The sequence below is a fragment of the Xenopus laevis genome, chromosome 1S, assembly GCF_017654675.1.
Source record: "Xenopus laevis strain J_2021 chromosome 1S, Xenopus_laevis_v10.1, whole genome shotgun sequence".
In the NCBI taxonomy this organism is placed as follows: Eukaryota; Metazoa; Chordata; class Amphibia; order Anura; family Pipidae; genus Xenopus; species Xenopus laevis.
This window is the reverse complement of record NC_054372.1, coordinates 49,664,850-49,809,028: the sequence shown is the minus strand read 5'-3', so window position 1 is coordinate 49,809,028 and position 144,179 is coordinate 49,664,850. Positions and strand designations below refer to the sequence as shown.

The following is a 144,179-nucleotide window of genomic DNA, read 5'->3' as shown; positions in this document are numbered from 1 at the left end:
CACTCCAGGGACTTTTTTCATGCTTGTGTTGCTCCCCAACTCTTTTTACATTTGAATGTGGCTCATGGGTAAAAAAAGGTTGGGACCCCTGCCTTTACACGACTATAGTATCTTGAACAATAAATAATTAGAAACACAATTAAAATGGGGACAATTCTATAAGGTCATTTAACTGAGACAGCACATATTTTAATTATTTGTAGTAAAAAAATTGCCCCCTAGGGCTCAGGAAAACCCACACCAATAAAAAATCATCTCCTAAAAGTATGGCAATTTGTAATGGAGGAAAAATAAAGGGGTCAAGGCTAGTTGCAAAGAAGTCACACTGACTTCCCTTACACTGCTCTAACAGCGTATTTCTCTCTATCTATTGGAGATATGTTATTTTATTGCCCTTTCTTTATTTTTATTTGCCTAGAAGCTTTTCTGATGTGCTATATCTAGTTTATAATCAAGGATAATTCACACTAAACTTTATTTATAAGTAGTGCATAAATAATGATTTATGTCGCAATAAATAGATCTATAAATAGATACTGTAGATCAGTGGTTCCCAAAGTGTGGGGCTGGCCCTCTAGGGGTCTATGATCAGTGGCTGGGGAAGGGGCAGCCTGAAGGATAGTTAAGGTCAGACTTGGGAAGAATGCCTATACACTTTCCAGTATACTCCTAGAAGCCCAGGCTGAGGGTCACTTAGTCTAAGACACCTACATGCTGTCTTGAAGGGTGGATCAATGGTTAATAAAAAGTTTGGTTCTAAATGTAAAAGTCTAAGATAACACCATATACAATTCATCAAACCAAATTCCAATCCTTTAGACAAAGTCATATACCACTAAGATCGTAAATGGTAAATATGTGAAATAGTTTCCAGTTTCCATCAAAGTAGAAATACTTGTCAATGTTGTAATGAACATTAGTGAAATTAGTGAAATGTGGGGGTGTGGCCTGATAGTTGGCTAGGAAAGATGCATTTCTGCTGGGCTTCCGCTCTCTAATGCTACTTTGACCAGATAATACCTTAATTTAACAGCATAATGGGGAAATCTCAGAAGAAACCACCTACTACTTCATCGCAGAAGACCGTTTCACAAAAAAAAGATAAAGAAATCGGTTATTTCCTCACTAAAAACCCTCCGTCACCAAACATGAATGAGAGCTCCAAGATGGCAGACAACGAGGCATCCGACACAGAGCCACCTCCAAATACACCAGAAGTAATGCCTTTTAGCAACTCATACTGATATACTGAGCCTGATTTCAGCTCTCCCACAAAAAGACAACCTAGCAAAATTGCTAGTCGACATCAAACACAGCCAACAGCAGGAGACCCAAATTCTCAAAACAGAGATGCAATTGCTCCATACTAAGATTCAGGACCTCGAAGACCAACATCTGAATCTTGAACAGACAGTTGAAGATAACTCAGAAAAACTCACTACACAGGCCCACCATGTATTCAATCTACGTTGCTTGCTGGAAGATGCAGAAAATAGAAAACGCAGATGTAACCTCCGCATTCACGGCGTAGCAGAAGAGGTGGCTAACACAGAATTGCGACAAATACTGACAGATCTCTTCAACCAGCTGCTAGATCAAGAATGCGGAGCCGACCTACAAATTAACCATCTACATCTGGTGTCTGGGGGCCGACCTAATAAACCAGGGGATATACTATGTGCCCTCCATAATTTCACAGCTAAAGAAAAAATACTCCGTAAGGCCAGAGAAATCAAAGCGATACAACTGGAGGGTGACACAATAGAGATCTACCAAGATCTGGCCTTCACTACAGTACTCCAAAGACGAATGCTGCGCAATTTGGTAAAGCTCCTAAGGGATAGAGATAACTCATACAAGTGCCATTTGCACTACTGGCACACAAAGGGGGAAAGACTTACTCAGAAATCTGTCCGACGCAATCTATTTCTCCCGATACCTGGGCCTTCCACCTATTGACATCCAAGAATGGAGTGGATATGTGTACCCGGATCAACCTCTCACTAACGCCACACCAAACCAACAAGCCGGGCCATAACCATAACAAGCTCAGAGCCAGACATGCTATATACTGTAAAGTGGCAGATCCCCCGCTCCTATATGGTTTTGGAAAATGCCTGCATGACACTTCTTGCACATACCACAATGGAAAATGTTATAAGATAGAAGTGATGTGACTGCATGCCAAAATATGCTTTCTCCAGTTTTTCCCTAATTGTACCTTATTGCTTATATTTACCTCTTAAACCTACCATACCACTATGCGAAAGGTTATAAGACAGAAATGACTTACCCAGGTTATTATATATTTTATTTTTCAGTTAATTGAAAAAAAAAATATATATATATATATATATATATATATATATATATATATATATATATATATATAATTATTTTTAAAGATACCTATATAAAAAGTTAACTTTCCTGCTTATATATGTTTATTCCTAGTTCTCTTGTAGACAATGCTATGCTTGGGATTATCATAGCCCAAATCCCACCGATACAGGCTAATCACTTTGGCTGAGGACTACTATAAGATTGACCATTTTCTACTGACTGTGGGCAATTTATAACTGGAAACACAATAGGCATGACCTTAGATTTATATATTCTATTACTTAAGGTGTGATGAATATCCCATCACACCCAAGTCACTTACACTGGTCATGCCTTTTCGTGAATCTATACCTTATGGCTTATATTTTAACTGCAGTCCTAACTGCCCCACATTCTCTTTAAAATTGTTTTCCCCTCCCCATTTTTTTTTTTTTTTTTATTCTCTTCCCCTCTCCCACCCTTGTGCCCACATTACACAATATATGCTATTAGATAGTTCTAAAAAGTAGAAAGCACTATAGTAACCTCAGTAGGACATGACAATGACCAAAATGCACAAGGTTACTATATAATACTTGGCTATTATATGGCATAATACAGTATATGGTTTATCTCAGTCTTTTACTAGCCTCAGTCACCTCATGATATTTAAAGCAGTAATAATGTTAACCTGTTCTGATGTTATAGTATATCTCCAAGTAACAGCATTTCGAGTTTACAGGTTAAACTTTATTTCTGACTATATTTTTTCCTTGCTATAATTACACGAATGTAGTCTTCTGCGTAATCACACCCCCCTATTAGCCAACTAAGACTAATTGCTGGGTAAGCATGAAACGCGTTAGGCGTTAGAGGGAATACTATACATGTTTTTTAACTACTGATGTGAATAAAATTTATATTTTTTTACTTTAATAGCATGTGTTGGAGAAATTTTTGAGATTGTGGTTTTACCTCTGTTTGGTCACTAGAGGTCTCCGACATGCTTACTAATAGTATTTATTGCTTCTGCTCCCAATTTGATTTAAATAAAACTTTATTTCTGACTATATTTTTTCCTTGCTATTATTACACGAATGTAGTCTTCTGCGTAATCACACCCCCCTATTAGCCAACTCAAAAAGAGAGCCGGGGCCCTGGAGAGCGGGAGCCCCCGCAGGCTCAAAAAAACAACAACAAAATCAACCAAAAAAACCCTAGACCCACAGCTCGAGCCCTCGCCTCTATGTCTGATTAATACCTACTGGGGTTGTGCTTGTTATCCTAAACTCCATGTACTATACAAGCTCTCTCCCAAAATCTCATTCCATTCCTTTTCATACCTTTCCTTTCCCTTCCTACTGACCCTTCCCCAAAAGAAAAACTTTTAAAAACATTTAAGGTTATTAGCATTAATGCCAACAGTCTCAACTCCCCTCAGAAAAGGATTTTGCTCTGAGCTGACCTCCAAAAACAAAAAGTCTATGTAATCTTTATCCAAGAAACCCACTTCAAGGAAAGAGTGGTGCCCAAATGGAATAACAAATACTTTCCAGAACTCTTTATGAGTAAACCTCAGCCCTCCGGAGTTCGAGGGGTAGCAATCATTTTCTCCCATAATTTTGGCTTCACAGTAACAGAGACACTTTCTCTTTTTAAAAGGCCACTATTTGGGCTGAACTTACACCTTTACTAATATATACCTCCCTAATACTGACAAAGCACAAGAACTCACTCAAATAATGGATATTTTAAAACTCTTCACTGAAGGCACCTTAGTGGTGGGAGGGGATTTTAATATGCCACTAGATCCATGACTAGACTGCTCCTACGGCAAATCTAGTATTCCCAATATACTATATATCTTTCAGACCCTACCCCTACACGTACCTGAACCCATACTAGATTCCTTGCAAGCTGCTAAAATAAAATTTACTTGGCAAGGCAAAAAACTTAGGCTTAGTTATAAGACTATGACAAAAGACAAAAAACAAGGAGGAGTAGGGCTCCCTGACTGTAGATTATATAACTCATCATCTGTGTTAAGACGTATCATTGATTGGTCACATTACGCAGATTCTAAGCTATGGGTAGACATCGAACAACAAGCTACATTCAGTTACTTATTACATCTACCATGGCTTGATAATAGGTATAGACATATCAGGTATACAGACCACCCACTCCTTACACATACTCTCTCAGTGTGGGATAAATGCAGCCTACGATATAAACTTACTCAATTCCCTTTACCCCTCCTGCCACTAATCAACAACCCAGCTTTCCCAGTAGGACAACAACCTAACTAGTTTTCCCACTGATTAATAAAAGGTAACCTACGAATGATTAATTTTCTTAATAAAGGTGAAAATATAGACAAGCACAGTTTTCAATCGGTTAAATCTTTTTCACAGATAGACCACCTTAAATTACAAATCACAGATAAAACATCTCTTTCAGAGCGTGGGAGGAACCTCTACTCTGGGACAGACTCTGACTCCCTTTGAAATCCTTTGCTCTAATAAGCTCCCTCCCAGACATACTATCTCACAACTGTATAAACTCTTACTCCAACCTCACTCACCTGCTAATCCAACATACTTAGATTCCTGGATGAAAGATCTAAATATTCAATTTCAAGATGACCAGTTTAGCAACCTCATGAACAAACTCTTAAAGAGCACCAGGTGCTGCAGACTCCAGGAAACAAACTACAAAATAGTCTCCAGATGGTACTATATGCCCTCTAGATTAAAACTTATCTATAAACATGCCAACGATAGATGTTGGAGGTGCAGCACAGACAAGGGATCCTTGATACATATATTTTGGACATGTATACTCATTTAGCCATACTGGGATAATATCAGACAAGCGATAGGCCATATTTTGAATCTTAAAATACCTGATGATCCAGCCTATGTTTTGTTGTTCCATATGGACAAAACACCCTCAGCCTTTATCTCCAAAATTGAGCCCGACTTATTGAATGCAGATAAAATATTGATACCACAGAAGTGGAAACAAATCGCAATAGCAACTCTGCATGAATGGTATAAAAAGTGAAGGAAATACACAAATTTGAAGAACTCTACCTCTTATCGACAGACCAGTATAATAACTACAGCACAAAATGGTTTAGTTGGCTCTCTTTTAAAGAGTCACACTATTACAAACATACATCTCCCTAATAGATTGGAACAGACCAACACCCCTCTATGCCTCTACTTTTCCCATCTAATCCGTTTCTTCCTATATCCATGAGTATGTACTTTTCGTAGTCATATGAATGCTTCATTCAGATCTTATCCACAATTGATTATTAATATGGATTTCCCTGTTTGTTTTCTGTCTAATTGTAAACTTTAAACTGCAATAATTGTGTAAATGTTACTGAGATTCTTGTGAAGCCAGAAGCTTCACTAAGGAGAGCAGAAGGGTTAGTTCACCAGGGTGTCACTCACCAGCAGAGGGCCTGTAAGGTTTGGTAGCATCTAGAAATATTTAGATTGGGGTCCCTACGGTGTTTAAACATACAAACTGGGTGTTTCTGTGCTATTTCTCAGGGGAGGTGAATGTATATGGATAAAATGGCAGGTCTTATTATGACAACATTTTTCACATATGAGTGATGGGTAATATCCATGCAGTGAGCACCAACTGTTTGTGTTTTTGGTATGTTACCACAATTAATGTGGATATGGTGTTAAAAGTTCTTGTGATAACATGGTTGTGGTTTTAATTGGGTGTGTTCTAAAAACTGGTTATCGACACTCACACAGAAGGTGGACATTATTGATGTAGAGTGAAGGAAAGGTACAGCATTGTTGTAAAAAGCAAATTGAGCATCAACAGATGATAAAATCTATTTATTTATTAAGTCTATCTCCACTCATAGATTAAGCCTATCTCCACCAATACTATAACACGTAGCTGGCTGCCTGAGTAGCCAAAAATCAGTTCATAAACATAACTAATTATATTCATACTGATACAATCACATACAAAGAGTGATTAAGTAATAAATAAAGTATCTCACAGTAAGTCCTTAGAGCTTTAAAGGCTATTCCACAATGGTAATGTAGCACAACAAAATCAAAAGTAAATATGGATATATATATATATATATATATATATATATATATATATATATATACATTTACTTATCCACATTTACTTATATATACAGTATGTATATATTAAGATACATTTTATTGGTACTTAAACATAGAACAATGTATGCACTTGGCCAGCCGGCCTATATTATTTACTTTACCAGTTTCAAATTATAAAGAAAAAATCAATTGTTTAATTAGCTGCAGTTCATATATCTTTAAAAAACTTTAAAAGACTTAAAAAAACAAATCGCTGAGGACTTCATATGCCTTCGATCACAGTTCATAGTGTTCTGTATTCCATAAACTTCTCCTGGATATTATTATAGTTCAACAATCCACTCCGACAGTATTCAGGAGGTTACTTTGTTGCCAATTCACATAAAGTTCGTATTTTAATTGTGCGAGCTGCTATTGTGGTGTGTTTAATTGACTTCTGCTTTCCACAGGGCAATTTCCTCCTGACTTATTACCAGCTTAAGCCGCAAAAATGTCTCTAATATTGTTCAAGAGCTCCAGAAACTACTGCGAGGCGTCCACCCATCACTGTATCTGGAAAGACCTGGGAAAACAACCACCCGGGATTCAAATTCAGGACTCCATGGGTGGACAACAGGTGCTTTAGCTGTTTTGCCACAGAGCATAATCCTGCTTGGGTCCTTTCTGGATGACCATAATAACCCATTGTCCCCTTGTGCCTCTACATTGGCAGTACCGGAACTCCATATTCTACCTAATAGAGTCCATAAGAACCAGAGGTACCTTCTGAAAAGAGTCCTCCTGAATGGCTGATTTGTTAGGTCACGTGCCCCCAGTCCAAAAGATGGTGAGTTCAATTTCCACCTCTGCTAAAATCTCACTACCAAAACAGCTCCAGTTGGTTGTGCTCCAGCCAACTCTGGAGAGTGATGAAAGGGCAGGTGCCGGAAGTCCATTGTCCAACTTGCCTTTGGTTGCCCCTTTTTCTTACAGGGGTTGCCCTTCTAAGCTACCCAGGTATCTACTTCAGGCCATGGGTTCCCCATTGTCCTTACCTTTCCTTTGCATCAAAATGGGTTTTTTTCCCCAAGCAGAACCCTTTTTGGGGATTGCCTAGCATCAGCCTGAACTTCACCTTGGCAAATTGCTAAATGAGGACAGTGTTCTGTACCAAGCTTTAAAAACAAAAGGATTTGAGAAGCAAATTAGCAAAGGTTGGTTACTCGTTAATCTAGCCTGAGGAAAGTTCAGATTTGGCGTTTTACCGAACCCTAAGTATCTGTCACTCGTTAATGTAGACCAAGGATAGTACAACCGATGCCTTTGTGTTCAACAGACAGGTACCAAACAAGAACTAGGGGCAGGAAACGAGCAATTTGCCACATGCTCCAAAGAGCAGACAGGTCATCTTGGGGCATGGGTAGAGCGATTCTGCCAAATCGAAAGTAGAGGTCGCTCTTGAATGCAGCATGCAGAACATGGCACCAATAAACCAGCAAGGTGGGGGTGAAGCTACCCTGCCTATGATGGAGGGGCATTGCTGAAAGACAACATGGCGGTTGGTAGCTTACTTTGCCGAAGGGCTGTCTTGACAAATCTCTATTTGGCTGCTCTTTTTCTTACAGGGGTTGACTGTAAGAACCCCCCACTGCCCTTTTTTAGTGCGTGCCATCAGTTCGCAGTTGACCTTGGTAAATTTTTAACAAAGACAGGGCTCTGCAGAAAGCTTGAAAAAAAAGCATTTGAGAAGTTGATGAGCGAAGGCAGCTTTGGTGCTTTAACGAATGGTAAATATCGTTACTCATTGATGTAGCCCAAAGAAAAGGCAACTCAAGCCAAAAGCTACCCCCTGGGGCTCGCACGCCGGGCCCTTTGGGAGAAGAAACCAGGCAATTTGCTGCATGAGCCATAGAACAGCCACGTGGGGGTGCTGGTTTTGCTGGGTCCAAAGTAGCTCTTGAATACAGCCTGAAAAAAATGCCACCTGCGAGCCTGCATAGACTAGAGGGTTCTGTACAGGCATAAAGAACCCTGAAAGGTCCGCAATTTAAACTCAGGACTCCACAGGTGGAAAACAGGCTTTTGGCGCTGAGCCACAGAACCTAGTCTTGCTGGGAGCAGTTCTGGATGACTGTAATAACCAATTGTCCCCTTGTGCCTCTGCATTGAATGGCAGTGCTGGAAGTCCATCTTGTGCCTAATACGAACCTGAGGTACCTCTCTAATTGAGGTTTTCTGAATAGCTGAGTCCTTCGTGTGTGTGCCCCCTGTCCAAAGGGTCTGGGTTCTAGTCCCACCTCTGCTAAAAACTCTGGGCCAAAGCATCTCTGTTTGGTTGCCCTTCAACTAACTCTGGAGAGTGATGGAAAGACAAGTGCTGGAAGTCCATCATCCGCCTTCCATTTGACAGACCCTTTTTCTTACAGGGTTTGTCCTTCTAAGCTACCTAGGTATCTACTTCAGGCCAGGTGTTATCCATCTAGCATTTTGCCCTTACCTTTGCATCAGCTTGGGTCTTTTTTCCCAATACATAACCCTTTTTGGGGTTTGCCTAGCATTAGCCTGAAGTTGACCTTGGCAAATTGCTTAATGAGGACAGTGCTCTGTACCAAGCTTAAAAAAAAAAAAAGGATTTGAGAAGCTGATTAGCAAAGGTTGATTACTCGTTAATGTAGCCTGAACAAAAATGCAGCTTTGGCACTTTACCGAACACTCTTTAATTCAGCCTGAGGAAGATACAACCTATGCCTTTGTCCTCAACAGACGGTAACCAAACAGGCCTGGAACTAGGGGCAGGGAAACAGGCAAATTGCCACATGCTCCAAGGAAAAGGCAACTTCAGCCGAAATCTACCTAACTCAGGGGCTCACACGCCGGACCCTTTGGGGGAAGAAACCAGGCCATTTGCTGCATGCTCCATAGATCAGCCATGTGGGGTGCTGGTTTTGCGACTCCCAAGTAGCAGTCACTGTTGAATGCAGCCTGAAGAAAATGCTACCGGCGAGCCTGCATCGAATAGAGGGTTCTGTACAGGCATAAAGAACCCTGAAAGGTCTGGAAAATCACCCACCCGGTGTTTGAACTCAGGACTCCACGGGCAAAACACAAGTGCTGCACCACACAGACTAGCTGTCTTTACCTGTTGTCCCCTTGTGCCTCTGCATTGAATGGCAGTGCCGGAAGTGCAGCTTCTGCCTAATAGAGTCAATACCAACCTGAGGTACATCGCTAAAGGAAGATTCCGGAATAGTTGAGTCAGTAAGGCACATGCCCTGGGTTGGGAAAGCTATGGGTTTGATTCCCACCTGTGCCAAAACAGTTGTTGTGCTTCAAATACCTCTGGAGAGTAATGGAAAGCCAGATGTCCGCCTCCCATTTCGCTGCACCTTTTTCTTACAGGGGTTCTTCTTCTAAGCTACCCAGGTATCTCCTTCAGGCCAGGTGTTCCCCATCTAGCATATTGCCCTTACCTTTGCATAAACTTGGGTCATATATACATAAATTGCTTAATGAGGACAGTGTTCTGTACAAAAATTTAAATCAAAACAAATGATTTGAGAAGCTGATTACACGTTAGTGTAGCCTGAGGAAAATGCAGCTTTGGCGCTTTAGTGAACCCTAGGTATCTGTCACTCGTTCATGTAGCCTGAGGAAGATGCAACCTATGTCTTTGTATTCAACAGACAGGTAGCAAACAGGCCTGGAAATAGGGGCAGGCAATTGGCCACATTTCCAAGTCCTGCTGGGCGCAGTTCCGAATGACCGTAATAACTGATTGTCCCCTTGTGCCTCAGCATTGACTGGCAGTGCTGGAAGTCCATCTTCTGCCTAATAGAGTCACTACAAATCTGAGGTACATCTATAAATCAGTATTCCCCAATAGCAAAGTCAGTAGAGTGCATAATCCATGGTCTGAGAGGATTACAAGGTTATGGGTTCATTTCCCACCTCTGGAGAAAGCTCAGTGCCAAAGCAGCATGTGTTGATTGCACTTTAACTAACTCTAGAGAGTGATGTAAAGACAAGTGCCAGAAGTCCATCATCCACCTTCCATTTAGCTATACCTTTTTCTTACAGGGGTTGTCCTTTAAAGCGACCAAGGTATCTACTTCAATCCATGGGTTCCCCATCTAACATTTTTCCCTTACCTTTGCATCAACTTGGGTCTTTTTTTCACCATACAGAACTCTTTTTGGGGTTTGATTAGCTGTGGTTGTGCTTCAAAGCTACCCAGGTATCTACTTCAGGCCAGGGGTTCCCTATCTAGCATTTTTCCCTTACCTTTGCATCAACTTGGGTCTTTTTTTCCCCATACAGAACCCTTTTTGTGGCTTGCCTAGCATCAGCCTGAAGTTGACATTGGCAAATTGCTTAATGAGGACAGTGTTCTGGACAAAACTTTAAATATAACACAAGATTTGAGAAGCTGATTACGCCTTAATGTAGCCTGAGGAAAATGCAGCTTTGGCGCTTTACCGAACCCTACGTATCTGTCATTCATTAATGTAGCCTGAGGAAAATGCGACCTATGCCTTTGTATTCAACAGACAGGTAGCAAGCAGGACTGGAACTAGGGGAAGGCGATGGGCCACACATCCTGGTCCTGCTGGGAGCTGTTCCAGATGACTGTCATAACTAATTGTCCTCTTGTGCCTTTACATTGACTGGCAGTGGACCGGAAGTCCATCTTCTGCCTAATAGAGTCAATACCAACCTGAGGTACATCCCTAAAAGAGCCTTCCCTAATAGCAGAGTCAGTAGAGTCCATGCCCCCGAACCGGGAGAACTACAAGGTCATGGGTTCAATTCCCACCTCTGCTGAAAACTATGTGCCACAGTTGCACTGGTTGATTGAGCTTTAACTAACTCTGGAAAGTGATGGTAAGACAAGTGCCCGAAGTCCATCATCCGCCTTCCATTTGGCTGTACCTTTTTCTTATTATGCAGACTAATAGAGGCAATACCAACCTGAGGTATGTCTCTAAAGTAGCCTTCCCCAATAGCAGAGTCAGTACAGTTCATGCTCCCCAGCCTGGGAGATCGACAAGTTCATGAGTTCGACTCCCACCTCTGCTGAAAAGTCAGTGCTAGAGCAGCATTGGTTGATTGTGCTTTAACTAACTCTGGAGAGTGATGGAAAGACAAGTGCCAGAAGTCCATCATCTGCCTTCCATTTGGTTGTACCTTTTTCTTATTACCCAAACTAATAGAGGCAATACCAACATGAGGTATGCATCTAAAGGAACCTTCCCCAATAGCACATGCCCCCCAGCTTGGGAGGTCCACAAGGTCATGGGTTAGATTCCCACCTCTGCTGAAAAGTCAGTGCCAAAGTTGCACTGGTTGATTGTGCTTTAACTAACTCTGGAGAGTGATGGAAAGACAAGTGCTGGAAGTCCATCATCCGCCTTGCCCCTCGGTCTGGGAGGTCCACAAGGTCATGGGTTTGATGCCCAACTCTGCTGGAAAGACAAGTGCCAGAAGTCTATCATCCACTTTCCATTTGGCTGTACCTTTTTCTTACAGGGGTTGTCCTTCAAAGCTACCCAGGTATCTACTTAGCCTGAGGAAGACGCAACCTATGCCTTTGTATTCAACAGACAGGTAGCAAACAGGCCTGGAACTAGGGGCAGGCGATGGGCCACACAGCCTAGTCCTGCTCCGAGCAGTTACGGACGACCGTAATAACTGATTATGCCGTTGTGCCTCTACATTGACTGGCAGCGCTGGAAGTCCATCTTCTGGCTAATAGATTCAATACCAACCTGAGGTAAAACTTTAAAAGAGCCTTCCCTAATAACAGAGTCAGTAGATCTGGGAGACCCACAAAGTTGTGGGTTCTATTCCCTCCTCTGCTGAAAACTCAATACCAAAGCTGCATTGATTGATTGTGCTTTAACTAACTCTGGAGAGTGATGGAAAGACAAGTGTCGGAAGTCCATCATCCGCCTTCCATTGTGCTTTACTTTTTTCTTATTACACAGATAAATAGAGTCAATACCAACCTGAAGTAAATCACAAAAAAAGCCTTCTCCATTAGCAGAGTCAGTAGAGCTCATGCCCCACAGCCAGGGAGATCTTCAAGAGCATGGGTTCAATTCCCATCTCTGTTGTATGTAGCCTTAGGAAAATGCAGCTTTGGCGCTTTAACGAACCCTACATATCTGTCACTCGTTAATGTAGCCTGAGGAAGATGTGACCTATGCCTTTGTATTCAATAGACAGGTAGCAAACAGGCCTGGAACTAGGGGCATGTGATGGGCCACACATCCTAGTCCTGCTGGGAGCAGTTCCGGATGACCATCATAACTGATTGTCCCCTTGTGCCTCTACATTGACTGGCAGTGCCGAAAGTCCATCTTCTGCCTAATAGTGTCCATACCAACCTGAGGTACATCTCTAAAGAGCCTTCCCTAATAGCAGAGTCAGTAGAGCACATGCTGGACAGACCGGTGATGTTGTTACCAGCACTAGCACAGACTTAATTTTGGGCTTTGGCCGTTTCCAATTTTTGGTGTTGCATATGCACTAGCGATAGGGAATAGGCCACACTTACTTAGGTGCCTCTGAGAGGACAAAGCGCCAGTTACTCTATGCATACCGTATTGGAAACATAAATGTCTGTATAATACTGCAAGGTCTGTCCTCCGTTTGTATGCATTACCTTTGGTTATTTAACCTATTGTGTTCATGTCCAAACTTTTGGTGTTGCTTTAATACAAGACATAGGGAATAGGCCATAACTACTTAGGTGCCTCTGAGAGGACAAAGTGTCAGTTTACTCTCCTTGCACACCATTTTGGAATTAACATTTGTGCTATACATCAAGGTCCAGCATACAAGGTGTTGGTTTGTCCGTTGTTTTTCCCACAATGGGAGCTACCTAATTTCTTTTACTATAGACACCCTCCTGCTCCCCACCCCAACTCATACTACTTTCAGAGGGCATATAGGCTGATGTAATGATCTAGGTGGGACCAATATTTTCATTACTCTGCATTCCTTATTATTATACTGCAATCCTTATAACTGTGAAACCAGATGGGGATACATCATATTTTTAAGTGTTTTTATATTTCATTAAATCCCTCTTTTGATTTTAAATGAACTATTAAATGTTATGTTTTATTGAGTGATTCCTTCTTCTACAGACTAGTGGAATGTGAACTGTTGCTTACGTAATTAGCACCCCTTTCACTATTGCACTTTATTAACTCTATATTGTTTATCACAAGATATAATAATGACAACACATCATAGTGTGGACACAATGCATTTATTTTGAATGAATTTATTTGCACTCATCAAAAACATCCTTTAATGTAATAATTATTCCTTTCATGGTTTTCCAAGTTACACACACAATCTAATTATATTATTAATATTTGCAGTTCCTTTCTTTTTGGTACAAATTCATGTTCCTTTTGTCTCACTCCTACACCTTCTAAACTGCAAGCCTCTTCTATCTTTTCTTTTCCCCCCCCCAATTACTCTTACCCACAGGTACATATTCCACTGAATACCCAGCATACCACGGATTCAGGATTAGAACCAAAATATATAGAAATAATGCACATGTTCTTACAGAAAAGAACCTTTATTACTATGTACATCGGTTAAGTCATAGGTTTCAATATATCTTTAAAAAGATGTTGTTGACATTATTTCAAAGTGATGTAATTTTTCTTGGAATATGCAAAAAAAAAAAGAATTAAAAAAAAATTACTTACCTAAACTCTGCTTGCGCTCCTTTTCAGAAACGGCAACAGGGCGACGATTCATCGTGCAGCACTCGATTTCTCCTCCCTGGCTATCTCCTATAAGGAAGGCAGGGAGAAGAAATGGAGCACCGCACGATGGATCGCCGATCACCTTTTCTGAAGAGGAGCGCAAGAGTTATTTCTTAATAAAGACTTTATAGTTTAATATGTGTTGGTGTCTTTTTTTCGTAGCATACTAACGATTTTTTTTTTTTGATTTTTTTTGCTGTTACTGGTCTTTTAAAAGTACTTTTGGAGGGTTATTTATTAAAGTATTTTTATGGTAGGACTTTTAAAGAGGAAAAACACAATTTTTTCCTAGAAAAAAAACTCACATTTTTCAGAGATTTATTAAACTCTGATGGTGTTAAAAGTCAGAATAAAAAAGTATTCCAACTCACATCTGCCGAGTTCATGTAGAAGTCATTGGCAAATGTCCCATTGATATCCTGATCTGCGCTCGGTTTCGAGTCTGAAAAAGTCCGAGGGTTGAGGCGTTAAATCTGAAAGTTGCAGTTTACGGTGACAAATCTGAAAAAATTTTGTACCATTTTGGATTTTTTCACAATTTCACGTTTCTTCCCGCACAAGAATTTTTTTGGAAAAGTTTATTGATAAATAGGGGGGAAAAGTCCATGCCGATTTGGCTGGAGTAGTTTCCAGAAAATAGAGAGCGCTCTTGGGATTTTTATAAATAACTCCATAAATTTGTTGTTGGGGCTCAGTCACCCCCCCCTGCCCCAGTCACCCCCCTGCCCCACCTGCCAGACAACATTTTCAGCAGCAAGTATCAGGAACACTGGGCGGAAGAGATTTGTAGAATCTGACCTCTCCTACACCTTGTTTATTAATGACTTTGGGGAGGGTATATTAAGTAATGTATCAGTGTTTGCAGATGACACAAAACTATCCAGCCCAATAAATTCCATCCAGGATGTGGCATCCTTGCAGCAGGATCTTGACAAATCGGCAATCTGGCCAGCTAAGTGGCAAATGAGATTCAATGTTGATAAATGTAAAGTCATGCACCTGGGATGTAAAAGTATCCAAGCCACTTATACCCTTAATGGGAATGCACTAGGCAAATCCATTATGGAAAAGGACCTTGGAGTTCTTGTAGATGATAAACTTGGCTGTAGCAATGCCAGTCAGCAGCATCAAGGGCAAATAAGGTCTTGAACTGTATTAAAAGGGGCATAGATTCACAGGAGGAGGGGGTCATTCTTCCACTTTATAGAGCACTGGTAAGGCCCCATCTAGAATATACCGTACAGTTTTGTTCTCCATCACTCAAACAGGATATTATTGTATTAGAGAGGGATCAGAGAAGGGCAACTAAGCTGTTAAAAGGTATGGAAAATGAGGAAATGAAATGAGGAAAGACTGGCCAAATTGGGGATGTTCACGCTGGAGAAGAGGCGCTTAAGGGGTGATATGATAACTATGTATAAATATATAAGGGGATCATATAATAATCTATCTAATGCTTTATTTACCAGTAGGTCTTTCCAGCTGACACAAGGTCACCCATTCTGATTACAAGAAAAGAGGTTCTGCCTCAATATTCGGAAGGGGTTTTTTACAGTGAGAGCTGTGAAGATGTGGAATTCTCTCCCTGAACCAGTTGTACTGGCTGATACATCAGATAGCTTTAAGAAGAGGTTGGATGGCTTTTTAGCAAGTGAAGGAATACAGGGTTATGGAAGATAGCTCATAGTGCAAGTTGATAAATAAATAACCCTCCAAAAGTACTTTTAAAAGACCAGTAACAGCAAAAAAAATCAAAAAAAAAAAATCGTTAGTATGCTACGAAAAAAAGACACCAACACATATTAAACTATAAAGTCTTTATTAAGAAATAACTCTTGCGCTCCTCTTCAGAAAAGGTGATCGGCGATCCATCGTGCGGTGCTCCATTTCTTCTCCCTGCCTTCCTTATAGGAGATAGCCAGGGAGGAGAAATCGAGTGCTGCACGATGGATCGTCGCCCTGTTGCCGAGTAACGAGTAGCATTGTCATATGAAATGAGCCATTTTTGTTAGTCTATCAACAACAACAAGGATGGTGTTAAATCCCTCAGACACATGTAAGTCCACAATAAAATCCATGGAAATACTATCCCAAGGTTTCTTAGGGACTGTTTTTTAGCGAGTTGTTGGGTCTTTCTAACACCAGGATGGCCAGCTAAGAAATGATCATGCACAAATTGAAGAGCCTCCAGACGAAGATCTTTAGAGACAAAAATGTTATCATTAACCAGTAATTATATTATTAATATTTGCAGTTCCTTTCTTTTTGGTACAAATTCATGTTCCTTTTGTCTCACTCCTACACCTTCTAAACTGCAAGCCTCTTCTATCTTTTCTTTCCCCCCCCCCCAATTACTCTTACCCACAGGTACATATTCCACTGAATACCCAGCATACCACGGATTCAGGATTAGAACCAAAATATATAGAAATAATGCACATGTTCTTACAGAAAAGAACCTTTATTACTATGTACATCGGTTAAGTCATAGGTTTCAATATATGTTTAAAAAGATGTTGTTGACATTATTTCAAAGTGATGTAATTTTTCTTGGAATATGCAAAAAAAAAAAGAATTAAAAAAAAATTACTTACCTAAACTCTGCTTGCGCTCCTTTTCAGAAACGGCAACAGGGCGACGATCCATCGTGCAGCACTCGATTTCTCCTCCCTGGCTATCTCCTATAAGGAAGGCAGGGAGAAGAAATGGAGCACCGCACGATGGATCGCCGATCACCTTTTCTGAAGAGGAGCGCAAGAGTTATTTCTTAATAAAGACTTTATAGTTTAATATGTGTTGGTGTCTTTTTTTCGTAGCATACTAACGATTTTTTTTTTTTGATTTTTTTTGCTGTTACTGGTCTTTTAAAAGTACTTTTGGAGGGTTATTTATTAAAGTATTTTTATGGTAGGACTTTTAAAGAGGAAAAACACAATTTTTTCCTAGAAAAAAAAACTCACATTTTTCAGAGATTTATTAAACTCTGATGGTGTTAAAAGTCAGAATAAAAAAGTATTCCAACTCACATCTGCCGAGTTCATGTAGAAGTCATTGGCAAATGTCCCATTGATATCCTGATCTGCGCTCGGTTTCGAGTCTGAAAAAGTCCGAGGGTTGAGGCGTTAAATCTGAAAGTTGCAGTTTACGGTGACAAATCTGAAAAAATTTTGTACCATTTTGGATTTTTTCACAATTTCACGTTTCTTCCCGCACAAGAATTTTTTTGGAAAAGTTTATTGATAAATAGGGGGGAAAAGTCCATGCCGATTTGGCTGGAGTAGTTTCCAGAAAATAGAGAGCGCTCTTGGGATTTTTATAAATAACTCCATAAATTTGTTGTTGGGGCTCAGTCACCCCCCCTGCCCCAGTCACCCCCCTGCCCCACCTGCCAGACAACATTTTCAGCAGCAAGTATCAGGAACACTGGGCGGAAGAGATTTGTAGAATCTGACCTCTCCTACACCTTGTTTATTAATGACTTTGGGGAGGGTATATTAAGTAATGTATCAGTGTTTGCAGATGACACAAAACTATCCAGCCCAATAAATTCCATCCAGGATGTGGCATCCTTGCAGCAGGATCTTGACAAATCGGCAATCTGGCCAGCTAAGTGGCAAATGAGATTCAATGTTGATAAATGTAAAGTCATGCACCTGGGATGTAAAAGTATCCAAGCCACTTATACCCTTAATGGGAATGCACTAGGCAAATCCATTATGGAAAAGGACCTTGGAGTTCTTGTAGATGATAAACTTGGCTGTAGCAATGCCAGTCAGCAGCATCAAGGGCAAATAAGGTCTTGAACTGTATTAAAAGGGGCATAGATTCACAGGAGGAGGGGGTCATTCTTCCACTTTATAGAGCACTGGTAAGGCCCCATCTAGAATATACCGTACAGTTTTGTTCTCCATCACTCAAACAGGATATTATTGTATTAGAGAGGGATCAGAGAAGGGCAACTAAGCTGTTAAAAGGTATGGAAAATGAGGAAATGAAATGAGGAAAGACTGGCCAAATTGGGGATGTTCACGCTGGAGAAGAGGCGCTTAAGGGGTGATATGATAACTATGTATAAATATATAAGGGGATCATATAATAATCTATCTAATGCTTTATTTACCAGTAGGTCTTTCCAGCTGACACAAGGTCACCCATTCTGATTACAAGAAAAGAGGTTCTGCCTCAATATTCGGAAGGGGTTTTTTACAGTGAGAGCTGTGAAGATGTGGAATTCTCTCCCTGAACCAGTTGTACTGGCTGATACATCAGATAGCTTTAAGAAGAGGTTGGATGGCTTTTTAGCAAGTGAAGGAATACAGGGTTATGGAAGATAGCTCATAGTGCAAGTTGATCCAGGGACTAGTCCGATTGCAATTTTAGAGTCAGGAAGGAATTTTCCCCCCCTCTGAGGCAAATTGGAGAGGCTTCAGATGGGGTTTTTATTTTTTGCCTTCCTCTGGATTAACTGGCAGATAGGCAGTAAAAAGGTTGAACTTGATGGACGTCTGTCTTTTTTCAACCTAACTTACTATGTTACTATGTTACCTCCCACTGAGGATGAACAGTTACCGAATTCGGGGCATAGGACTGCACCTTAGTGGAGGAGTGGCAGGAGTGCCGGAAAGTCCAAAAATGTCAAAACAGGAACGAGGAAACAGAAGAATGGTCAGGCAGGCCGGGGTCAGTTCAGGCAGCAAGAAAAGCAGGATCCAGGAAAACAGGCCGAGTCGAAAAACACAGATAGTCAATCAGAAAATAATGCTTATTGTCTCACCAAGAGCGACGATCACTTCGCAATGGAGTCAGGTTCTCGGCGTCCTTTTAAATGCATTTCACATGCAGCGAAAATGCCCGGGCGATGGACGACTGCGACATGACCCAGAGTGTGAGACTGGACACCTGCGACATGATGCAGAGCGTGAAACATGATGCTGCGTATGCGCAGGAGGTAAGTTCCTTACATTGCTCCTCCTTATCAGACGGACTCAGGACATACACCGGTGCAGGTTTATCTGGATACTTTAGTGAAATAGCTTGATTAATCGAGGAGCATGAATATTGTCTGTCGGTTCCCAAGAATTCTCTTCAGTAGAATACCCCTTCCACTGAAACAGATACTGTAGGTGTCCTCTGTAAAACCATGAATCAAGAATCTTCTGAATCTCAAATTCTTCAAAACCCTGAATGGTTAATGGTTTAGGAGGATGATCCACCCAATTGGGAAAAAGATTCTTGACAATTCTTTTCAACAAAGAGACATGAAAAACTGGATGGATATGAAATTTGCCAGGTAATTGCAATTTAAAGGCAACTGGGTTGATCTGTTTGATAATAGAGAAGCAACCCACAAATTTCTGCCCTAACGTCTAGAAGTCTCCCAAACAAGTCAGGATTTCTTCAAAGTTTTCTATCTGCATATTTTTTAAAGGTTGTCTGGGTCTCCTGAATAGTCTGTTGAAGTATCTTGAAATTCTACGGAAACCATAGTTGTAAAAGTAACGAGTAGCATTGTCATATGAAATGAGCCATTTTTGTTAGTCTATCAACAACAACAAGGATGGTGTTAAATCCCTCAGACACATGTAAGTCCACAATAAAATCCATGGAAATACTATCCCAAGGTTTCTTAGGGACTGTTTTTTAGCGAGTTGTTGGGTCTTTCTAACACCAGGATGGCCAGCTAAGAAATGATCATGCACAAATTGAAGAGCCTCCAGACGAAGATCTTTAGAGACAAAAATGTTATCATTAACCAGAAGAAGATCATTCTGAGTAATAGCATCTCCCAGACAATTTACTTCAAGTTTGGAAGCTTCTTGAATCTTAGTCAATAATTTTGCTTGAAGAAAAAGAAAATTGGATGGAGAGAGGATGTTCTCAGTTGCAGACTCCTGCTCATCATTAGAGTGTAAACGGGATAAAGCATCTGCCTTGTCGTTCTTAGAGTCAGGTTTGTAGGTTACATGAAAATTAAATCGGGAAAAGAAAAGAGCCCATCTGGCTTGTCGTGGACAGAGACTCAAGATTTTTATGGTCAGAAAAGACCAAAGTAGGGTGGTTAGCTCCTTCTAACAGATGTCTCCACTCTTAGAAAGCAGCTTTGATGGCGAGTAACTCCCAGTCTCCCACATCACAATTCTGTTCTGATTTTGCTTTTTGGAAAAAAAGGCAATAGAATTGGAGTTGATCTTGAATATCAGCCCTCTGGGTTGGATTCGGATGCATCTACTTCCAAAACATAATGTCAAGCAGGGTCTGGATGTTGTAAAATTGGAGCGGAAGTGAAATGAAATTGTAAGAATACCTTCTTAACATGAGATCTGTGTTCTTCAAGGGAGGAAGAGAAAATGAGGATATCATCCAAATAAATAATGATGAATTGGTCCAGAAAATCTCTAAGATAGTAATTTACAAAATGTTGGAAAGTAGCGGGAGCATTGCAAAGACCGAATTGTATCACCAAATACTCAAAATGTTCATAGCGTGTACGGAACACCATCTTCCATTCGTCTCCCTGGCAAATGCGTACTAAATTATATGCCCCTCGAAGATCCAGTTTTGTAAAAACACGAGCAGAGCGGAGCCATTGAAAAAGTTCATGTATAAGAGGAAGTGGATACCTATTCTTGATAGTGACCTTGTTTAAATCTCGATAATCTATGCAGGGTCACAAAGAATGGTCTTTCTTTTCCACAAAAAATATACCAGCCCCAGCGGGTGAGGTGGAAGAATGAATGAACCCCTTTTTGAGGTTTTCATCGATGTATTCTTTGAGGATGTTGAGTTCTGGTTCAGACAAGGGATAAATTCTCCCAAAGGGAATAGCAGCTCCTGGTAGCAGATCAATCAGACAGTCGTAAATTTGATGGGCAGGAAGTTCATCAGCACCATTTTCATCAAAGACATCAAGAAATTCGTGATAGGGTTCAGGAATAAGTCGAGCATCAGAGGAAACCACATGCAAAGTGTGTTCATCAGAGATGTGCTATGAACAAAAATCTGGAGAGAAGACCACTTGGTTGGTGTGCCAATTAATCACAGGGTTGTGGGCCCGGAGCCAAGGATACCCCAAAATCACACGATATAAGGGAGAAGAGACAACATCAAAAGACAAAGACAAAAGAGTCATCAGCTAATCTTACTACCAGTGGGTTAGACTTGAGTGTCAAAGGAATGCGATGACGGACAACCAGATCCTGGTCAATTAAACATCCGCATGCTCCAGTCAATCAAGGCTGGTATCTGGGGACTTCCCTTTTGCCACTGCAAAACAATATTTATTGATATAAGACAGTCCATTAGCGGCCCCAGTTCTTAAAAAAAAAACTGATTTGCATATCTTACTGTTAGGCTTGATTGGGCAGGTAAGCAGGAGATGTCCCGCAGCTCCACAATACATGCATAAATTCATGCAACGTCTACACAGTCTTTCCTCTGTAGACAGTGGAGAGTGAATAAGGCTGATTTGCATGGGTTTTGGGTCTGTGACTGAAGCAGATGAAGACTGAGGAGACATCGAGAAAGATTTGATAGAAGGATGTGCTCTGGGAACAAGCCAGCTGGGCTGAAAAGCTCCAGCTCTTTCCAGTCGTCTCTCCTTCAAGCGCCGGTCAATCTGAAAGCCTCCAAGTCATCAGGTGGTTCCACCCGGGCTAGTTCATCCTTAATGGCCTCCAAGAGACCTATGCATAACTGGTGTTTCAAAGCCACTGGGCCTCAGCAAATGTCAGCAGCGTAATTTTGGAAGTCGGTAACATACTCCTCTACAGGATGTCTTCCTTGAGTTAACCCCCTATGGTTGGCCTTTGCAGTAGCTTCCCTCTTAGGGACATCATAGAGCTGGGCCATAGCCTGGGAAAAATCTGTTAAGCTACCCAGCAAAGGACTATGTTGCTCCAGCATGCGATGTGCCCAGGTCTGAGGTTCTCCCGAGAAGAAGGATATAAGAAACCTCACCTTAGCTTGTTCAGATCTGTAAATGTGGGAATTCAACAGGAACTCCAGTTTAAAACTGTTGACAAAAGCCCAAAACTTTCTGCGATCCCCAGAAAAACGCTCTGGCATGGCAAGTTTAATCTTGACAGACGATGATTATGTAGGGGGAGGAGCTGGAACCGAAACGGATGATGCAGCAGCTCCAGAAGCATCAGATGGAGCAGGAGAAGTTCCAGCTGCAATGGATGGCCCAGGGATACTCTGGAGCTGAGCTTGGATTTCTTGATAGCCCCCTTGAAGATCTTGAACCACCTGGGTGAGGGCCACAAGCTGTTGTGTAAGGAGGGTCATAGCGGAATCACCTTCTGACTCTTCCATCTTTGGCAAAGTGATACAATCAGGACCACTGGGCGGAAGAGATTTGTAGAAGGCTGACCTCTCCTACACCTTCCACTGAGGATGAAGAGTCACCGAATTTGGGGCACAGGACTGCACCTCAGTGGAAGGAGTGCCGGAAAATCCAAAAACATCAAAACAGGAACGAGGAAACAGAAGAATGGTCAGGAAGGGTCAGTTCAGACAGCAAGAAAAGCAGGATCCAGGAAAACAGGCAGAGTTGAAAAACACTGATAGTGAATCAGAAAATAATGCTTAGTGTCTCACCAAGAGCGACGATCACTTTGCAATGGAGTCAGGTTCTCTGCATCCTTTTAAATGCATTGCGCATGCGACGAAAATGCGCCAGCGGCAGACGCTTGCAACGTGACACAGAGCGTGAGACTGGACGCCTGTGACATGACGCCGAGCGTAAAACATGACGTTGCGTATGCACGCCGGAACCGGACATGCCATCTTCAGAAGAGGCAGAGAAGCGTCCGGCGGTAAGTTTCTGACAGCAATCTAGACAGAGCCAGAATATGAAGAGTAATCATTCAAAAGCTATACAACATAAATAATGAAGACCAACATAAATAATGAAGTTTCATCTATAATATAGTAAAAGTCTATGGGAAGATGAACTTACGCTATCCACCAAATGAGGAGTTATTACTCAGCTAAGTAAAGAGGATGTTCTTCCCCGTACCAGACAGATACATTTCCTACAGTGTACACGTTGTTCCCTTTCTCCATACAAAAAATGACAAAGATTTCCATTACATAATGCAACTATATCCTAAAGCAGGGATCCCCAACCTTTTGAACCCGTGAGCAACATTCAGAAGTACAAGGAGTTGGGGAGCAACGCTAGCATGAAAAATGTTCTTGGAGTGCCAAATAAGTGCTGTGATTGGCCATTTTGTAGCCCCTATGTGGATTGTCAACCTACAATGAGGCTTTATTGGCAGTGCACCTGGTTTTTATACAACCAAAACTTGCCTCTAAGCCTGGAATTCAAAAATAAGCTCTTGCTTTGAGGCCACTGGGAGCAACATCCAAGGGGTTGGAGAGCAACATGTTGCTCGCGAGCTACTGGTTGGGGATCACTGTCCTAAAGTAACAGAAATCGTTCTCAAATCTTATTTTACAGAGGTGCAGTTTTTTTCTTTGCTTGTATTTTAGATTAGGCCAGTTTCAAAAGGAGAAAATAATGTTATTGGTATTAGAAATGGAGGTAATGTAAAAAATGTAAAAAATTATTTTTTTACCTACTAAGAAAGCTCCAAGATCTTTAGATTTACCTGTTGCCTAGAAATAATCAGGAGATTGTTGGGGAGGTTTTTTCAGTATTTTAAAAAAATCTGTAATTGTGCCTTGTCATATTTTTAGTCTTACAAAAAAATGAATTCTCACTTCTACAGATGCATTGTTCCATATCCCCAAATATAATTTCAAAAGAAGCCACCTATTCTCACAGATACAATGATGATATATCACATGTATATTGTACATACATAATAACCTCCATTTCATTTTACACACAACCTTTAATGCTTCTTTGTTTTCACTCACATTTCAGGAATAGATCACGTATACGTATTTATAGTATGTTAAAGGATAAGACTAGTGATACATAGGTCAAAAAGTTTTAGATTGAGGCTAACTTTAATCCACCCTAACCAAACCCTGAGCCCAGCCTGATGCTGATTTACATACCAACATCTGACTAGGTCAAGAGCAAGTATTTAAGTAACAGATGTTGGGTTGGGACAGGGTGAGGTTAGTTGAGGAGTGTCTGGGCTGGTGTAAAATATGGCCCACATCACTAGTTCAGACATATATTTTTTCTGTCTCAACTTGAAACCTAGTTTATGAAGTGCAGGGCTGAGTGGAAAGTGCAAAAAACAGGAGCAAAGCACTCTGATGTATGGCTTTGTGAGCACCACTGAATTCAAGCAGGACAGGCTGGGTGGAGTATACAGACACTCCTTTGGACACCCCTAGCTAGGTTATCATTCATATGCCCAAGCTAGATAACACAAGCAGGCACAAGATGTCTATAACAGGCATAAGATACAGGGCTGCCATGCACCCAAAGCACTGTGTTCTGCACCTTGTACCAGATTCAGCACAAAGTGAAAGCACAGACTGCACATGAAATCTAAATTATTTGTAAATGAAGCTTCTTTTTTTTCTTCCATTTTCTTGGGCAGTATACAAGTGAATATACACTTTGTATAGTCTGAAGTGCCCTTTAGTGGTCCCCTATGCCCCTTATGTAGGGGTCCCTAAATATTAAACCACTAGTCAAGTACATTAAGGCACCAATGACCCACCACAATCAGGCTTCATTATGTCAAAACAGGATTACTTGAGGTTATGTGGCATTAAGGAAAAAACTTATTCGTTGGTTTGAGAAACACCTTAAATCCCCAAGGTCCTATTGAGGATAATGCAGAAATAAAAGGATTAATTAAAGGTGTATTTTCAGACCAAGTTGTTCAGAAAGTATACAATTTATTTATCATTCAAAAAATCTTAAAATCTGGCCAGCCAGACCTTTCTAATTCACATAACTGCTATTACATAATTGGGGAAACCACGTACCATAACCTAGGAGTAAATATGGTATTACAATCCACCTGTATTACAATTATCATCCACCTGAAGTATTTTTGACAATTGTTTTTATGTAATTTTACTGACTACTTATTTATTGTGTTTCTGGCCACCAGATTTTAAGATTTTTTGAATGAAAAATAAATTGTATACTTTTTGAACAACTTGGTCTGAAAATACACCTTTAATTAATCCTTTCATTATGTCAAAACACTGCCTATGTGGTTTGATTATCTGGTCTAAATCAAAATCATGGAGAAAATGCTTTATTGTGGATATAAACACATGGTGACATGCTCCCAAAAATTGCATTTTGCACACTGCAATTGCCCTCATAATGAGCCCTGTTTCCTAGCACAGACAATGTTCTGTTTTAGGCATATTAAAGTAAATATACGTTTGAGTGTAGAACAGATTGCAAAACCTTCCTGGCATATATGTGGTTGAAAAATAAATGGTAGCTGTAATTCCTGTCTGAGGATCTCAGTGTGTAGGGCATTACTTTGTCTGCTAGACTATCAGTAGAAAGAAAAGTTATTGAAACACAGAGAGGTTAATGGATATTTTTTTATTTCAAAGTGCTATGCTGCAAGTAAATGTCCTACAGTACTGCTGTGCGGTTTAGCTGAGCATTGTAAATATAGCTGGAAGTCATTTTCAGCAGGTCACCGGGAGATAATATTGAGACTTTAACAGAATTCTTTCGATTTGCCCCAGAACATGACTATATTGTTCAGCAGAGCGCAGCAGGATGTGTCTGAGAGGAATCAGTAGGACCTTATATTGAGCAGTGAGAGCCAAGGGAAATAACAAAGATGCAAGTTTTTTTATTATGAAATTGAACGATGGACATCCCAGCAGAGCTACATCATGATCACTGTAGGATAGGATTACGAGAAAACTCTGAAGTATGGCATGAAATTACAAAGCAGCAAGGTGAGCTGGAAATACCATACAAGCTATATCTATTTACAGACATAGCTTTGGGTATTGGTGAGCTAGTTACAGAAAATTATTTGCTCACCACCTACCTTTTACTATGTATCATTAGATGCCAGGATTTCCATGTTCTCCCTTCAGCAATGCAAAGCCTGTGGGAGTTCACAGAAAGACACTGCCCTACATGTCAGAAACTGCAATGGGGGAACAAGGCCATGCTGCTGGGTTATTACAACACAACTTAGGGTGATGAAGACACCGAGGTAGTGTGAGCAGTGCTGGGCCTATGTAGAAGGGCTTTCATGCTAAGCAACTGCCACAAAATGGCCTCTCCCTTCCCACCTCAAGCAAAACCACCCCCACGTGTGTGCAAAGAGACCTTGAGATTCAGACAGCCAATAACTAGGGGAAGGCAGGTAGAAGAGGTACATGACTGTGCCCCCACCGTTGCACCCTAGGGACATGCCTATTCTGCCTACCCCTAGCTCCAGTCCTGAGTGGGGGACAGAATTATAATATGTGTGGAACTGGTTTCCCTTCTTTTTATGTTGCCACATCTCACACAGAGCATCTTTCCATGTTGGCTGGCATTTCCATTCTTCAATTTACTGCATGCCTACCCCGTGATGTAAATGTAGTAGCTTTACAATAGGGTAGCAGACCCCATGACTGCAGGGTGGAGGGGAGGCGAGATGGGCCCAATGAGGACCAAGAAGGACAAACCATTACATTATCGAAAGTTTTTTAATGATGGCACACTAATGGGTACAAAAATATAAATAGGACCTGGAAATAGGGGGAGTTGGGAATTCAGGTTATGCCCGCCTTGTTGTGGAATGCTAAAGACAAGACAAAATTAAAGGAAGTAAAATATTTCCTACTGTATGGAGAAAGTCAGAAAGAAGGAGAAAGATTGATAGAGAAGGATACTGTAATAATGTAGGCTCTTTCATTAGTTTGTTTTACATAAAGCACATCTATTGGGCTATTGTTGTGGTAGTTGTGCAAAGGTCCAAGGGGGGCCTGTACTTTACACATACTTTACACATACTCACTGTGGCAATATCAGGTCAATTCATTATAAAATTACGAAGGAGAACACATTATAATTATAATGCTCCTATTTGACTCAAAGTAAAACCAAGTAAAATAAAGCTATGTAAAACCATCCCATTAAGTTAAGGCAGGGCCCCCAACTTTTTTTAATTGTTAGCCAAATTAAAATGTAAACAAAAGTTGGAAAGCAACACAAGCATGCAAAAAGTTTCTCAGGATGCCAAATATGGGCTGTGATTGTCTATTTTGTAGCCCCTACGTGGACTGGCAGCCTACAGGAGGATCTATTTGGCAGTACAAAAGCTTGCCTTCAAACCAGGAATTCAAAATAAGCACCTGCTTTGCCACTGGAAGCAACATCCAAGGGGTCGGACAGCAACGTGTTGCTCACAAGCCACTTGTTGGGGATCACTGAGTTAAGAGATTCTGTTAGAATCAACCGTGATCCTGACTCCTCTATTCCCCAGACCCCACAACACCCTCCGCATGCGACTGCAGGGTCTGCTATCTCTATAGTTATACCATGCTCATTTACAATATACAGTACATGCATTATTTTTTTTCTTACTGTGGTAAAGATAAGCAATCTGGTTTTCTCCGTTATACCAGGCAGTCTCAGCCAGCCCTACCTAAGCTGTTCAGGAATGCAGTCACTGGTTAAACTGTTCTCTTAATGTTAATGACTAGAAATGTCATATTTATATACTGAGCTTTATGCATCAGCCTAAATGTACAGCATCTTTATAACAGTAACGATCCAGACCTTCAAAGTTGTCACGGGAGCTGTGATATGAGGAATGTCAGTGACACACATATGCTCAGTGTGTTTTTGGTATCTGAAAAGCCAAGCTAAGAGGTTGTCACAAATCATCAATCAGATAATGAGGTCATAGAAGCTGAGGTTACAGGGCTGAATATTAAATTCTGATTCTAAATCCATTGGTTTCAAAGCAATATAATGAGAATCAGAATTAATTACTTAATACCCTTGTATTGTGACATTATATTTTCCTTCTCTTAAGAACTGGTTGCAGACAACTGGATGCTGAACAGTAAAAATTCAGAATCCTTTCCACCCTAAGCTACAAAAATATAAAACATATCAATTCTTGCCCCTCCTATAAAAATAGATCTATCTTAGCTAATAAAACATAATAGGTCACCCCTTAGTTTGTAAAAATTAGGGATGCACCGAATCCAGGATTCGGTTTGGGATTCGGCCAGGATTCTGCCTTTTTCAGCAGGATTCGGCCAAATCCTTGTGCCTGGCCGAACCGAATCCTAATTTGCATATGCAAATTGTGGGCAGGGTGGGATTTCACGTGACTTTTTGTCACAAAACACGTAAGTAAACCAATTTTTTCCACTTTTTCCTTTCCCGCCCCTAATTTGCATATGCAAATTAGGATTCGGATTCGGATTCCAAGAAGGATTCGGGGATTCGGCCGAATCCAAAATAGTGGATTCGGTGCATCCCTAGTAAAAATCCCATCCTTGAGCTAGTCTATTGACTCTAACGAGAGACTCCTAGTTTAGTACATGGGTACAATTTATCTTCAAGCAATATACATCCAACTGCCTCAAACACCTTAAATCTTATTTCACAGTAAAATACAGGGACAGCATTGACTTTTTCAGCTTCTATGATATGCATAGCAGACTTTCGAGAAAGTCTATATTATCTGTTAGGTGTTTTTCTAACTCTTATGCCTTCCATCGATTGTAGCATTTTCCTGCTAATTAAAGTCTGAATTCAGTGCTATACTGCACTTTAGGATTTGTATATTTCTACATTTTCTAAACAGCTGATATTACTTTTAATACTATGCATAAACGCTTATGCATTTATCCATTTTCAGATTAGTGAGAAAAACTTATCTCATGGTTGATCTCATAAAAACTCAATTAAAGTCTACAGCACTAGAATTAGGAGGATTAAGTTTTATTCATCAATTTGTATTTGGCCCATTGTCTGACAGATGCCTTGCATTTATATATAAAAAAAAAATGTATATTTATCTATTTATTTTTTAATATTTTTATTTGTGAAGTTTTACACAAGAATAAACATTCATATGGTATAACAATGTTTGGATTTTTGCTTTGATAGAGATTACAAATATCAGTAGATACAGTAGGTTGAAACTTTAACAATTAAGCTTCAATTAAGTGTAGTTCTATTACCGGGGGAGGTAATCACATTTTACCTTTTTAACAGTACCATATGTAATGCTAAGATTTTGTACCAGTATATGAGCCTGGTATATAGCTGGTATTTGACTAAAAGCCGAATGATAGATACTAATAACAGCATGAAATGCTTGTGTGAAAGACACATGTTATTCTGTACATAAGAAATATAGAATATAAGAAGAAAGAAAAGGAAATAATTAACTAAATATTTTAAGTCTTGTTATTAACAAACAGAAGCGTATTATGGTTCTGCTTATCGAGTTGGGATTATAGGACCTTATAGCGTTAGTAGGCTTGGGGGAAGGGTGCCATTGTATCTATACATAATCCATGGCCGCCAAATCTTCAGAACCCTTTGGATGTTATCTGAAGTGATACCAGTTAGTTTCTCGTTTATGAAGATCCAATCTAATTTGTTTTTAAACATTGCAAAATTGATGTTGAGTGATTTCCAAGATTTGGCTATTGTCTGCCTAGCCGCTAGTTTCAATTTCAGTTTAGGAACTTTTTTAGGTGGAACTCCCAGAAAAGCTTCATAAGGGACCTTTAACAGGTTCAGGTGTAATATGAAGGATATCATATTATAAACACATACCCAAAACCTGACTACTCTCGGGCATGTCCACCAAATGTGTGCCATGGTTCCTGGGGAAGAGCAGCTCCTGAAACAACAATGATCATTGAGATTGTGATGGATCTTCACCAGTCTTGCAGTGGTACCATCTGAAGAGGACCTTATATCCAGTTTCAGATATAACAGTATTTAATGAACTGTGTTGTAAGTTAGCCCAAGCTTTTATCCATTCTTCCTCAGTTAGGGTATTCCCCAGATTTTTATGCCATACCTTAATATATTTGAGGTCCATGATATTTGTTGGGAAAATCATGTTGCGATATAATAGTGAGATAGCTTTAGGGGTAATTGTGTTATTTTAGTGCACCATCTTTCAAAATAAGTCTGGGTGTCGGTTTCAGGGTTTCTCATAGTCCAGGATTGCCTGGCCCAGTGTAGGAGTGTGGCTGTCCGAAAGTGTTTGGTATTAAGGAGATTATAATTATCTTTCAAATAAGAGAGAGTAATGGGTCCTCTTACTGCAAAAAGATTACACATTCTATTAAAATTTGTTTGATGTCCACCATACAAAGGAAAGGGCTTGTACCCCAGGAAGGAAGGATGGGTTACGTATAATTGGAGCTACAGAACAGTGCAGAGAAGCCAATTTGTATAATTTGGCATTCTGATCCCATAATGTTAAGCAAGGGCTGAGTACTTGAGGGTGTATAGTCGGGGACATCCAAATTAGAGCCTCGTCTGAGTATGGATATGTTAATATATTTTCTAGATCAACCCATAATGGTGGTGAATGTTGTAGGTGTATTAAGGGGATCTGAGCCAGCTGAGCAGCAACAATACTTTTTCAGGTTTGGGAGGCCCAATCCTCCCTCCTGGGGTCTCCTTTCCAATGTTGTTCTGTTGACTCTCTGTGGTTTAGCATCCCAGATGAATGACATAATGTGTTTTTCAAATGTTTTTATAGAAATGTTGATAGGGAGTACTCTAAACAAGTATAACAGTTTTGGGAGGAGTTTCATCTTCACTGCCGTTATTCGGCCCACCCATGAAATGTGGTACTTGTTCCAATCTTCCAACATCTTTTGAGTTTTTTTTATAAATATAGGGATAGTTATGTATAGTTAGTTGTATGAAATCGTGAACCTTACACCCAAAATAGTAATATATGTTTTGCACCATAGGATATCAAAATTTATAGTCAGAAGCTTTATCATCTCAGGTGGTAAGTTGATGTTCAACGCTTCCGTTTTAGCGGGTTTTATCACCAAACCTGAGATGGACCCAAATTCTTGCAATATTTTAAACACGTAAGGCAGAGATTATAGAGGCCTAGTGATTAGCATGGTAACATTGTCTGCAAACAGATTTAGAGTGTGTTCCTGGGTTCTCATTCGCAGTCCATGTATTTCTGAGTTACCCCTAATTGATATGGCTAGTGGTTCTAATATCAGGTCGAATAGGATGGGGGATAAAGGGCAACCCTGTCTCGTACCCCTTTTTATAGGGAAGGTTGTGGAAGAGTGAGGCCCTATAGTTACTTTCCCAATTAGTTTGTGGTATAAAGCTCTAATCCATGTGATGAATTTTGGGCCAAATCCCCATTTCATTAAGGTATGGTAAAGGTAAGGCCATTCGACAGAATCAAATGCTTTCCTTATGTCCAATTTTAAAAGCATAGAGGGAATATTAGACTTCTGGGCCTGGTCCGTTAGGATTGAAAGTCTACGGATTATATCAGCCGCCTGCCTTCCCCAGACAAAGCCTACCTGGTCCCTATGAATCACAGATGGAAAAATCTGATTTAAACGCTCAGCTAAAACTTTAGCTAAAATTTTTATATCAATGTTGAGGATTGAGATGGGGCAGTAATTTTTACAGTCATCAGTATTGGGCTTAGAGAAAGGAGTACTACCAGCCCCTTTGGATGCTCAGATGGGGATCTCTTGCTGGTTGCTCCTCCAGTCTAGATTCCTAGGATCTGCGACTTCCTCTTCCTGCCAGTCACTCACTGAGTAACTTCCTGCTGCACTGAGATCACTGAACAACTGGATGCTAGGTAACAGTTTACAGCACACAGACACAGGCTCTGTGCCTGATCCCTTATAGGGATATCTGGAAGGGGTTTGCACTAATTCTCTACACAAATTGTACCTGATTTTACAATTTTCTGGATATTATATTGTTTTTTTCTGGTCTCCTGAAAAATGTAAAATGTAGGTTCTACTGTATAGGATTCTGTTTTTTTTGCAAAAGAAACTGCAAAAAAAAAACACTTTTTTGTAAAAGTTTCTTTCACAATAGGACAATGATCTCAAATACAAGATAGTAACTGGAGAGCCTAAAGAACCTACAGTAGGCAAATCACTGAAGAGTGAAGACTCATTAACGATATGAGAGCACAATTTTCTAACACAAATCATTATGTTTTACATGCCATGCAATGTTTCTACCCCAGAGTTCAATTCTAATCTTGGGTGCACATTAACATGCATCTGCCGCAATTTGATCACAGATGTAGCAAAAGCTCACCAGGCTTTGTAGTAAGCCCAGACACAATTGGAATGCATGATTCAGGGATGTCCTGAAACCTTGACTGGGAGGTTTGGCACTGTTTTTCACAAGATAGTTAACATTTTGTAGTTGCCACCAAAGTGGTGTTTCTATTCGCATTTCAGCACTGCACCTACTTAATAGGTAGCTTAATAATGTGATAATACATGTCGGTATTTAGGCATTTGGGGGGACAGTTCTGACACTGATGTAGCACTCAGCCATAGGGTTAACCACAAATTATTATACTAAAACTCTACATCAATGTAGTCTGGCTGTTTTACATATAATGTTCCACTACATGTCACTGTACACATACACTACTAACAGAAAATCCTTTTCAGAAAAAGGAGAGGCCAACATAATTTCATGTTTTGTGTTTATAAGTTTTTTAGAGGGGTTCTTATGCTTTTGCAACAATAAAAATACACAATATGGTTATGGCTAATTTATCTACTTATATTGATCAATGTATAGATTGTTTGTTAGAGATCCTTTATAACATTTTACATTTTAATTAAAGGATATGGGTTGGCACCAAAATGATAGCTTGGTTAAATTTGATATCTACATCATATCTATATATCTGTATATTGTCACTATATATGTATACTCCATAAGGAGGGGATTGAGTCCTCAATAAAAAAAATTTAAAAGAGTACTGGAGTACACTTTACACACCTCATGAAACACAAAAAATGTACCCCTGCTCCCATTGAATTTATTTGGGAAAGGTATCTTAGGCACCACTGGAGCAAAACTTATGGGTACAGGCAGTGGATTTCCCAATGGTACAGAAGCAGGAACAGCTGGTTGTTGAATGTCTTCCAATCTATCAGATAGCCCTTGTAGACACTGAATGATCTGGTCTTGCTTTGCTTCTTGGTCCCCGAGACGCTGGAGAAGGCTGGAGAGTAATGCTTCTGGGGTAGCAGAAGCATTAGCACCTTCAGCATCCATCTCTGGCCCGATGTAATGACACTCCAGGTTTCCTAAAACCCAGAATAACAGGCAAGATTCTGGTCACAATTCATGCTTCTACGCAGCTATCTTTCGATTTGAGAGAAGCACTCGACTACTTGGATGCCTCCAGGTCTTAAAGTGAGAGAAACAAGGCTCAGATTCTGGCCAGGCAAGGGAAACAGAGTGTAAAACAAATGAACGGGGATCAAGCAGTATGTAGTCAGGGGACAGGCTAGGGCCAATACCCTGAGAGCAGTGTAGTACCAAATCAGAATCCGAATAGTAGTCAGGGACAGGCAACAAATTCAGAACAGGCAGCAATTGTCAGAGTCGGGCAAGAGGTCACAGACAGGAATCAGATCTATGTCATACCCAGGGGCGATTCTGGCTATAATGCCGCCTGAGGCGGCCTTCTTTCGCCGCCCCCACCCCTCCCCACGGCACTAACCTTTATAGCGCCGGAGAGGGCAGGGGCGGTCCACGACGCTTAGTGCAGAGAGCGCAATAGCGCTCTCTGCACTAGAAGAGCCAGATTTCCGGTTTGAAAACCGGAAATTCGGCTCTTAGTTACCAGGAGCGGCATTTTTGCCGCCCCTGGCAACCAGGGGGGCGCTGCCGCCTGAGGCGAGTGTCTCAACTCGCCTCATTGGTGGAGCGCCCCTGGTCATACCCAGGAACTATCAACAAACAGAACCTACATTAGGTAATGATGTTCATATATTTGATTTCACAACTGTGCGTGCAATGAAACAAATTTCACAACTGTGCGTGCAATTAAACAAAGACCCGAGTGTGACTGACGCCCGCATCTTACGTGCGTCCCCGCACAAAAAGCAGCAGGCATCCCATCGCTAGACCAACAGGAGTCTTTACAGAGGCTATCCAACTTTTGCACACTGATGTGCTTCAAATTGCCAATAGGGTTGATGATTTAAAGAGATACTGACATCAGAAAATAACCATTTTTATTATCTATCAATGTCTTTGAATGCTATTTATAATTTTGCCATAAAAGTATTTGCCTGATGCTATTACATTACCTTTCTTACTACCCTGTTCCTCTATGAGGGGGCTGCCATATTTGTCAAGTAGTAGTCCGTTAGCATTAGAAATTCTGACTGACAGGTTTAGAAGGGACAGTCAGGTTGGCAAAACAGTCAGGTTTAGGAACTTCAAGTGACAATTAGTACTATCAGAGAAAAACTATCAACATGACCTATAGGTAACGTTTAATGTAAACTTTTTAGTGTCAGTATAACTTTAACCTGACTGTTTTGTCAACCTGACTGCCCCTTCTTAAAGAGATACTGAGATCAGATTCTGGGTTTCCTCATTTTTAATGTTCTGCCAGTCCTTTACTGCAGTGACTTTCAGTTGCTGTTTGTTTATAGGCCTTTCTGTCCGAAGTTTAGTCTTCAACAAGTGAAATGCGTTCTTAATTGGGATCAGATCAGGTGACCAAATTGGCCATTCAAGAATATTCCACTTCTTTGCTTTATATAAACTCCTGGGTTGCTTTGGCTGTATGTTTTGTGTCATTGTCTATCTGTATTATGAAAAGCCTACCAATCAATTTGACTGGATTTAGCTGGATTTGAGCAGACAGTACGTCTCCGAACACCTCAAAATTCATTTGTCTGCTTCTGTCCTGTGTCACATAAGGGCTGCCGTTAGAAATCACAGGGCCCCAAAGAACATTTTTTTAAAAAATGTTGGCGCCAGGCCCCCCTTACAAGTTAAAAAAACTTGGGCCCCCAAGCCCCCAAAGAATATTTTTTTAAAAAAACATTGGCGCCAGGGCCCCCTTAGAAGTTAAAAAGAATTGGGGCCCTAAAGAATATTTTTAAAAAAAACATTGGCACCAGGGCCCCCCTTAAAAGTTAAAAAAATTGGGGCCCAAGCAATATTTTTTTAAAAAACATTGGTTGCAGGGGACTATAGAGTATTAAAATAATACGTTGGTGGCGAGGGGATTAAAAAAAAATTAAAAAACACACACTGGTGTTCAGAGGAATTGAATTCGTGGCTTCAGGACTTCAACTTCACCTCCTTTGATGCAGTCTTCTCTTTATGGTAGACTTGGATATCAATATGCCTACCTCCTGGAGAGTGTTGTTCACTTGTCTGGCTGTTGTGAAGGGGTTTCTCTTCTCCATGGAAATAATCCTGCTATCATCCACCACTTTTGTCTTCCGTGGATGTCCTGGTCTTTCTTTCTTTCTCAGGATGTACCAAACTGTAGGTTTTGCCACTCCTAATATTGTAGCAATTGGGTTTTTTCTGTTTTTGAAGCTTAAGGATGGCTTGTTTCACCTGCATGGAGAGCTCCTTTGACCGCATGTTGTCTGTTCACAGCAAAATCTTCCACATACAAGCACCCCCCTCAAATCAACTCCAGGGCTTTTATCTGCTTTATTGATAATGACATAATGAAGGAATTGAGAAAAGAAATTACCCTAGCACACCCTGGCCTTCCTAATCACAAACGAAACCCAGGTGCTCAGTGAAGGAGGCGTTTGGCAACCTCAAGATCCACATGAAAAGCAAGAAAACACCGGCACAGCATGGGTTGCTTCTAGCAGGGAGACCCCTTGCTCATTTATGGCATCCGCAATAAATGAGCAAGGGGTCTCCCTGCTAGAAGCAACCCATGCTGTGCCGGTGTTTTCTTGCTTTTCATAATGAAGGAATTGAACACACCTGCCCATGAAATATCCTTTGAGTCAATTTACCAATTACTTTTGAACCCCTAAATGAAGTGATAGTGTTAAAAAAAGGTTTTAGTGCCTCACATTTTTATGTAATCTATTTGTTCAACCCACTGAATTAAAGCTGAAAGTCTGCAGTTCATCTGTATCTGAGTTGTTTTATTTAAAATTAATTGTGGTAATGTACAGAACCAAAATTAGAAAAAGAAAAGTTGTCTCTGTCAAAATATTTATGGACCTAACTGTATATGACACTTGGAGAGCATAGCATCCTAATAAGAGAGATTTTACCTATTTTTCTCAAGTTCACATCCCATTCTTGCATTGATATGATTTTAACAGATATATTTTTACTGCAGCAAGTAAAGAAAACTTATATTGGATTAGTTACTTGGATGGATCCTGTTGGTCTTCAGATAAATGTAAATTCTATTCCACCCATACTTCTTACTTGGAAGATGAACAATTCAATTCTTTCTAATAAAATAGACATAGATTTTTGTAATAGATAACACTACTTATTTAATTATAGTATTTACAATTCTACCATTAAACAGGTTATAAATCTGATGTGTTATGGTGTGCCTGTAAAGCATATATAAGAGGTCATATCATAGCTCTGACCTCGGATTTAAAGAAAAAGAATATTTAAACATTATTGGAACTTAATCTTCAATTAATTAAGGTACTTACAGAACTTATATTGAACCCAACTGATGCGTGCTCCCAAAAAGTAACTATTTTGAAACAACAGATTAACGACATTAACTTGAAAAAAGTTTTCAATTTAGTATGATTAAACAAAACTACTACTCAGAAGACAATAAAAGTGGGTGACTGTTGTCAATCAAACTTAGGGAGGCTAAGGGCTGTTACACGGGCATTTTTGCCCTGCATTCCCTGTGTTCCTTATTAATCCGTTCAGTTGCAGGGGAGCACAAGACTAAATGCATCCTATTCTTTCTTATGGCGTGTAATACACCCCAACAAATAGATTCTGAAATAGATTACTCTTTCTACCTTATCATTACCCGCCTTATCTCAAAGAAAAAATACGTTTATTAAATCAACCCATTACAGAAGTAGTTTTACAAACAATAAAAACTTTAAAAAATAATAATGCTCCAGGCCCTGACAGCTATTCAAATTCAAACACCTCTATTTTTAACTTCTATGCTGACCTCCTTATTTAATAATTTGTGGAAAAAACAACTCTCCTAAAGAAAAACTTTTTCAGGCAACCATCATTACAATACCCAAACCTGGAAAGATCCCAATTTTGTTGCTAATTATTGACCAATTTCCCTATTAAATTCAGACATAAAAATATATGCAAAAATGTTGGCAAACAGATTGAATCTCATTTTAAAATTGTTAGTTAAGAACGATCAAGTCAGCTTTATTTCTTCAAGACAAGTCCCTGACAAAGCTAGAAAGATAATCAGTACAGCTTTACGTGCAAATGTATATAAATTAACCTTCTTATTAACTTCCCTAGACATAGAAAAGGCCTTTGACAGGGTTGCCTGGCCTTTTTTGAAAGCAGTTTTAAACAAATGTGATTTTTCTGTTTTTTTTTTACAAATGTGATTTTTCTGTTTTTTTTACTGTTTTTATATTAAGTATATTAATTTTATATAATAAACCTTCTGCAAGGATTTGTGCTAGTGGATATTATTCTTCTTTCTTTTACAGTATTTGACCAATGGTACTAGACAGCGATGCCCTGTTAAAGCTGGCCATTGATGCAAAGATTTTATTGTACTAATCTCCGTTTCGTACGATTATCAGTGGGAGACCACCAGCTTTTGTCGGACATAACTTTCATACGATTGCCTTCAGGGGCAGAACATCGGCTGATCTGTTCTTTAACTACTTTGTTTGATCTGAATGGTTAGCGCCAGGTCAGGGGATGGCACCGAACAATCATTTGTCCGATATGAAGGTAAATCTACATGTCTATGACAAGGTTAATGCAACTACTGGCTGACTTAATAATACAGAATCCATATATTATGGTTATAGGTTTTTTGATAGGGGTTGATAGGGTCCCATTTTGGACAGGGATGCTGGATGATGTGAATTTATCCCTCACTCACCCCATTAGTTCACTTTCTGCACTTTTCCATATTCTGAATCAGTTATCTGCAGTTTTATACTATAAGGTAAATATAGTTAAAACACAAGCATTGCATATCTGGATAAATTACTTAACTGACAAACTCTTATCTGTTTGCTAGTAATGTCCATGTAGTGATAATGTCTGTTTTATATGCATGGGTTAGCTTAGTATGGAGTGTGTGCTGGATCCTAGTGGCTACTGCTAATTTGATTTTGAGATTTCATGGGAGAAGGCTTCAGAAATCTGCACCAAATGTAATGTAATTATCTCCTCAATTAGCAGGGTGTAGTGAGGTAATAAAGTGTTGTAGGCACACCCACTTAGTTGAATGTGTTACCTCTTTGAACATTGGGTGTGCTGAGGTATCACAGTGTGGTAGGCACACCCCTGCAAGTATTTACCCCATGATTCTAATTTGCTGGTGCATTGTTTACTTTGCATATACAGTATTGCAATATGCTTTAAAGGATTGTCTGCTATTATAATTTTCAATTATAGAAGTGGTTCTCTTTGTGGTAAATTTAAGTGTGTTATAGAATGGCCAATTCTAAGCAACTTTTCAATTGGTTTATTTATATAATTATATTTAATTATTGGTCTTTTTCTTCTAAATCTTTCAAGCTTTCAAATGGAGACATTGACCCCATCTAAAAAAACAAATGCTCTGTAAAGCTACAAATGTATTGTTATTGCTACTTTGCACTACTCATCTTTCTATTCAGGCCTCTCCTATTCATATTCCCGCTACTTATTTAAATTGGTGTACGGTTGCTAGGGTAATTTGGACCCTAGCAACCAAATTGCAGACTGGAGAGCTGCTGAATGAAAAGCCCAATAAGTTATAACGCAAAAAGCACAGGTAATTAAAAATTAAAAACATTTGCATATTGTCTCAGTATATCACTCTTTAAATCGTAATAAAAGTTAACTCAAAGGTGAACAACCCCTTTAAGCCTAATATTGATGATAGGTTTAGGTAGGTTTATTCCCTTGTATGATTCACTGTGAATTATCAGTAAGTATGGGCAAATATTCATGCTACGTGTCATTTATGTAATTTATCAATTATCAGAACATTAATTTAATTAACTTAATTAAATTAATTAATTAAGTAAATACCCAAACAATAGCGATGACTAAAGGTGATTAGTGATTATTTTCTCTTTTAAAAAAACGTAATAAATAGATAAATACCAAACGTTAAAAATGTACAGTATGTTTAGGTTTACAGTTTACATTTATGTTAGGTTTACAGAGCCAAAAGATTTCAGTGTATTTCATGGAATATAAACTTGCAATTTATTATAAAATAACATTATACTCTTCATGCTAAAAAAGATTAATGCATGTGACATTTTATGTGCATGTGTATCATTGAGGGAAATGAAACAGCCTCTCCACTCAACATCAGCCTGCTCATGTATGAGCTTGGGAATTATTCCATATTCGTGCCACAATATGCATCTTGTTTCTGCATACATGCTGACAAATGGCCTGTTAGTGCAGACACATGAGCAGGCTTAATCGAGAATTCGAATTTTTGAAGGGTCTGACAGTAATAAATGTCACATTCAAATTGGAGCTGGTGAATTTAGAACTCGAAATTGGGAGTTTTTGCCAAAAATCTCAACTCCAAAATTCGAACCTTAGTAAATCTGCCTCCCAGTGTTAAAGGGGAACTATCGCGAAAATGCAAATGTAATATAAGCTTCAATAACTGAAATAAGAAACTCATTAGAAACTATAGAATATGAGAGATATTGAACGAATGTTATGGGGTAATCTGTTGGATTGTGTTAATAGTAACATGTCATTATACAAGATACAATGTGGAGAACTTCCGTAAAGAAAATAAAAGTAAAATGTAAAAGAGCATACATTGATATACCATTGTTTATAGCTATTGTTGGTTTTAAAGGTTTACATAATAAAAGTATGGAAATATAATTTTTTATAAAAATTAGGAAATATCCCTTTAAGGATAATTGAGTGAAATTATCTGCAACTTTGGATAGCTATAAAGTTGTGTATTGCGTAAAAAATGCTATACTCTGAGGAAGTGCCATATGGCATAAAACGTATCAGTAGTAGCTTAAGATGACATGCCATTAATATTTGCCAACAAATAAAGAAAATTTTATTCATCACGATTTAACGTGTCAAAGAAGTCTGTATTTGTGATATTTTGAATAGGGACGTTGGACACGTGATCGTAGGGATCATCGAAGAGATCTACACTAGTGAGAGTTGTTTTTTAAACATATAACACCAGCATAAAGTTTTGGCATCTCAATAGCAGCAATGACCCAGGACTTCAAACTTGTCACAGGGGGTGGCCATCTTGGAAAATATGTGCGACACTCACAGGATTTCCTATAATTGACGTGGCGACTGGCCAATCACTTAACGCCGCGTCATAGCCCCACCCCTGGTGTGTCACAGCTCCGCTCCTGCCACATAATGGCCCCGCCCCTGCCCGGATTCCACAGGGCAAAAAGGTGGCAACCCTACTGGGCTCTGAGCAGCTGTTGAGAAGCTAAGCTTAGGGGTCATCGCAAATTATCAGGCATAAAATGAAGTTGGCTTCTAATATAAGATGATGCCACAGGGCTGATTATTCAATTCTGATGCTAGTTGCACTGGTTTCTGTGCTGTAGTAATTATCTGTATTAATTACTAATATTGTGACATTTATATTCTATGTGTAATGTATATTGTGAATGGGTCTCTAAGCTCAGTAAGTGACAGCGGCAAAGAGCATGTGCAGTGAATCAGCAGAAAAGAAGATGGGGAGATACTGGGGCATATAGGGGCAGATTTATCAAGGGTCGAATTTTGAATAAAAAAAAAAACTTCAGAATTTGAATAAAAAAAGACCAACTGAAATGCATAAAAACAAATTTGAAGGTTTTTTTTGGGTGCATAGGGCGTTGTCGTTAGAATTCAAATTCTATGAATCAAAGTAACACCGTATTTGATCGATTCGATCCACCATTTGACTCCAAATAGGTTCAACGTCAGGTTTTAGACGGCAAATGATCGACGTTGAATTTTTAAAGAGACAGTACATGATAAATTTCGATAATTTCATTTTCGATTTTTTTTTCAAATTTGAATCGAATTTGAACTATTCCCTAGTCGAAGTACACAAAAAAATATCTTGAAATTTAAATTTTATTAATTAGAATTTTCACTTCGATCCTTGATAAATCTGCCCCCCTTTCTTTCTTTCTTTTTCTTTCTGGGATGTTTTCCCTATCACTATAAAAAAGCATTAGGATGTTGTGCTATGGAAACTGTAAATGGTATGCTTTTATATTTTAAGGCTATAATCTTGTATAATGTGAGGCAGGTATGATATATATCAGAAATTGCATTTTCAGTTCAGTTGTTTTCAGATTGTTCCCCAAAAAAAAAATACTTTTTTCAATCACTTTCCATTATTTATTTTTTACTAAGTTTAAAGTTGAATGTTCGTGTCTCTGGTGTTTGAGTCTGGCAGCTCAGTAATTCAGGAGCAGACTCTAAACTGTTACAATTTTGCAACATTTAGTTGATACATTTCTCAGCAGCATCTCTGGAGTATTAGTAATTATTGTATCAATTCTAACAGCTGCCTGTAATGTAACCCAGAGATTCTGATTTCTGCCCTGTCTTAAAGTGTTTGGCCATGGGGTACAATAAATAAGAAAAAAAACAAATGTAAGGCTTAAAATGAATCTCTTTCAATGCAATGTCTGTAAACAAATGTCTTTGCTGAATGTTGGAAATAAATAAACATTTTTTAAAAAAACTGAGAGATTCTGCTCAGCAGGGACAAAGATAAGAAATGTATCAACTAAATGTATCCATTTAGAACAGTTTACAGGGTCGGCGACCCCCCTCACACTGCTGCTTCAGAAGGTGAAACATGACTCTTTACACTTCAATATTAGAAAAACAGTGACACATAGAAAATAGAAAGTCATTGTAAAAAGTTGTTATTTCTGGTGATCTATCTGAACCCAACTAGTTGTTTGAAGGTGAACAACCCCTTTAAACTTCAACAATAAAAAGTGTTGGAAAACAAAATAAACAGGAAATGATGTTTAAAAGTTTACATTTCACTTGACTGAGAGCAGAACACTAAAAATGATAGACGTATTTCTCTTTGAATTCGTCTCTTGCACTTGATTAGCTAAAAAAAACAAAAAAAAAAAACAAAGCAAAGCAGGATCATTTTTTCCATGAGAGGCGGCTGCATCCACTTCATTACACTAAGTCGTATAAACATTACTATGCGCCCCTCCTTGCCGCTTGTGCAACACGTGACTAGAGATATGCCAGGAATCACACACGCGGAGTACGTGAGAGCCGTTATCAGCCCTATGGCAGCTTCCCGTCCGTGACCTTGCGTACAGTTTCAGGTACACCTTGAAGCAAAAACAACGCCTGACGTTACCCATGCTCCTTAGCGTCTGATTTTATGGCGTGCAATTAAATGCTCATGAAAAGGGAGGCTAGAATAAAACAAGGTTGTCCACCGCGCTTCTATAGTGCTATCTAGCAGCCGTCTTACTCTGCTGAACTCATGCACTATTTTATTTGCATCCAGCTAAAATGTATTTATCAAAGTACTCTCAGCCGCAAACCACCTTCCCCTTAATCATGCAGGCGTTTAGTCCAGATGGTCCAAATATGCCTGTCACAATACGATCACCTATTGGAGGAAGAAGGCAATAGCCACGCCCCTCTACTCAGAGCGGCGCAAAGTGGGCGGTGATTATCCAGTCTCGAAACCGGCTGTCAGCTGCGCGTGGTGAGGAAACAGAACAACCTGCTGTGCGCTGCGCTCACTGAGACGCACCATGTACCTGTGTAGGACAGCCTGGCAAAAGCTAGCGCCCGTGGCTAGAAACAGTGGCGCCGCAGCAGCTCTGCTCCGCGATGGTGAGCTCAATTCTTTGCGTTATGTGTATATATATATATATATATATATATATTTAATTAATTGTTTTGCCTTCTTTCTAGTGCACAGTGACAAATACCTTCGTTTCGTTTTCGACAGAGGCGTTCGACTTAAACATGCGTATCATTTGAGGGCTTCCTGATATTTGCGCATTGGCCAGGCGTGCACTTTGGGAACTTACTAGAACGTGTATCTCTCTGTGTGTGTGGGAGGGGCGCGCCTGCTTCTAAGCTGCCCGTGACCTTCCTCATTCCTGCGCTTACAGCGAATGGCCGAGGTGTATTCAGCCTGTGGCCCTCCAGCTGTATTGGTTATTATAGACATACGTTTAGCCACGGGTGCTGCTGGGAATTGTAGTTTTGTCACTGTTAGATTTCATGCTTTCTCCAAATTGTGACCTCCCTTGCCTCATGGGCGTGGGCTGTGAGTTAAAAAAATGGCATTTCAATTACACAAAAAGCCCAAATTGTCCCACACAGGGTCATAATAAACTGCATGCCTACGCCACCTTTCAGACTACAGCCCCTCACACTACAGCCCTGCGCGGAACCAATTTCTAAGACCCGAACCCACAACCTGGACGACCACCATCAAATCGGAAGTGACAAACGTGGGCGATAGTCGAGAGGGACAGAAGCGCGCGCGTGTGATGTAAGAGAGCTGTGCCGGATGTCAGATGAGAGGGGGAGATGAGTGGAGGGAAAGCTGCAGGGAGAGACCCGCGACCTGCATCTATACCGACACCTGAAAAACCTACCCTCATTCCGCATGGTACCAGCTTTTTTTGCGGGTAACCTGTGGGTAGCCGACTAAGGTTGCCACCTGCCCAGTATTATAAAAATGATTCTTCACCCAAATGTTATTAATAGGGAAAAAATCTAAATATACAGTAAGGCTGGTATTTTTTTCCAAAAAAGTTGGCAACCCTATACCCGAACCGCTGCAGGACTCTAACTTAGACTACAGCCCCTCTGGTTACAGCCCCTTCAGTTTACAGCCCCTCAGACTACAGCCCTGGCAGGATTTTCATCCATCAGAACCCTTGCACTACAGCCCCTCTGATTGCAGCCCCTCAGACTGCAGCTCTGGCAGGATTTTCATCCATCAGAACCCTTGCACTACAGCCCCATAAACCACAGTGACCTAGAAGCGGAGGCATGAAGGTCACACTTGTCAGGGAGTGAAGGTTAGAGATAATCAGGCAAACCATGTCATTATGGATGACTGCAATATTAACTGTGAGGAGAGACCTTCTCCCTCTCAGAGATATTTCAATTTCCATGCAAGTTGTTTGCATTCTTTAAGGCAACTTATAACCATTAAAGGTATACTGTCATGGGGAAAAAAAAATTTTTCTCAAAATAAATCGGTTAATAGTGCTACTCCAGCAGAATTCTGCGCTGAAATCCATTTCTCAAAAGAGCAAACAGATTTTTTTTATATTCAATTTTGAAATCTGACATGGGGCTAGACATTTTGTCAATTTCCCTGCTGCCCCCAGTCGTGACTTGTGCCTGCACTTAAGGAGAGAAATGCTTTCTGGCAGGCTGCTGTTCCTTCTCAATGTAACTGAATGTGTCTCAGTGAGACATGGGTTTTTACTATTGAGTGTTGTTCTTAGATCTACCAGGCAGCAGTTATCTTGTGTTAGGGAGCTGCTATCTGGTTACCTTCCCATTGTTCTTTTGTTTGGCTGCTGGGGGGGGGGAAAGGGAGGGGGGTGATATCAGTCTAACTTGCAGTACAGCAGTAAAGAGTGATTGAAGTTTTTCAGAGCACAAGTCACATGACGTTTATCAGAGCACAAGTCACATGACTGGGGGCAGCTGGGAAACTGACAGACAATATGTCTAGCCCCATGTCAGATTTCAAAATTGAATATAAAAAAATCTGTTAGATCTTTTGAGAAATGGATTTCAATGCAGAATTCTGCTGGAGCAGCACTATTAACTGATTGATTTTTTAAATTTTTTTTTTCCCATGAGCGTATCTCTTTAATGTTACAAAATACATTGACATATTGGGTATCTAATTTAAAGGGATTCTGTCATGATTTATATGGTGTTTTTATTTCTAAATTACATTGCAAATTCACTCTACCATGTAAAATTTCATTCCTAACCCAACAAGTGTATTTTTTTTTTTTTTTTTTTTTTAGTTGTAATATTGGTGTGTAGGCAGCCATCTCAGGTCATTTTGCCTGATCATGTGCTTTTAGATAGAGCCTGTACTTCATGATCAAACTGCTTTCTAACAGGGTATGGTTTCTCCTACTCAATGTAACTGAATGAGTCTTAGTGGGACATGGATTTTTACTTTTGAGTGCTGTTCTTATATCTACCAGGGAGCCATTATCTGGTTACCTTCTCATTCTGCTGATGGGCTGCTGGGGGAAAGGGAGGGGGTGATATCACTCCAACTTGCAGTACAGAAGTAAAGAGAAACTTAAGTTTATCAGAGCAGTAGTCACATGACTGGGATGCATTTTGAAAAAAACATGTTTACCATGACAGTATCCCTTTAAAATTAAGCCCCACTCTGATTTATTCTTGGTATGTTTAATCAAGTGCGTTCCTCTCAGATTTTCACACTCTGTGGGGCTACCCCCTGTAGGCTGCCAAAAGCCATGAGTTTCATTCGGGATAACTATTTGGAGTGAAAAGATCGCACCTGTCTCTAATAAAGGCACTGGGTAAAATAGTTACTGATCTGCAACACTTTCAGTAGTTAGGTTGATGCAAAATTATTACATGCAGAACATAGATTGGATCCAAAAAAATCTACAAAAACTCAAGAACTGGTTTATTTTACAAAAATGACCTCTAAATACATTTGGTCATTGTAAAATAATGTATCCGAACCAGCAAACATGGACACCGTGGCAACATGCTGACATTGACCTGTATTTGTACAAAGTTGAGACAAGTGGCTTATTAAAAGGACTCAATCTAGAGTCCTGCATGGATATCTTTTAATGCGCCTGCAAACCTATACCCATGCAACAAAGAGGTTTCCGGTAGCTAATTTGTCCCTGGCTGTAAATCTTTCTATTTTTTTTTTTTTTTAAACAGTGCCTTTCAGCTGCCTTTCTCTGCTGAGTACCCGCAGTTTCATGGTCAGGACATCAGGGCTTTTTTGTTCGAAACCATTCCAATTTGCAGGACTCTGCCTCAAACAAAAATAAATCTATTTGAACATCGTAGTAAAAGGAATTCACATTTAGTATTTTGCACAAATCAAATGTCAGAATTGGTCAGTATGTAAGATAACTGTTGTTTTTAATATTCAGAGTAGGAAGTGAAAACAATACAAATTCAGATGCCTTTTGAAGACTCGCTAATTTGCAGAATGCTGGAAGTTTTTAAGCTTGACATGATTTAATTAGATGTTTTCATTTTGCTAGAGAAAGCCCTTAAAGGAAAACTATACCCCCCAAAATTGTAGGTCTCTAAAAAGATATTGCATGAAGCAGCTCATATGTTAAACCCTGCTTCATGTAAATAAACCATTTTCATAATAATATACTTTTTTAGTAGTATGTGCCATTGGGTAATAGAAAAAAAAAAGGGTAAATAGAAAATTGCCATTTTAAAAAATAAGGGCAGCCCCCTGGGATCATACGATTCACTGTGCACACAAACATGCCAAACAAACTTGTTAGGTCACATGAGCCAATTAACAGACAGAGTTCTGTCTTTTGCTTCCACACTTCTTCCTGTTACAGTTAGAGCTGTAGTATTTCTGGTCAGGTGATCTGAGGCAGCACAGAGACCATGGGGTATAGTTTTCCTTTAAACAGATTAAGACCCTGCTAAGCAGTTGGCGGTGTATGAACTGTCCGTTACCTGTAACAATGCTACGAGATTGAAAATAAAATAGCTTGAGGCACAAGGGGAGGTTAAGACATTTGTGTCACGTTATCATTTAACGTAATAATGAATCTTGAAAATAATTGCATTTGCCCTTCACTGGCAGCCTTGATTATCGGCAAGCACTGTTCACAATTCACCACACCCACCAATTAGTGAAGTAAGGTAACCACTGCTAGGAGAGAACCATTTTTTGCAAGCCTAGCCACCATTTAAGAGACACAAAATATCTTTGTTATATATGAAGTTCATTTATCGAAAAAGTTCATTTTTTACCATGCAAGTGCAGTCCAAAGTCCATTGGTATGTTGGACTTTGATTTAGAGACTTTTGTATTTACATACACTTTTTTCCATAAAAGAGCGTTGCTCGAAACACCCTGAGTATTGCAGCATTAATCTGCATTTGACCTCTTCTTACAATTAGTCTGACTGAATTACAAGCTTCATTGGATGGAAGTAGTAAGAATCGGTCTAAAAGTGAGAGTGTATCCACATCCTGCCTATGCTGGAAGATAATCATTAGATATGACTGTCCATTCCCCACACCATGCAAATAACTATGCTTATTTTTTTTTGTCTTTTTTTCTGTACTTTTTTTCGGATCGGAAAAATGGATGAAAGATCCCTCAGACCATAATGCTTTTTTCCTCACTGCCCAGGGCTGCAGTTTTGTTAGTTTAACACTAGGTTATACACGTTGGGGCAGATTTATTACGGGTCGAATTGAAATTTTTTTATGGTCCACTCAAAAATTTGAATTGTGAATTATCCAAACCTGTTGAGTTTTAATTCAAATTTCCAGATTTATCATCCTCTGGCCCTTTAAAAACTCAAATTCCACTATTTGCAACCTAAAAACTGCCGAGTTCATGTGTAAGTCAGTGGGAGAGGTCCAGGAACCAATTTGGACATGTTACTAGCTTTCCTGACATTTGAGTCGAATCGAGTTTAGTCTAATGCAATTCAAATTTGAGTTTTCCAGTCGATAAAAGTTGTGTGAGTTTTAGATATTCGATTTTTTTTATTAAATAACCTCCCAGTCAAATTTTGAGTATATTCTAATTTAAAGTAGTTTAAAAAAACTTGCATGAATTTGAAATTCGACCTTTGATAAATGTGGCTCCCTGTATTAGAGTTGGATGCAAGCACATTCTGAACAAAATTACTAATTTGACAATTTGAATCTCATAATCGTATTAAAATGCTTTCATTAGCATTTTCACATGATTTACCAGTGGTGATTCCCATTTTCCCCAAATGAAAGGTCTTTTTGGGTATTTTGTCACCAGTACGTGTCACCTTGTGACAAGCACCATCACCCTAAGAGTGAGTGAGTCAACAGTCCTTTGAATGAGGCCAAATAAAGGAATTCCTGATTGATATCTGGGTTCTATGTACAGTCTTTAACTTTTTTATTTCTGTGGGCAGATAATTTCATAATTGTCAGTAATGGAAACTGACCAACATTATAGAACACATGGACGGATTGCTGTTATACTACCACTAACATATTGAATGTGTAGCAGTGCTCTTTTTCATCTTAAAGGAACAGTTCAGTGTGAAAATAAAAACTGTGTAAATAGGCTGTGCAAAATAAAAAAAATGTTTCTAATATAGTTAGTTAGCCAATAATGTAATGTATAAAGGCTGGAGTGACTAGATGTGTAACATAATATCCAGAACACTACTTCCTGCTTTTCAGCTCTATAACTCTGAGCTAGTCAGTGACTTGAAGGGGAGCCACATGGTACATAACTGTTCAGTGAGTCTGCAATTGATCCTCAGCATTCAGCTCAGATTCAAAGCAACAGATATGACCCATGTGGCCCCCCCCCCTCAAGTCTCTGATTGGCTACTGTCTGGTAAGCAGTCCGTGTAAACCAAGAGAGATGAAAAGCAGGAAGTAGTGTTCTGGCTATTATGTTACACAGTTTTTATTTTTACACTGAACAATTCCTTTAATATTAAAGTAATGTAATGACTTCTCTTTCAGTAGATGTTACGGAGTACTGAATAGGGGGTTCTCGCCACCGAGTGATATTAACCATTCTGGCATTTATTTTGATTTTCTTTTAGCTCCAGCACGGCAGATGTCATCGGGTAGTGTTACTGGGTCTTCTGGGAGTTCCCTACCTTACACATTATTTGTTTGTGCTGCTGTAGCAGGTGGAGGAATATATGTAGGTGTTTTTCATATTAATTATGTATGTTTATCTTCTGTTTTTTTTAAGAGCAGTGTGCTCGAGTCCCTCGTTAAAAAGTATTGGACTTGTGAATGTTTTTGCTATTGTTGCTAAGTTGATCCAAAGATTGTCCGGCCTAGAGGTCAGGAAAAGGTATTCACATATTCGCTGTTTTTAGATTTTCCAGGGGCCTGGAAAAATGGCGTAGAATGCAAAAAATAAATCTTCAAATTTGGGAAAACTCACATTTACAAGGGAAAAAAGGTTTTAGGGAAAATGGGGCAAAATGATTGAATAAAATGCAGGAAAACAAATAAAGGGGTTATTCACCTTCAAACACTTTCAGTTGAGTTGATTTTCCTTACCAAAAATAAAGGCTTTTTCCAATTACTTTCTATTTTCTATATGTTACCATTTTTCGAATATTGAAGTTTAAATTTTGTTTTTCACCTTCTACCAGCTCTGGGAGGGAGGGTCGCCAACTGTTATGTTTCTCCCTGCTGAGCGGAAACCCTGAGTTTCAACTAACTATACAATAGTTGCTAATATTCCACAGATACTGCTGAGAAATGTATGAACTAATTGTATCAACTAAATGTAGCAAATTGTATCCGTTCAGAATGCTCCTGGATCACTGAGCTGCCAGACAGAAACTTTAAACTTAAATTTTGGGAAAATGGTGAAAAATTTAAGATGGAAAGCAATTGAGAAAAGTCTGTTCATGGTGAACAATCTGAAAACCACTGAACTGTAAAAAAATGTTTGGAAGGTGAATAACTCCTTTAAAATCCAATAAATATTCTCATTAATCAGAACATGAAAGGGCTGTAAAACAAAACATAAAATCCTGGAAACTGTAAAATGGGTATATGTAAAATTCTGGTTTGCCTACTTCATTCAGCAAGTGGATGAACTTGATCTAGGAGGCTTATTTATTAAAGGTCAAATTTTAGTGGTTTTAGAAGTTTGAAACCACAACTAAACTCTCAAACTCTATAAAACCATGATTGTAATTGAATTTATTGCAAGATCCAAATATAAAAAAAAAAAGCACTGAACAATCCGGTAAAAAAATCTGAAAACCTCAAAATTGAGGTTTTTTGGTACAATTTCTATCAGAGAAAAAATCTGAAAACCTCAAAGTCTGAACTGATTTAGGATTTACAGGTTGTTTAGATACAGTTATATTATCCTTGATTTGTGTAAATGTGTGAGAAATAAATTTACATCACAAATGGAATGTTGGCCCTGTGATTTTTATGAATTTTTAACAAAACTGTTTAACGGAGATTCAATCTAAGACCTATGGGCAAAGGAGACCATCCACAACCAATTTCAAATGCTTAATGGATCTACATTTATTTTGCCTTTTGGTAATGCATTTCTATTATTTTAGGTGTACAGCACACTAACCAGAGACCAAGCTCGCTTTCAGGATCGCCATGAGTACATTAACAGCAGGCCAAAACCAGAAATTGCAACCAAGCCATGGCCTCCTCAGGGTAAGTCTGTTCGTAACAGCACCTATAGTATTCCTATGTATGATAGGAATCATGTCAGCAGCACTTTTCCTTTCCTCACTTGACATTTACAAATCTCTGATCAGCATTTGTTAGCCCCCCAATTTGAATTAAATTGCTATTCCCCCCCATGCTGTTGCATTGCTATATTACCAATATTTCCCAATCATCTTTTCCACTCAAGATTTGCACATGTGCGCTAAAAATGTTCTATTTTGCTGTAATACACATGGTTAGCTAGTTGAAAAGGAGCCTTGGACAATACTGGTGAAATTGTGGCACAGAGCTTAGTTAGGAAGCTGGGGAGTTAAGCACACCCCCAACAAATAAAGTTGGTAACATATTAGCTTCCTGGATAAATTAGAGCTTTCATGTCATTTAACCTGTGCATGAGGAGCCACAAATGGAAAATAGCTTACACTCCCCCCCCATAGCTGAGAGAATAACCCCCCAATATTTTTTTTTGTTAGTTTGTTTTAAAGGAACAGTAACACCAAAAAAAGTGTGTTAAAGGAAAGACAATCTAATGTATTGGTGGCCTGCGTTGATCAAACGGGTGCGTTTGCTTCAGAAAAATAACTGTAGTCAATATAAACAAGCTGCTGTATAGCCATGGGGCAGCCATTCAAGCACACAATACACAGCAGATAACAGATAACTTCTGAAGAATCCCATTGTATGCTACAGAGCTTATCTGTTATCTGCTGTGTATCCTGTGCTTGAATGGCTGCCCCCATGGCTACACAGCAGCTTATTTATATAAACTATAGTAGTGTTTATAAAACAAACATACCAGTAACAGTACATTATATTTTCATTATTTTAAAACACAAATTTTTTGGTGTTACTGTTCCTTTAACAATGTGTTTTTTTTTTTTTTTTTTTTTTTTTTTTTTTAAAAAACTGTAGTCTGGATGCAATAGATGACTGTTCTTACTTAAGAGAATGACCTCTCCCCTCACTCTGGAATTATTTTTAACACCTGTTTCTGTTTTTTCCTTTTTTTTTTTTTTCAACCAGGCGGCTCAGGTAAGTAGTACCTTTCTATCTACTTCATTCAATTTATTTGCAGTTTGCGCTACTAATTGCTGAATATTCTGTCTTGGCCTTTGTTTACTTTGATTATGTTACAGATTACTCTCCCACATTTTCTTTTGATAGACTTTTGTTTTTATAAGCCCATAGCAATTTAAAGCCGTTTTGCTTTCCCAGCAGCCCTTTTGTATTTTCCTGCAAAGGGCATGAGCCAACTATTATGCTTACACATTTGTTCCTCAGTATCTGATTCATGCTACATCATGCTTGATCAGTAAACCAGGTCAAGGCAGCATATAGTATTCTGCCTCTGTTCTGAGCAATATTTAAAACTTTAATTATGCAGTAGATTACTAAAGAAAACAAGCCTATAACTGTCAATATAATTTTGAATCTGGTAGTAGGGAAATAAACATTTTTGCATTGTTGCACTCTATGTTGTTATAATATATATGCCTTTAGGCATAGATCATTGATAGACATTGTAGCTGAATGTCAATTCCTTCCTTCCTTAAAGGGCACCTGTTGGGAAAAAATGTTATTCCCAAACAAAGGTACAGGTTAATAGAGCCTGCATTCCGGGTGGCGGTAACGGCAGCCATGTCCGGTCACTCACATGCGCATAATAAAAATGTGCCCCAAATCGCTTGTTGTGCGCATGCGTGTGACGTTACATGCGCATTATGTGCATGCAAGTGACACAACATGGCTGCTTGCGCCGGGAGCTCCCTTCCGGTGCATGTAGCCTAGCGCTGGCAGGGTTTTTTATTTATTTATTTATTTTTTAAACTACTGTTATCCCCAACCGGAACAAGTGCCCTTTAATGTTTTGGCACATGCAATATTTTATTCATTTTTTGTGACATGATTATACAACCAGATTTCTAACTTTGCTTGAAATTGCCCGAAAGCACAAGTTCAAGTGTTTATCATATAGTTATCTTAAGGAGAGGGCTTTCTAAAACAATTTGTGTGATCTTTTTCTTTCCATCTGAAGGATTATTGGTTTGACACATATTTTAGAGTCTCCAAATGTTATCTGCAAGGTTCCCTAAATTCCCACTGGGTTTCATGGGGGGGCCATAGTACATTTAAAGCTATATTTTTACTGGATTCTAAACTTTCTAAATCCCATAAGGCAGAAGGAAATATGACTTGTGCAGTTACCCTTAAAGGGATACTGTCATGGGAAAAAAAATTCAGCTAATAGTGCTGCCCCAGCAGAAATCTGCACTGAAATCCATTTCTCAAAAGAGCAAACAGATTTTTTTATATTTAATTTTGAAATCTGACATGGGGCTAGACATATTGTCAGTTTCCCAGCTGCCCCAGTCATGTGACTTGTTCTCTGATAAACTTCAGTCACTCTTTATTGCTGTACTGCAAGTTGGAGTGATTTCAACCCCTCCCCCCTAAGTGAAAATCCATTCTATCATCCTCCAATTATAGTTCTATCCTAGACAAAGTTTATAGTTGTCAATATTAAAATACCATGCTAAAACTCTGCTTCCTGTCTTCTCAGAAAAGGCGACAGGGTGACATTCAGTCTGCAAAATCTAGCTTGCTGTACTCCATTTCTCCTCCTAGCTTTACTCCTGCAAAACCGGAAGTCAACGGTCAGCCGCTGTACTGAGGATTTTTCGTCTTGCCGTGTGTAATTTGTCAGATTGATTTATGTCTGTAAGGGCCCTGAGCAGAGCAGTACGCAGCATACTGGTGAGCCATAAATCTAAGGACCACAGAAGATTGCAAATCAGAGTGCTGCAGCTCTCCCAGAATGCACCCGGAAGAAGTAACACTGCATACAAGCCGTCTCTATCCGGACCCTAACTAAAGGAATTTAAAAGACAAAGAACTATTACAAGGCAGTTAGAAAATGGTCTGTACAGCAGCAACAATTAACTTCCGGTTTTGCAGGAGTCGTGCTAGGAGGAGATGAGGAGAGCCGCATGTTGGATTTTGTTGAATGTCTCCCTGACACCTGGAAGACTGGAAACAGAGTTTTAGCATGGTATTTGTCCAGGATATAACTATTATTGGAAGATGGTATAATTGATTCTCATTTAAGATGGTATAATTGATTCTCATTTAAAACAGTTTTTAGTGTTACAGGTCCTTTAGCAACAGAACAATGAGTAGGAGAAACAGCCTGCCAGAAAGCAGTTCCATCCTGAAGTGTTGGCTCTTTCTGATAGCACGCACCAATATTACAACAACAAAAAAATACACTTGCTGGTTCAGGAATGAAATTTTATATTTGCAGTGTAAACCGTGTAATTTAGAAATAAAAACAACATCATAAAAATCATGACTGAATCCCTTTCAATTGAGATACAGGTATTCAAATAAGAAATTAACTTTTTTCTAACCCCAAATAATTCTAAATATCATGAATCTTTATATCATTAACCCTACAAATATAAAAAAATAAATAAATTAATTAATTTAACCTGAACTTTCTAGAGCTTTGTTTGGTATAGCCTGTAGAAACAATACAGGAAAATAGGGATTGCTTTGGATCAGTTGGATTTGTCTGTATAATCAGTGTTTGCTGTTTAGCTCTACAATGTGTTGCTCATAACAGAGGCTATTTTACATCTGTGCTTTGGTGATTGAGTGTTTCTCTTTTGTGGTTTGCTTTTTTTTTTTTTTTCTCTTTCCCCATTATGTGAGTGTTACACATTTTTTTTTAGATCGTGAAAATCTTTTCTCTCTAATTTGTCACTTTGCTTCTTACAATTTCCAGAGTAAAAAGCCATGGGAATTTCAACTCAAACTTGAAGCTATAGGAGCAAATTAAAGGACAGTCCATCTTGCCGGGCAGCCTAACTAGCTATGATTACTTTGTGTTCTGACTCCTTACTTAAACATATTTCTTAAACATTCTTAAACTGATTACTTTCTATGTTTCATGTGTCTAGACATCTACTTTGCAGAAAGGTGGGATGGTCACAAGCTGTTTAAAACAACTTTATGATAACTGTAAAGCAAATTATCAGTTGTGGCTGATTGCAATTTAAATGTGTGTGTGTATATCACTGTCCAATAAAAAAAAAATCTATGAATGTTTAGTTTTGTCTGTATGTCCTTTGTTATTTTGGTTAAAGATGTGTTTGGAAACTTTCTCTAACATCAGCTAATATTTTTTCATTCTTACCTATTTTTTCATTCTTACCTATTTTTTAACCTTTCCTTTTGTAAAACTAACCTGGTGGATTTTAACTAATCAACTAATAATGCAAATAATCAATTGCTTCCTTGATTGCACATTCCTGTAAAGCACAATAGTATAGTTGGCAGCATTTTATGTAGTCAGATAGTTGCTGCTGATGTAGATGTTGCAAATCCCAAACCCAAGAAACAATGTATATTTTTTTTTGGCACTCCAGGAGGCAGATCAATAGATATTTTAAAACCCCCTACTTTAAAATAATACTGATCTGCATTCATGCTTAATAGAACACTGGAACACACTGACTGTATGCCTTTTACACATGTCTGTGGCTATTTATGTATGTGTTTTATTGGCTGGCTAACAAAGCGGCCAGTGCCCCCATAATATAATAGATATTCAATAGTTGTAACAAATGCATTTATTGTCATAATTTCTGTTCATATATTTCACCTATTGTCTCTTGTCTGCAGTTCACCCTTTGCAATTTGTTGCAAGCACACAAACGCACTCATGCAAAGGAGGATAGAGAATGCAGTTAAAATCTGCTGTTGAATTTGGCTTTTTAATTCTAATTAACTTACTACAGACACATCTTTTTTGTATATATTGCTTATACAGTTGCATGCACTTAATGAAGTTCAGTTGTTTTTTTCCAGTGATTATGCTTACCTTAAAATGGGAAACAGAATCTTGGTGCATAAATTCTAGAGCCTACACGCAACAGAAAATTAGACTTCTGTGATTCTAGAAACATTTATTTTCTAAATCAAAAGGACATTATAAGGGCAGTAGCTGAAGGGGAGACTTGTCGCCCTCGATAAAAATGCATGACTGCAGGCGACGAATCCCCCTGAAAATACGTCTTCGTTGGAAATAACTGAAATTGTTGGCGGTAAAACGAATGCATCGCTTAATTGTTCCAAAGTTGTCTTGGTAGAACATTTTGGGCAACTTTGTGTTACGTTGGTTTTACCACCGGTGATTTTTGTTATTTCAAACTAGGGCACTTTTCGGGAGATTAGTTACCCGCAGTTGTGCATAAAAAAATCAAGGGCGTCAAACCTCCCCGTCAGCCACTGCCCTAATAAAAATAGTTGGGATTTTTGGCTGAAAACAACGTGCATTGTTTAGATGCAGTGGAAGAAACACATCAGATTTAACATGATCTTATGAATGCCTTTTTCCATTGATGATTACAAAATCCCATTATTTTTATATTGCAACTCTGTGGCCTTTTCATTGTCATTTGTTCATAGCCATTTATTGCTTTACAATAACCAAAAGAAACAAACACAGGCACCAGTAGAGTTATCTTTTGATTCATCAAGCAAAAACTGAAATAATGAGGGACCCTAAGATGTAGATTCTATAGTACTGGGGCTATAACTGTATAATTGGAGTGATTAAAAATGTTAATGTGGCTGCTTACACCTATTAGGCTTTGTTAGGTTTTTCCAATGGCTTGTATACACAAGAGAAGAACAGCCAATCCTCTGCTGAAAGTGTGTAAGCTGGCATGGTCTCAGCCAATTGCCACACAAGTTGATTTCAGTGTGGAAAAGCTAAAGTATGCATTTTCATGTGTTCTGACATGCTGGTCCTGTGCCTGTCGGCTCACAAACATTCAGGTGGTTGCAGGAAGCAGATTTTTTTTTTCTCTAATGTATGCACTCGAGCAAGCTAGCACACACAGCAAATTGTGGTGTGCACACAACAAACGTGTATCAATTCTGACCTCGGCACACCATTTTCAAATACTGTGCACACTAGTTAAAAATGTGCGCACAAAATAATTGAAATACATTAGTGCACTAAATTAATATAACTTTACTGATTGTTTAATAAAATATATATAGAATACAATATACTAAGGGGCAGATTTACTAAAGGCCAAAGTGGCCGTTGCTAGCGACAATTTGCAAGAAATCCCATCCGCATGGACATCGGCAATTTACTTACAGGCGTAGAGGACAATTTTCTAGCGAAAGAGACTGTCGCTAGCGTACGTTCGCACCCTATCGCCAGGCGACTTTTCACTCAATTCATCTTTCGCCAATGTTTCCTTCGCCACCTTAGACCGGTGAACTGATAAAATTAAGCTACATCCTTCTCAATCTTATTTCAGTGACATATCCTTCATGCTGAAAATTCATAAAAGTTGTAAAAAATGCTGGCAACTTTTGCGTTTTAGTGAATATGTGTAGTGGTAGTGAATTTGCACCTGTGACGAAGTGGTCGCTGGCAACATTTTGCCCTTTAGTGAATTTGCCCCATAGACTCTAGATACATAGACTATACATGCACTCTAGTAAAAGCTAAAGATTGTAATGTTTTAAGTATGTTTAGATAAACCATGACCTGGATATGAATGAATGGATGTGTGAAGTGTTTCTTAAACTGCCGGGGTACCGATGTGAAAATAGCAGACAGTTGGTGTCAAAGGCCCCCACCTTCCATCCCTGAAGAGAGGCAGGGGCCTTTGACACCACCTGGTTTCCATCCCTGAACAGAGGAGAAGCCCTCGACACCACCTGTTTGCTACATACAATGCTGTTTTAACATCTGTACCCCGGCAGTTTCAGAACACTTCACACATCCATTCAAGCAACTCTCACATGTATCACCTGTTTTTAGGAGTTGCATGACACATTGGTAATCCTTTCACAGTAACTACACAGAATTCAACACCTCTGTGAATTTCAGATGTCACCTTTCTGAAGAGTTACAATGTGCCATTGTGATTGGATTAGTGGAAGAGTTTATATGACAGTTGAACTGAAGCTGCTCAGATGAGTAGTGAAACATCTTCAATGATTTCTCAGCGAGTCCAGCTGTTTTAGAATTACTTCTATTAGATATACCATGACCTGGATGAATGAAAATCTTCATAGTCAGTAGTGCCAACACTTAATTCTCTACAACATACCAGACTCTCCATTTGCATGGGTTACTTTGATGTTACAAATGAGTTGTATTTTCCCCCATTTTCTGCTGGAGCTGCCTCATATTTCTTCCAACTCCTTTAAAAGGTGAGGCTGAAAGTGGTGGCATGTCTGATTCCACTGAAGAGGCAGCTGTTCTAGCTGAAGCTGTAGTAGTGGCTGTTGAAGAAATTGATGGGCAGGAGACAAGTCCCACAGCACCATTATTGACAGAGGATGCTTTGCCAGAAGAAGAACCTATTGCTGCAGAACTCGAGGCTGCCCCACTACAAGGTTAAGATCTGTTTTGGATGTAGTCATGTTAATGGTCACTTACCTCAATTTAAATGACACACTTTACTTTTAGTATCCAGGGCTTTTAAATTTAAGTGATAAATATACTCTGCACAATATATGACCCACCCTCATCCTCCCTACGGATATGGATAATTAGTTTATTTGCTAACTTGATAAAAGATGATAATTACCAAAGGCCCTTCTCATTCTCTCAAAATTTCACCCTAACTGGCTTTCAAGATGGGTCCCTGGGGGTGAAAAACAGCTCCAGTTTGAGAAATACTGTTCAAGAGTCTTAAGGAGGTTTACTTTATCTCCTGTCAAACAGGATTCAGTTGCATAAGCAGTCTCTTTGGGAATGCTGGTGTTTCTCCTTGAGTTTAGTTGCTTATAATGTTTGATGATAAACTAACTCCCTTCTTGTGCTGCCTGCACACACTAGTGTTGTCAATAGAAGGAAAGATATGCATATGCAAGATCTACCTCTTAAAATTTACCCGTACAATTTATTCTTTGGGGACATCATACCATAGAAACAGTATCTGGGATTCAAAACATTGTGGGGCAGATTCATCAAGGATCAAATATTAAATTCATATTTGACTTTGAGTTTCAAAATTCACACATTCAGATTTTATAGCTCTATTTGAAAGTAAATTAGAATGTGAGATTTATCACACGTCGACCATGAAAGAGTTTTAATTTGAATATTCGTGTCCTTAAACCTGCTGTGTTCATGTACAAGTCAGTGGCAGGTCCGTTGAGCCATTTGGAGATGTTAACAGCCTTCCTGACATTCAAGTTTTATTTCCGCAAAAAAACTTGATTCGTATGAATTGAATATGATTCAAATTTTCGGGGCGGAACCATTGGGTCAAATATTAGCCATTCAAATGTTTTCTTAAATAATCTCTGAGTCAAATCATGAGTATATTCAAATTGAAAAAAATTCACATGAATTCGAAATTCGACCTTTGATAAATGGGCCCTCCATGCAATCCACTTCTATTATATTTTGATGCTGTAGGGAAAAATGCACCAAAACCATAGCTTGTTACCACAAGTGGGCAAAATATCTACTTGAATAATAACCTTATAATTAAACTTTATAATCCTCAACAATTATGATTGTATTTGTATTTACTTATTTCTAATTGAATGCTAGTTTTTTAGCACACAACCCCAAATTGACATGCTTTGTTAAAACCATCTATGTGCATGTCTTGTAAGCTCCACATTTTTAGGGCCATTAAACACATCCGTTTCATAAAAAATTGGATAATTTGTGCAGCACCTGTCCTAAAGAATAAATATGTTTTCTTTGGGCATGACCTCAAGTCTCTTGTACTGCAATAAAGATTGTGAAACCTTTTAAAGATATCACTCGGAACATGCAGAATTTTATGGTCAAAATATAAATTATATATAAACACACACAAAAACATAAATACTGTATATATTTTCAAAAGAACGGTGAAGCAGCCAGAGCCATATTAAAAAGCAGCATTGAATGTGAGCAGGAAAGTCACACTAAAGGCTAATTCTCACTTCATGCCATAAATGACTTTCCCACAGTGCAGAATGAATAGTCAATAAAACAAATTACTGGCAGCCCATGTAGTCAGTAATGTGATTGCCTACAAAGAAAAATGTTTAAATGCGCGAGTTGATAAGCCCTGTGTTGCAAGGTGGCACAGTTTATATAACACTGTTGCAGAATTTAAATCAACCTTGTGGCCCCCCTGTTTCTCTTCAGATGTTTGCGGAATACAACGAACAGCATCCTTTGAGATATAGTCAAGGCATCAAAGAGAGGTGTAGGCCAATTACATCCATGGACCCTAAATTAGAAAACAAGGCTGGCTTAAAGGTGTAAAAATTCACAAAAAAGCATTTAAACATTCATCTTGTTTCATAACCCATGTTATGTTTTGTCTTATGTTACCAAACTTTTAAAATGGTATTGTTTTTATTTCCAGTCTTGCTAAACTGTTTTTTTTTTGTGTTAGAGGGGAAAAAAACTATTTATTTTTCGAGATTTATGCTGCTTAAGATCAGAATAAAAAAACACTCCAGCTAAATGTAGAAGTCAATTGCAGATGGTCCATTTAACAATTGGGACATCTTTTGTACCTCCAAGATTCTCAATATTTTCAAGCTGTTTGATGCTGGTTTTCATTGTTTTCTCGGTGAAAGTTGCACAATTTGAACTGATGCACGATTTTTTTGTTACTCTTTCGCTTGACAACTTTTTCAAACAGATTTATTGGTAAATTAAGTGGATTTGGGTTTGGAAGTTTGGTCCAATTTTTTTTAATTATAGAAAAAGTTGAGTTTTAGTAAATACCCCTCATAGGTGTTGTTTAGTTAATTTCTTGCAATATAATGACCAGCTAAATCAAAGTTGTGACTGGTCTGGTGTAATATCCTACCCTGGCGGTCTAGTGGGATGGGGTCGGTAGGGACGCCTGCCGCCCCCTCGGCGGGAACGCCTGCCACGAGCCACATCCTCTTCTTCCTGTGCACGCTGACTGCAAAGGCGCGCGCCTCTCCTGTATTTACCAGCGCATGCGCGCTGGCGTGTTGACGTCAATGGAGTGAATTTTGAAAATATTTAAAGGGCCATTATGCAGATTCTCATTGCCTATTATTGGAGTTTGTTCCTGGTGCTTCGGAGCTTTAAGCTAAATCTGTCTGAACCTGTTTTGATTCCTGTTGTGACCCCTGCCTGGCTTTTGACTATTCTGACCTCTGGATCCTGACCCTTGCCTGAATACCGACTACTTCTTCTGCTAATCCTTTCTGATTGATATCATGGTTTGACCCTTGCCTGCCTGACTACGCTTATCCTCTGTCTGCCTCGACCCAGCCTGATCTGACTACTCTATTGCATAACGCCTTGTACTACGACCTTCTGCCCAAAAACTCTCGCTAAACAGTCGCGCCCCTCTGCCTATCCAGAACCTCTAGCCTTGCACCTCTCGTTTAAGTCCTGGTGGCATCCAAGTAGCTGAGGGCTCCTCCCGAGGCCAAAGGCGGTCACACTACAGGTGAAGCACGAGCCGAGACCAGGGTGCTTGGCATTTGTTCTGGTGTTGGGTGCCGACCGTGACATCTGGCCACTGCTGCACAGATTTTCATTTGTTTAGTTAAAATCCTGATATTTTACAATATACTTACATGTGTTAAACAATATGGCATAATTCTAATTGTGAGACTGCCACAAGAGAAAACTTTAAGAGATTTTGGAAGCAACACATAGGTTTTACTAGCAGCCATTCACATTATTACAGATGGGAAAGCTTTTACAGGAGATTAGTCGTCCTGAATAGCCACAGGACACCATCCTCACGGCACCTTTGTTGAAGGTGAAAACACTTTTAGAAGAAGTACCAGTTACTACAGAACCTAATAAATAGCTGTTTGCACTGCCTTATATGAGCTCTTTTGATGATAACTTGTCATCTGAATAGCTTCATACCATAAAATTTTTAATGCGTTAAATAATTGAGCTGCCATATATTTCTTCCAACTCCTTTCTAAGGGCTCTTTCTGATGAGCGGTTGAAGCTGCACTCCCCTGCGTTCCGTTTTACTGCATTCAGCCGCAGGGGAGCGCAGGAATAGACGCATTTAGCTTTTTTCAATGGGGCTGTACTCACACAGGTGCGTGTAGGCGCTGAACGCAGGTTGAGATGCAACATGCTGTATTTTTCCTGCGTTCGGCACCTACACGCTCCTGTGTGAGTACAGCCCCATTGAAAAAAGCTAAATGCGTCTATTCCTGCACTCCCCTGCGGCTGAACACAGAAAAACGAAACGCAGGGGAGGGCAGCTTCAACCGCTCGTCAGTAAGAGCCCTTAAGGTGAGGAGGCTGACATTTAGTAATATTTCTAAGGACACTGAAGAGGCAGCTGTTCCCACCCAGACAGTTGCAGCAGCTGCTGAAGACATTCAGGGACCAGATGCTATCCTAACATCACCTTTGGAAAATGCAGATGCTATCCTGACATCACCTTTGGAAAATACAGATGCTATCCTGACATCACCTTTGGAAAATACAGATGCTATCCTGACATCACCTTTGGAAAATACAGATGCTATCCTGGCATCACCTTTGGAGAATACATTGTTAGAAGAAAAGGAAGTACCGATTGCAACAGAAAAAGTGGCATCAATGGAGGCAGTCTCAGTGCAAGATTAAGATATTTCCTCACAATATAAATTTAGTAACAACCCTTATTTTTAACTTTTAGTTGCCATCATGACACCACTTGTCCAAAAGGACTGCTTTATTCTCATTTTATTTCAATGAAGTGCTAGACAACTGTGAGATCTCTTAATTTTGCATGAGTTGTGTTGGTGTGTTGTATTACTATTTTAGTTTGCTGCAACCACCTTTTATTTCTTTAAACCTCTTTAAAAGGTGAGGAGCCTGAAAACACTATTCACACCTTTGATGATGTGGTTGCAGTAATGCAATTTGAAGCTGCTGCAGTTACTGCAGTAGAAATTGACAGACAAAACGATTTGAATTTGGAAGTGCTGGAACAAAAAAACAACAGTACAATTGGAGACAGTCCCTGTGCCAGGTTAAGTTAAATATTTTATGGTGTCTTTACCAACTTGTCCCTAGCAGCTTCTGTCCATAAAGATTTAAGGATCATAACCAATATCAATGTTGGCTGTTAGGAGAGCAATTCCTTGGCTATAGTTAGAAAAGAAAATATCTGAAGCCAGTCAATGATGCATTTAACTTCTGCATAATATTAAAGGATTCAATGTTGATTTAGGGAAAGAAGCAAAGTAAGACAATACCTAACTTTGTAATAGAAAAATCTAACTGCTTGCTTACCTTCATTTGGACACAGTTATATGTCACTTTTTGAGTAATGATACTGTATTCATTACCAAATAATTTTAAAATAATTAACAGTATAGAATTTGATTAACCCAAAGAAGTAAAGATTATACTGTATATTGAAAAGTAAATATAAAAATGAACTTTTAATAAATGCAAGTTCTTGAAAAGTTCTCTACAACATTCAGAGCTCTCTATATCGCTTGCATTATCATTTTTTTTAATTTGCACTAGACAGAGTTGCTGTCCTCCATTTCTTTCTTGGCGCTACTTTATGTTCTTGAACTCCATTAAAAGGTGAGGAGGTTGAACTGATGCGTCTCCGGCTGCTGAAGAGGCATTTGTTAAACCTGAAGTCAAAGCAGAAGCTTTAATGAATGTTGAAACTTTGGAAGTTCCAATATCTACAGAACCAACAGTAGGTCTAGAGTCTGTCTCAGTACAAGGTTAGGTTCCATGTTGAATATAAACCTATAATTAAAAGTATGCACAATTTTTCCCCTCTAAAAACTTGCATGCTTGGTATTGTGTAAGTCATCCAGTGGATAGGGAAGGGAAAAGTTGTTTGTAACATTTGCATAAGCACAATATTCAAAATGAGAAAATGTGTTTGTACCATATTGGCAAAAAGATGGTCCAGACCAGATATCCCTTAGGTACCAGGAGGGATTTTCTTACCTCATTGTTCATTTTTCTAAACAAACCACAAGTCTTTGGGTTTCCATCAGGAGGTACAATTTTTCTCTAAAGGTGGCATGATAAGATTTTTCCAAAACTACACTGGGAAGATATTGATGCCTGAAGAGGACTTCATCACAACATGTTTTCTAGACTTGCTGTATTTGCTTTTGCTGAGCTGTCAGGGAAAAAATCAACTTCCACTAGAATTCAATTATTCTGTAGCAGGATGGAATATACAGTATGTACAGCCTCTGCAAATGTTTAGTATAGTTATATCTGTTCATTAAGTGCTAACAATATAACAGTCGCACCAGTGTCAGGTTAACATGCAGATTTTATTCTTCATTTTGATGTAAATGGAACTTCCATTACAACCCTTTTTTATTTTATTTTTCGATAAAGCAGAAATATCCATAAACAGGCATTTATGCACAGTGTGAAGTTATAGGTATTAAACACTGACAGTAGGTTGATAAATGGAGAAACTGGTTTGTTAAGTAGGAGCAAGGGAGCACATTATGTACAGTACTAATTAACATTCATATATTTTTAGGCAAACCACAAAATACCTCTGTTACACCTATTACTAAGTGGGCTTCATAACAAAAATAAAAGGCTCAAGTGATTATTTTTCCCTAGTACTCCTTATTTCACCAAAAACAACCAAAGCAATGGTAAAAGCAACCTTTAAAAGTTAAAGTTGCTTCCCTCGATATCTGATAAAGAAGACGATGTTACAGTGTCTAATGTGGGTTCCTGTTGACGACTCACATCTGATCTCATAAAAAAAATACATGTTTTTATGAACAAATTCTAAGTTGTACCTTCTATGTCTTCTGAATGTAACTCCATACCATGGCTGCAAAAGAAGCTAACATCAGGAAACTACTTAATAATAGTCCAGACACTCACATATGGACTTTTAAAGCCTATTTATCAACACTTCTCTAAATTCTGAACCTACGGAAACTGTGACATTCTGACTGGATGCGACACTTGTTCATTAAGTAGCTACGGTACTGCCCTGCCAATTCATGTTCCTTTTCTCAGAGGGTTGGATGGTTCTCTCACAGACGTATATTTTCTTCATATGTCACATTCCCTTTAATAGGGTGGCTCTGCCAGCTGTCATATGCCAAGACTGCAGCAGTTGTTTTATTTTAGCACTTTTGTTCTAAGAACAAAGATATACTTACCCATTTATTATATGTATGTGAATAAGTACTTTCCAAAAATGTATAGTTTTATGTGGGTCAACTTACTGCTAGGGTGACTTATGTCATATAAAAGGCAGGACGTGTGTTTACAGCATCCAAACTTTTAGCAATCATTTTGTGGTCTCTACACTCCATGTAGTTTGGGAATTCTGTCCACGAAACTGTTCAGGAGACGAGTGGTAGTCATATTTGTGGTGTTTAATCTGTGTGACTTCAGCAAAGCTTTGCAGTTGTGTAATTTGGAGTACAACTTTAACCTTTATTAGAACATTTATACTCCAAAAAATCCATAAAATGTATTGGTTTCTGGGGTAAATGTATTGTTAGGGGCTTTAATGACATATAACAATCAGGCAGTCTTATCTTGTGTGCTGCAGATTTCTGTATTGGGGGTTCATTTATTTCTGTTCTATAAAGATGTGTGGCAGGGCATTGTAAACAAAGACTAGTGGTAAACAAAGAATCTGTGTTTGCCAACGTCAGAAAACTATGCAGGAAAAGTAATCCTGGGTGTGTACTCTTTGCAGAAGGACCTGTAGAAACTGGCAATCTGTGCTGCTAAGTGGCAGGTAGGTTTAATTAGTAGTTATGAACTTGGGATATTAAATATGCAAGCCACTTTTATCCTTAGGGGAAAATTTATCAAAATGTGAGATTAGAGCTCACCACAGAAACCCATGTTCTATTGCAGTGGTCCCCAACCAGTAGCGCGCGAGCAACATTTTGCTCACCAACCCCTTGGATGTTGCTTCCAGTGGCTTGGAGGCAAGTTTTAGTTGAAAAAAAACAGCTTTACTGCCAAACAGAACCTATTGTAGGCTACCAGTGCATATAAAGGCTACCAAATAGCCAATCACAGCCCTTATTTGACATCCCCATGGACATTTTTATGCTTGTGTTGCTCTCCAACTCTTTTTACATTTAAATGTGGCTCACGAGTAAAAAAAGGTTGAGGACCCCTGTTCTATTGGATCGTATTGGATTTTTAGAATTGTATTTATCAATGGAGTTCACCATTTGATAAATATTGTTTTAAAAAAAACCCCATTGGAATGAAGAGAAAGTGAGTTTTATTGTGGATCGTTCTAAATTCACCTCTAATTCACCTCTAAATTGCCTCTAAATGTCAGGCAAGTTAGGCAAATGCTTGATGGAGAAGGAACATGGGGTGCATGTGGATAATACATGTAGATGTATCAAGCTACATTATTTGAATTTCAAGGCGCAAAGCCTTTTTCTATAGTTAGAATTGTGAAGTAGTACAAAGTTTATCCTGGAAATGGTCTGATTTCAGAGATTTTTTAATCCCTCTCAGGAAAATAGGAGATGCTTTTAGGGATTTTTTTGCCTTTGTGTGGATTATTTAGAAATAATGCTGCTTTCACTTTAAATAGGTTAAAGGGTTTAGTATAATGTAGAGAGTAATATTCTGAGACAATTTGCAATTGGTTTTCATTTTTTATTATTTAAGGTTTTTGAATTATTTAGCTTTTTATTCAGCAGCTCTTCAATTTGCATTTTAGGCAATCTGGTAGCTAGGGTCCAAATTACCCTAGCAACCATGCATTGATTTGAAAATGAGACTGGAATATGAACAGGAGAGGCCTGATATGAAAGATGAGTAATAAAAATTAGCGATAACAATACATTTGTAGCCTGACAGAGCATTCCTTTTTTTTTTTGATATTCGATGCTTATCCCACTTGGTAATTACTGGAATCACGTTCAGATTGTGTGTGTGAAATGGGGCATGATGAGATGTGATTCAATCTGCCCGCAGAACAACAAAACATGTTGTTCCACAAGGCTTCCCGGGGCTTTATACTTTGTGGGGAAAAAAGCAACTGCTGATTTGTGTTTTGCTGAATGCATCTGTAGCACTGCTATGAAAAACACTTTTCTCTAATAACACAGGCAAAAATACAAGCTACAGTGCTCTGCAAATAGCAAGTCGGTTTAGTGAGTATCATAGTCATAACAAAGAGATAAGAATATCTTATAGTCATTCAATTTGGTCTACAATGATCATATTTGATAGAAAATAACCATAATGATTATAGCCACAATTAATATCAGTACAGGTATGGGACCTGTTATCCAGAATGCGCTGGACCTGGGGTTATCTGGATCTTTCCATAATTTGGATCTTCATACTTTGTCTACTAGTAAATCAATGCTTCCAATAAGGATTAATCTTAGTTTGGATCAAGTACAAGGTACTATTTTATTATTACAGAGAAAAATGAAATCATTTTTAAAATTTTGGGTTATTTGGATGAAATGGAGTCTATGGGAGACAGCCTTTCCATAATTGGAACTTTCTGGATAATGGTTTCTGGATAACGGATCCCATACCTGTACCTGCTTTAAAAAATATCTATATCTGCTCAATATGTTTTAGGTATTTTTAAACTTAAGAATTATGTGCTTTAAAAAAACAATTATATGTGATCCTGAAAGAAATTTTGAAAATAGCACAGTGCATAACCAATATGCGGACACTCCTTCTTGGAGGCAAAACAATATTGTTCTCTGTATCAGAAGCTCAATAAACCTTACAAACTGGGTGACCATTACCAAGTCACAGTAAAGTAGAAAAATTAACAACCATTATTAGATTAAAGGGCATGTAAAGGCAAAAAAATAAAATCCCATTTTTACTTTCTTTAATGAAAAAGAAACCTATCTCCAATATACTTTAATTAAAAATGTGTACTGTTTTTATAAGAAACCTGACTGTATGCAGTGAAATTCTCTCTTCATTTACTGCTGTGGATAGGAATTGTCAGACGGTCCCTAACTGCTCTGCAGGGAAACAATCATACTTATGAAAAACAGGGGGAGCCCCCGCTTTACTTCCCAGCCATGCAGAACTCAAGCAGCTTTGTTTGTTTTCCTGTAGAGCAGTCGGCGACTGTGTAGAGATTCGCATTGGATTTTATTTTCGCCTTTACATCCCCTTTACTGTTTCCAACTCCAGCTGCAGGGACAAAGATCATGGAGCTAGATTTAAACAGATAAACTGGGATTCTATTTGGAGGATTATTTTGCTGCAGCCACTGGTTCTGCAGAGTTGGAGAAACTATAAAATCCACATTAGATTACATGACAACACAGGAACCAGTGCAGTCTGCCTATTCTGATTATTAATCAGTCTTGCTCAGGGTCAGACTAGGGGGCCCGGGGCCCACCGGGACTGCTGTCCAGTGCCCCCCTCTGGCCCCCCGCCCCTTACTCTGACGTGCCTCTCTGCGCACGCGTATGAAGGCGTCGGCACCAAGCGTATGTTTGAGGGGTCTTCGTGAAAAGGGTTCTGGCCCAGCAGGGGGCCCACGAGGGTCGGGCCCACTGGGTTTTTTCCCGGTGTCCCGCCAAGCCAGTCCGACACTGGTCTTGCTGTATCGGCTTCTGGCAGATAGTATTTGACTTGTGCTGTTTTGATAATTTATGACGATCCCTAAGCAGCACAGACCACACTGAGCATGTGTATGGTCTTGGTCTTGCAAAGATGTTTAACAAAGTTACAAGTTGTGACCTCATGTGGCCAACTTTGAAAGCATAAATCATTTGTTTGATTGGGCTTGTGGTGCAGTAAGTTCATGTTTATGTTTAGTATACAAAATACAGCATTTCTAGCCTTATTCTATTTTGGACTTTACTTCCCCTTTAATGATTATATATCATGGCTTAAAGGAAAAAACAAAAGGTTTTGGAAGGGGAGCAGACAGAGAGTGGCATTTTCACTACTAAAAAATAGGGCTCAAAATCCTGCAGTGATGTAAACATAAATGTATTTCCACATGTAAAGAAACCCAGCTTTTCTTTCACTAATCCACATCACTAAATCTTGTTAGTTCAGCCACATTTTTTTGCACTATTGTTATAATAAAAATAAGTATTTTCAAAGCTTTTCCTCTATCTGGCTTACAAATTATTTTTTATATATAGAGTGAGCATGTTGAGATTAACATTAGATAAACAGTATCTATTAGTGCCTAACTTTCTGAAAGTGCCAGAAAAAAAAGACATACTGTACATCAATGTTTTGTCTTTAGCTCAGTCTAAATTATAAGAACCACAGTGATAATGCTGCCCTCTACTGGTAGTTTTTAATACTGACACGTTTTAAATTAAAATTTACGGTTATCAACATTTCAGCATATATATTTAGTGATGTAGTGTGAGTTTATATATATATTGATGTGGTTTTACAATTATTTCTATAGTGTCACAGTTCTCTAATGGAGACAAGCCTTTATGTAAAAAACAGAATTTTAGCTAAAAGTGTTTTTTTTTTCTTTTGATTGTATAGACCAGAATACTGGCACCATAGTAGCTGCCTCTGCTGAAGAATCATCTCCTGCGTTAGGGGAAATATCAATTAATATCCCAGAAGAGCTTGCTGCTGCTGCTGCTGCAGAGGATTGGTCTGAGCTGTCCTCACACAAGCCAGGGGAAGCTGGTGAAGAGACAGTACAAGCTACTACAGGTGAGTACTGTGTCATAAACCTGGGAATATATGAATGAGATACACATGATTTACATTAAGTGATTACTGTGGAATTTCTTCATGAATGGAGCACTAAGCTACTCACAATTCTACTTTTTAGCCCAAGTATGCTGTCTGATTTAGCTGTTTCTTGGATCTTCTGAGCACCTAAAAGCAGGTCCAGATCTGCATTCTATCTTCACATCGAACCATGCAGTTATTGGTGGCAAGTTATAGTTACAGGGTGCTAGTCCAAATATATAGCATATAATACTGGTTGTAGCTTTAGGTGGTGTTGTACCACATGAGAGCAGGGCAAAAAAATGTATGTTAGGGACGCATGTTTGGCACACTGCTATTGCAGACTTACTATGGTATCTGTTCGACATGTGCATTAACTTGATCGTATTGGGCAGATACCACTTACTCCTGTGCTAGAAGTCTTTCAAAAAAATGTACCCCCATATGTCATGCACCTGACGGAATTGGGAAAAAATAGGCAGTGAAATGTAGCTAGAAAAGTCTATGTAGCATAGACCAAAGAGGGCACAACTGTGCGGCAACTATTCATAATAAGACCTGACCCCCTGAAGTGCCATTGTTTTTAATTTCGGTAGTCAATATGGCTTTAGTACCACTTAAAACCATGTTTAGCAAACCACATTCAGTCACCTGTATTTCTAAAGCTACACCATTTATTAGTATTGGATGAGTGCATGAAGCTTTCTAACAACTTTGGAATACTCTTAGGAATCCATGCTACATATTGTGCTGACGTTGGTTTTTACAATGGTCCAGTCTGTCCTACAGAATTGTGGCCACTCATCTGACATTTGTGCCATTCTTAATTGCCTGCATCCTTTTCTTTCTCAGTAATTTCAGCCATGCACTGGACTCATATTAAGGTATAATAATTCCTACAATGAGTTTACAAAGTGTTACTGCATGCTAATCAATTCAGTACCTTTATAATTACCTTTGTAATTGCTTTACCGTGTATATGTTCATCTGTTTGTTTTTATAATATTAGTAATGGTATATTTTTCTTACAGGGAACCCCGAGGTAGCGCAAACTGAGTAGGTTTTTGCCAGCTCTTAGAAATAGGTAAGACACTAGAATGGAGCCAGCAATTAAAAGTCAGAGGTTTCATGTATGTTTAGATCTAGCTTTGTAATAAGCAAACTAGAGAGGTACATTTCCTGAAGAAAATGTGAGTGGTGCTTGCCGTGGCAAAACTCAGGCCCCCCATATATGTTGGGTGTCTTGCCCAGTCGCCCCTGGTGCCTAGAGAGTACACAAAGTCGGTAGAATCCGGATTAAACCGGTGAAATTTAAAGCCAACCAAATTTTACCATTGAAATCAATCCAAACAAACTGGCTATTTTTGGCTCCGCCCACTTTTAAAAATTTGCAACCCAGTCACCAAATGGACCAAGTTTGAGCACTCTTACATTAACAGTGTAAGAATGACAGGAATTTAAATATTCCCATTGAATAGCGTTAGGTAAAATTTGATTGGCTGTCTTAAGCTCCGCCCATTTTTCTGAATTTTAACCCCAGTTACCTAGTCATGGTCAGTGCCAAGTTTGGGGCCTCCGGTTTTAAAACTGTGAGAACGGCGGTAATCAAAAATTTTACATTGAAGTCAATAGGTGAAAACGGATTGGCTGTTTATGGCTCCACCCACTTTTCCTAAATTTTGACCGCAGTCACCCAGTGAGTAATTGAGCCAAGTTTGGTACATTTAGCATTTAAACCGTGATAATAGCAGCAGTTTATCATTTTTCATTAAGGTCAAAGGCTGAAATCTGATTGGCTGTTGTTGCCCCGCCCCTTTTTTCCCTAATTGTGAACCACAGTCACTCAGTGACTAACATACCAAAGTTTGGGAATGCTGTCATTTAATGTGTAAAAATGGCAGCATTTCTATTTTTTTCTATTGAAAATCAATGAATGAAATTTGATTGGTTGTTGGTGGCTCCGCCCACTTTTTCTAAACTTGAAGTGGAAACCCCCAGCGACCACATTTGTGATATTCAAGGTCCCTGACATCAATACTGAGAGAATGGCAGCCTTCTTAATTTTTCCCATTAAAACCAATCAAAGAAATCTGATTGGTTGGTTTTGGCTCCACCCACTTTTCTTAATTTTAATCCCAGTCCCCCAGTGACCAACTGTGCCAACTTTGAGGAGGCTGCCATTAACCGTCTAAGAGCGGCAGCAGTTTAAAATTTTCCTATTTAATTGAATGGCTGAAATTTGATTGGCTGTTGTAGACTCCGCCCACTTTTTGTAAATTTTGGCTGCAGTCACCCAGTGACCCACGGTGCCAAGTTTGGGAGCTCTGGCTTTATTACTGTGAGAATTACAGCTGTTTACATTTTCTCATTGAAGTCAATAGGGAAAATCTGATTGGTTGTTTGCGGCTCCGCTCACTTTTTTGGGTCCCCAAAATAGGACAGAAAAGTCACAACACCCCATTCCCGAATAAGCTGAACGGTTTGACACCTCATTCATGGGTCTGCGACAAACTAATTATTCGATAAATTCCCCATTATAAGTCAATGGGGCAAATTTGGGGACCTCTCCTGCCCCGGGGGTAAAACTTATACCCTCGTGTGGGGTATCATCTGACACAGGTCGCAAACCTCTTCAAATGTGGTAAATTTAACGTTTCTACAAGATTCCCTCTCTGCGCTAGAATCCGTCAAAAGTTGGCCTCAATGTTAATCTATGGGACTTTTCGGGGTGGTTAATTGCCCCCGCAAGGGGCAATTAACCACCCACCCCTTAGAAAAGTCATACCACCCCATTCCCGATTAAGCCGCACGATTTGACACTTCATTCATGGGTCTAGGACAAACGGTGCGGGACTAGTTACGCGCCAAACTTTCATACGGAAGAAGAATAAAAATAAGTTTGCAAGATAACAGTAGTGATGCTTTGCTTCGCAAGCACCACTAAACAAGATAACAGTAGTGATGCTTTGCTTCGCAAGCACCACTAATTACAGGTATGGGACCTATTATCCAGAATGCTTAGGACCTGGGCTTTTCTGTTTAAGAGATCTTTCCATAATTTGGATCACTTAAGTCTACTAAAAGATCATTTAAACATGAAATAAACCCAATAGGATTGTTTTACCTCTATTAAGGATTCACTATATCTTAATTGGGGTCAAGGACAAGGTACTGTTTTCTTATTACAGCGAAAAAAAGCAAATCTTTTTAAAAAAAATTTTATTATTTTTATTAAGAGTCTATGAGATATGCTTTCGGGATAATGGGTTTCCAGGTAACAGATCCCATAACTGTATTAATGTCACATTAAAGCTGTTCTCAGTCATGAAGTGGAATGTTGTTATTCATGGTCTTAAAAATGTTGAGTGAGTGCACAAAGCTGCTGCCTGCAGCCCCATATATACCAGCCCTCTGCAATTAGTGTTAGTGCTGGTTTTCTGCAAGCTGGATAATTTAGTAGGGAGTATTCAAATTTTAAGGTGTGATAGTTTTACCATCTCTTTTAAAAAAAGAGCAATGGAAAATATATTTTTGTAAATATAATCCAATGCTATGTCAGTTATTTGGGGCCTATATACAAACAAAACTATAATAAATTTGGCCCCAACTTACAGAATTTTTACCCTGGACTTTAAGGTTTATCTAGCAACACTACTCAGTTTTGTGAATCTTGCCTTTTTTTTTTTACTTCTCCCTTTTGTTCTCTCTATAGTTTGCATTCATAGCCACGGTCTGTCATGATTTTTATGATGTCGTTTTTATGTCTAAATGACACTGTTTATACTGCAAATAATTCCCTCTATCATATAAAATTTTAATTTCTACCAGGGAGCTGTAATCTGGTTACCTTCCCATTGTTCTGCTGATTGGCTGCTGGGGGGGAGGGAAAGGTAGGGGTGATATCACTCCGACTTGCAGTACTGCAGTAAAGAGTGACTGAAGTTTTTTAGAGCACAAGTCACATGACTGGGGGCAGCTGGGAAACTGACAATATGTCTAGCCCCATGTCAGATTTCAAAATTAAATATAAAAAAATCTTTGCTCTTTTAAAACCCGATTTCAGTGCAGAATTCTGCTGGAGCAAAACTATTAACTGAGGCGTTTTGAAAAAAACATGTTTTCCTGCGACAGTATCTCTTTGTTTAGATTTCAGTGCAGAATTCTGCAGGAGCAGCACTAGTACTAGCATGCATTTTGAAAAAAAAATTCCCATGACAGTATCCCTTTAAAGGGGAACTGAAAGTAATAAAATGATTAAATGAAAAGCCAGCCAATGACAATTGCTGTGTGCATAGTGTCATTGCCTAGCCAAAACTCAATGGACCAGTGTAGCGATCTGAAGGGTCAAGACCAGGAGCTAATCATTCCATGCAATTGAATACAAATGCAATTTGACCATTCACTTGTGTGCCTAAATTGTAAGTGACAGACCTATCCAGTTTGGCACTTTTTGCCATGTCTTCCAGAGTAGGGGGTTGTTTCATAGAAATGTGCTGTGTATAGAGGAGGGGAGAGCTCAAGTGGGAGAAGATTAGAGGGGAAAACAGAAGGGATTTGAGACAGGCCTGGACTGACAATCCATAGGCCAGGGCTAATTCTGAATCCCAGTTCAGGCCTGCTCAAGCACATGTTTACTTTGTGCCTGTCTGAATCCTTGCAGCTTTGGCCCTGTACAGAAATTATCCATCAGTCACACACACTATGGTCAGTTCTATTAGGAAGCAATTAACTTTTTCGTATGTTTTTGCTGTATGGGAGGAAACAAGGGTTACCAGAGAAAACCCACACAAACACAGGAAGAACATTCAGACTCCCTGGCTGGAATTACTCCTAGATCCCCAGTGCTGTAAGGCAGCATATATCTCCACTTTGGGAATGTTGTTTTGGTAACTGTAATAACATTTCTGTTCCCACTCATTCATAACTGAAAGCGGAATATTTTTACTGTATATGTGAATGGAAGATAATAGGGTTCAGTTATGTCTGTGAGCAAAGTGTAATTCGGAACGCAGTTGTCATTTTTTCCCACAGTGGGGAATTCCAGCCTCATTTTGGTTGCATGGGGAGGATGAGTCTGACTCACTGGGTGTGGGGTTTCATCTGGCATAATTTCTGATGTCCTGATTTTTTAGATTTTTAGATTCTAGCATAAGGAAAGCATGGAGGAATAAGCAACAACTATATGAAATTGCAAAGAGCGCATTTTGAAACCAAGTACCTTTAATGAAAGAGGGTTTCCACACAACTGACTGGGGTGTAATTACAGGAGTGCAACTTATTTGAGTTTTTTTTACCAGTTCTGACAATCTGTTTTCCCCCTTTCATTTCTATAGAAGACATCCCATTTTCAAATGTGATCTCCGAATAGTAACCCTGAACAGGTTCAACTGCATTTCTACAATCCAGGGTTTACAATCCACCCGCTTGTTCATTTCTATATCTATGTGACAGACCCAGCAGTTCCATAGGAAACGTGAATGGCTGGCGGCCTCTTTTATTATGTTTCCTTAAGAATGACATTGAAAGTTATGCTGCAGGAAAATGGAAAGAACGAGGCAACCAGTAACCTCTTCAGGACCTTAAAGGAGAACTAAACCCCCCTTTAGCCAAAAGACCCCCACTGGCCCCCATCCACTGGTTCCCCTCCCTGCCTCCCCCCTGCACAGTCTCACCCCTGAATTGTGTCCCCTCTAGAAAAACTGACCGCACATGCAGAGTCAGCGAAGCGGAGCTCACGGGCACTAACTTCCGGACACAATTAAGGGGTGAGACTGTGCAGGGGGAGGCAGGGAGGGGAACCAGAGGATGGGGGCCCAGTGGGGACTTTTGGCTAAAGGGCGGTTTAGTTCTCCTTTAAGCAGCTTTCAACTTCAGGAAGAAACACTGCATATAGTTACCAAGAAATTGTATATTCCCACACATGGATATGTTTTTATGGCGCCTCTTCCTCTATCTGCCCCACATGCTGCACGGATTGTTAATCTTACTTTTACCTTATACTACTTTGCACTTCTAGTTTAACCATTTATTATCAGGGAAAATCTGCTAGAAAATCTGAATACTTTATCTTTTCTACTTGCTGGAAATATATAGGTCTGAGTATTTTATATTTAATGAATTGGGATAATATGGTAATTTTCAGCGCAGCATGGTGACTTTTACAAATCTTGTGTCTTTTAATCTTTCTGTGCTATAAGTTGAAAAGTATGTTTGATATGTTTTTACCTCTAAAAGACTTAGTTATAGAATGCAGCAATGGACAAAGGAGCTCAACCACTCACCCTTTCATGGCACTAAAACCAAGTGTAATTGATATTGGTCTCATGACATTCTTCTGAATCAAACTCTATTTTTATATTAACAGGTATTGAATTTTTGTGTACTCTTACAGGCAAGCAAAGCTATAAATATAAATACAGGTATAGTTCTAAAGGTAGCTATAAGTGGAGCAATCACATTGACCATTTTTAGCCAAAATTGCACTTTATGTGGGCAATTTGCCTTATTAAAATGTATAGTCTGTGATCTGGTTAGTTTTAGTCAAAATCCAGTCGACCAATGCATCTCTATATGGCTACACAGGGAACACTCTTGTTCTAGTATTTTGGCCTGCTCCCAACAATTGGACAAGTGCAGTTTTGCCCGTCATGTGCTTGACTAAACTGTCCTCTCATCCACTCATTTGTCCATCTTACGTTTCCAAAAAGAATTAAAGGAAATTGAGTAGGAATATCCAAGCCCTACATCTGTGTTTACAGCATCTCTACACAGATAGACCTGAAATACACATTGATTCTGTATCAGAATGTAACTATAGCAGTCCCGCGTAACTATTCATATTTATAAGGGGAATGTACCACCCCAAAAAACAAAAGATTTAACTGCCAAGGCTGAGTAAAGTATCATAGAACACTAAAATAATGATATGGGTGACATTTATATCTATATGAAAAGAAATCCCCTTGTCAGCTAAGTAACCACTGGAGAACCAGAACTAGTTAGTTAGTTAGTTAGTTAAATTGGGTTGAAAAAAGACAAAGTCCATAAAGTTCAACCCCTCCAAATGAAAACCCAGCATCCATACACACACCCCTCCTTACTTTTAATTAAATTCTATATACCCATCCCTATACTAACTATAGAGACATTCTTAAAGGCATTAACTGAATCAGGCATTAACTGAATCCAGAGAAAGAGTTGAGGCTGTAGTTTCACTGTCTCAGGGCTACCATCTGACTGCAATTTAGAATTCCATTAAGCCAAAATGACAGTGCTATACCAATATACCTCACTCAGGGATAATTGACTATTTGAGCTGTATGGATACCTGCATTTATACAGCATCAGCAACCGACAGGGAGCTTTACAATTAGCAATACTATGGAATGGGAATGTGCAGTGAGTATGGCTGTTGAAAGCAGTGATAGAAACATTCTTTATAAAATGCTGTGTAGGGGACTGTCCTGATCTTTCCTTTAACTGTACTGTTAGTCAAATGTTTTGTGTCCTACCTCATGAAAATTCATATTCCCTTCAATCACAAATGAAACATGGTACCTTATCTAAATGGCACAGAACTACCAAGCTGTGACTGGGGTTCATTACCAGCATTCCTTATTAGTGAATATGATTCTCTTGCAGCGTGTGATTAATCACACCGCTGTCTGCTGTAGCGTTGAGTGCATGCTGCAAGGGAATCGTGTTCACTGTGAAGTCTCCCCAAGCTGCAGGTTTGGGGCGCTGCACCCGGAGCAGAGACGTGGAACGGTGAGTGACCTGTTAACATCATATGCTACTGAACTGTGAAGTTGAATTTTAAAGGAAAGGTCCAGGGCAGCTGCACCCAGACCCACTCACTCCCAGGGTGAGCGTTGCATGATTTATGCCTGTTTATCTCAAAGGGCTTGAAATGTAGTAGGGTTGGAGTGCTCTCTAGTTGGTATATTGTATATTTTAGTTGCAGCATTCCTTTCTGTTACACTTCACAATGTGCAGTATTTCTATGTAGCTACAATACACTGTGAGACTTACTTCTGCAAATACAGACTGCTCTATTATCCTGTATATCTTTGTCTAGTTCAGGGGTGTCCAAACTGCGGCCCGAGGGCCACATGCGGCCCAGGGTGGATATGAATGCGGCCCAGCTTGAAACTCTCAGTTCCAGAGGAAACGTCATAATAATAATATAATAATAAGTCTATTTAATATCCAGGTTTCCCATATTCCAGTGTATAGCTCCATCTTGTTACCCAACTGGCATTGCAGTTCTTTTCTGTGTATTTTCTTTACTTTTACAAATCAAAAGTGTTTGTGTATTTCATGTGTAGCCCAAAAGTGTTTGTGTATTTCATGTGTAGCCCCCGGACAATTTTTCTTTTTCCAATGCGGCCCAGGGAAGCCAAAAGATTGGACACCCCTGGTCTAGTTTGTCTTTTGGAGAAATGAACGACTTGATGCCTACAGGTTACATGTCTGTGTACAGATGTTTAGTGCACTATATTTGTAGCAAAATTTAGATTTCTTGAGCAGCTGTCCTATGTCTCTCCTCAGCTAGCTTTTGGCTACACTACCCCTGTACAAAAAATGTCATTTGGCAACACAAGCCCAAGAGCATAACCAACTGCAACTAATATCAGACATGGCTATCTTGATGGTTGTAAATAACAGAACCAATAATCCTAGGGATACGCTACATTTTAAAAAAAAAGTTACATTTTAAAAAGTAACTTTAGATATTCTGCACAACTGATTGCGGCGCACAACTTAAAGGAGAAGGAAAGGTTAAAACTAAGTAAGCCTTATCAGAAAGGTCCATCTAAATATACCAGTAATCCCCCAAAGTAATGTTGCTCTGAGTCCCCTGTCAAAAGAAACACTGCATTTCTTTCCTTCTATTGTGTACTCATGGGCTTCTGTATCAGACTTCCTGCCTTCAGCTTAAACCTCATTGCCCTGGGCAAGAGCATGCTCAGTTTGCTCCTCTCCCCCCACCCCTCCCTTCTCTACTGTAATCTGAGCCCAGAGCAGGGAGAGATTCAGGCAGGAAGTGATGTCACACCACATTAATACTGCAGCTCCTATTCTAAACAAACAGAGAGCTTCTAGAGCTTTTTACTCAGGTATGGTAAAACATTTTTCAGAATAAATATAGCATTCTAGCTTGCACTATTGCAGCTAATCTATTGGCAATAAAATGCCTCCGTAGCTTTCCTTCTCCTTTAAGTTCGTTCTTATGAGTGCTAGGGTAATGCCAATTTTTATTTGTCCCATATCTTTGAATTTGTGGGCATTTTCATGTAATTTGGAAAAAGTATGCTGGAGTATTACTGCTTTTGGGAAATATATTTTATATATCTTCTGGGGATTGTAGATATCTGAAAGGATGTGATTTGGCTAGTTACTGTATATATGGTTTTGACGATTGCTAATGTGGTTCCCTTTATCTATTACATCATTTAGAATGTGTATCTTATATCTAGTGAAGGAAGTGTATCCCCCAAAACATTGAGCTTCATCACAAGCCAGTCCGTGGCTCAATAAAATTTGTAGAAGTCCTTAAGTGCATGTGAATGCCATTCCTGTTGTTCCAAAGATATATATTATCTTATGTCTGGCCCATAGAGTATCGGAACCAGAGCACTGCATTGCAAAGCAATCCTAAATTTTGAAGCTACTGTACTGCCATTTTTGCAATCACTTGTCAATGAACCAGTTTGGCTCTAAACCAAAGATATGATCCATGCTATCTATAAACACAAGCGTTTCTATTATGTGCTGATCATGTATAATTTTTCTCTCTAAATATTATTGTGTATAAACTAAGTAAATGGAATTATTTCTCAGTTTACCATCAGTGTGTATTTATTGTATGTCTGTGACTTATATGGGTTCTTCTACCACAGGTATTTGCTCACTGTATATACGAATACTAAATGATAAAGAGAGCCCTGCTCAGTAGAGTTTAAAATCTGAAAGAAGAATGGGACATGGTTTCAGGGGGTACTGGGGGCCTGTAAGGGTATGAATTAAGAATGTTGCCTAAACTGTTCAAATTCAAATATTGGAAATTTTCTGTTTTGGAGACTTACAGTGGAGAAAGATGCACTACAGAAATGAGTCTGGATTGAGTTATTTGGAATCTCAGCAGAGAAACTGGAGGAAGGAGACCTGATATTAATGCCACCCAGTCCAGCATCATTCTATGTGGCCTAAATGTAATAAAAATTCAATAGAACAACTTTATTGAGTGTGCCCAAAGATTTCCACAAAACTGAAAAACAATGATATTGTTGTGTTTTAATAAAATGTACAAAGTATATCAGATTATTTAGCCCTTTTTATTTTTTCTTTATAAATAATCTTGAAATTCACAAATATACTATTTACTGTATTTGTATACAGTGACACCTAGCGGGACCTTACAGGCACAACATGCAATTTAAATATTTATTAACATGTATTTGTATAGCGCCAACATATTGCGTAGCACTGTAATATCTTTTCTATCTAAAAGCCTAAATGGAATTATATGATTATTATTGTTGTTATTATGATTATTTATAATAAACACATATTTATAAATTGGCAGCATACACAACAGAACAGTGGAGGATGCAGGTGCTAAACAAGTGCAGTTGATCATTACAACAAGTCAGCAATTTGTTTGTCAGTTTAAGCAATCTAAAACCTACGTCATACCAGTTTCTACTATATAGAACATGATATTTTAAATTTAAACATGGAGAAACTTCAATTTCTCCTTGTGGCCTATTTAACTAGTCACAGTGGGGTCATCATTTTGGAAAGTGCCTGCGACACTCACATGCTCAGTGGCAGGGCCAGGACCGCTGGGCGCCCCAGGCAACCTGGCCAGCCCTGGCGCCCCATCCACCGCACGTGTAGGAAGAGTGCGTGCACGCGCGGTGACCGGCCGCATGAACCCCTTCCGGTACACTCTCCCCCCCTCCCCTCATGTGCGCGCGCTTGCGCACATGCACAAATAGGCGGAAGCATGGAACTCACTCAGTTGGACTAGGGGTAGGCATCAGTGACAGGTACGTGCCTGGCACCCCAAACTTTGCGCCCTAGGCATGTGCCTACTCTGCCTACCCCTAGTTCCGGCCCTGCTCAGTGGGCTCTGAGCAGTTGTTGAGAAGCTAATCTTAGGGGTTGTCACAAATTATCATACAGAAAATGAGGTTGGCCTGTAATATAAGATGATGCTACGAGGCTGATGTTAGTTTCACTGATTTCTGTGCTGCTGTGTAGTCTTTATCTGTATTAATTACATAATCGGTTTAAATTGTGACATTTATATTCTATGTGTACTGAATATTTTGAGTCCGTTCCTAAGTTTAGTATGTGACAGCAACACAGAGCATGTGCAGCAAATCAGCAGAAAATAAGATGAGGAGCTACTGGGGCATCTTTGGAGGCACAGATATTCCCTGTCAAATGGCTGTGGTTGCCTTCAGTTAGGCTTTAGTTCTCCTTTAAAGGAAAAAAAGGGTATTGTGCCTGTATGCTTGGTAAGTACTGTTTGTGGTTGAGTTGTTTAATAGAGTGTGTTCATGTATGACGTGTGAATATGGATTTACAGGTATAAAACACCTCATGCTACACATAGGGGCACATTTACTAAGGGTTGCATATCGAGGGTTAATTAACCCTCGATATTCGACCATCGAAGTAAAATCCTTCGACATCGAATTCGAAGGATTTACCGCAAAATACTTCAATCGAACGATTAAATCCTTCGAATGGAACAATTCGAAGGATTTTAATCCATCGATCGAACAATTTTCCTTCAATCAAAAAAATCTTAGAAAGCTTATGGGGAAGGTCCCCATAGGCTAACATTGTAGCTCGGTAGGTTTAAAGTGGCGAAGTACGTAGTCCTTTGATCGAAATCGAATAGTCGAACGATTTTTACTTCGAATCGTTAGGGTTGCCACCTGACCGGTATTTTACTGGCATGGCCGGTAAAAATGATGGTTGACCCCAATGTTATTAATAGGAAAAAATAATAAAAATATAGGAAAGCCTTTTTTTTTCCTGAAAGGTGGGAACTCTATTGGCTATTGGTAGCCCCCATATAGACAGGCAGCCTACAGGAGACTCTGGCAATACACCAGGTTTGTATGCAACTACACAGGAATTCAAAAATAAGCACCTGCTTTGAGGCCACTGGGAGCAACATTCAAGGGGTTGGGGAGCAACATGCTGTTCTCGAGCTACTGGTGGGGGATCACTGCTCTATAGACTGTCACTTTTCCTGCAATGCAATTGCCAGCTTCCTTGGAAAGCCTTCTGTTCATGGAAACAATATCGTCGTATTTAATCAAGGAACAGCCAACCTCCAAGCTCTCCGTCAAGTTGCACTGTAAAATTCGCCAGCCTTGCTTGTAATGGAATTCTGTGAGTTGCAGTGGAATTCTGGGAGTTGCAGTGGAATTCTGGGAGTTGTAGTATAACCTGAGCTGTAGGAGTCACTTTCTCTCTCCGCCAGTTCCCAAACAACACACTTAGTACCTCCCCCTGGCTGCCATGGTCCCTCCCTCTGTTTCTGACACACACACACTCCCTGTGTATCTCTCTCTCACACACTGTCTCTGTCATCTCCACCTCCCCCTCTTGCTCTCTCCCTCACACACACAGTGTTGTCACTGCCTCGGCTTCAGAAGCCTTCGACCCCCACCCTCGCCCTCACTTCTGCCGGACCCTAGAGCACATTCCGAGCGGCTAAGGTAAGGCAGTGTGCAGTTGTACTATTCGGCGCGGGGGACTTTCGTTGCACGGGCTTTACAAGCAGTTTTGCTGCAGCTTGAGGGGTGGGGGGTTAAGGAGGCATCTGGGAGCTGGGCATGAGGGGGAATCCCAGGCAGCGGCAGACATGATGGTAGCGATCAGCCTGGAGTAGAAGCATGAGCACAGCCGCTCCATAGCTGCCACTATGTGTATATTTGCCCTTGCCCTTCCACCTCCTCGTCTGGATTGGAGGGAGCCCTTGATGTGAGCAGCAAGGGGGGCTACAGAAGGGGTTAAAGCATTAAGCAATCCCTCCTCCCTGGCCATGTCCAAAGGCAGCAGCAGGAGTAGCATTAGGCAGTGCACAGGGGATAGGATGAGGGTAGTGTGGGTGGGGGTTGGAGCTTGGTGTCATCAGGGCCTACATGTTTGTTGTGTGAGCCAGTCCAGTGGCTGCACTGTTGGGAGAGTTGGCATTTCATCCATCCCCCCTCGCTGTCTGGGAAGCTCCCCACTGCTGAATGCAATATAGGGCACACACACAAGCCTCTGGCAGTGACTCGGCCGAGGTTAGTGACTCCTGTGTGACAAACAGACACTTAGAGCAATACTAGCAACACTTTCGCTTTGGGTGGCTCTGTCCCTCCCCCTGCTTTATATGGCTGTTCCTCACGCTCGAAGGATCAGTAGAAGCAGGGCCGACCGGCACTCAAACGGATCCACAGGACCAGAGAAGATTAGTTAAAAAAAAATTTTTTATTCACACAAAGTTAAAATATGTATATCCTCTCCATCCGCCCTACGCGTTTCGCACCCACTCAGGGCACTTAGTCATGGGCTCATGTTCCTTCACTCTCAACATGGACTCAGGAGCTGGGCTGCAGCTACATCACCATGTGCACACGGGCTTCAGTATGTTTGCTCTGACAAATAGTGAGCAGGGCTGATCTTCCTTAGGGCCTGGGCACTGGGCTCTTGTTCACAACCTTATGGGACTTGTCTGGCCCTATCTCACTCAGGTGCTAGTCCCAATATGGTATTGTACCTTACATCATGGTTACAGGGGCCTAGAAGATATTCATTACAGAAGTTCAGGTAGCATAAGGCCTGCTTTGGGGATGTCTTTAAGGGGGTGGTGTGACAAGCCTGCTCCTGAATTGCCACCTCCCCAGTACCCATGTGATTCCAGCATACTTGACTGTGCATGTCCCCTATAAACTAAACTTCTGGGGAGCTAGATCTTGCCTGTAGGGTGAACATGGAGAACAGAAACCAAAAAGCAGTTTAATATGAATGCTCCTCCGCAGTCTGTCACCCAGGTGTGTTTTGCTGTGTTATCATCTGTATGGCAGTGGGTGTGTATGACTATGAGCACATGAATGCTTTACCTTTTGTGTATCTTTTTTTTTTTCTGTATGAGTGGGCTTACATGTATAAAAGATCATGTGTACAACTACAAGTGGAGTCACGTGCAAATATATTTCTAAAAAACTGATATTTGTATATAATTGCGATTTTATATATAGTGTAGGGTATGCACATTCCAGCCAGATATATATATATATATATATATATATATATATATCTCTCTCTCTCTCTCTCTCTCTCTCTCTCTCTCTCTCTCTCTCTCTCTCTCTCTCTCTCTCTCTCAATGCACAGCAATGTATCACAGGGAGGTCTAAACTATTACTGCTGTTGTGTGGGGCCAAAATATAATTGAGACAGTCCTGTTACCTCACAGTTAGGGCTGCCGTCTGAACTTTTATTTTACCTGCCTGTCCTGTAAAAAGAACACAATGCTAATATTAATTGGGCAGAAAATTAAAGAGTTCAAAGGCTTGGCAATTGTTTTCTAGCAAAGCTTCAGCCCATCTCACAACATGGGTGTTAGGGACTGTTTGACTTTACCTCAAGTGTGTGTTGGGTTCTATATGTTTTAATTGTATATCCGTACTGGTGCTTGTGTGGCAATATATATGGTTTTACTTGCTAGCATGGGTGCTGTGGCTTATGTGTTTTTATAAAACATAAATGATGAATGAAAATCTTCATAGTCATAAAACATAAAGCTATTCCATAGTTCTGTAGTTCCTCCTAATGTGAGATGCTAAGGCTGGAACGATATTTCCTCACAACATAAACTATGATGGATTTATCCCACAGCATTGCCATTGGGGCTTGGGTTCTGTGTGCCTCACCACATGAGATACAAGGTGAATTTAACATCCAACATGAAAAGTGACATAAAAATTGGCTTTTAAAATTGGCACTGTGGAGTGCTACGGTATTTGCTTACAATATGGAAACTGGTGGCTGCTGCTGCTGTAGCCCAGTGGCTGGTACAACTTACAATTTGTTGCAACCTTTCTCCATTTGATGCTTTTGTTTTATATGTGGAATGAGATCATATTGTTATATTCACAACATGTACCACAGTTCAAAGGGATCATGTCTGTCATTTGTTAAAATGTTATGAGGTTGACCCTGTATAGAAATTAAAGGACTTGTTCAGTATAAAAATAAGAACTGGATAAATAGGCTGTGCAAAATAAAAATGTTTCTAATATCGTTAGTTAGGCAAAAATAAAAAATCTAACGGCTGGAGTGACTGGATATCTAACATAATAGTAGACTTTTTCAAATAACACGGTGTGCACAGCCACTGTTACATAATGTCTAACATAATAGCCAGAATCCAACTTCCTGCTTTTCAGCTCTCTATCTCTGAGTTAGTTTAAGGGGGGCCACATGGGATTGCAATTGATCCTCAGCATTCAGCTCAGATTCAAAAGCAACAGTTATGGCCCATGTGGCCCCCCTCAAGTCATGAAAGTCTTACCAGTCTGGAAACCAAGAGAGCTGAAAAGCAGGAAGTTGTGTTATGTTATGTTAGACATCCAGTCACTCCATTTATTATATAGTGTTTACTTACCTGATACTCTGGGCCAATGCTCTTGGTAGTAGAAAACTGCTCATACCCGGAGAACTCCGGAGCGAACACCACGAAGCAGCCTTCTTCTTCCTTTTATGTTGGATGCATGTGTAGTAGAGGGAAAAGCAAAACTTTAAGCAAAAAGCCTGCTCTTTTTACTCTACTGCTCAAGCACCGGCCTGGGGCCATCGAGGAATGAAGAAGCTGAAGTAGTGCTCGCTGAGAAGTAGCCAGGGAAGGTGCAGTTTCCTGCCAACAGGAGCACCAGCTCATTGTATCAGGTAAGTGATTACACTGGGGTGCCTGATTTGGCACTCCCCATTAAACCCACCTTTCTTTACCCTTTAAAGCTGCCATGTGATGCAGAATCATTGTTAACCGAGATAGTAAAATCATACAAGGGCCACCTATGTTGTGAGTATGTTTGATGCTTTTCAGTTCAGTGGGCACTTTATAAACACTACAGGGCCTACAATTCATAGGGCCTCTCCTGCAGTCCCACTGTTCCTGTTGATTAAATCTATGTGTATTAAAGGAACAGTTCAGTGTAAAAATTAAAACTTGAGTCTGTGCAAAATAAAAAATGTTTCTAATATAGTTAGTTAGCCAGAAATGTAAACTATAAAGGCTGGAGTGACTGGATGTCTAACATAACAGAACACTACTTTCTGCTTTCCAGCTCTTTAACTCTGAGTTAGTCAGAGACTTTAAGGGAGGTCACATGGGACATTACTGTTCCTTGAGTTTACAATTGATCCTTAGCATACAGGTCAGATTAAAAAACAAACGGTTATGACCCCTGTGCCCCCCCCCCCTCAAGTCATTGATTGGTTACTGCCCGGTAACCAATCAGTGGAAACCAAGAGAGCTGCAAAGCAGGAAGTAGTGGTCTGGCTACTATGTTAGACATGCAGTCACTCCAGCCTTTATACATTACATTTTGGCTAGCTAACTGTATTGGAAACATGTTTTATTTTGCACAGCCTATATATTTACACAGTTTTTATTTTTATACTGAACAATTCCTTTAAGGAATAGGTGTCCTGGTTATCAGTTGTTCAGCAAATATATAAAAGCCCTTAAACACAAGCTCCTGTTCCCTTGTAGTTAGAAACAACCATATGAAATGGAGAGGGGCAGAGCCCTTAAAACCGACCGTGTTCCCAATATTCCTGTAAGTCCCTGCTTATCAGTTTGTCACAGGCCTCACTAACTCCAGCCAAGTCTCTGTTAGTGGCTCTTTGTGCCAGGGGTACTGTGTGTGCCATACCTCCCACGACGGTGGCGGGCTTCACACTGCAGCATTATCAACTGCTAACACTGGATTGGCTTACGCAACAAACATTATGCACTCCTATCAAATAATTATTCAAAAGGTAAATGTTAATAAATAATAATGGAAGCTTAGCCAAAAGGTAAATGTTAATAAATAATAATGGAAGCTTAGCCATTTAGAAGTGAAGACACATGGAGCTACTTGTCACATCTACAAAATAGACAATTCTGTTAATTTACTCAAAACTGTCTCTACATTTGTTTTAGCATCGGCAATTATCAACATTGTCTACAGCAGGGTATTTTCTGGCAATTTGTAAGTAACTGCTACTAGTTTCTCCGTGTGTCTTCACTCTTATCCAAATCCAACTGTTGAATGGCTGATTAACACTTACTGCACAAATACTGTATGCTTTGTGGCTGTGCCTGTATCAGATATACAGGATTAAGGTGGTCTGTTAAGTTAACATGACACTTTGACAGCCACCCGCATGCCATCTACCTTACACCTTCAAGTGAGCAGATTTTAAGAATGAGGTTTGACTATTTTCCTGTGTGGATAAATATGAAAACAATCTCTGATGCTGGCAAACAATTTCTAAGTTGTTGTTCACCTTCCAAACTCGTTTTTTCCAGATTCTTCGCATGAAGTAAAACCTTTTTTCAATTGCTTTCCATTTTTATTTTTACCGGTTTTCCAAAAACTACGTTTAAAGTTGAATGTTCCTGTCTCTGGTGTTTGTCTGGCAGCTCAGTGATACAGTTGCAGATTCTATACTGTGGCAGTTTGCTACATTAGTTGATGCATTTCACGGCAGCATCTGGGGAATATTAGATATTAGAGTATCAGGTATTGCTGCTGCCTTTAACAAAACTCAGGGATTCTGCTTAGTAGGGCCAGAGGTAAGAAATGTATCAACTATGTGCACACTTGACTCGGACCTGCCCTACCTCCGCCTGCCCGCACCCGTCTTCCGGGTTCCTTTTATAGACCTGCGCCGACCCATCGAATTCACAAAAGGGATGGGGCAAACCGACATGTGGCTATAAAACTGGAAGCCGGCAGTGAAAGGTGGCGGGTGGGGAGAGCAGGAAGAAGAAAAAACGTCTGTGGCATGGCACGCTCAGCGCTTCGTTTTCTGAAGTTGTCCAAAATTGCCTCACTAGAAAACTTTGGGCGACTTCGGAAAATGATGTGCCGCAGACATTTTTTCCTTATAGCAGGCGGAAGACAGGGGGAAGCTGTTCGGGGAGATTATTCGCCCCAAAGATAAGGCGATTAGTCGATAGGCGACTAAATCTCCCCGAATCTTCAGGTGTGACCTTACCCTTACAGGCAAACAGGCTACTGCCAGCTATAATGCATTTCACTCTTTCATTGAAGTTTTCAGTGTGCTTATTTGCTATTGATATAAATGCTGCTTGATGGATATATTATGTATGTAACCAAAAAGATTACATTCAAGCACTATAAAGGCTTTCATTTTTATATCTACAATTGCTGTTTCATCAGGTACTATGATTTAGTTTGCTAGAATTATTTCAAATCGTACATTGAAAAATGTAATGCATAAATTGGAACATATTGGTGTAGTTTACCTTTGATTATGAGATGATTTATTCACTTTTAGGCTAAGGGCAGACGGGCAGATTTGGGGAGATGTAGTCGCCTGGCGACTAATTGCCTCTTCTGCGGGGCGACAATCTCCCCGAACTGCCTTCTTTTCCGAAATCGAAGTGCCGCGAGTGCATTGCGCTGGCGTTTTCTCATTCCAGCAGGCGGAAGGCAGGAAGAAGGCAGTTCGGGCAGATTGTCGCCCCGCAGAAGAGGCGATTAGTCACCAGGCAACTAAATCTCCCTGAATCTGCCGTCTGCCCCTACCCTTAGGGTGAAAACACACCGTGCTACTAGTAGCAGCTACAAAATACACTGCCATAGACAATACTGAGAATTGCCTTTGCTAAAACACAAGTAGTGTCTTAGCAAAGCCAAAATCATACTAAGGGGGTCAGTAACGTAACTAGAGGGGGGCGGGACGTGCAGCCGGGCCCCCCGCCCCCTCCGTACGCAATTTTCCACCTGGATTCCAGTGGCGCGCGAGCTGCCGGGGGGGCCCTGAGGGGGTGCCCGCTCGAACCCCCCTGCTCCCCCGGTAGTTCCGCCACTGAAGGGGGTTATGTAATGTAAGGTGCAGAGTTTGAACAGTTAGTTCTTATCACCTATAGCTAGGGGCCTGGCCGGTAAAAATTATGGTTGATCCCAACATTATTAATAGGGGGGAAAAAAATAAATGAAGGCCGGTATTTTTTTCCCAAAAAAGTGGCAACCCTACCTATAGCAACTAGTCAGCCGGTAGACTTTTCTGGTCACCTGTTTAAAGCAAAAATTGTATTTGTTGCTATAGGTTACTGTCTGTGCTCTGCCCTCTGCACTGGGAGCCCACTCCAGATGCAAATGGTCATACTTGGGCTTGTGCATAATTAGTGTCTCCACACTCTAAGCAATTTTTTCCCGGCTCACCTTTTCTATGATAGGTGCCCTTTAAGTTTTTTTTTTTTTCAGTTGTTCATTTTGGAACTACATGATTTACATATTCTCATTCGAACACTAAAAATGTATTGCACAGCAACTTTTTACACTTTACTAAAGTACCTCACTTTGTTTCTCTAGATCTGAACACGATTTTGCAAAATAGTTTTCGGATTTTATTTTGGAAATGGATTAGCATCTGAACTCACTGCGTTCTGGTATGTATCACGTTGGACACGTTAGAGTTGCCACTGCAGGCAGTTTACACACAAGTATCTCTTTGTTGCTTATGAGCCAGTCACTTTATAAAAGGGTTACTTTATGTTATCTTGTTTGTATACATGAAGGAAAATAATGATCTTGTGTTTTTGAATTGCCAAACCTGGTTATTCACATTTATTATTTCAATTGCTTTTGGCTTCAGTGTGAAATTGCAAAAGGTCAAAATGAAAAAAAAAAATTGCATTATTTTAATGTTTATTAAAGACAAGCGACTAAGATAAAGAGGAGTGGGAGAGAGAGCTTGATAGGGTCAATAGAATAAGTGCATATATTGCATCACTAGAATTTCATTTTGTGGTGCTTTTTGTTTCCAGGCCCTCACCCTGTATTTTGCTTATATATTGTTTTTTCTTTCAAACCACTCTCTGGTCTAGGGTCATTTAAGGGCACCTGCAAAAAAAATATATTAATAGAGACCTCACACCTGTTGGGGGTAACAATAGTTTTTTTTTTTCTTTTTTTCAATTGCCGGTGCTAGGCAGTGGGGCAATTGAAAGGGAGCTCCCAGTGTGAGTGTCTGTCAGAGCGCATGTGCATAACGCACTTCTGATGTCGTGCGCAAGTTGCGGCTGCTTGAACCAGGAGCTCCCTCCCAGTGCAGGTGGCCTAGCCCTGGCGGGGGCATTTAAAAAAAAAAACTACTGTTCCCCCCCAACTGGAGTGCCCTCACTTTAATGTCCTTTAAAGGAGAACAAAAGTTTAAATCACGTGGGGGGGGGTGCTGTGCCAAAATAATTTTAGGCACCCCAAGTGATTTTGGTCACTTACCTGATACACCAGGTTTGAAAAAGGGCCCTTGCTGCCTGAAACATGTCGTGTGGACGCACAATAAAGCACTGATTAGCATTTATTCTGCTGTTAGCCCTTGATTTCCATATCCTATGATTACACCAGGCTGGCGCTTGCTAAAAACTGCATCAGCCGGGGGTACTTCTAAAGATGCTTTTGGTCACTATCGTCTTTGTCTTCTTCCATCTTCTCTTCATTCTGGTCCAGAGTTGAATGCTCAGTGTCTGAGCCTGAAGAAAAGACAGAAGAGGAAGAATTTAGTGCCAAAAAAGCTTCTATAGAAACATCTATCCATTGCCATTTTCTGATAATAGGAGCACAGCCAGGGTTTCAGTTAAGCAATTATAATCACTGGGGGGTGCCTAACATTTCTGCACCCATCCCCAGTGATATAACCTTTTATTCTCCTTTAAAATAAAAAAAAAAATGGTCCACAGATAAAGGGGGTTATCTAATAAAAGGCACTAAGTTTGCCCAGGAGCAGTACTCATAGCAAACAATCAGCAAGTAGAATTTACTGGTCACCTGTTTAAAAGCATGCATTTTATTGGTTACTGTGTGTTACTGCTACTGGGCAAATTTAACACCTTTTATTACATTTGGGGGATGGAATCTATAATCTGCCTTTACTTCTATCCTTGCTAATCCCTCATGTTCCTCAAGCGGCACATGCTGTTGTCCACCAACTCTATTGCTCTACTCTGCTTTTTATCACCGAGTACTACGAATGTTGCACTATTGGTGGTTTGGGGCAAGGCTTCTGCACATATTGCAACTAGGGCTGCCACCCAGCCAGTATTTTACCGGCCTAGCCGGTAAAACACCTGCCAAGGCTGGGGGGCCGGTATTACAAATATACCGGAAATGCAGTTTCCGGTAAATTTGTAATACCCTTTAAAAAAGCGTTTGGCCAGCCCCTAATTCACTCAGAACTCACCTTTTTTTCGGCCATCTCGCGATGTGGCTCCACATTTTTGATGTCCTGCGCATAATGAGCAAGTTACGGCTTTTGCTGATGTTGCACTATTAGTGGTTTGGGGCAAGGCGTCTGGAGGAGGGTTTTGTTCTCCTTTAAAATTTTGTCTATTTTAAACATTAGGGTTTTGAGTGGATTTTTTTTGTGATTGTTCTACTGCCTTTGGGATGGAACTAGATGCTAGCAAATGTTGAAGAATGTTACTGCAAGTGGTCTTGTAAAGCCTGTAATAAAGCATCTTTCATAAATGACAGCCTTGCTTAGCAGGCCAAGCTCTACAACATATTGTACTTCATTATCAACAAACAATATTCCTGCTTCAATTGACAGTTATTTTTGGCATTTAAACCTCTTGGAATTGCAGGGCCTCTGGGATATTGTAATTTCATTTCAGATTTCTTGGCACAGAGATGAGAGGTGGGGCATTCTCTCAGCACCTTGTCATGAGGAATAAAAGCTGTGCCATGCAGCCAGTGGGCTTGAAGGCCCCATCAACCTCTTTTGGGGGTTTAGAGAGGGTTCTTCTAAAAAAAAAAAAAAAAACTCATAACCCCAAGTAATGTGTAATACTTCTAATCATTTTCCAGATTTCTGTTGATATTAAGATCTCCTATTTATAGGTTTTTAACCAGATCTAAACTGGAAAAGTAATATCCGTGATATTTAAGTTCTCTCTTAATAGTGTGAAGTGGGGAAATTAAACATTTCTTTAAATAATGAAGTTGGCATTGGGAAAAAAAAAAAAAAAAAAAAATACCCCTGAAATCTACATTCAATTCAACTTCATTTCTATTGTATGTACAAGCAGAACTATATAACAAAAAATGACATACATTTTACTAAATCGACATATTTATAAATAAGGCCCTTAGGCTAAATATGGTTTGGGGAATAGTTAACAAGATTCCTTGTGGAAATTTAGCCAGAATGTAAGCAAATAGCCTTTCTACGACACAAAGCGGTCGTGTTACAATAGAACCTCCATTTTTTCACTTTTTCTGGGGATCAGGGGGAAAAAGTGTAAAATCCAGGAAAATGTAAAACTCGGGCAAATGTGTTAAACAACATATTCTTCAATTACTCAAAAGATATAAGCACTGGGGTCTGGTTCAATTTGAAATACAATATTTACTCTGTTAATGGTGAGAGTTAAGTATTGCAGAATTAATGGGGGAATGTGCAAGATCTCTCAGACATTAACATGCACAACCTTAAGCAATAAGTGATTTGTGCATGACTGTATGAGTTGCAGATAGGGTTGCCACCTTTTCTGGAAAAAATATTAATAACATTGGGACCAGCCATCATTTTTACCGGCCAGGTCGGTAAAATACCGGCAGACTAAAATGGACTTGACTATTTACATACAGAACTATGGCAAAATATGCATCTGGTTAGTATTTTAAGTCTCTTATTGTCACTAATAATAATAGTCTCAGAGAACACACTGACTCAGGCCGTCTTCACTTCCTGACGAAGGCTTCTGTGCGGAGCCGAAACGTTGGATCACCAATAAATCTCCACTTTCATTTGAATTATTGACTTGATGTATTTCCTTGGAGTGCTGTCAATCCCTGCATTTTGTCTACATACTTCTCAGACTAGCACCCAGGTTTCTGCATACTAATGGTTGTGCATTCCATTCTGTTTGATATATATATATTTATTTGTTGTTGTTTTTTTTTTGCCACATTCTGTGTTAATTTTGCCCAACTGTGCTGCAATTTGGCAAAAGTAGTGAGACAATGGCACTGTGCCTGTTTTTGAGATTCACTCTTAAGCTGGCCATATACGCAAAGCTCCGATCGTACGAATCGAGGATTCGTACAATTTTCGGACCGCGTGTGGAGTGTCCCGAAATTTTTCCGCGTGGTGGAGGTCGGTCGTTTGGTGGATCGGACAGGTTAGAAAATTTCTGTCGGCTGCCAATAATATCTCTGCATGTATTGCCGATCGTACAATTTTCAGTGGGAGACTGTCACTAGCTTTTGTCAGACATACCTTTTGTACGATTGCTGTCAGAGGCAGAACATTAGCTGATCTGTTCTTTTTTACTTTATTCGATCGGAATGGTTAGTGGCAGGTCGGGAGATGGGGGAGTCCGATCGTTCAAGGATTCGAAAGATCGGATCTTTGCATCTATAGCCAGCTTTCGCTTTACTGTGTGATTTGGCAGTAGGACAGTTACCGGTATACTCAGTGACACCCATGATTGCTCTTTTTGACATTTACATGAAGTTATAAATACTCATAATTTGCAGATGTGATGCAGCTGCTTTTCAAATGAGTAACATTTGGATCAATTTCAAAAGCTAAATGCATAAATCCCGTTTGCTGCTGATTTTCCATACTGCACCACCGAGGTAGATGATCTCCACAAACTACTGTTATGTAGTATATTTATATTACGCTACACAATTATAAAGTATTGTCTGCTCTGTTTGCTGCAGCTGGTAACCAATTGAGTAGACTCAATTGTATGAAAGATTCAGTATCCGGAAAACCCCAGGTCCTGAGCATTTTGGATAACAGGTCCCATGCCTGTAAAATATGGCTGTGGCAGTTTTGCACATTGTTCAGTTTAAAGCTTCACTTTATTATGGGGAAAAAAAATATTTTCCATGCTTTTAAATGGATATTTATTTAAAATATAATGTAAAAATAACTAGCCGTTTATGTAAACACATGTTATTATGCTTGTGCTCTTTCAACAGACTGGGGGAAGCCTCACCCTGCTCTATTAGATAGCTACTAATGAAAAAGTTGGGTTTACCAAGCATAATTGCTTCTCCTCTACTCGTGCAGATAAAGCACACCCCTTTTATTCCATCAGGATTAGGTTAATGTCAAATTTGTGGTCTCACCATTGTAGAAAAACCAATGTATTGTGAAGTATGGGAATCATTCACGACAGCAGGTTAACTGCAATTAGGCTGTTTATTATGTCACCACACGACATGTTTCGGACCTATTGGTCCTTTTTCAGGACCAATAGGTCCGAAACATGTCGTGTGGTGACATAATAAACAGCCTAATTGCAGTTAACCTGCTGTCGTGAATGATTCCCATACTTCACAATACATTGGATATATACAGGGTGCCAGAGACGGAGCATCCAGGGAACCATCACAAGAAGTAAGGCATAATCACTAATCAGTGTAAAACCCTCTGTTATAGACATTGTAGAAAAACCGCAGAGAAAATGCCAGTACCATCCAGCGCCTGTAGGCACTAGTGCATTTGCTTTCATTATTACACATTGGACACAATTGCCCCAGAAGCAACCTTCCAAAATTACACTTCTTTTATGAATGACCCTATAAGTGTAAGATTAGCCTAAGGGTTTCTTATTCTCCATTAAATGTGTAATGTTATTTGTATACATTTAAAATTTCTATGTAAATACTAGATAGATACTAAAGAAATAAACATGATGTTTCCCTACATCCCCTGGTTATTGTTTTTCATTCTCCCTCCAACTTTTGCTACAATTGAGTCTCTATAATAGGCTCCGCTTAGGCACTGCTTCTCCTATGAAAGCAGCAAACAAACACTTCATTGATATGGGTAAATGGGACATTGAAAGCCTTTGCATTTATTATTCAGACTTTTCCATGTTAGATGGTATATTTTATTACAGGATTTCGAAGGAAATAATAATGTGAGCCAAGCCACTGTATCTTTATTGTTTAGCCTTTTTACTACAATTTGGTAAATGGTTATTGATAAACAAACAAGATAGGCTACGTTTTTTTTATGTGTGTGTGATGTAAATTGGTTGTTTTTGTGATATCAACAGTTTGTTTCTTGCCTGGTGGGATTTTCCAACCTACTTTATATCTGGTTAATATTTGTAGAATATTGATCAGGTTGTCCTTCAGTTTGTCCCAAGCACAAGTCAATAGGCTAGTGACTTGGCATCTCATATCAAACTGTATGACCTGTTTAACTAAGGGTAAGAATCCCCTTGATATACAGCCTATAAAAAGCAGTAAATGATAGAAAATGTGGGTATGAATGAAAGCATAGGTAAGAACCTGGGAAAGTAGACATTTCAACCTGGTTCTTTGGCAGAAATGTTCCCCAGAACTATCCAGCTTTTCTCTGGAGAGATGCAGAGAGCTATTGTTTAGAAATAACTCTTTAGGCCTTTGAGTTCCTACTACTGCAGCTCAGAAATCGGGAGGTTTTATACAGGTATGGGATCTGTTATCTGCAAACCCATTATCCAGAAAGTTCTGAATAATGGAAGGGTCATCTCCCATAGACTCCATTTTATCCAAATAATCCAAATTTTAAAAAAATATTTCATTTTTCTCTAATAATAAAACAGTACCTTGTACTTGATCCAAACTGGAAGCAAAACCAGCCTATTGGGTTTATTTAATGTTTACATGATTTTCTAGTAGACTTAAAGTATAAAACGCCAAATTATGGAATGATCCATTATCTGTAAAACCCCAGGTCCTGAGCAGTTTTGATAGCAGGTCACATATCTGTACTACAATTACCTGCATACCATGGCAAACCACTGCACACATACACAGGCAACAGTAGGATTGCTTACCATACAGCCTGTCTTCTGCTTAGGTTAAAGCTAAATGAGAAACTTTATACTAATTACAAAAGTACAGTAACAGAGAAGAAACACTTCCTTGCAGTTCATAGAATATGCTTCAATTGGAAGCTCTAGAAACCACTGAAGCTTGTTCTCCTCCTTCACAGCCCCACAGTGAATGACCCAAGGCATGTGTGTGATCAGTTCTGGGACCTGGACATTCTAATAATGATCCCAAGCAGCACTTCATACCCAGGGCCAATTCTTGCCCCTCTGCCACACTGAGGCAACTGTATTTATTTATTTTTTCAAGTTTTTATTTTTGCTTTTTAAACTTTTAACAGAAGTGAAGAGCGGCAGAAAAGGAAGGGCAGAAAAAACATAGAAGTAGAGAGGAGGGAGCAATGCACATCAGTACATGTTGAAGGACATCGTGGAAGGACACCCATCGGCCCTATACAGCCTTGACTTTGTGTGGGCAGCCTCTAGCCAAATATATCAGTTTCTGATTGGACAAGGCGTTGTCGATTAGATTACAGCAGAAGGGGAGAGATGGAGGAGCTGTAGATTTCTAGTGTAGAATGATGGCTTTTTTGGCATAATAAAAGAGCTGCAGTCTGGCGTGATGATTTAGTCCCAAGTCCTCTGCCACTCTGAGCAAGCAAGTCAAGGGTGACACTATGCATGGGAAGTCTAGATCATCAGAGATCCATAGATATCCCTTCAAAAACGCTCAATCATCAGACAGTACCAGAATTCATGCATATACAAACCAATGTCATTTTCACATATTAAACATTTATCGGGAGCGTAAGGAAAAATTTTGAAAATTCTATATAGAGTAAAGTAAACCCGATTCAATACCTTAATTTGTATATATCTGTCTCTGATGGGTATTTTTATATCGGGTATCTGTTTTAAAGCATCCTTCCACATGTCATCAGTGAGATCAGGTATATATCGTTTTCATTTACCCTAGGACTTTAGCTAGTGGCTCCAGGGTGGCTTACCACAGAATGATGTAGGACCAGGAAAGGTAAAGCCGTACTAAGTAAGGTCTACTAAGTAAGGTCTATTCCCCAAATTGGGAAGGGCTTAACCACCACATGTGATGCAGGATTTCAAAATTAAGGTGAGGATGGTCTCCTGCCCAGAGGAACCTTTGGATTAAATAATCTTCATTTTTAAACCACTGGGAGCAAGATGTTGGGGAATTATGCAAGGCATACAGGAATAAGTATGGGGATAAATACCATTTTAAATACATTTAAGGCAGAGTAAGGGGGCAGCTGAGCCCATACATCTATTTTTGAGGATAATGATCTTGTTATTTGGGAGGGGAGAGGTCCACTGCCTCAATTTTTTTGCAATCCCTAGTAAAAATTATCCCCAGATACCTAAAGCTGGCCATAGATGTTAAGATTTTTAAAAGATCCGATCCTCATCGTGAGACCACGATTTGCTCAGAACGATCGTACAATCGTATGAATTGACCATCAACTAAAAAGACCAATTTGCCAGGAAAACAAAGGGGAACTGCCTGCTTGGCCCTGCAAACATAGATAGATTGCACTGGGGGCGACAAAGATTTTTTGACCTGGCCGATCAATTTCCTGACAGATGTCGGCCAAAAATCGTAAGATGTATGATCGTTCGAATCCCACTAACCGCACAATAATAATTTCCCTAAAATCGGTCGTTCGGCAAGAAGAATTGTCGCGTCTATGGGGAGCTTAAAGGTCTGTACCACCTGGAGCCTACCAATATGGGACGTGTGATCGGGGGGGGGGGTAGGGTCAGCCTGAATCTAACCAAATCGGTTATTTTTCAAAGTCCTGAATAATTGCCAAATTCATCTATTGGAGCCAGTGCAAAATCTTGCGCTCCCCTAGAGTTGGCAAGGTACAGCTGTATATCCATACCTCCCAACTGTCCCATTTTTAGAGGGACTGTCTCTCTTTTGACAGCTCAACCTGCAGTCCCTCATTTGTACTGGAAAGTCCCATTTTCCTCTGCACTGAAAAAGAAACAAAGTTTCTAACTTAATTGGCTTTTGGCAGAGAGCCCAGAAAAGCCACAGCTGCATATAAGATACTTTTGTAACAATTTCAAGATGAGGTCCATTGGGAAAGGTTAGACTCAGCTTAAACAGCAATTCACCTTCATAAGCAAAACTATAATAACTGGAAAAAAACACAGAGATATGTTCAAACTTTCATAACCTGCCAAATTTTGTAAAATGAACATGGTAATTTTGTGTGGTCACAAAATGGCCGTGGTCAAAACATTTTTGCATTTTATTTACAAAATGTTGTGAGGTATGGAATATCATCTGCGTACAGAGATAACTTTTCAGTTATTTTGCTCACCTGAAGGCCTATAATATATGGGGAATCCCTGATTTGTATGTCATGTGAATGAGCATGATGTGGCCATAAAGCAGTAGTTGGGAAGTGCAAAGGCCTCTTTGCAGAGCTTAGTGGACAGTGTTTGGAAGTGGTCTTTGTACCAATCAGGGCCAGGAGTATGACCAGATGGCATTGCGGCTATAGCGTCCCCTATTTCATCTACATTTATATAGCTGTCTAGATACTTACTCATATCTATGGGGATGGGGTAAAATCTTTCTTACCAAGGTATTCCAGGAGATGGTGATGGGGAGGTGGGAGTAAAGTGACATATGTGAAAATATAGCCTAAAGCAAGCTACTAATTGTTCTCTGTTGTTAACGTACTGTATTCAGGCTGTTGCAGTGCAGGGAGAGTCATCCTTAGCTAATAATGCCAACAATATCCCATTCTTAGCCCCGTCAAACCATGCAGCTGTACGGTAAAGTTCCTTTTGGGAGATTTTTTCTATATACAGTAAATCTGTTTGCTGTTGCTCCCAGCCATTTATTCCCTTGTGTTAACGCTAGGGTCAGTATCTAGTCTCTGTTCAGCATCTACAAGAGGACCTAGCCTTGTTTTTAGTTCGGATTCCGTTTCCCTTCTGGCTACTCTAATCAACAAGTTATAAAGGCCGCTAGTAAATGCCTTTCGGGCATCCCATACAGACTGTTCAGCTATGGTGTATCTCCCAATACCCCTTAAGCTGAGCTGCAAAGGTATCTGCCACATTAGAGTTGGAAATCCATTTTGGAGGTGATCTCCAAGTTAGAGGGTAGTTTCTCGTATCACCCTCAAGGATCAATATGGGGCGAGCATGGTCCAAGCAAACCCGGGTGCTATTATGGATTTCGTCTACCATTCTAAGTAGCTCTGAATTTGTTATTGACAGGGCTGAAATGGCTGCAGAGTAACAGGAGTACTGCTTAAGATCATCATCATCATCATCATTTATTCATATAGCGGGGCAAGCTAAGCCGTGCTTGAAGATGTGGATTTTTCCATCTCCAGACATTTGTATAATTAGTGGACTCCAGCCAGTTATGGAAAGGCAACAAGTCATTTGTGTTGGAGCAAAGCCTATCTAAAACAGGGTCAGGCACCACATTGAAATCTCCCCCATGTTGTTGGGGAAAAACTTTTCAGAGTATTTTGTTGACGGCTCAGCTGGAAGGGTAGATACACATTGATTAGTTTATATGATGACCCATTTTTCTTATATTGCAAAATAATATAAGATACCGTCCGTACTCCATTTTGGTTCCTGCAATACATGACCCCTGGTCTTACAGAACCAGCTCTTAAACCTGCCATAGGACTGGTAGCAGAATAATAGCCTTGTATTTAATAAGGTGAATAAAGCTCAAAATCCTTTTAATACTGCTTATTTCCATACACGCAAATGCAGTGACTGCACAGTCTATTCTAAATCACAAAGATTTGTGTTATTCCTTTAAAGAAAGTGAAGTAAAGGGAACACTGGGTTGTACCAAAAATAGCAGTGTCTGCATTCTTCTTACTAAAAACTGAACAATGTTCCAAGATTTTGATTTCCTGAATCACTGAACTAATATTAAGTTGTATAAGCAGTGTTTCTGAGAACTGCTGCACATCTGTGTTGCATGGAGTCCACCAACTTCTGGCACCTGTTACAATTCTTCTGCATTTCTTGGTTTTGCCTCACAGTAGCTTTCTCTCTTTATCCTTGGATCCTAAAGGATGTGGAGGACCCTCCCAACAGCCTCTGACTGATATCTGGCAGGTTTGAAAATGGCATCAGGTGAGGAGCACACCATGCATTGGTGCTGTCCTTACAGGTCTCTGTAGGCCTATGGTATGATCTGAGAGGAGGCCCCTCAATAGACTCAGTATATGGTGGCAAAATTGAGAAGAGATTTATGGTTTTGCCAAATGAAGAGTGTATGACCAGCTTGACTTGATAACTGGGGCAGTGCAAGCTCCCTGTAGCTGCTGAAAATACTGACAGCTCAGTGTCTGCACAGAAGGAGGTGAATGTATAGCTGATGTAATTGGGGAATAGAATTATGGGAGTTGGAATGTGCTGGTTGAAGCTAAAATGACTGGGGAAATAAAGGTTTCTGCCACTGATAGTCTTGTAAGGGCTTGGAGAGTTGGCTGAGAATAAGCTAACTGTTCAAGCTAACGGCTACAAATAACTATAAGAATGTGTCTACTGAAATGTGTGTTCCTTCATACAAAAATCTTGACTACCCCTTTAAATCTTATTGTAGTCACAGAACAGGCCAGGGCTCCTTTTCTTATGTCCCTGGTGCAAGGGCAGGATGAAAAAGGAGTACAAAATCACACCCTTTAGAATGCCGCAGGCTTCAGAAACTTCTTGATTGTCCCAAAGGAAAGAGAGAATGAAATTAAAATGCATGGTGCTTTATAGTGTAAAAGCATTATTATTAGCAAAAAATATAAACACTTCTTTAGTTCATGTTGATGCTTTGCTTTGTGGTAGAGGTTTCCATTCTGCAAAAGTTCTGTATTTCCTGCCAGTTTCCTGTATTTCGTCATTTCTTTTCCTCCCCATGTGCACATGTACAGACCTTTGGTCTGAGGATTTGCAGTAGCAAAGCAAGCCATTTTTTGTCTCTGGGTCCTAGTGCTGCCTCTAGAACCTGTGGGAGTCTACAGGTTGGGAACTTTATTTTGGCAAATGACAAAAACGATGATATATGTTCAGTTTATTTTTCCATACATGTCTATTAAATCATATTGGCAGAGAGTATTCAGTGCATTTGTACTTATTTGTATGAAATGCATATGTTGATGTGCCAAAGATACTTCACCCAAGTGAATGGTCATAAGAGCGTCCTCAAGCAGGCAAATGACCATGAATGAATAGTATAGACTTTGTTTGAATTTACTTAGATATAGCTATTCAGTCTTACATCAGCCTTGCATCTCTCAGGCAGGTACCCTAGTTTTACTCGGGAAGAAAGGCCAATCAAATGTATTGCGGACTTAAATACATCAATAGAGCATAAACATTCCAAGGACTGCACCAGGAGTAAACACATTTTAGATTGCCAGGCCAAATCACATAATGCATTTTAAAATATGCCCTCCAACTCATATTTTGTAAAAACAGGTATACCTCTGAATTCACACAAAAAATAAACATTATAGCATTATAATGTTCCACATCCCACAGATACAAAGATAAAAGCTAGGATACTTAATTTTTTTTAAACATACATTTTAACATCTTTGAATGACAGCAGTAGAGTTAAAGGGTATTTGTGTTCTATCACGGAAGTTCATTCAGTTGATTGACAATAGTGGTCTCTCTTTCACACGTTTATGTCACAAGGCAACCATTGTATCTTGACAGCGCTATATAAATAAATGATGATGATTGTTTTGAAATTAGGAAGGCTGTGTTTACCCACCAGAAAGTGTGGTATGGAATACTTGGTGAATTTGAAGTATAAGGGTAATGTCACACGAGGAGATTCGGGGAGATTTTGTCGCCTGGCGACTAATCGCCTCGTCTTTTGCGCGACTATCTCCCTGAACTGCCTCGGTGTTTCCCCCCCATAGGCTAGAATGAAAAGTCGCCTGCGCTAATGCACACGCGGCAATGCGTTTTCTATAGTCGCCTGAAGTTGCCTCAATAATCTTTAGGACAAGCCTTATTTGTCGCACTTGTGTTTAAGGAAGGAAGCCCCAATTATTAGTCCCCTGGTCAACTTTTGAGACATAATGGGACATAGTTGGGATGAGTCAGGGTCATGAAGAAGAGTGTTGGCAATTGGCCCCCACAAAAAATTCTGAGCATCACACTAGTAACCGCTATATGTATATGTTTTCAGTTCTAAATGTTTTTAATACACTTAGGGGCAGATTTATTAAGGGTCAAATAGTAAGATTTATTTCAAATTCGAATTTTCTAATTGTATCTTTGGTCAAAACTCACAAAATCAAATTTGGAGTAATCCAAATTCGATTTATCAAACCTTGACCCTGGGAAGAATTTGAATTCTACTATTCGCCACCTAAACCTGCTGAGTTCTTGTAGAAGTCAATGGCAGAGGTCCAGTGACCCATTTGAAGATGTTAATAGCTTTCCTGACATTCGAGTTTTTTTTGGAGAAAAAACTAGATTCGAGTTTAGTCAAATTTGATTCCAGTTTTCGAGTTGATCCTATTTGTTCATGTTTTAGACGTTCAGATTTTTTCTTAAATTACCTCCCATTTGAATTTATTATAGTAAAAAAAAAAAAATCACATGAATTCAAAATTTGACCTTTGATTAATTTTTTCCATTAACATTACAAAGGAAGGCCTGTAAAGGTCAATGATACCAAACCGTAGAAACAATGGTTTAGATCTTACACAGAAGGATGGACAGGTTAAATGCCATTCATTACCCTCTACAGAACTGTCAAATGAAAACCCTGCTCATAAAAAACAGGACATTTGTTATAAAGAAATTGTTTATTTGTGGGTGCTGAATTAATATATACAACATACAAAAATACATCACTAAATGGCATTACTGGTTCTTCAGAAGAGCAACTTGCCTTCCAGCAGGAAATAACATCTTATATATTTTAGATTGATTCGAGATCTTTAAGATGATTCTATCAACTTAAGCTATGTGTTGATTGGAGATTTTAAATATCTTTAAATATGGTTTTAATGTGCTTTTTTTTTTTGCTTTCTGGAGACTGTAGAACACGTGGATTCAGGGGATGCAACATGACCTCTGCTGCTGTAGATGGTGGTGGATCGGTGGGGGACTTTGTCAGCAACGGAGTGGAAAAATTGGAACAGGTGAGAACCCACTCTGATTTCAATTGTATTCATAAGGGCAGGACTACATGGTCGATTCAGCCGTGATCCGACACGCTGCACAAAATCGCAGGCGTCACTTAGGATCCAACGGAAACAAGGTAAGTAATTCAATTGTCGCATCGTTTAACAGCATTAATGCGACACGACTGTCTGATGCAGATGCTGCACTCTGCGTCTGCATCCTACAGTCGCATCAACAATGCAACACGATCCGACACTGCCATTACTTACCTTGTTTCTGTCGCATCCGACGTGACACCTGCGATTTTGCACAGCATGACGGATCGCGGCTTAATCAGCCATGTAGTCCTGCCCTAACACTTGGATTTCAGTATACTGGGGTCTGTATCTTGTCAAACTAATTTGCATTGCAAGTTGGTATATCCAAGAGAAAACTTTGCCTTTTGGTCACCCTAATTACATGTTCATTTTACAAAATTTGGCAGGTTATGAAAATTTGAACACACTTCTGTGGTTTTATGTGTTATTACCTTTTGCTAATGAAGGTGAATTGCCCTTTAAGATGTAAGTAAGTTTCCCCAAGAGATCTTTGCTTATCTTAAATTGTTACAAAAGTATCTAAGTGTACCCACCAGTTTACTAGTGCAGCACGACAGTACATTATATTACCATTGAAGAGCCAGAAAACCCCAACCCCGAGCATTCTGGATCCCAAACAGGTCCCATACCTTTATAAACAATCTGCTGGGTAGCGATGGCAGAAACTGAAATAGGGCTTAATGGCACAGGTTAAATAGCAGTTAACGTTCTGAAGAACAATAGGGAAATGGCACAAGGTAAGATTTGTTGCCTGCAGTTTAATCTGCGCTACCATGGACGGAAAATCTTCTGAAAATGCCATCCCCTTCTCTAACATTTGACTTGCCACAAGTTAATTACATAACCTGCTATGATTCAGCTTAAAGGGATGGTTGACATGCATTATGTTATAGAATGGCCAACTGTAAGCAACTTTTCAGTTGGTCTTCATTATTTATTTCTTATAGTTTTTTTTTAATCATTTGCCTTTTTCTTCAGATTCTTTCTGGCTCTTTCCTTTAAATAGGGGGCCCATCAACAATGCAAATGCTCTGTAAAGCTACAAATGTATTGTTATTGCTACTTTTTATTATTCATCTTTCCATTCAGGCCTCTCCTATTTATATTCCAGTCTCTTATTCAAGTCGATGAATGGTTGCTTGGGTAATTTGGCAACCAGAAAATTGCTGAAATTGAAATTGCAAACTGGAGAGCTGCTGAATAAAAGCTAAATAACTCAACACCCCAAATAATACAAATATGAAAACCAATTGCAAAATTGTCTCAGAATATCTCTCTCTACATCATACTAAAAGTTATCTTAAAGGTGCACAACCCCTTTAATGGTGTGGCATATTAGGAAGATTTATCGACCACAGTGGCGTAGATTAAACTGTGGGCAACAAATGCCATTGCCCTTATATTCTACAAAGCTTTTCTGCTATGTAATCTAAACCTTTTCTCCTTTAAATGGCTGCCCCAGTGCTACACAGCAGATTATTTATATACTGCTAAATAACTATAGTAGTTTTTCTGAATCAAGCATCCCTAGTGCAGGGCAACAGTACATTCTGCAGAGGGTGTCCCCCTTGCCTTCTTTGTGCTTACCAATAAACAATATGATATAAGCCATAATACCAGAGATATAGATATAGAGATATATATATAGATATAGATATAGAGAGATATATATATATATATATATATATATATATATATATATATATATATATATATATATATATATATATATATATATATATATATATATATATATATATATATATATATATATATATATAATTTTTTTTTTTTAAACATTTCAGTCGCCTGACATACAAACTGTACTATATATGCACCAATTGCTATGGGATGGTGGTGTTTAGAGGTCCAGTATCTAGGATGGTGCTGGACAGAAGTACAGTTGTGGCCATGTATATTTACATAGAAGTTGTTAAAGGAACAGTAACACCAAAAAATGAAAGTGTTTTAAAGTAATGAAAATATAATGTGCTGTTTCCCTGCACTGGTAAAACGGGTCTGCTTCAGAAACACTACTATAGCTCATATAAAGAAATTGCTGTGTAGCAATGGCGGAAATTGAAAAAGGCTATATGGCACAGGTTAAATAGTAGATAACACCATTATGTTCTACAGAGCTTATTGTCTATCTGCTGTGTAACCTGAGCCTTTTCTCCATTGAATGGCTGCCCCCCCGTAGCTGCACAACAGCTTATTTATAGTCTAGGAATTTTTCAGGAGAAAGAAAAAGGGCTGATCTGAGGTTCTTCTGGTTAGGAAAAACATTAAAAACCTCTGTGCCTCCAAAGATGCTCTGTACTGCTGTCACTTACTGAACTTAGGGACCCACTCACAATGTACATTACACATAGAATATAAATGTCACACTATAATAATAATATATAATTTAAGACTGATTAGTAATTAATACAGATAACTACATGGCAGCACAGAAACCAGTGCAACTAGTATCAGAATTTAATAGTCAGCCCTGTAGCATCAGCTTATATTACAGACAAACCTCATTTTCTGCTTGATAATTTGCAACGACCTCTAAGCTTAACTTCTCAACAGCTGCTCAGAGCCCACTGAACATGTGAGTGTCCCAGACACTTTGCAAGATGGTGACCCCCTGTGAAAAGTTTGAAGTCTTTTGAAGCTGAAACTTAAGGCTGGTGCAATCAATTCAGTATATATAATATGGCATTTTAGTTCTCCTTTAAGTACATTGTGATTCAGCACCTACTGCGGCCATTAGCCTCCTTTCTTTTTATTATTCGAAAGTGTTGAATCGGCTCCTGCGGGAACAGACTTGGTGGACTTTGGTGAAGAATGGAAGTGTAAGCATTTTGAGTCGAAATCCACCAAATTCTGTTCGTGCAGAAGCCGATTCAACACTTTTGAATTAGAAAAAGAAAGGCTACTGCTTGCCTTCGCGTGTCTTCCCGTCCGCTATAATGAAAAGTCGCCTGTGCTAAAGCACACGCGGCGCTTCGTTTTCAGAAGTTGCCTCACGAGGAAACTTCGGGCTACTTCAGAAAACTAAGCACCACGTGTGCTTTAGCACAGGCGACTTTTCATTATAGCGGACGGGAAGACACGCAAAGGCATTTCGGGGAGATTGTCTACCAGAAGAAGAGGCAATTAGTCGCCAGACGACTAAATCTCCCTGAATTTGCCCATGTGTCTCAACCCTTACAGAAAGCCATAATGGCATCTGGCCCTTTTTTTACCTTCCTGTTGTAAGATTTAAACCCATTGTATTCTACAGAGCATATCTATTATCTGATATTTAAACATGTACCTTTGTCTCCCTTTTCATCTTAAATGTGTGCCCCAGTGTCTATACAGCAGTTTTAGTTTCAGAAGTTGCCTCACGAGGAAAATTCGTGCGGAAGGCAGTTTAGGGAGATTGGCGACTAATTTCCCCAAATATGCCTGTGTGCCCTGACCCTTATATAAACTAGAGTAGACTTTCTAAAGCAAACACACAATTTTTACCAGTTGTAGGGTACCAGTAAATTATATTTCATGTTATAAAATATGTTTTATTACTTTAAAACACTTTCACTCGTTACTGTTCTTTTTATTTGGTTGTTACAGGAAGAAGTACAAATAACTGAATACCCTGCTGTGATAGTGGAGCCAGTTCCTAGTGCCCGACTGGAACAGGGTTATGCAGCCCAGGTTCTGGTGTATGATGATGAGACCTTCATGATGCAGGATGTTGCAGAAGAGCACGAGGTGGAGACAGAATCTGTGGAAATAGGTGAGTGCTATTTTACATTGCTTTACAGATTTTGTTTTTAATCTTCTTTTTTTTATATATAGTACCAACTTATTAAGCAGTATTTTTGCAGAGAGGAACCTTGGCAATCCTTGGGTTCTAAAAAATGAGAAAGGGGCTGCTGTAAGATGCCATTGACAGTCATTATTTATTGGGCTGACAGGGTCTGCTTGTGCCTCTGTGTAACTGAAATGCCAGGGCCTATTTTCAATCCACACCTAAATTTGTTCCTTGTCACAAGAACAGAAAAATTAATTTTATAAGCACAGTTGAGTCAAAAGCCATTTAACTTACCAGCATGTTTGGGCTTCTATGTACCTGAAATGCCAGGGCCTATTTTCAGTCCAGACCTGAATTTGTTCCTTGTCACAGGAACAAAAAATATATGTAATAGGGTTAGATTAATCAAAAGCCATATAACTTACCAGTATGTTTTTGGATTGTGGGAGGAAACACCAGCAGCTGGAAGAAACACAGGGAGAATTTAAGAACTCCATATTGAGTACTCCATTGGATACACTACTAAACATCTAGACCACATGGAATGTAAACTAAAAGATTACACACAAGTGACTTGTGTTTTGGACTTGGTCAGAAATTAACTACTTTGGTTGCTATATAGATGATGCACAGGCAAGAACAATAGGATCATTATTATTATTAATATGTATTTTTAGAGCACCAAAATATTGTGCAGCTCTGTAAAATGAATATGCTTATACAAACAAACCATGTGAATTACATACACATACAAGAGCTTACAATCTAAAGGGTAAGGGAATGAGACACAATGTGTGGGAGTGGGCAAGATCAGAAATAAGCAAGGTGAGAGATGTAGCATATGGTATCACTTGGTAGTTAAACAGAGTGAGGGTAGGATTCTGACACCTGTACTGATGCACAGGCAAGCACAATATGATTGACACCAGTATAGATGCACAGGAAGCACAATGTGATTACAATACCCAGTATAGATGCACATGTAAGCACTGTATGATTACACTACTAAACATCTAGACCACATGGAATGTAAATAACTAAAATATTACACACAAGTGACTTATGGTTTGGGACCAGTAGGGCTCTGTACTTCCTAGATTTAGGAGGTACATACATCAAAATCATTCTTGTACTAGTTAAAGTACTTAAAGGAGAAGGAAAACTATGGAGGCATTTTATTGCCAATAGATTAGCTGCAATAGTGAAAGCTAGAATGCTATATTTATTCTGTAGAATATTTTACCATACCTGAGTAAAAAGATCTAGAAGCTCTCTGTTTGTTTAGGATAGCAGCTGCAGTATTTGCTTGGTGTGACATCACTTCCTGCCTGAGTCTCTCCCTGCTCTGGGCTCAGATTACAGCAGAGAAGGTAGGGGAGCAAACCGAGCATGCTCACGCCCGGGGCAAGGAGGTTTAAGCTGACGGCAGGAAGTCTAATACAGAAGCCCATGTGTACACAATAGAAAGAAAGAAATGTGGTGTTTCTTTTGACAGAGGACTCAGAGCAGCACTACTTTGAGGGTTTACTGGTATATTTAGGTGGACCTTTCTGATATGGCTTACTTAGTTTTAACCTTTCCTTCTCCTTTAAAAAAGAAAAGCCAATTCTTGGCACTGTAAGTTAAAATACCTTCCTGTGCAGAAATGCAGATACATTTTAAATTTATGTGGTATGTAAAAGTGTACTATATTTTTTTTCCTTATATGCTAAATGTAAATTGTGTAATGTAATACATGTAGTGCATTATAATTAAAACATTGGGCTATAGAACACACCAAACTTTGATTTATAGAAATTGATGGGAAAAGAGGATTACATTCTGATACAGAACAGGCAGTGTAACATGCAGCATGCAAAACAGAAATGGTGATGGTGGGTACTAATAAAAAGGTAAAGATATACAAAAAGCTCCATCATAGAGAAGGCAGATCCTGTTTACATCTGTCCTGTATGTATAGTGTCAGAGATGAATGTGATCCATTTCTCACTGTGCACACAGATAGACAAGTTTTTTCTGCCTGAAAGCTGCCCATGTGGGTTATGACAATCTGATCAAATTCATTTAAGTCACCGTGCACATGAAATCAATCAAACAAGATTGGCCTTTTTCCTCACTGGTGGTAAAATGTTGTGTGCCATAGACACAGCAAGAAATACATCATACATCTTTTCTAAGACTCAGGATATGCTGTAAAGTATTCTAATTGTTGAGCCATTGCTGCTTTAACTAGTAGAACACTAGGTTCAAGTAGAAGTGTTCAAAAGCAGTTACAGGTATGGGATCTGTTACCCCGTAAGCTTCCTATTATGGGAAGGCCATCTCCCATAAACTGGCCATAGACGCAAAGATTTGATTGTACGAATCTCCGTTACGTACGGTTTTGGGGTTGTGTTTGGACAGGTTAGAAAATTTCTGTTGGCTACCGATAATATCTCTGCATGTATTGCTGATCTGACGATATAAGTGGGAGACTCACCAGCTTTTGTCGGACATAAACTTTCGTACGATTGCTGTCAGCGGCAGAACAATGTCTGATCTGTTCTTTTACTACTTTATTTGATCTGAATTTTAGTGGCAGGTCAGGAGATGGCACAGAACGATTGTTTGTCCGATATGAAGGTAAATCTTAGGGATGCACAGAATTCGGTTCAAGATTAGGCCAGGATTCTGCCTTTTTCAGCAGGATTCTGATTTGGCAGAATCCTTCTGCCCAGCCGAACCGGATCCGAGTCCTAATTTGCATATGCAAATTAGGGGTGGGGAGGGAAATTGTGTGACTTTTTATCCCAAAACAAGGAAGCAAAAAAAATTTCCCCTTCCCACGGAAGGGTTCGGTATTCGAATCTTTTACAAAGGATTTGGCCGAATCCAAAATAGTGGATTCGGTGCAGCCCTAGTCTGCACGACTATAGACTTAATTTTAAACAGACACTTCTAATTTTTTTTAAATGATTTTATTTTTCTCTGTAATATGAAGATAGTACATTGTACTTGACCCCAACTAAGATATAATTAATCCTTATTGGAGGCAAAACAAATCTATTGGCTTTATTTAATGTTTAACTGAAGTATGGTGATCCAAATGAGAGAAGATCCCTTATCCGGAAAACAGGTCCTGTGAATTCTGGATAACAGGTCCCATACCTGTATAATCACACTCCAAACTACAGTAGAACACACATTTTACATTTTTTTCAGGGGGCCAGAAAAAAATAGTTTAAAATCCAGAAAAATGTAAAATCAGGGAAATGTATTATGCATAATATATAGGTGGGACCACAAAACAAAAATGTAAAATGAGGGAAAACTTAAGATTAGGGGATGTAAAATTGACGTTCCACTGTATATAATAACTAAAATTTTGGGGGGGATTAGTTCTACATTGATACTACATTGATAATTTTCTATTTTGCCTGTAAAAATAAATATATGATAATCATCATGATTCTGGAAGGAAAATATTTGTATGGGTCATTCAGCAACGTTGTCTGCTATGCTTTCTGCTGTGTCCATGATTCCTTCTTTCAACAAACCTGCAAAATGAAATGATCATAAAAAAACACCTCTCTCGGGACAATGTCTGGCACAGCAGTTTTAGTCGTTTTAAATGAGGGCATTTTTAAGTAGCCCAAAAATGTGTCATTAAAGCACCCCTTAACAGCACCTCATATACGCATATTGTCAGGTGACTTCAATATAAGTCTGTGCATGGTTGTATTGGACACTTTGACACCCCCTAAAAGCACCTGAAACTGACCTGGGTTATAGTGATGTGTGGTGATAGACCTGCCCTGCTGATGACATCATAAAAGGGTGGGGAAGGTGGAAGCCGGCAGTCTGCACTGTATAGTCATGGGCAGAAGAGCTCAACCCAAACCCGCCTCGACCCACAAAAGATGCGCCACTTGTATCGGGCCATGCAGGTTTACACAGGCACAACATACTTTGATAAAAAAATTCTGCTGGGGTTGAGCACTGTAATGGTTAGGCTGAGCTGGTTAGGAGAAAGAAAGCTAGAATTTCTATGAGAACCAGCAATGCTATCTCTTCATTGGCTGTGCTTAGTAATCCGAGCTGAGAAAAACTGAGCATGCTCAGAAGTCAACAGCTAAAGTAAATTATTGAGGGAGGGGGCAGAGTGAGTTAGAGGAGTAGAAGGTTTTTTAAGTGATTAAGGGGATGCTGCAGCCTTACTGTTAACCTTTTAACAACCAGAGTGGCAGGTATATAAAGATTACTTAAGAGGCTATTCGTCAAACGTTAGACACGCAACCCACCTGGTCTCCTGTCTTGGTACTATGTTTACCTGGGGATTGTGGTGATGTGTAGAGGAAAGTGAAAGTGTTTGCCTCTCATCAATGCTATAGCAGCAAAGTAGTGTATCACAGAACTGCTTTTGGAGTTTGGAAGCTGCACTAGTAGTGCTTGTTAAATGCTAGATCAGCATTAACTGAACAGTGATGCAAAATATATTGTGCTGTTGCCCTGCACTGGTTTGCTTTATAAACATTACTATACTATATTACCAGCTGCTGTGTAGCCATGGGTGCAGCCATTCAAGCAAAGAATAAAAAATAGATAGCAGATATGTTCTGAAGAATCCCATTGTATACTACAGAGCTTATCTGTTATCTGCTGTGTATCCTGTGCCTTTACTCCTTTTTTCCATCTTAAAATGGCTACACAGCCGTTTTACCAATGCAATGTAACACTACATTATATTTCCAGTACTTTAAAACACTTTCATTTTTTGGTGTTACTGTTTCTTTAACACCATTCCTCAAAAGCAATATAAAATTGGAGGTTGGGGGGCGGCAATAGACCCTCTGATGCAAGGGATGGTCATAAAGTAGAAATGTGGGAGGACTGGGGCGAAAGAAAAAAAAAAGAGACTTTTATCTTCAGCATAATTGTCTGCCTACTCTGCACCTTAAAAACAGGTGAATTCCTACTGAATAAACTGCTCATCCATCAAGTGAATATGGATAGCCTGCAAATACTTTCTCTGGGGTAAACATTATGCAGTGGTCATTGATGCACCTTTGGTGGATCTGTTTTGTTATTAAAAGACTTTGAGAACTCCCTTTTCTGGAAGTAATCTGTTTTTACGTTCTCCTAATCTGCTTCAGAATGCACAAGGGGATTATTATAATGATGCAACAATCCCACTGGCACAAAGGATGTTTTTGTGTTTCCTAGCAATATATAAAATACTGCACAGCTTCATCTTTTCTGCATATATATAACCAACGTAGAGCCGTCACTCTCGAATAAAGTGTTTATTTGCCTGGGTGCACGATCAATAAGTCATCTCCATTCATCCAGAAAAGCACTCACAGGGCTAAAAATTATGAAAAAATTTTATTGAAAAAACAGTTTAGGACTGGATGGAGATAGATAGATAGATAGATAGATAGATAGATATAGATATATAGATATATATATATATAATAAGATGTGATGTTGTATTTGTTCCTGTAGTAATAGCGCTCACTGCACTAGCAATGCGGCCAATCCTCGACCCCCTCCAATGCTACAAGTTAGAAGCGAGGAACAGGAGGGTGGTGGCATTGGGGCTGCTGCCTCAGGAAACACGCCTGTATGTAGTTTAGGAGGGCTTTAAAAGTAACACCAACAAACAAAAGTCTATTAAATTAATTAAAATATAATACACTGGTAAAACTGGCTTGCTTCAGCAACTCTACTACAGTTACTATAAACAAGCTGCTGTGTAGCCATGGGAGCAGCCATTCAAAGCTAAAAAAGGAGAAAAGGCGCAGGATACACTGCAGATAACTGATACGCCCTGTAGTATACAATGCTATTCTACATAACTTATCAGTTATCTACTATTTGTCTTGTGCTTGAATGGCTGCCCCCGTGGCTACACAGCAGCTTGTTTATATAAACTATAATAGTGATTCTGAAGCAAACAAGTATTACCAGTGCAGGACAACACTACATTAGTTATTCATTACTTAAAAACACTTTCATTTTTTGATGTTACTGTTCCTTCAAATACAGATTACATAATGGTTATGTTTTTTTTAATTTTAAAGAGCAAAGCAGGTTGACCTGTGCATAGAAATGATTATTTTCTTAAAATAGCATTAATTCCAGCATATATGATGTAAAAAAAAAATTATTTTGGTGCATGACAAGAGCAGAAAATAAGCTTTTCTCAGTTTAGCTGCAGTGTTTTTCTCTACAATAAAATATAGCATTGTAGCACCTTGTGCCAATGCCCTTTGTGATATAGAGCTGCAATTCTATTAGGCTTCTACATGAGTCTTAGGATACTGGTACATATTTTCAACTATAGGTGTTTGCAGGGTTAAGCTGCCCTTTAACTAAAATTACATTGTTTACAGTTCTCTCTAAAATTCATTTTCCATGTCATGCGTGCAGTCTGAGCTCATTAAAAGGAAAGGAGAAGGTTTTCTGCTCTGCTGATAACTCAACATATCCGAAAGAGTATAGACGGGGCACAGCAGCACCCTCTGTATAGAATAAAGAATACTGCAGCTTCTGGTAGAAACTTAATTAATCACATCTGATACAAGTTAGTGCTAACACTCAGATTTTGATTGACAGCTTTAATACTTCCTTGGTGTGAGCTGCCTTTGCCTAGACCAGGGATCCCCAATCTTTTGAACCCGTGAGCAACATTCAGAAATAAAAGAAATTGACGAGCAACACATGCATGAAAAATGTTCTTGGGGTGCCAAATAAGTGCTGTGATTGGCCGTTTGGTAGCCCCTATGTGGATCGTAAACCTACACGAGGTTCTGTTTGGCAGTACACCTGGTTTTTATGCAACCAGAACTTGCCTCCAATCCTGGAGGCCACTGGGAGTAACATCCAAGGGGTTGGAGAGCAACATGTTGCTCACAAGCTACTGCTTGGGGATAACTGGCCTAGACAGTGGCTTTCAATTAGCTGTCCATTAAAATCTGGCCCGACCCCTACATGAAGAGAGAGATTGTGAAGGTGCAGTTCTGAAGGGTAACTTGGCTATTTCAGAAGCGGTACAAAATTGTTAATGGATCACCTTAAGAAAATTCCTTATTCCATGGGGTGAAGCTTAGATTAAATGTTCATGATAATTCCCTTTTAAACAAAAGTCTAACAGGTTTGTGTAAAGGTGGCCATACACAGGGAGATCCGCTGTTTGGCGATGTTGCCAAATGAGTGGATCTCTCCCTGATATGCCCACATTGAGGTGGGCGATATCAGGCTGATCTGATCGTGGGCCCTAGGGCCCAAGCATTGGATCAGAATGGAGGCTATACGGGCGGGCGGATTGCGGGACTTCATCAACGAACAGATGTGGCCACGATCAAACAGGATTTTTTACCCTGGCCGATCAGGAAAGCCCGTCGGAGGGCCTTACACACGGGCCAGTAAGCTGCTGACTCTGTCTGTTGGCAGCTTTTATCGGACCTTGTATGGGGGCCTTAAGAATCTTTGTGTGACTTGTGCTTCAGAACAATGTGTAATGTACTGTATATTAGGGATGCTTAAAAAAATGTACATACAGTTAAAAATCTTCACAGGCAACAAGAAATTTAGGAGGTTATGATATCTGCCACAAGGGTTGTTACAAAGTACTAACTGATGGGTTGCCTGGATATTGGCACATTCTATATAATGTTATATATTTTACAGTGCTAAATTCAGCTACTAAATAGTAATTGTGCATTAAAATCTGACTACTTTTGCTCCCTGCAGGGGACGTGAAGAGTAATCAACAAAACAAAATGTGTCCAGGATTGCCCAAACCTTTAAAGGCAGCATTGTGTCATTTTATTTAATGAGTTTTGGTTGGTGGATTATGAGCCTTCCATTCTGCTTCTCCAACCAAGAATTTAAAATGCTGTCTAGAAATCTGAGAGGACCTGTATGATTACTCCTTATGTATTGATTTTCTTTCTGTTCAGACACTTTCCTGTTCTTTCCAACCACTGCTTGATTATTTTTACTTATCGACACTAGCAATTAAAGTGGTATAAAAGAAAATAGTTCTATAAAAAAGTAAAAAATAAATTACCATGGACCCATCTGGCAGACATTTTTTTTTTATTGCATACCCTATATTGTTTGTACTTTTTATAATCTCAGATTATGTACCTAATATTTGAAATTACATTTTTGCCTGTGATAAGTCGTGTTTAATGTTGAATCTAGCCCATTTGATAGGCTTCAGGAATAAATGCATAAGCATAATTATTTACATAGATATTCAGAAGTAAAGAAGTAACCGGAACCGCACACACGCAATTTTTTAGCAGTTGGGGAATATCCCCTTTTTATTGTGCCACCAACACTGTTGTTTTTATACTGAAAGATCGACTCATTTGGCAAGGTCTTTAAATGAGTGGATCCAGCTCCTTTAAAAGACTATTGCTTTAAACATTATTGGGGTTATATAATAAAAGGCACTGCCCAGGAGCAGTAACCAATCAAAAGGTTGAATTACTGGCCACCTGTTCAAAAGCAAACATCTTATGTTTGCTATGAGTTAGTGCTACTGGGAACAGTAGCAGATTCTCTTACAGATTAGATTTTGCTTACCGTTGTGTTTATTCTTAATTATGGTTCTATATGGTGGTGCTGCACTCATTTTGTTTCACTAATTAGGTATTGTTTTAGGTTCAGTAAGAATTGTTATAAAAAGCCATTGGTGGACAGGACCCCCATATAAGCTAAAAAAAAAACATCGGAGGCCAAGGTCCCACCAAAAAGTTTTTAAAAAAACATTGGTGGTCAAGGCCCCCCTACAAGCTAAAAAAATCATTAATGGCCACCCACACATAAATTAAAAAAAAGTGCCAGGGCCCCCCATAAAAGTTTTTAAACCTCCCCCCCCCCGCTTACAAGTTAAAAATAATCATTGGTGGTCAGGGGCCCCATAGAATATTTTAAAAATAAAACAAACATTGGTACATTGATACTATATAGTATCAACATAATAAATTGGTTCCCGGGGGTTTAATGAAATAAAACACATTGATGTTCAGTGGAACTTTCCTTTGGCTCCTTAATGGTTTTGGGTCTCTTTTTTTTGGCTTCAACTTTGGCTATTTTTTTGTGGCTTCGAAGCATGACTTCGGCATAGTCAATGGGGGCTAATTTGAAAAGTGCAGCACAGCCGGGCCCCCTGATGGCAGCCCTGAACTGGGATGTATAATGCCTTATTGCGTGCATGTCTGACTAATTGGATCTGCCCCAAAATGCTACATCATTGACTCAATAAACGCGTAGGGGTTAGCCCCACTTCACTTGCCACTGTGTTTTTGGTAATTGGCTAATAATAATAGTGGGAGAGGTGTGACCTCTCTAACCAACATAAGGTAGTTCTATATCAGAGAGGCTTGAGGAAAGAGCATACCTCCCAACAGTCCAGTTTTAAGAGGGACAGTCCCTTTTTTTTACAGCTCAACCCGCAGTCCCTCGTTTGTACTGGAAAGTCCCGTTTTTCTCTGCACTGAACTGCCAGAAAAGAAACAATGTTTCTAACTTAATTGGCTTTTGGCAGAGAGCCCAGAACAGCCACAGCAGCAGATAAGATATTTTTGTAACAATTTTGAGATAGGCAAATAGTAAAGTAATTGTAACAATATAAGATAACAGGTCCCTTGATAAAAGTTAGACTCACAGTTAAAAGGCAATTCACCTTCATTAGCAAAACTTTAATAACTGAATAAAAACACAGAAATATGTTCAAACTTTCATAACCTGCCAAATTTTGTCAAAATTAACATGGTAATTAGATAATATTTCCTAAAATGTTGGGAGGTATGGAAAGAGATGGATCATTTTTATGGCCATTAAGCCTTTAGAGTCTAGTTATAGTGCCTTTTTTTTATTTTGTAACATCACCATCTCAAATATAAATAGTCCTTGTAGTGCAAAGGGGTTTTTAAAGGACCAGTAACATCAAAAAACGAAAGCATTTTAAAGTAATAAAAATATCATGTACTGTTGCTCTGCACTGGTAAAACTGGTGTGTTTGCTTCAGAAACACTATTATAGTTCATATAAACAAGCTGCTGTGTAACAATGGCAGTAATTAAAAAAAGGCTATATGGCACAAGTTAAATAGTGGATAACAGATAACACCATTATGTTCTACAGAGCTTATCTGCTATCTACTGTGTAACCTGAGTCTTTCTCTTTTGAATGGCTGCCTCTATTGCTACACAGCTGCTTATTTATATAAGCAATAGTATAACATGCCAGTTATACCAGTGAAGTGAAATACTGCATTATACTTTTAATCCTTTAAAACTAGGGATGCACCGAATCCACTATTTTGGATTCGGCCGAACCCCCGAATCCTTCGCGAAAGATTCGGCCGAATACCGAACCAAATCCGAATCTTAATTTGCGTATGCAAATTATGGGTGGGAAGGGGAAAACATTTTTTAATCCCTCGTTTTGTGAGAAAAGGTCATGTAATTTCTTCGAATTTGGTTCACCGGGCAGAAGGATTCGCCCGAATCCTGCTGAAAAAGGTGAAATCCTGGATTCGATGCATCCCTATTTAAAACACTTTCATTTTTTGAACTGATCCTTTAAGCAGTGATGGTGGGCCAGCTTAGGTGAGATTTTAGATTTACTGATAATTTCCCAGGTAAAGCACTAAATGGTGTGAAAATATGTAAAAAGGCATTTTGCATGATTTAACAACTTTAGTGTTTTACCTCATGATAAAAATAACGGCAAGAAATTTTCTGGTGTTTTGTTTCATAGCCCTTAGGTGTAAGGCCAGCTTTATTTGCCGCATTAGGTATTCTTGGAACTATAGCACAGTGACACATATAATTTCAGCCTCATGCATTTATATGGCCATGAAACACCTTTGGTAATATAAAATGTGTTATATTTTACCGTAGAAGTACATTAATCAGTTTATCTGTAAATTTGTAAATGGAGTACCTGATCAAATGATGGATTGTAAAGGTGATATAGACCAAAAAAGCCTGAAATGGATATATAAATGGATAACGGTGCACATAATTGCGTAACATTGATTTAATAACTTTGAAAAGACTCTACACAGGATTAACAGACTATTTTTTGTTTAGGATAAGATGGTTAAGCATGAAAACAAAGTTGATGATGCACAAAGACTATTCCTTTTTTATTCATTTATATGACTGGCCTTCCATTCATTTTAGTTAAACTGGCCGTAGGGGTGCAGATATATCCTGATGTCCAACAAACGATCATGCTGCGCAATCTCTCAACCTACTCTAACCATTTAGATTTAATAAAGTACAGGTATGGGATCCGTTATCTGGAAACCCATTATCCAGAAAGCTCCAAATTGCAGAATGACCATCTCCAGAGACTCCATTTTACCCAAATAAAAATTTTTGTAATAAAATTCTTTTTTCTCTGTAACAATAAAACAATTCCTTGTACTTGATCCAAACTAAGATCAAATTCATTCCTATTGGAAGCAGCGCCAGCCTATTAGGGTTATTTAATGTTTAAATGCTTTTCTAGTAGATTAAAATAGGAAGATTCAAATTAAGGATAGATCGTTATCATAGTCCTGAGCATTCTGGATAACAGGTCCCATACTTGTAGTAAAAAACAAACAAATCAGATGGCAATCATAAAAAAGTTGTCTGACAAATAACAGTGACAGTCACGCATTGATATTGTCAGATACATGTAGAGATATCTTTGGCAGACTGAAATCTTCTAACCTGTCTGATCGACTAAACGACTGATCGCCATGGTATGAAGTTTGTACAAATTTATCCTTACGTCTATGGCCAGCTGACGTCAAAGTAATAATCATTTTTACTGGCTAAACTGAAAAAACGCTGGCGCTTATCACAAGCGGCAATTTGTTTTCCGAAGTTTCCTCGTGAGGCAACTTCGGAAAACGAACCACTGTGATTAGCGCCAGCGGTTTTTTTTTCCCATTGTAGTCGGCGCAGAGTCAGGGAAGGCATTTGGGGAGATCGGTTGCCACAAAAACGAGGCGATTAGTCGCCAGGCGACCAAATCTCCCCAAAACGCCCTGTGTGAACTAACCCTTATAGTTGCACGAGGATTCCAATCTAAAGGATTATCAGAACTGACTTTTTTTTTTTTTATTGACCGTAGTTCTACATTGCATATGTCTCCTGCTGTGATCCATTAATTGCCTTATCTAAACCATATAAACATTAAGGGTTCTAACACAAGGGCAGATTTGGGGAGATTGTCACCTGGCGACTAATCACCACTTCTGCAAGGCGACAGTCTCCCCAAACTGCATTCCCCCTGCTATAATGACAAAACGCCATCGCCAATGCACTTGCGGCACTTTGGATTTCCTTGAGGCAACTTCGGAAATCGAAGCGCTGCAAGTACATTGGCGCTGGTGTTTTGTCATTATAGCAGGCAGTTTTGGGAGATTGTCGCCCCGCAGAAGAGGCGTTTAGTGGCCAGGCGACTAAATCTCCTGAATCTGCCAGTGTGCTTTAAAATAAAATTAATGTTACAACCCAAAAACTGATTATCAGCACCTCATTTAAATTCTGATTGTAAGAATGATGTTTCTATTAAAAGGGGAGCTTGGGGCTCCCACATACTAAATAGCGTGAGGAACCCTAGAAATAGTATATTGGCTATAAACCCACTATAGATGGACAATTTTTTGAAAATTTCGCTAATATTTTGAGCTTGAGTGATGCTTTCTGGGCAAATTTGCCCATGGGCGGTAACCCGTGGCAACCAGATTGCTGCATTTTTGCAGCTGGTTTCAAAAAGCTAATCGCGGATTTATTGCTATAGGTAACTGGCTGCCCATGGGCAAATTTGCCCTGTGTTGATAAATGAGCCCCACTAGTGTGTTTGAGAAATCAGCGCGAAATTGTCTTTTAGCCCACGGCTTTCTGCTTCTTTGCAGTCCCCAGACCTAGCTGGCAGCCGACTAACCGAGGCTGAGCGATTTAGTACAGCACCGTATAACGTGCTTTGTTGGTTGAGGTGAATTACGGATAGGCATGTGAGAGTTAGCAGTGCGCTTCCTGTGCGAGACTGCGGAAGGATCGTGCAACGCATTCACTGTGCTTGTAGCAGACGTTCGCTTCCTGTAGGTGCGGAAGGATCCTAGTGACCCCTCCTCCTTTTGCACGCACACACTAGGCGCTGTGTGTGTCTGTATCTCCGCTTCCTCCTCTGTCCTGCCAATGTGAAGTGATTCTCCGGGATAAATATGGCGACTTCGCTGCATGAGGGACCTACCAACCAGCTCGATCTGCTCATCAGAGCCGGTAAAGCAGCAGCGGCGGCGCGTGCAGTTTCCAGCAAGGGGAGGCGGGGGCATCGGCGAGAGAGCTGAGATAGCGGAACGTGCACACCCGGCTCCTTTGCACGGCGCTAGCTGCGATTCGCGGAAGGTGTGATGGCAACAGCGCGAGTAGATTTGTATGAGTGTAGTGTGCGCCTATCTGGGCATAAGTGAATGAGAAGCAGGAAGTGATGGCTGAAGCCTGGCCGCAGCGGGTGGGAGGCCCTGGCACTTGTGCAGTTACATGATCCATGCCGTGCAACCAGGAAGTATGTGACAATGTTGTCTTGTGCCACGCCGTCTGCTTTCTCTCCGAGCTCAGCGATCTATAGCAGCGGCTGCCTGTGCGCGCGACTGTTTTTAGTGACATTTTGCGTTTTCTATCATATATGCTCCATTGCCTTCCCCGCGATCCCCGTACTGGCAAACGGGGGCTCATGTTTGCTTTGTAATCTACATTTGCATTCGCATTGTCAGCTGGAGAGGCTGCTTGTGGGCCAATCAGCAATTAGCCAAGCTTTGATTTGCAGGGAGATGTGAGCTCACAATGCGGATGGAATTGGAGGGAAGAAGAGAGATGTAAACACGGAAGTAAGAGGCGGGGACTACGGAGCGGCTAGAGCGCTGCTGTGAGGCTGCCATGTGGACTATTACTCACTTCGCAGCGCTCTAATAGCAATACTCATTCAGCATTCGTGCTGGTGCCTTTCCCATTACTTATACAACCCTCCATTAACTTGCGAAACGGTCTTTAGTTAAAAACTGCCGAGGTGCTAAAGATGAGTTCATTTAATAGGACGCGTCATTCATTCAGAGGCAGAAAGCCTTGACAGAAGCGATTTATTGCACCATTTATGCTAATTAGTTCTGCTGCCAGTGCTTTTTTTCCCTTAAGTGTTCAGGTTACTGCTAAACCTTGGATATTCACTTTTAAAAATATTTATCTCTTTTTATACTGCGCTAACTTCACTTATTCATTCAGATGTATTTTAAACTCCCTTCAGTATTGTAACACTGCTTCCTCTATCCATTATCATCAGGACCACCATCAGAAATCACAGGGCCCCATACGACAACATGTACTGGGCTGCGCCCAGCGCAAGCCCCACCTACAGGTCCGCCTCCACCACACAGTAAAAAAACAAAAAAAAAATTGGTGGCTAGGGTTCCCACATGTTAATAAAAAATAAGATATTGGTGGCCAGGGCCCCTTAAACGTCCATGCCTTCTCGAAGTCAGCAGCTCTCAGAAAGATGGGGGGCCCGGGTAATCAAGTAAGTGTGGCATGGCCGGGGCCCCCTACAACTCTCCCCCCCAATGGCTGCCCTGATTATCGTCATTGCCTGCACTAACATATTCCTCAGTGCTGATCAATGTGGGATACAAAGTGGCTCCTATTCAGTATACCAAAATATTGGTGTATTGTCCAATTACCAATAATCTAAAATGTATCACATGCCGAGCTTCAAGGTGGACTTTCAATAATAATATTGGGTTAGTTATGCTGTATCTATATCCTTGCAATGTAAAAGTTCCATTGGGAAGATAGACTTTTATCTCGTCTGTATTGACCAGGCATATTTTTGAATTACCCATGATTTGTTGTACTTGCCACAGCGTGATGTCAACTCTGTTGGAATAGGAAGTATAGAAAGCACGAGATGGATATAAGAATAGATCCAGAGAACAAGCAGAGAGAGAGTGTGACTAGAGAGATTAAAGATGGCCATAGATGTTACAAATACGATCATTCCTGGAAAATATCTTTCCAGGAAAGTGTGTTCGTTTGAATACACACGTGTATAGCTGAATTGTCTGATCTACAGGTAGAAACAATAGAATTCTTCTTGTATTTTATGATTCAGCACGAACACTGGCCGATGTTCGGGTGCCTTTAAAGGCGACCAATCAAAATTTGCCGGCCTGATCGACCAGCCGACTGATATCCGAGTCTTCTGCCAATAACTGTCGGCTCATCTCCCATCATGCACGCACCAAACATCATACGGAAATTTGTTTTTTACAATGTTATCGGTGCGTCTATGACCACCTTAAGATGAGTGGGCTACTCGACAAACAAATCCATGTAATTATTGCATGTAATATCTGTTACAGTTGCATGTATTGCCAACACTCAACAAAGGGCTTTAAATAGTGGCATTGGGGGATTCCCTAATTAAGACACTGCTAATAATCTTAGCATAACTAAACAGCCATATTACAGTATACTAATTGTGTACACCAGTGTGTGACATCGAGCATGTTAATTTCATTCTATAGATAATTATTTGCTCTGGTAAATCTGCTCCTGTGTCTAAAATCACACATACTGGTGTTTTATGGCAGATGGTCTAAAACTCATAAACATGCAAAAATGTGTTTTCTGCAATAATGTCTCCCGGAAAAGAATTACCCAGTTTGTCAGTCTTTCTATTAGTTGCATTATAATAATTATCATTCCATTGAGATTTGTTCTCATTAAATTGGCCTAATCGCATGTCTATTCATCTCAAAAAAATCACCACCATAAAATCCAGGGAACTGTTGCTAGTAGCTCTCTGCCTGCAACCTTTTGGTGGTTAATACAGATATATGATCCGTTATCCAGAAAGCTCTGAATTACGGAAAGGCAGTCTCCCATAGACTCCATTATAATCAAATAATGCAAATTTTTAAATTATTTCCTTTTTCTCTGTAATAATAAAACAGAACCTTATATGTGATCCAAACAATCCAGACACAAGTAATCCTTACTGGAAGCAAAACCAGTTTATTGGGTTTATTTAATATTTACATGATTTTCTAGTAGATTTTAGGTATGAAAACACCAGGTTCCGAGTATTCTGGATAATCGGTCTTATACCTGTACTCAATAAGTTGATACACAGATACTCCATGTAACACATCCCCAGTTTACTTCTGTTTACTCGTTTACTCTACATTTAAGATAAAAGATTTTGAGACAAAAGCAGACTGCCAACTTATGCATGCCATTGTACTAAGCCTTTTTGTAGTAAACGTTTGAATGCATCCTTCCTTTTGCTTTGAAAAGGCAGTAGGACAACTTGCTAAATGGTCATGGACAACATAGCTTCAGGGTGCATACCTGGTTATTTAAAACACTGACCGTATTCTAGAGCTACTTGGAGATAAGTGAAAGATTTAAGTTCTTTGTGAACAGCAAAACCTATATCAATGGGTAAACTGTTGCATGAAAAAACGTTATAGTGAAACCTCCATTTTGCACCCCCTGATTTTAAGTTTTCCTTCACTTTTTTTTGGTGGTCCCACGAATACATAATGCATTTTTAAATTTTATACATTTTTGTTCTGGTTCCCTGAAAAACTTAAAATGGTGTTTCTACTGTGTACATGTATACATAATCCTACTACAGCTTTGTCTGCATCCCAAACGCAAATTTTATTTTAGTACAATGTAGACTGTGATGTTTTCAGACCGTTTACAGCTGGTCTCAGTTTACTTGTGTTTTTTAAATTATTTTTTTTGTACATAAATCTTTGTTAAATGCACACACCCATTTATTATACAGCACTGTCAAATATATTGGCGCTTTAAATATATATGATAGATTTTGTTCAGCAGTACTCCAGTTTGCAATTCCAATAGTAATCTGGTTGCTAGGGTCCAGGTTACATTTTGCAGCAAAACAAACTACAAAAAATGAAAACCAACTAATGTTGCTAAGAATAGAGCATTATATAACACATTTGCTATGGGGGGAGGCTTCTGAATTTTTACTTTTAATTATGCACCATTTGAGAATTTAAACTATCTGATTTTAATGTCACAATGAAAGTAGAAAGAAATTGAAAGATACATTCAAAAGAAAAAAATCATCTTGCAAGCATTATTTTACTGGAATCACTGTCCCTAGCAACCAGCTAGTATTTTACTTTTCTTGAGACAAAACTGAATAGAAAGGTGAATAATGCAACAAGCACAGAGTTTGCTTCTATCGTCTGCCTCCTGAATGTTTATTAAGTAGAGCAAACCTTTCCGGTATAATTAAATTAGAAACTGCATGATATAGATGATCTCGCACTATAAAGCAAAACATGACCAGTCCACTGATAAAGCTGGCCATAGACGCATGGTCAAGGTTTCCTAGGATTTTAGAACCATCTGTGGAGAACCGTTGTCCTGACTTTTTTTTTTTTTTTGTATCATGGCGATCAGACGTTTAGTCGATTGGACAGGTTGTAAAATTTCTGTCGGCTAGTGATAAAATATTCACCCCTCTGGTGATATTCATTGCTGTCTATCAAATAATGGCCACACAAACATAGTCTGATTTGTTATTTTTCCTACTTTAATCCTTCAGTTTAAGATCGTGACGTTGAAACAAATGATCGATATCCAAATGTTTGTCCATCAAAGAATAAAATCTGAATGTTTATGGCCAGCATTAATCTTCCCAACAATGAGCAGCCTAACAAAGGCTGCAACTTGGGTTTGTTTATAAAGAGTTTATTATCTCTCTTTGAACAACTAATATACTATAGTACTCGCTATACTGTATACATTCACTGCCAATTTGTCATTAGTGCTTTATAATTGCAAAAGATTAGAAAAGGAAAAAAAATATTTTTCAGTCTAAAGATACACAGAATAAGTTTTCAAAAAAAATTCTTATACAAGTATAGGATACGTTATCCAGAAATCTCCAAATTATTGGAAGGTTGTCTCCCATTTTAATGAAATAATTAAAAATTTTAAAACCTATTTCTCAAAACAGTTCCTTGTACAGGTATGGGAACAGTTATTCAGAAAGCTCCTAATTGCCAAATGGCCATGTCCCATTGACTCCATTTATCCAAATAATCCAAATTTTTAAAAACTATTTTTCTGTGTAATAATAAAACAGATATTAGTAATCCTTATTGGAAGCAAAACCAGCCTATTGGCTTTATTTAATGGTTACATGATTTTCTAGTAGACAATGTATGAAGATCCAAATTACGGAAACATCCAGTCCCAAGCATTCTGGATAACAGGTCCAATACCTGTATTTGATGCCAACTAAGATATAGTTAATCCTTATTAGGGGGAAATTTAGTAAACTTAAGGCATGGAGATCCAAATTACAGAAAGATCCCCTTATTTGAAAATACCCAGTTCCTGAGCATTCTAGATAACAGGTGCCATACCCATACTGCATGATCAAGAGACAATTATATTAAATGTCACGCAGAGAAATATTTGGTGCAATTGTACAGTTCATAGAGATCCCCTGGAGGCCACATCTAGGCTTTGGATATCTATTTGCACAGTACTGCTTTAAGATAATACTTGGTCAGGGAAGGACTCTTCAAAACTGTGCTGTGCTGCATGCTTCTCATGGATTGTTTTCCATTATTATCCTAATGGGAACCAGGTGCTAATCATGTATTATATATAATCAGTTAAAGAAAAACTATACCCCCCCCCCCCCCAACAATGTAAGTCTCTCTAAAAAGATATTGCATAAAACAGCTCATATGTAAAACCCTGCTTCATGTAATTTTCATAATAATATCCTTTTTTTAGTAGTCTGTGCCATTGGGTAATCCTAAATAGAAAATTTCCATTTTAAAAAATAACCCCCCCCCCCCCCCAGGATCGTACGATTCACGGTGCAAACAAACTATACATATTTGGTCACATGAGCAAATTAATAGGCGGAGTTCTGTCTTTTGCTTCCAATCTTCTTCCTGTCACAGGTAGAACTGCAGTATTTCTGGTCAGGTGATCTCTGAGGCAGCACAGAGACCATCACTAAATGGTGGTTCAAGGCAAAGCGATGTAAAAGGGCAAGATTTACTTAAATATATATTCCAGTTTGCTTAATATGTCACTTAATATGACACTTCATATAATATCTGTTGCTTAAATATTCATTTTGGGGTAAAGTTTTCCTTTAAGTGTGTTTTGGGGGTGTCCCTAACACATTGAATACTTCTTTCTAGTATCTTTCATGCCTTAGCAAGTGTGATGCTATACCTACAGTTTTAACAAAATAGAATGGCTGCTGCAGTTCAGAAGTTGTATTGGAAAGTTAAAATGAATCCCCCTTTAGGCCCCTTAGTTTGCTGTACTCTCTGTGCCCCGCATGGAGTTACTTGAATTGCCAAAGTCAATGGAGAATTCTTCTGAAAAAAGATTCTTGATTGAAGCGTTCCTGACTCCTCCTTTTCTGTCAGTACGGTTTTCGCATAGTGATAACCATAGAAACAGTCATCAGTGACTGATTACAGAGAGGAAGCTTGTATATTATTGGCTGCTTCCCAACTATTGCCTCTTTCAAAAGGCCTTAACTGCTTATTGTCCCTTACAGAGCGCGATTGGGTGTTGGTGAATTCATCACACAGGAACCCTGCTTCCCTTGGCTACGGTTAGGGGCAGCTGTAAGAAATTAACCCTTAGATAGCTTGTCGGCTAAAATGTTTAGAACCCATATGTAAAGGATAATTCATTCTGTTTGTCAAATTTTCACCATCTTTATGTTTAACGCGTTAAATCACAACTTCGTGCAATAGATAAAAGACGCAGCGTATAGTTAAGGCATCACACACGACCAATTTTTCTGCATTTGTGACTTAACCACGCTTTTAAAAAGTCTGTTGGTCTTGGTAGTTTGGTCAAAATGATGCCGGCTCAGTCTGTGGGAAACTGAAGTTTACATCATGCCTGAATCATGAAAGGGTTTTGTATTTATTTAAATATAATGCACTGCTTAAACATGTGTTTTGCTTTACAATCAGGACTGCTACAATTTAACTATTGGAATCGCCACAGATGTTAAAGTTGCCTATAAGGCACACATTTACCTGGACTCTGTAGAATACACGAGGATAAAAAAAAATCAAATGCCATTTGCATGACTGCTGAACTATAAAATGACTTTTATTTCTAAGATATAATAGGACTGTTACTGAGAAATAGGTTTTAAATGAACAGTGAAAAAATCATTTACTCTTTGGCTTTACTGGTTCTTTCCAAAGTAGATTGAACAATCGCACACCCTTCCCCAGATCAGCCCGGTTCACACTCCTAAAGGATCCGGCAGCCTCACGTATACTATAGAACAGAAGAGGATCAGCACACAGGCATTCAAGTTGCAGTGTTACCTGCTCGTTTATTGTGTTTGGGGGTCATGCCCCAAATGTAACCTGCTTGTTTATTGTGCGGAATGCAACGTTTCGGGGTCATGCCCCAAAAAGGGGCATGACCCCGAAACGTTGCATTCCGCACAATAAACGAGCAGGTAACACTGCAACTTGAATGCCTGTGTGCCGATCCTCTTCTGTTCTATAGTTTACTGGTTCTTTCCCAGATTTTGCGCATAAAGGTTAAAATAAACCCTAATCAATCATTTTAGTGATCTTGGTAAACATCAGATTATTAATATAGATTGTAGATAGACAAGTTGCCTGATGTGGTTATCACCTTCCCTTGCAGCATGGGTAACGTATGCTAGGCCGTTGTTTCTTAATTTTGGGTCTGCAAATGTTGCGGAGCTGCAGCTGCCAGGATTCTTCAACATAAAATCAAAGGTAAAGGCATACTGTGAAATGTAGTATAGTTTTTTCTGGGGACCCCTGGTTAAGAATCAGGGATAGCAAAATACTTGACAAGTGCCCTTTGAATTTAGTTTTTTTTTTTTACCATAATAATAATTATTCCATGCACATGTTTTTCCAACAAACACCCAAGCTTGCTGGCAACTGCCATACAATTGAACGGAGGGCAGTTTTGAGCATTTTGGTCTCCACCTACCTGTAAGTTGTTAATCACTCTGGGGCCCGAGATGGTGGTGTCTGACTCCAACCATAATCATTTTTGTCCAGTGGTTAAACAGGGGGAACAGGAAAACTGAAAGGTAACATCATGAAACACTCCCTAGAGAAAGACCGATAAATTTATGAAATAGTCGTCTTTTTTTCAGTTGTGGAAAAGACTAAGTAAAGGAATTTAAAATTGGGCTGGATGGTACAACTTGTCATTTTTGCCATCCAAATCTGTGTTTCTTCTACTTTGTTTCTTGCTATAATTTAATTGTAATGTGAAGCACCAAAATAATTTGCATAGCTGTAATTGACATTTGGGGTTAAATGCAAGACAATACGGTGTATTTAGCACCCAGTTTGAATCTATTGGTTTGGGTGCATGCTTAGGCCACTTGCAGTTTATTTCCCAGTTGCATGAAGCATGAGGGAAGGGTAACCTAAAGATAGATGGAGTGCAGTGCTGCTGGCTGCTTGCTGGGAATGGCTCAGCCATAAGAACATTTCCATAAATGGCCATAGCAATTGGAGATGGCACCTTGCAGGGAACGTAGATGAGGAGCAGCAGGTGCTGACAGGACTGTGACATTAAAGTACAGATAAACTCCCAGCCAATACTGTGCATGCCATGCTCTCTTTCACTTAGGAACTATACAGCAAGGAGCAGTTCATTGCCTTTTTAGTAGCAGTGCCCTCAATGTGGCAGGATTCTTTTCTGAAAATCATAGCTGGCACCTGTTCCTAAATTCAGCAGTGCCTCCCTAAATTATTTACCCTTTAATTTTGCTTTGTGTTGTGCCAGTTCCTTCAGTTTTGTGTCTGCTGTCTAGCATTTGTATATGTTTATCTCTTAAAAGCTTTTAGAAAGTTTGTTTATATTCTCAACAGTGGCATCCAATTTGTAAGGCAAATTGAGATTTATTGTGGGGTTTGCTAATCAGCAGGCTTTGCAGCTCAGCCGTGGTGGGGGGGGGGGGTCAGACTTGCAGGGATACAGCGAATCTAGGTGGGGGTTTGGGTGGTGAATCTTGGAGGGTTTGGTCATTTGGGGTGTGGCCAGCCAGGAGTATTGGAATTTATGATTTAAAGTTCAGTGTAAAAATAAAAACTGGGTAAATAGGCTGTGGAACATAAAAAATGTTTCTCATATACTTAGCCAAAAATGTAATGTATAAAGGCTGGAGTGACTGACAGGATGTCTAACAGAACAGAACACTACTTCCTGCTTTGCAGCTCTCTAACTCTGAGTTAGTCAGCGACTTGAAGGGGGGCCACATGGGACATAACTGTTCAGTGTGTTTGCGATTGATCCTTAGCATTCAGCTCAGATTCAAAACCAACAGTTATGGCTCATGTGCCCCCCCCCTCAAGTCACTGATTGGTTACTGCCTGGTAACCAATCAGTGGAAACCAAGAGAGCTAAAAAGCATGAAGTTGTGTTCTGTTATGTTAGACATCCATCCAGTCACTCCAGTCTTTATAGATTAAATTTTTTACTAACTATATTGAAATCATTTTTTATTTTGCACAGCCTATTTATTTTAATTTTTATACTGAATAATTCCTTTAAAGCCACCAGGCTAATAAATATACATTTTGTAATAATAACTAGGATGTTTTTGTGCCTGCCCGTGTAGTGGGGGGAACTGCTCCACAAAATTCCATTTTCTATGCCCCAATTGTAAAATATATTACTCTTGATATGTCAAAAGCTAGTGGAGTTTATCAACAGTTCTCTCACTTTTCACAATTTATCATATTTTGTTCTGTTGCCACGACCATTAGTAGCACCATGGGCAGGATGACTACTCAGAATGACTACAGGTGCCTGTGCCTTAAAGCTGATTCCTAAGCTGCCTATGGGCTTGTGTGTTTTGATACTATCTGAGAGAGTACTTACTGTTAAGTACTTATCTTACTGTGTGGAATGGTAGCCCTGTAGAGCACATCGTCTATGTATAATGTAATGCAGATGAAAACGTGTCAATAATTACCTATATGTTTCACATTTTGTCATTTGGAATGTATTGACCGTTGCTTGTGTTTTACAGTGGAAGCGTCCGTTCATGGCAGCAATGTTCACTGCACGGATAAGACTATTGAGGCTGCGGAAGCACTGCTACACATGGAATCTCCTACTATCTTGCGAGATACCAGGAGCCCTGGTATGTGCCCTTTATAATCTAATCATCATACAGCCTGTCGCCTCACTGCTTGCCAATGCACAATCTTCAGCGTTTCATTACTGCCATGCTTATCAGTGATAGATTATATTATTATTATGCTTTATTTATATAGCACTGACATATCTACAAAGTGCCACATTAGTCTGAACTGTAAAATAAAGTTGTTGTAGATTGTTAAAAAGCTAAGTATAAATACAAAAAAGGCAATTTGTGTCATTTATTGGTTAATGGGCAGCTTCCTTCAGGAATCTACTTTTTTGTGTAAGGCAGATATTGCAGCCAGTCCATTCTTAAAGGGATACTGTCATGGGAAAAATGTATTTTCGAAATGCCTCAGTTAATAGTGCTGTTCCAGCCGAATTCTGCACTGAAATCCATTTCTCAAAAGAGCAAACGGGTTTTTATATATTAAATTTTGAAATCTGGCTAGACATATTGTCCACTTCCCACTTGTGCTCTGATAAACTTCAGTGACTCTTTACTGTTGAACTGCAAGTTTGAGTGATTATCACACCCTCCCTTTCCCTCCCAGCAGCCAAACAGAACAATGGGAAGGTAACCAGATAGCTGCCTGGTAGATCTAAGAACAGCACTCAATAGTAAAACCCAGGTCCGACTGAGACACATTCAGTTACATTGAGTAGGAGAAACAACAGCCTGCCAGAAAGCAGTTCCATCCTAAAGTGCTGGCTTTTTCTCAAATCACAACACCAGGCAAAATGACCCGAGATGGGTGCCTACACACCAATATTACAACTAAAAAAAAAAAAATACACTTGCTGGTTCAGGAATTACATTTTATATGGTAGAGTGAATTATTTGCAGTGTAAACAGTGTAATTTAGAAATAAAAACTACACCATAAAAATCCTGACCGAATCCCTTTAAGGAACCTTCTGGTTTACTGCCAGCCCCCTGCCGGTGAAATTCTGAACACACACACTTTTTGGTACATGCACAGTAAATACTTCAACTGTCTGAGCCATCAGCATATATCAGGGACAAAATATGATACAACAGACAATTTGGAAGAATGTAAGTAAGATATCTGTTGAAACTGCCAAAATAGGAATAGTAAGGTAACTCTATGCACTGTAAATAATTGGTTTAGTAGTTATCTCTACAGTTAAAGTGTAAGAAACAGTTTTTGGATGTAAACCTTCACTAACCTTATGTCTTTCATACTTTTAGCTTCATTTATGAACTTCCTTCTGGTTGCATGTATTTCGAGGCAATATAGTGTAGAAAGCAGATGTAGACTTGCTGTAAGACTAGACTATATTTGGACTTCATTTCCCAAAGAGGGATAGCAGGATGGTCCACCTCACTAAGCCCCATTAATGAATTGTCATGTTTTTTTGGGCATGCTAATTTGCATTGCTTCACTCTGCCCCTGTGGTTTCTGTTATACCTATATATGTGTTTAAATGAGTTATTAGGTGGCAGATTTGAGTTAAGTTAGTTTATTAAAAATTAAACATCTTGATAGTAAATCATGTGATGAGTACAGCAACAAAGATGATCACGAGGCTAAAGTACGGTAGTTATAGCAGGGCTGGAAATATATTGTAGTAAAAAGTAAACGGTACATATTTCAGGTCACATAATACAGGTTTTATGTTGCAAGCATATTCCCTGCCTGTTCTTATTTACTCTATGATGGGTTGTTGTGGGTGTGGGAGGTGTATATCCATTCAGGGACCCCCTTTTAATATAGACTAGATATTCAACGCTACAGGTGTCCTGCATTACTTGCTTCCAATTCCTAAAGGTAGGAGGAGTAGGGTTCCTTCAATTTTGGGTTATTAGTCTTTTTGCCAATTGTAATGCCTCAAGCAGAAAAAACGATTGGTATAGTTTAAGATCTTGTATTATGGCCAGAATGCACAACTTGGGTCTTCTATGAATTGTGAACTGTAGTACTGCATCCAAGGTATGTAAAATGTTTCCCCAGTATGGGGTGATCTTGCTACAGCTCCACAGTATGTGGATAAAAGACCCTTTATCTGAGGCACACTGGGTACAGAGTTCCGGGTTGTTTGTGTGGTTGTGGTGACGTCTGACAGGGGTGTAGTAGGCCCTGTGGATGATATATAGTTGGATTAAGTGTAACCTATAGCTAGGGAAACTTGCTGGACTGTTTCTTGTACTTCCTGCCCCTCCTTGTCGAGAGCTGTACCTACATCTATTCCCTATTTGTTACGTAGCCCATCTAAATTGTTACTATGTACATCTAGTTGTAGTCTGGCACACAACATAGTAATGAGACCTTTGGTGTGACCCATTTTGATAAATATTAGGAAGGGGTTAGTGGCTTTTGTGAGGTTGTGTCATTTGTGGGTAGCCTTAAAGGAGAAATCAACCTGTGGGGAAAAAACCCTACCCCCCCCCCCACCCCAGGTAGCCCTCCCTCCTCCCCCCAGGCTAACTACCCCCGGTGAGATGCTCCATACTTACCCCTCGGCACAGATTCTTCCAGCGAAGTTCCACGCGTCCATCTTCCGGCTCCTCTGTAAGCTGACAACTGTGCATGCGCGGAATTACTCTGAAATTGCCGATCTCTGTCAGCTTACCGAGGAGCTGGAAGATGGACGCGTGGAGCTTCTCTGGAAGAATCTGCACTGAGGTGTAAGTATGGGGCATCGCCATGGGGGGGGGGTATTTAGCCTGGAGGAAGGAGGAAGGGAGGGCTACTTGGGGTGGAGGGTAGGGTGTTTTTTTTCCCCCACAGGTTGATTTCTCCTTTAAGGGCACAATTGAAAGTTGAAATGAAAGTTGAGCCACTGGTTTGGGGGGATGTGATACTGGTCTTTCAGTTGTGCAAAGGAGACCGGCTTGATATCTCGCCAAACATTTCCCATTGTGCTGATATCACAACTTAACCACCGATGCATGGGACCTAGCTTATCGATATGGGGTATTCCTGGTTATTCCATAGCAGCATTAATAGGTCTGTGACAGAGGATACTATAAGTTTATTTACCATTGTCTTTGTTAAAGGAACAGTTCAGTGTAAAACTAAAAACTGGGTAAATAGATAGGCTGTGCAAAATAAAATATGTTTCTAATATAGTTAGTTAGCGAAATTTGTAATGTATAAAGACTGGAGTGACTGGATGTCTAACATAATAGCCAGAACACTACTTCCTGCTTTTCAGCTCTCTAACTCTTGAGTTAGTCAGTGACTTTAATGGGGGCCACATGGGATATAACTGTTCAGTGAGCTTGCAATTGATCATTCGCTTGTAGCTCATATTCAAAAGCGGTTAATGGCTGGTAACCAATCAGTGGAAACCAAGAGAGCTGAAAAGCAGGAAGTAGTGTTCTGGCTATTATGTTACACATCCAGTCACTCCAGTCTTTATACATTACAAATTTCGCTAACTGGATGTTACACATCCAGTCACTGCAGCCTTTATACATTACATTTTTGGCTAACTAACTATATTAGTAATCTATTTTGCACAGCCTGACCATTTTTCCAGTTTTTATTTTTGCACTGAACAATTCCTTTAAGCGGTATTTTTGTGTGAATCGTTATTTGGAAAAGAAACCTAGATGGCTTGTGAATGAGACTGTGAATGGATTGCATTCTAAATACCTAAAGCAAAGATGGCTGGTTTTGTCTGGCTGTAAACCAAATGCTGTGAATATTGTATATAGAAATTATAGTAATTCCACAAGGCTATCGCCCTAATAAAATTGACCTATGAAACTAGACCGACAGACCAAATATGAAAAAATTTGGAACCCATGGTGTGAGGCAGATCTAAACTAAAAGTTACCTTAACTCTGTCAATGGTTCCATAATGTACTTAAATAATGTCTGTCTGTTTGCTGATGCATATATTACTATTTGCTTCAACTTACTATACTTCCTGAACGTTTATGGTCTTGGCTATATGTATGTTATTAAATATCAATTAAAAAAAACGTAACCTTTAAAAAAAAAAAAAAAAAAATCATTTGTTGCTTCTCTTTGACATTTGGGTTGCATGTATAACTGCTATATGTGATTGTCGGTAGTTTTCAAGTTCATCAAGGCCGTTGTACTTTTATACAGACTACAATTGTTCTCATTAGCAGAGCTTGCAGAGAACCATGGCTTTCCATAGAGTATCCAGGGAAACTTGGTACAAAGAATTTTACTTTTGCTTCTCCAGTGCACCATTTTGATTAGACAGGGTTGTCATAATGCTGCTATGTCTAAATAACAGGTAGTCTTTATTAATCCATGCTGTATTTCCCATCTTAACAATTTAAATCACATATCCTATTTCCAACCGAAATCACTTATATCAGAGGCCAGTTAAATGGTGCTTATCCATCCAGTGTATTCATTTATGTAAACCATGTTTGCTAATTCTGGCTAAAAACCATTCCCTGGTTATTAGGCTGCCGTCATAGATTTATGTATTGAATAAATAAGTCCTGTGGCAAATAGAGAGTGATGAGGAATTCTTTTTGTATTTTAAAACTGAACTAATCATGTAGTCAAACTCTGTGCCCATCTTTTCTTTTAACAGTGGAAGTCTATGTTCCCCCGTGTGTCTCCACTCCTGAATTTATTCATGCAGCTATGAGGCCGGATGTAATTACTGAAACAGTCGTGGAAGTTTCCACTGAAGATTCAGAACCAATGGACTCTACGTCTATCCCAATATCTATTGAACTTGGAGAACCAATGAAGAAAAAAAAAGGTATTGGAGCATTACATTTTTCTTTCTTTAACTTCTTGAGCTTCTGGTGCCTAAGATTTAGCTTTACAGATAATTGTGCTTGTTTTTCTCCCCTACCTCTGTCAAAAAATGTAAATAATTTGCAGAGAATCACATAATAGTCTTGCAATTAGTGGGATGTAATTTGTTTAATCTTATTATTTGCCTTCTTGATCATTAAATCTTACTTCTTGTACAGCTGGCCGCAAACCAAAAATGCAACAGCCTGCTTTTTCAAATGGATCTCCAGAACTGGGAATCAAGAAGAAGCAAAGGGAAGGCAAAGGTAAACTGGAAGAAATAGTCGTTAATTTCTTAATAAACTAATGTCGGCTTTGCTATGAGAACTGAACAACACAAGTTTTTATTTTTTGTGCTAAATATCGTTCGGTGTAGACACAGAAGTACCTTGCAAGAGTTGAGACCGTGGGGCAGTTTTTTAAATTTAGTGAATAATAAATTCTACACTGAAATGATGGAACTTTTTTTTAGACATTGTTTTATGTTCATGTATATTTAAATGTCAGATGAGCAAGACAAAGGCAACAATTGCAAATGAAAAAAACCTTTAAAGTTTAAACTTTTTTTTTGTCCCAGAACTAAACCTAAGAATTTGGCAGAATTCTGGGAAAAGTACTTTGGTTCATCCGAATCCAGGATTCAGTGCATATTTCATTTTGAGATGTAGCTATAGAAGTCTTTCAGACATATTGCCTTTTAAGGGATACTGTCATGGGGAAACATGTTTTTTATTTCAAAATGCATCCGTTAATAGTGCTGATCCAGCAGAACTCTGCACTGAAATCCGTTTTTTAAAAGAGCAAACAGATTTTTTTATATTTAATTTTAAAATCTGACATGGGGATAGACATATTGTCCGTTTCCCAGCTGACTCAGTCATATGATTTGTGCTCTGATAAAATTCAGTCACTCTTTACTGCTGTACTGCAAGTTGGAGTGTTATCACCCCCTCCCTTCCCCCCCCCTTTCCAGCAGCCTAACAAATGAACAATGGGAAGATGATAACCAGATATCAGTTCCCTAAAGCTGGCCATAGACGCAAAGATCCTATCATACGAATCGAGGATTCATACGATTTTCGGATTGTGTGTGGAGTGTGCCGACATTTTTCGCCCAGCGGAGATCGGTCGTTTGATCGATCGGACAGGTTTGATTTTGACCTGACCGATCCCGCCGGAGCCCATTGCGCATCGTAATCGGATCGTTCGGCCATACAGCTGAACGTTCAGATTACCCCCCAATATAGCCATGCTCGTTAATGGTATATCGGGGAAAGATCAGCTCGTTTGGCGATGTCGCCAAACTAGCGGATCTTTGCGTCTATGGCCACCTTAACACAAGAAAAAAGATGCCTGGTAGATCTAAGAACAGCACTCAATAGTAAAATCCAGGTCCCACTGTGACACATTCAGTTACATTTTGTAGGAGAACAACAGCCTGCCAGAAAGCAGTTCCATCCTAAAGTACTGGCTCTTTCTGAAAGCACATGACCAGGCAAAATGACCTACACACCAATATTACAACTTAAAAAAATACAGGAATAAGCACTGCGTATCTTGACAGTGCTATATAAATAAATGATGATGATGAATAGAAAACGTTATATTGTAGAGTGAATTATATGCAGTGTAAACAGTTGAATTTAGAAATCTAAACTACACCATAAAAATCATGACAGAATCCCTTTCACAGTCTCTAAGAAACTCTTATCTTGGTCTCAAAACCCACATTACAGTTGGGTTACTTGTGCTTTTTTTTTTGTTTTTTGATAAACATTGGACATGCTTTCACATGGCGATATTTGAGTACTGCACCCGTTTATACAGGCCTTTAAAATGACTGTTAGCCACTGCAGCTTCTTTTACAAGGCACTTTGTTTGCACAGAGAGACTTTATACATTTGTATTACTTCATTTCACACATCTTTGATTCACAATGTGCATAATGAGCTAGTTTCTTAATTTGGAAGAATAATAGGAGAAAGAATATAGGATTACTTATTCAGGAAAGTGCAAATTGTTCAAGGCTGTAAATACTTTTTGTTTTTTTTATTTTAGTATTTTTAAATATATAGTCTTTTTAAATCCAGAAAAATACACTTTGATCATTTAGTAGAAGATTTGGAATTTCCTTTTTTATTTCTGCTATAGCCTGAACTCTCCAATTTTGTGCAAATTTTATATACAGAGGGATTGTGCCTTATGTTTTTTTTTTTATTTTTACCATTGATAGGCAATACCACCTACTTGTGGGAGTTCTTGTTGGACCTGCTGCAAGATAAGAACACCTGTCCACGTTACATTAAGTGGACTCAGAGAGAGAAGGGGATCTTCAAGCTGGTGGATTCAAAGGCCGTTTCCAGATTGTGGGGAAAGCATAAGAACAAGCCAGATATGAACTATGAAACCATGGGTCGAGCTTTAAGGTATTTAATATGAACAAGAAATGTAGCCTTCTGCTTTGGGTTAGCCTAGGAAAAAGCTTCTTTGTGTGCTTCAACATAACGATCTAAAAATTATATCGAATGCACCGTTTCAATGCAGTTATGTTGAATGTATGTATGGAGTGTTGTATCTAGAAATCTGATATCCAGAAATGTCTAAATTATGAGTAGGCAATCCATACATTTTGAGTGTCATTTTAATTAATTATAATATATCATTATACATATAACGGTAATGTATTTCTTTTATCTTTGTAATAATAAAATTGTACCTTGTACTTGATGGTAACTAAGCTGCATGAATCCGGATCAGTCGCATAACTATTCTAGTGGGTTTATATCTTGTTCCACTGTTCTTCGCGTATATAAAGGGGTGGTTGACTGTTGTGTATTGCTGTAAATTTTGAGATGTGCAAGCCCACCAAGCTCAATGTCAGAATGTGAGCTTACATTCATATGTTTTACCTATGCAGGTACTACTACCAGAGAGGGATCCTTGCAAAAGTTGAAGGTCAAAGGTTGGTCTATCAATTTAAAGAGATGCCCAAGAACATTGTGGTAATAGAAGATGACAAAGCCGAGTCCTGCAGTGAAGAGATGGTGTCTCCCATAGATGACAAATCATTGGAGAGAGTCTCTATCCCCACCGAAGGCATTATGAAAATGGCAATGCCAGCCAGACTAGAGAAGAGCCCAACCCAGCAGAGTTCTAACAGGAAAGCGAGACTAGTTAGCTTGTCCTCTCCTGTCAGTGAGGCTTCACCTCATTCACCCACCAGCAACACGCCAACAGCAACGCAGAGGTCAGTTGGTATCTTCCTACACACTATAACACACGTAGATACAGGGGCAGATTTGTCAAGGGTCAAATTCGAAATTCAAATTTTTTTTATGGTCAAAGCAAATTTTAAAATCGAATTAGATTTTCGAGATTTATCATACTCAAACACACACACAAATATTTATAATATTCTTATGCCCATCATAACACAATAATAAAAACAAGTTTATTGATCTGTGCTAAAAAGTACTATTATAATTGAGTATACAGTGCCTGTTCCACAAATGATGTTCAACTCCTAATTTGTTTATCTTTTTAAAAAAAAACTATTGACCACTGCTGTTCTTTATATTCCCCCAGGCACTTGTGTAAAAGATGCTGGGGTCATTTATAAACACTGGGCAAATTTTGCACCTGGGCTGGTACCCACAGCAACCAATCAGATGTTTGCTTTCATTGTTTTCCTTGCAGCTGGCTGGGAAAAGCTAATCACTCATTGGTTGCTGTGGGTTACTTCCGAGGTGCAAATTTGCCCAGTGTTTATAAATTACCTTCACTGAGGCTCATTTATAAACATTGGGCAAAATTGCACCTGGGCAGTAACCCACAGCAAACAATCAGTGATTAGCTTTTTCCAGACAGCTGCAGGCTGAGCAATAAAATCAAACATCTGATTGGTCACCATGGGTTTCTGCCATGGTGCTAATTTGCCCAGTGTTTATAAATGACCCCCATTGTCTAGCACTCCCGTGCATTGCTGCTTTCTTTGCTGCTCACCCTGCTCTATTTATTAAACAAATATTTTGGTGTTGACTCACATTATGTATATTTTAGTCGGTGGAGTCACCTGTCAACATTATCCTTGTTTTCCCTCTTGTACTCAGTTGCCATTTATGGTATATTTGGTGTCATCCTGTGCTTTTACGCCCTATATTTTTATGTTGATTTAGTTATGTAGTTTTCATGCTGGAAGACAAAGTTGTAAGTTTTAGCCTAATGTCTTAAAATTTCTACATAACGCTTCTAAACTCAAAAAACTTACTGTTGAACATCTTCAGCATAAGTCAAAAACACTTTGGAGCAGGCAATCAAATGAAGGCAATCTTCAACCAGGCAGTTTAATCATTTGTTGTAAAGGGGAACTACACACAAACATAACTTAAGCTTTTTGAAAAGGAAACATAATTTCAAGCAACTTTGCAATATACATCAATTAAAAAATATGCAGATTTTTAATGGTTTCTGACAGTTCCCTAAGCCCTGTTCTCCTGCTGGCTACTTTGCTGAGCTGGCTGACTACTGTTATTTTGTATCAGCAGCCACCTGTCCTCAGCCTGCATCCTCCAAACCCCACAATTCCCTGCACAAGTGATTTCAATAAGGAACAGAACATCGCAGTGCAATGCATTGTGGGTTATGTAGTTCCTCCATGCTGTCTGAAAGCTGTGGAGAAGTTGTTACAATTTGTAAACACCAGTGTTTTAGTCACTCTTTCCCTGCCATAATTTCAAATGATGCAGAAAGAGAAGAACTGTTAAACAACTGGATTTCAGCATAGAAAATGGCATTTATTCATACTTTGTGAATAAACAGGTAACTGTGATGGGTATATTAGGGGTTTCTGTGTTATGTGGGCCTCTTTATCAAATTTTAGTTTGGAAGCCGGCGTTCCCCTTTAAACAAATGTGCACCAATCGAACAAACGCATCAATTAACCAATAATCCAATCACCAGGCTCACGATGTGAACCAATCCCTGTTCAAATCAATCAATTCAATCCCTGTTGAAAAGGTACAAGCTAGGGCTACACCCAAGTCTCTTTGGTTGCCATATTGGTATCATATTGGTATCTTTAGCACAAGTGTTTGTAGGCATTCTATTTACCTTTTTTTCCCATGTCATAGGACTGTCCGTGTGGCCATGCAAGTTCCTGTAGTAATGACGTCTTTGGGGCAGAAGATCTCCACTTTGGCTGTCCAGTCAGTGAATCCAGGTTCTCCTCTGATTGCGAATAGCAGCCCAACAACAGCATCAGCTCCAAAAGTTGTCATCCAGACAATCCCTACAATGTTACCAGCATCGTCTGAAAGTGGAGACAAATTCACCATGCAGCCTGCCAAAATAATCACTATTCCAACTTCCCAACTCACGCAGTGTCATTTGCAGACAAAGCCTGGATTGAGTGGGCCTGGGGCTCTTAATCTTGTTGGAACCCCACTGACTGTGAGAGCACTTACCCCTGTTTCAATAGCTCATGGGACTCCAGTTCTGAGGTTGGCAATGCCAGCACAGCAAGCAAGGTGTCAGACTCCCCCGAGGCTCATCAGCACCCTAATCAAAGGACCTGAAGTCAAATCAGATATGCTAGTGGGCAGGCAGGAGGGAGAGCTAAAAACATTTCAGTTGGTTACAGATGAAAAATCCGCAGACGGGGGCCAAACAGTTACCCATGTTGTTGTTGTCAGCACCCCCTCTGCAATCAACTTCCCTGTTAATGTCAAACAAGAGACAAGTGTCATATGTGAAAAGTGACAAAGCATCACTGCGCCACTAAAATTCTGGCTTAAACTGACATTTAAAAAATCAACCGCTGATAAAACGAAACTTCTGGACAGAAAGAAGCGATAAAGTCCTCGGAGACTTTAAACAAAGACAATATAAATATACGGATTCTAAAAAGAAAAACTCGATTCTGTTCCCATGTTTTCAGTGGGAACTGTTCATGTCACGTCAACGTTCCTAATGCATCAGAGGGGGAAAAAAAGGGACCAAAGTCATTGTTCATATCTATTTTTTTCCCATTTTTTTCGGTTTTTTTGTTACACTAAATATAAAGTGGAACACTAAATAACATTATGCCAGAACCACAGCAATTGTAAATGGTAAGAAATCTGTTCTACTGTGTGCAAACAGCTCTCCCTTTATCGGTGCTATGCAGAAAAAAAACTGCTAAAAAGAAGTATTTTAGACATGAACTGTAACAATACGCACGCAGGGAAATAACGGTTGTGGAGTTCTGAAATGCAAGTGCAAAATAATCCGGGACGACAGAAACCGATTTCATATTAAAGCCTTAGACTCGTTCTTAGTTTTATTTTCCGTAAAAAAAATAAGCTAACCGCTTGTTTATGTAAAGCAATTTTTTATACATATTAAGAAAAATGTAAAAAGGAAAAAAAAAAACATTGTACCTAGCACAGTATTGTTATAGAATTAATTACACGTAACCTATTTTATACGGTAGTTAAAAGTATGATTTATTTTTTGTCGTTCATTTTTGTTATATCGCAGTCTGTTTTGGGAAGGCCTGGGAAGCATTTTGAGCACCATTTTGGTGCGACAACAGGTCAAAGGAGCCTTTAAATGTAACATGCTTTTTTTTCTTGTTGTTTTTTTTGCCAGGATCCCTTGCATACATTTCAGTTTTTTGCTTTAAAAGGTCACCACAAAGCATGTGTCCATTTATTGGTTATAAAGTTTGAAGCCTGCTATTTTTTTAGTTGAAGTTCTGAAGGCGGGTCGCTTAGGGGGAGAAATACCAGTGTTCAGAATGGACTCAAATAGTTTGTATATTCAACATTTGAAGTATATTCTATTTTGTTGTACTCTTGTTTCAAAGTGTATTCGAGTAGATTTTACTGCAATATAGAAAATTAATTTGATGATCCGTCTTGTCTTGTCATTATTTTTTTCCAGTCATATTAATTATTCTTGTGTTTTAATTGGACTCTTGTAAAATATTACAAATGTAAAACTATTGTATTTTACTTCCTGGTGTCTGTCAGTTTCACAAAGCTCCTGTCTGCTCCATATGTTTCACCCTGTTGTTATTGGTTAGTGACCGTGTGGATTTACAGTGAGTTATGCAGGGGCTTGTTTAAAGGATAGTTACCCTTTAAAATAGGTGAATGTAAAATTGATGAGGGTGCTATTCTAAGCAATTTTGTCATTTACATTCATTATTTATTCTTTTTTCATTCCAAGATATTAAGCGATACGTGGGCTAGAGTCCTGCAGCGGGTCGTGTACCCGCAAAAACCTGCAGTACACTGGGTTGTGGGTAGAAGTTCTAGGTGCGGGTATAGACACGGGATGGGCTGCAGGCCTTCTAAAAAGCAATTTTTACTCCTTTTTTCTGATCACACCTACTTCCGATGATGTCACTTCCGGTTTACAACGACAGCACTTCCTGTTTTACGCCTTTTTTCCTGATCACGCTTACTTCTGATGGTGTCACTTCCTGTTTACAATGACAGCACTTCCTGATTCTTGATAGTCTGCAGGTTGCGGGTCTGGGTTGCAGATAAGGTACTTTCGGGTCCAAACGAGTAAGAATGCCGGTCCGGATTGCAGGTTGCTGGTACGGGTTTCAAAAAATTGACCCGCGCAGGACTCTAACATGGGCTGTTAATATGAATAAATTGTTACAACAGCGCCACCTGCTGGTCAGTTTCCCACCAGTCTGACCACCAAGTAGTCAAGGAAGTTGTCAGGAGAAAGAAAGAGGCTGCTCTGATGTTCTTCTGCTTAGGAAAACAATTAGAAACCTTTCCCACTTTTTTCTAAGCCGAAGAACATTAAAGCAGCCTCTTTCTTTCTCCTGACAACTTCCTTGACTACTTGGTGGTCAGACTGGTGGGAAACTGACCAGTAGGTGGTGCTGTTGGAACAAAGTTCATTCATATTAACAACACATGTATACCTTAATATTTTGTAATGAAAAAAGAATAAATAATGAATATAAATGACAAAAGTGCTTAGAATAGCAGTCTCATCAATTTTACATTCACTTATTTTAAAGGTTTGATAATCATTTAAAGTGATCTTTTAGTGTGCAGACAAATTGCAGTTGGTCTTAATTAGGGTGGCGCAAATTTAACCCGTTTCGCTGAAAATCTGCCAAAATGCATTAATCTATGGGCAACATTTTTCCGACGAGCAGATTCGCTCATCCCTAGTCTTAAATTTTTTTATTTGTTTTTGGAATTATTTTTTTAAATGATTTCCGCGGCTCTCAGAATTGGAATCCAACCCCTAGCAATAGAAATGCACAGGCTCAATTTAATTGCTCCTGAGAACTTAAATACAAATGATGCATTTTCAACTGCATGATGCAAGTAGAATTAAGAAAGGTACCAATTTAAAAATAAAAAAAAGTATAAAGACTGAGCGAAACGTTGCTTAGAATATTTCCTTCTATAATATACTTGACCTTGAACTTAACCTTTAACTTTATTCCAGTTGACTTCACGCTGTCAAATGACAGACATAGTAAAACGTTCTCTGCTCTCAAATCAGTTGCTCTACCTTCCAAATCAACCAATGTCCATTATGGCATTTGAGCAAGTGCATTAAACCCCCAAATACCACATGATATCGCCTGTGAAATATGCCACTGACTTCAATAAATCTCTCCCATCTGGAAGTGACAGGAGGATGCCATTGACTCATTAGCATAAGGCCCAGGCAGTATCTGGGAAGAATTTGACATTTTCCTGGGTGTGAAGATGTCCCATGTGACACCAACCTAAGGAGAGGAAGTGATAACCGGGATAAGATCGTTCTGTGGTGCTTGCTGGTAAAACCCCGGGCCGGTGCAGTTTTCTGCTGATAGTAGCACCAGCCTGGGGGTTCAGGTAAGTATATACATTCACATTTGGCACCTCCAAGTGCTAAACGACTTTCCTTCTCCTTTAATAGTGCTGCTTCAGCAGGAAACTGCATTGAAATCTAATTTCAGATGGTCAAACAGATTTTTAATATTTAATTTCAAAATCTGGCATGGGGCTAGACATGTTGTTGGTTTTCAGGTGCCCCCAGTCATGTGACTGGGGCTCTAATAAATATCAGTCACTCTTTACTGCTGCACTGCATGCTGGAGTGATCTCGCCCCCTCCCTTTCCCCATAGCCAAACAAAATTGTCACCCATAGAACGCATTTGGCAAGTTTTTTTGCTCCTTCACCATAGCAGCCTGTCGACAGAAGAATGGGAAGGTAACCAGTAGTGATGGGGAAAATCGGACCCACTTTTTCGTGAAGCAGCTGCAATTTTTTTCACCCATTGAAGACTATTGGCATCTTTTTCCATGGTGGAACCTGCTAAAAAAAATCTTTTTCCATGGTGGAACCTGCCAAAAATTTCACTCATCGCTGTATCCTGACACTTCCTCTGACCTGATGTTCTCAGCTGGAACACTTGCTGCTCCAATTGTCTCTGAAAACAATGTAGGAAATAATCGTAGCAGGGGATGCAGGTATATATGGCCCTGGCCTAGCCACACGCCAGTATAAATCTCAGAAAAGAAAGTATTGCCAATACCTGTATTTGATTTC

At 39.4% G+C, this 144,179-nt stretch overlaps 2 protein-coding genes across 5 annotated transcripts; both read left to right on the top strand.

Moving 5' to 3' along the window:
- Window positions 1-42,984: 42,984 nt before the first annotated feature.
- On the top strand, window positions 42,985-54,871 carry LOC108706683 (protein MGARP). The gene is made up of 5 exons (XM_018243305.2): window positions 42,985-43,172; window positions 49,139-49,242; window positions 50,642-50,747; window positions 51,786-51,794; window positions 54,547-54,871. The coding sequence occupies exons 1-5, from the start codon at window positions 43,091-43,093 to the stop codon at window positions 54,549-54,551; spliced, it is 306 nt and encodes a 101-aa protein (XP_018098794.1). The 5' UTR covers window positions 42,985-43,090; the 3' UTR covers window positions 54,552-54,871.
- Window positions 54,872-81,993: 27,122 nt separating this feature from the next.
- On the top strand, window positions 81,994-141,507 carry elf2.S (E74 like ETS transcription factor 2 S homeolog). Of its 4 annotated transcripts, XM_018243302.2 has the most exons (10): window positions 81,994-82,208; window positions 89,088-89,164; window positions 102,638-102,744; window positions 106,429-106,594; window positions 129,749-129,862; window positions 134,409-134,582; window positions 134,800-134,886; window positions 136,854-137,046; window positions 137,538-137,867; window positions 139,750-141,507. In XM_018243302.2, the coding sequence occupies exons 3-10, from the start codon at window positions 102,670-102,672 to the stop codon at window positions 140,375-140,377; spliced, it is 1,767 nt and encodes a 588-aa protein (XP_018098791.1). In that variant the 5' UTR covers window positions 81,994-82,208; window positions 89,088-89,164; window positions 102,638-102,669; the 3' UTR covers window positions 140,378-141,507. The 4 variants fall into 4 exon arrangements, with proteins under 4 accessions (XP_018098791.1, XP_018098792.1, XP_018098793.1 ...); XM_018243303.2 differs by lacking the exon at window positions 89,088-89,164; XM_041579573.1 differs by lacking the exons at window positions 81,994-82,208; window positions 89,088-89,164; window positions 102,638-102,744; window positions 106,429-106,594 and adding exons at window positions 119,552-119,895; window positions 127,372-127,466.
- The last annotated feature ends 2,672 nt before the right edge of the window (window positions 141,508-144,179 follow it).

Bases quoted from the DNA above. Each gene is read 5' to 3' on its own strand.
- LOC108706683 (XM_018243305.2), top strand. From the start codon at position 43,091: ATGTACCTGTGTAGGACAGCCTGGCAAAAGCTAGCGCCCGTGGCTAGA. The intron at 43,173-49,138 runs GTGAGCTCAATT...ATTTTCTTTTAG, and splicing joins AGCAGCTCTGCTCCGCGATG to CTCCAGCACGGCAGATGTCA. The intron at 49,243-50,641 runs GTAGGTGTTTTT...CTATTATTTTAG, and splicing joins TAGCAGGTGGAGGAATATAT to GTGTACAGCACACTAACCAG.
- elf2.S (XM_018243303.2), top strand. From the start codon at position 102,670: ATGACCTCTGCTGCTGTAGATGGTGGTGGATCGGTGGGGGACTTTGTC. The intron at 106,595-129,748 runs GTGAGTGCTATT...TGTGTTTTACAG, and splicing joins GACAGAATCTGTGGAAATAG to TGGAAGCGTCCGTTCATGGC. The intron at 137,868-139,749 runs GTCAGTTGGTAT...CCCATGTCATAG, and splicing joins ACGCCAACAGCAACGCAGAG to GACTGTCCGTGTGGCCATGC.